Genomic DNA, 144,179 nt, shown 5'->3' on the forward strand with positions numbered 1-144,179 from the left:
GGTGATTCGGGATGGCTGTGGGAGGGGAAGTAAACGAGCTGCTGTGTCTGGTGAATCCGTGTTAATACAAGACCAATTCTCTCAACTTATCTCTCCTGTGCGCCTAAAAAAAAGTGGGGGGGGGGGGGGGTTTATTAAAACAACTTTTTTTTTGCAGATAAATCTTTTTAGAGTTAATATGAACGAGCCCATAGTATCGAATAAAAGGAGGAATACGCATGTACATAATTTGGGAACTAGCGTGGGAGGAAAACAGCGGGTGGGGAATTCGCGACAACTCTAACAGTGTACTGCGAAGAAGCGATAACGTTGCTATTCCGCTCACCCATCAGTATAAATCCGCATCGTAGATATTAGGTAATAATTATACAAAACGCTTGACTGCCGTGGACTAATGTGAGGGTTTATTATTTGTCCAGTGACACTGAGAGACACGCACCTGCTGTTTTGCACACAGCAATTAACTTTGAAACTTGTAAATACATTTTGTTGTTTTTTTTTACATATGACAACAAGCTGGTTGTTTTGGCTTCTATTCTACGCTTGATTTTTTTTGGCTTCTCGCGTGTTTTTTAGGGGGTGGAAAATGGATTTTCCACCCCCTGAAATTCGCTTCATTTTACTCAATTCAAATGAAGCGAATAGGGCGAGCGAGGAGGTCAGGGAGACAGAGTTCCTGGGATGTAAAGGCTATGAAGGGGTCTTGGGGCGTCGGAGAGTCCGAAGATGCTGTACTCGTCGTTATTGGCCCTCACTGGAGCCCGCTGACAGTTTTCAGGAATAAGCTGCCGACCTTGCGGACTGAACAATGTCCAAGCGACTCCTCACCATTCTTATCCAAGGGTTTGAAAAACGGTCTGGGTGCTCGCTTCAAACGGACGCAACGCGGGAATCAATATAACCCTCTCAAAAGCGCAAGAAACGATCGCTTTTTAATTACTTTTCAATATCTCATCTAATTTATTTCGTGTATATAGGGGAAATGTTCCTTGGTTGTCCACAGCTCCGTCCAAAGGGAGTAGAGGAGGGAACCGTGGGAATGTTGGGGAAGGTGGGGGTGGGGGGGTAAATGGATGATTTAATATTGGAGCCCGAGGGAGTAAAATGTTGCTAGGAACACACACAAACAGACAAAATTCAAAGGATCTATAAAACGAAACACGCCCCGACCCGCAACAACAAATAAGACAAAACACAAAAAAATAAACAGCGCAACTTCTACAATTTATTTATTGTCTGTGTAAAATCCTTTGATGTGGGCCGATCGCATGCAAAACTGCAATTTTCGCAACACACCGAAACTTTAGGTGCTCATTAGAACCATTTAGGACATAAACTACTTGGTGCGACCTTACATTTTACTCAATCACTCAGGAATGGCAGTGTGATAAACGAGGGATCCCACGGATTTAGGGCAAGAGCTGCTACCTCATAATCTCACACCATCTCCTCTTCCTCGAGGCTTCTCTGAAAAATTCTCTTATTTTAAGTTTTAAACATACATGAATCTTCGATGTCCGTTCTAATCCATCGTAACACCGACAGGATCCGTTTACTCCAGTGGCATTTCTCCAGCCTCGGACAAACCGAGGTTTCCTTATCCATCTACGCTCTTATCGTTCAATAATATAGATGACATTCTGTCTATTCCGCTCGGCTTTGTATCCAAACTATATTTCCTTCAGCTTTGCCCCATCAAACCGAAAAGGGGGTAGTTTAATAGTGGACATTAGTAAAATGGAACTTAAAAATCAAATCGTTTCCTCCCTCAATATGGGTTTCAATATACTAAGCATCTATGCATTCTCCTTGGTTTCACGCCATTTCATATTTACACTAATATAAGGAACTTTTGTGCCACAAAATACAAGTGCTGATTTTGATAAATGTGCCGCAATACGAAATATTTCTTGACATCCAGACTTGGTTCAAGTATCGCAGCTTTTCCTCTGATCCAAATGTAAATGGTGCCTACATACAACACGTATGATACAAGGATGCAGGCAGGTAAGATACAGGCCGTATATACTAGATAACGAGGCCAGGCCCAGCAAAAATAGTTTCAATGGAACTGCGGGAATTTCGGGCATGTGGGCGCGTGTTTGGACTGTGATAGGAGATTAAGTAGCATCCCATTCCATACATTGAGACGGGGTGTCAGCGTTTTCATCGAAGCACAGTTGTTGTGTGTTACAGTTAAACTAACGAGAGACGGGCTCAAGGACTCGATGGTTTGCAGAAGAAGCGAAGCGGACGGGGTGCGTGGATTGCGGTGTCCGGACTCACGGGACTCTGCGCCCGAACGACTCGCAGCTCGTCCGCTCTCGCCAATGCAATCCATTGACGGCAGCGCCATCTCGTGGCACCGACCAAGGGTCTTCGACACTTAATATTAACTCTGCATCTCTCTCTCTCTCTCTTTCTCCATAGATGCTGCCTGGCCTGCTGTGTTTTTATACGCATTTTCTGTTTTAACTCTCAATCAAGCATGACTTTGCTTTTAATTATGTATTTAAATGCGATAACTCACCATCAGACTTATTTAGGGGGTGGAAGATTGTAACCTTCACGTGATCCGCCCTGTTTCGACTAATGCAATCAACTCGAGGTGCACAAACGGAAGATCAAATAGAACAAGTTGCCCAACAACTTTAGGCTGTGCACGCCACACGAAAGAAGAAGAAGAAGAAGAAGAAGACTTATTTAGGAGACAAGGAACTGCAGATGCTGGGAATCTTGAGTAACATACAAAATCCTGGAGTAACTAAACGGGTCAGACAGTATCAATGGAAGACATGTATAGGCGACGATTCGTGCCAGGACCCACCTTAATATCCCTTTTCCCTGAGCACTATGACTGTTTTCGGATGTCTTACAATCCAGTCAATGATTAAAATCAACTTAAAAAGATGTAAAGGTTTGTCACCGATTGGAGCAGACCAGAAATTCACAAGAAATTGATTAAAACATGCCTTTAAACTAAAGACAAAGAAAGCATCTTGCAGAAGAAAAATAAAATAAAGATACCACGCCTAATAAAGGGGCCAGGGAAAGCCTTCAAGAACTGTTTGGAACGGGAAAGGGTCCAGAGTTGACGGCCCAGGAAGTTGAAAGTGTTGCTAGTGTAGAGCGCCTAGGAACAGTACATAGCATATGGGAATCAGTGGGATAGATAGCTTCTTCCTCACGAACAAGAGGTTTTAGCTACAATATAGGGGGGGCAGCCATTTTAAATCGAGGTGCTGAGAAATGTCTTTTCTCAGACTGTTGTGAATCTCTGGAACTCTCCGTTCCCATGGGGAGGGAGGGAGGGGTGGTGGTGGTGGTGGCTGGATTGTTAGATATATTTAAGGTGGAGATGGATAAAGGTCAGGAAATGGAAGGTTGTGGCAGACGAGAGGAGTGAGGCCAGCATTGGCCAGCCATGATCATGTTGAATGGCGGGGTAGCTCGAGGGTCTGGGTAACCACTTCCTGTTTCATTTCTCATGTCTCTAAGCTTTTGTGTGGAGGGTTGCAGGACGCAATAGGTTACAGAGGTACCAAAGGAAATTAAATGTGATAATTTTAACTGTAAATTCTAATGAGAATCCAATTCAAGGCTGTGAAGAGTGTGCAACAGGTGAGCAAGCTACAGAAAGCAAGCTTGAGTGATTTGATCTGCTCCACCCATGATCAGCTGAATCTTGCTTCAAGATGTCCCTTTTGCTTCCCCCAAGTGAGGGGTAACTCCAGGTCCTTCATTTCTTACTCTAATCGAATTGTTCAGCTGTAGTAAATATTGCTATATCTAATTTAGTAATATTCACATTATAGTGCAAATTAATGTTATAATGCCAGTGTTATTCGACACAAGCATCAATATACATCACAGTGCAGTACACACATCATAAAAATGCTTGTTACATGTTCCAAAACAGAATCAGTGTAAGAGAACCCATTTGAAGTATCCACACTGATTGAATATCTTATTTTAAATTCATGCTGATTTTTTAAAATCAAAGCTACTATTTTGGATTAACAGTAATGTGCACCTCAACTGATCCACAAGTGAATTTCAAGGGTACAGGCACTGTAGTGGATTGGATGCTGATGCCATAGGCCTATGCGATAATGCCCAGAATTGAACCTAACCTGGCAAACAAAGGTTTGGAAGAGGTAGTGTGAGAAAATTAGGAAGTTATTCTGATGGAAAAGCAACATAGGCAAACATAACCATATGCAAGTAAACTGGAGATATTGCTGGACGATTGGAAGGAAACATATAGAGTTTCCACAAAAGTGTTGAAATACTATATGTACTGACAATGGAGTTATAAAATTCTTACTTGCAGTAGCTGAGCAGGCAGGGCATAAACCTGCCAGGTGTTAACCCGAGTGAGTGGTTAGTACTGTGCTGATTCTGGGAGCCCCAGAAATGGGAAGTATTCTCTTTTGACATTCTTTATCTTAATAAACACTATTATGCTGTGACATACTTTTATTGTTTGACTCCTTTATATTCATGAACTCTGATCATGAGTTTTCTCCTTTTTAATCCAAGTTTTAAAAACAAAACCATGTCACTTCTTGAGACTTCTATCTTGTAACATCACAGTATTGTTTTAATGTACCTTTGTGGGTTGTTGTCAAATTTTACCTAATAACCCAGTAAAATGGCACAGTAGTACAACGGTAGAGCTGCTGCCGTACACTGACAGAGACCTGGGTACGATCCTGACTACCGGTACTGTCTGAATGGAGTTTGTACGTGCTCCATGTGACCATAGGGTTTTCTCTGGATGCTCCAGTTTCCTCCCACATCTTATAGAGTGCAGGTTTGTAGGTTAATTGATTTCTGTAAAATTGTCCCTAGTGTGTAGCATGGAACTAGTGCACGGGTGATTGCTGGTCGGCGCGGTCTAGTTGGGCCGAAGGGACTGTTATCACACTGTATCAGTAAACTAAACTAAACTAAACTAAACAGCGTATTAGATGCATTTCAATATTAAGAGCTTAAAATTTTACTTTTTAAAGATTTTCTTGACATCCTGAGGTTGAATTGGTATAGATAGTTATTTTACACAACAGATCTTGCAAGAATCCAGAGGACTGGAAAATCACAAATGTAACACCACTGTTTAAGAAGGGAGCAAGGCAAAGGAAAGGAAATTATAGGCCAGTTTGCCTGAATTCAGTGGGGGGTAAACTTTTAGTCATTTATTATAGATGAGGTTTTGGGGTTCTTGGAAACAAATAACAAAATAGGCAGCAGTCAGCATGGTTTTGTTAAGTAGAGATCTTGCCTGACAAATCTGTTAGACGTTTTTGAGGAAGTAACAAGCAGGATGGACAAAAGGGATCTGGAAGATAGACACAAAGTGCTGGAGTAACTCAGCAGGTCAAACAGCATCTCAGTCTGAAGGAGTGTCCCGACCCAAAATGTCACATCCTTTATCTCCAGCGACACTGCCTGACACACTGAATTACTCCAGCACTTTGTGTCTATCTTTGGTATAACCTAGCACCTCCCATTCTTTGTTTCTACAAAGGGGATCTGGATGTTGTCTACTTGGATTCTCAGAATCCAAGAGTCAAGAGTGTGTTATTGTCATATGTCCCAGGTAGAACAATTACATTCTTACATGCAGTAGCACAACCGAATATGTAAACATAGTACTGTAATCAATATAGTAAATGAGAAAAAATTCAGTGTGTATATATACACATACTCACTAATGCACGTATATATTATATATATATACATACACGCACGCACGCACACACATAAGTACACACAAAAAACAAACAATAATAGTGCAATAATATATAATAATTGTCTATGTAGTTCAGAGCTTATTTGAGGTTGCAGTGTTTAATAGCCGAATGGCTGTAGGGAAGAAGTTGTTCCTGAATCTGAACATTACAATTTTCAGGCTCCTGTACCTTCTTCCCGGTGGCAGGAGTGAAATGAGTGTGTGGCCAGCGAGGTGTGTGTTTCGAATGACGCTCTGATAAATCCCTTCGATGGTGGGGAGGTCAGAGCAGTGTTCACTGGGCAGTGTTCACAACTTTTTGCAGTCTACTTCACTCCTGTGCATTCAAGTTGCCGAACCAGGCCGTAACGTGACCAGTCAATATGCTCTCTACTGTATACCTGTTGAAGTTCAAGAGAATCCTCTCTGACATACCGAATCTCCGTAATCTACTTAGGAAGTAGCTTTCTTGCTGAGTCCAGGAAATCTTTTCGGAAATATGCACGCCCAAGAATTTGAAGTTTTTGACTCTCTCCACCATCGTGATATTAACAGGATTGTGGGTCCTCATCCTTCCTCTTCCAAAGTCCGCAATTAGTTCATTGGTCTTACTGACATCGAGAGCCAGGTTGTTGTGGTGGCACCATTTGGTCAATCGATCGATCTTACATCTATTTTCTGACTCATCACCATCTGTAATTCGTCCAACAACGGTAGTGTTGAAGATGGAGTTCAAACCTTTGATAAGGTGCCACACGTCAGCCTGCTAAAAAAGATAGGAGACCATGGTATTAGGGGCAAGGTTCAAGCAAGGATAGAAGTTTGGCTGACTGGCAGAAGGCAAAGAGTGGCCATAAAGGAAGCCTTTTTTGCTTGGCTGCCAATGACTAATTCCACAGGGGTCAGTGTTGGGCCAACAACTTTTCACATTATGTGTTACTGATCTGGCTGGTGGAATGGATGGCTTCGTGGCCTAGTTTGTGTATGATACAAAGATAGCTGGAGGGGCAGGTAGTGTTGAGGAAGTAGGGGGTTTGCAGAAGGACTTGGAGAAATCACATTTGGAATGTTGTGAGTAGTTTTGGGTCCCATATCTGAGGAAGGATGTGGTGGCATTGGAGAGGCTCCAGAATGATCCCAGAGTTAATGTATGAGGAACAATTGATGGCTCTGGGCCTATACTCAACGGAGTGTAGAAGAAGCAGAAGGAGTGGGTAGTGCAGAAGGATGACGGGGTATCTCATTGAAACCTATTGAATAGTGAAAGGCCCAGATAGAGTGGATGTGGGGTGGATGTTTTCAGTAGTGGGAGAGTCTAGGATCAAGGGCACAGCCTTGGAATAAATGGACATACCTTTAAAATGGCGAAGAGGAGGAAATTCTTTAGCCAGAGGGTGATGAGTCTGTGGAATTCATTGCCACAAACAACTGTGGAGACCAGGTCATTGGGTTTTTTAAAGTGGAGATTGGTCGGTTCTTGATTCGTAAGAGTGACAAATGTTACGGGGAGAAGACAGGAGGATGGTGTTGAAAGGGAAAAAAAGCAGGGGGGAGGTTCCACACTGGAATGAAACATCTGCTTTCCATTGCCCTTTCAGCAGAGCCATCCTTTACACAGTGCATTGAAAACGAAATAAATTAGTGTGAGAGCATAGCTGAGGCATTGATGACTTGTTCTTAACACCCAGACACGGCATGAAACTGATCTCATTATTGTTAGCTGAGTGAAATAGGGATCTATGACCAATGATCAATTGCACCCCATTGCTTACCCTGAAATACTTGGTGCAATGGCTTGAAATAAATGCCATTTGGTGTCAGATGAGGGGCTTCTCACTGCTGTATAACTGTGGCTTCATCGGTTTGAACTCCCCAATCTCATTAAAATGTTATGTGCACTGCTGTGGTTCTAATGTATTATTTCCAATATTCTATTTTATTATTTCCTTGCACAACTTTGGATTGCACGACAGCCTTCCACCATTCGGGTGGTTTGCCCTTGCCCACGTAATCATTGTTGAATTTAAGCATGTTGCTCTCTCTGTGAGCTTCACGGTCCAGTACTTCCTCATCTGCTTGGTCAGAAAGGTGCTCCTAGATTGATGAAACTCACGAGAGTCCCTGAAATTAAACAACGTGTAAAATAAAAATAGTTCAGAATCTGGAAATCTGAAATAAAACCAGAAAATGCTTGAAACATCCAGCAAATCAGGTAACGTCTGTAGAAAGAAACGGAGTTGATGTTTCAGTTGAAGGCTCTTCTCAGGGTCTTCAACCTGAAATATCAGCTCAAAGTATATGAATCCATTTATTTGCCTATACATGACAGCTACGAGCAGCAAATTGGAAGATACAGCAGAGATCTGCAGTGAATTGGAGCGAGAACGACTGAAGATCATCCTGCTGATTGTCACATTTTTAAAAAAACCTCGGGAAATCTGAGCATCTGAATATATTATTCTACAGAGAGGTACAGCATGTCATGAAACTGCTTGGGAATATGCTCACTGGGATGGACACAACTTTGCCTCCTGCCCTGAGGTCCCTGAGCTAAATCCAATACCCAGCTATGATCATCACTGCACCTGTAGTGATTCGCATTCGAATGAGACTATTGGAATTCAATACTTTGTGTGTTACAAACCTTCACCCTCCTAGGATTGTTGTAGGAAGATACTGCAGATGCTGGTTTATACCAAAGATAGACACAAAATACTGGAGTAACACAGTGGGACAGGCAGAATTGCTGGATTGAAGGAATGGGTGACGTTTTGGGTCGAGACCCTTCTTCAGTCTGAGTTACTGTCTGTAGTCTGTATTCATGCCTACTATGTTCTGTTGTGCTGAAACAAAGCAAGAATTTCATTGTCCTATCGGAGACACATGACAATAAACTGACTTGACTCTTGACATGACTACTCCAGCATTTTGTGTCTGTCCTCTTAAGATTGCTGGGCTAGTGAATAGGATTATTGTGGAAAAACACAGAAAGCCATTAGATTTTTACACTGCCCTCAGCTCACTGCTATGTCATTAGCAAGAACCATCACTCTAAGTACACTGAAACTACTAATAAGGCCATCCAAGATAAATGAAGATGACCTTAATTTCCTCTCCCTTTCCCTCCAGCATCCACTACAACATTGCATCTGCTCAAAACTGCCATGCTTTCCCTAATAACCATAATTAAACATTGTGAATGAATGCCCAGTGTTCAATCGGTTGCCTGCTGTCAGCTCAGAGCTTTTACATCTCTACCTGCATTTGATCCAAATTCAGAAAACTGAATTCCTGAACAAGCCAGCTGTTCAGCTTGTGCTGTTAAAGGCAGATGAATGAGCCAATGGTGCCATCTATTGGATATCCATGTAATCAACCCAAGTATTTTTATTCCATCGATAGACACAAAATGCAAGAGTAACTCAGCGGGACAGGCAGCATCTCCGGAGAGAAGGAACGGGTGACGTTTCGGGTCGAGACCCTTCATCATTCTCGACCCGAAACGTCACCCATTTCTACTCTCCAGAGATGCTGCCTATCCTGCTGAGTTACTCCAGCATTTTGTGTCTATCTTCGGTGTAAACCAACATCTGCAGTTCCTTCCTACACATTTGGCTTTATTCCATCACAGGAGCAGCCCCAAAGTATATGTGAGGCAATGTCAAGGTCCTCTCCTCACCAGCAATCTCATGAACGCTACAGTATAGGTCAGAGGGGGCATGAAGGGGCCAAAACACCCACCTACAATGTTAGGTGATGATATTTTGCTTTGCTTTGATGCGAGATTTCAGATGGAGACCATATGACATAGGAGGAGAATAGGCCATTTGGCCCATTGAAACTATTTCATCATTCAATCATGGCTGATCTATTTTTCCCTCTCAACTTCATTCCCCTGCCTTCTCCCGTTAACCTTTGACACCCTTACAAGTGAAGGTTGGCAATTAGAGCTCTCAAGATCTGGAGAGGTGATCACTGTATGGCCAGTATCATGTGAAGAGGCATCAGAAATCCGGCCACCATTGCCTCAGGGACTATTGCTAGTCCAACCCTGTGCAAAATCTTCGAAGTTTCATTACGTAACCTCTGGCCTTCAAATGTCTCGTCTTGACATTGATACTTTATACCACCTCCGAACTCCCCAAAGCCTATTGACCATGTACAAGGCTTAGGTCAAGAGTATGATAGATCACACTCCAATTGCCAGATAAATGAACTTCAACAACACTCAAGAAGCACAACACCATACAAGTATACAGCTCGAAGATAGACACAAAAAGCTGGAGTGACTCAGCAGGACAGGCAGCATCTGGAGAGGTGAGTAATGGCCCATTCCTTCTCTCTACAGATTCTGCCTGTTTCGCTGAGTTACTCCAGCTTTTTGTGTCTATCTTCGGTTTAAACCTGCATCTGCAGTTCTTTCTTACACGTGTACAGCTCGCTTGATAGGCTCACCCATCCACAGCCATTCACTCATTCCACCACTGCTGGAGTGGCAGCAGTTTGTACCATCTGCAGGATGTAATGCAGGAACTAATACCAAGATTCCTGAGACAGTGCCTTCCAAATACCTGACCTCTACAAGCTAGAAGGCCAAAGACAGCTTGTGAACACCACTGCCTGGAAGTTTCCTTCCAAGCCACAAACCCACCCTGACTTTGCTTCATTGCTGCTGGGGGCTTAAAATCCTGACACTCTCTTCCTAACAGCATAGTGGGTATAATAGAAACAAAGAAATGCACATGGTGGTTTATACCAAATATTGATGCAATACGCTGGAGTAACTCAGCGGGTCAGGCAGCATCCTCAGTCTGAAGAAGGGTCCCGACCCAAAACGTCACCCATTCTTTTTCTCCAGAGATGCTACCTGACCCGTTGAGTTATTCCAGCAATTTGTGTCTATCTTTCACCACAACTCAAGAACTGTAACAGTTCATGAAGGCTGCTCTTCACAACTTTTCAAATAAAAATTAGGGATAGACATTTAGACATTTGCCTGTCGGAAACCAGCACCACTGCATCGCTAACGTTTTCAACGATGATGGTTTAATGCTGGCTCACCTTGCAAAGGCCCAATCCCTGCAATTAGTGTTAAAAACATTATGACCACAAATTTGTAGTATGCAAAAGGACAGGTCACACTACATTTAATGCCCATTTGATTTTACTTGCAGCAGTGTCTGGAGATATTTTTCATTTGAAATAATTTTGAAATAATTTATTTGCCACACAACCAAGGTCGGTGGTATTTGGGTTGCCAGCAGGTTCATTTCTGGAAACATTTAGAGTATTTCCCATTTGGGTTTATGGAAAGCCCAAATCACGAAGCAAAGGCAGGAATAGGCTTTCCCATGATTTCCAGCAGCAAAGAGAAATGTCCTAGCCTATACTGTCACCTGGTGGCAAGAATACACCGTGATGTTTGTTGTGTATCTATACAAAACCAAATACTTCTCACGTTTAATTAATTAAACAATCAACATGTGGAGAATTTGAAAAGGCTGCATTAAATCTTTTTTTTTAAGGCCAACTTATCATAGGATATATTTGTTCCCACTGCAAAGCCATCCTTGAATTCCACTGAAAGTAGACACAAAATGCTGGAGTAACTCAGCGGGATAGACAGCATCTCTGGAGCGAAGGAATGGGCGATGTTTCGGGTCGAGACCCTTCTTCAGACAATCGCAAACTTGAATTCTACTGTCCATTTTGTACTAGGACCTGGTGCGCTGTTTGAGAATAAGGCAAGGTCCTTTAGGACTGATATCAGATGAAAATTCTTCACTCCGGGAAAGGCGAATATTTGCAATTCTGTACCCTGGATCACTGTGGAGGGTCAGTTACTTTATTCAGAGCACAGATCAATAATTTTCTGGACACAAAGGGGATAGTTCTAGAAAATGGTGCAGTGTTAAATGATCAGCCATGACTCATTAAATGACAAAGCAGCCTCAAAAGCCCAGGTGATAATTCCGATTATGCGCATATTTTTAAATCTGACTTTAATATCAATCCAAATATAATTTATCAAGCATTCTAGATGAACAGACAGATTAAATTACCAGAACGTTTAAAAGTAAAGATGGAAACATTTGTTTTGAGAAATAAATCGGTCATAATTTGATTACGTTATGGAAGAAATGGGTTGAATGGCTTACTTCTATTTCTAATGTAATCATTCCACAAAATAACTTGCCCTGCTGCAAATTAAGATCTACATTCTAAACGTTGTACCAGATTTAGAGCACTAGGTAGAACAAGGAGGACTCAAGATAGGCACAAAATGCTGGAGCATCTCAGAGGTCAGGTAGCATCTCTGGAGGAAAGGAATAGGTAACGTTTCGGGTCGAGGTTCTTCTTCTAGGTTTAGACTAGATGGATTGGACAAGTACAGAGTTTGTCACTTTACTTAAAGAAGATCGTAAATATGTTGGAAGGAGTTCAAAGAACATTTACTGGACTAATACCCGAGTTGGGTGGATTGTCCTATGAGGGAAGATTGAACAGTTTAGAATTGGAAAACTTTGGAGATTTTTGTTTTCTTTGCTTAAAAGATCTGACTCACACTGTGTAAAAAAAAAAAGCTTAAAGGGTGGAGGTCAACTCAATTCAATAAATAAGGCAGAGCGCGTAGCAAAACTCGAAATGAACCGCCCAAGCCCAGTGCAAGGACATCCAGACCTGTTTAAGATCTAATAACAGCATTCCGGTTCTTGTGGCCGAAGCACTCGCTTCCCTCAAACAGATGTGTGTTCTTGTTCCATTTGGCGCTAGACCCACGTCAGCCGCTCAAATGCACACGACTAAAGATAGAACTCGGGTTTCACTCGCTATCGCTGACCTGTTCCAATCAGGGGATGGAAAGGTTAACTTTCAATGGGTTTATCAAAAAGCGCATCCGTTTGTTGGGCCGGCTTGTATTTACATTAGGCTCATGGAAATAAAACGGTGCAGATACCGGAAAGTGCAAAACAGCAGCTAAATCGTCCGGAAAGTGGGTTTGCTGTGAATATTTTTATCACAATTCCGCAATTATTTCTGACTGAACACCCTATTGTGATTATTTAATCTATTATCAGGTCATTTAATTGAAATGCTCCATAATGAATTGATTGCTCTACCCACTGGCAATGAAAAGTAATAGAAACATAGAAACATAGAAAATAGGTGCAGGAGTAGGCCATTCGGCCCTTCGAGCCTGCACCGCCGTTCAATATGATCATGGCTGATCATCCAACTCAGTATCCTGTACCTGCCTTCTCTCCATACTCCCTGATCCCTTTAGCCACAAGGGCCACATCTAACTCCGTCTTAAATATAGCCAATGAACTGGCCTCAACTACCTTCTGTGGCAGAGAATTCCAGAGATTCACCACTCTCTGTAAAAAATTATTTTCTCATCTCGGTCCTAAAAGACTTCCCCCTTATCCTTAAACTGTATCCCCTTGTTCTGGACTTCCCCAACATCGGGAACAATCTTCCTGCATCTAGCCTGTCCAACACCTTAAGAATTTTGTACGTTTCTATAAGATCCCCCCTCAATCTTCTAAATTCTAGCGAGTACAAGCCGAGTCTATCCAGTCTTTCTTCATATGAAAGTCCTGCCATCCCAGGAATCAGTCTGGTGAACCTTCTCTGTACTCCCTCTAAGGCAAGAATGTCTTTCCTCAGATTAGGAGACCTAAACTGTACGCAATACTCCAGGTGTGGTCTCACCAAGACCCTGTACAATTGCAGTAGAACCTCCCTGCTCGGGTAACAGCGCAAAGTGTAGAAATTTAAATGAGAAGGGAGAATTAAACTGATCGAAATGCAGGAATATATCGAGTGGCATTTAACAATGGAGCAAAATAATAATAATAATAATAATAATTATTATTATAATAATAATAATAATAATATAATATAATATAATTATAACAATAATAATAATAATAATAATAATTTCTCATTTCTCAATAATAATAATAATAATAATAATAATAATAATAATAATAATAATAATAATAATAATAATAATAATAATAATAATAATAATACAAATAATATACTTTAAAAAACAGAAAACAGAAAATGGTGGAAATACTCAGCAGATCAGGCAGCATCGGTGGAGAGAGAGAAACAGGGTTAACATCTCAGCTCTTCCCCTGTTAACCCTCTCCCCCTTTCCACAGATGTTGCCTGATCTGTTGCATGTCTTCAGTCTTTTTTGTTTTCATTGCAGATTTCCAACATAGGCATTTTTATATTTTCGAGTATAAAAAAATGTTTTAGCTTAATTAGCATGAATGTCTGAAATCTATGTAGATGTTAGTTCAAACAATCTAGTCTCCTTTTGAATACTCCCTTCAGTACATGGCCAAGCTACACACATTCTTGTAGAAACAAGGAACTGCAGATACTGGTTTACAAAAAAAGACACAAAGTGTTGGAATAACTTTTCGGGTTGGGACCCTTCTTCCTGGAGACATGAATAGGTGACCTTTGGGGTAGGGAGACTTCTTCAGACTTACATTCACATACATTTTTGTTTGGGTATCCTGGACTACTTTCAGATTTGTGATCTAAAATAAACCTGATGCATCTGAACTACCCACCTGTTGTAAACTCTGCCTAGTTTTTCCTCCTGTTGGAGTTACTCGAAGTAATCAGGAAAACTGAATAATGGGCAGCCATCTCTGTACTGACTAGAATGGGGACCCCAGCCTGGTTGTACTTGCAAGGGAGACCACTACCAAATTTCAGGTGCTGGAGGAGGGGGGGGGGGGGGGGGGGGGGGGTGTTACTGCCTGGAAAACAGATGATCTAACCAGCAGCATGAATTCATGTTGCAACTTGAATTAGAGGGGGGGGGGGGGGGGTTTGCTTAAAAGCATTTATTGTTAAACCAGTACAAGGTTAATCTTCCTCCTCCTGCACACGTTGGATTGCTTGACATACAAAAATATAAATATAACTAGACTACGTGGGACCCGTTGGGTCCCAGCATCACACGGGAGGGCTGGTCACCAACGCAATATTCCACCTCTCCACCAATTCCAATACTGCTCACGAATGGGGGGGGGCGGCTGTCTGTTGCGCTAGTATGGGTGTTGCGGGCCGAAGGTACTGGTTTCCAGAGGGCTAGTATGGACATTGTGGGCCGTATGGATGCTTGGGCAGGCATCCAACTGTTGCAACGATTTTAAAAGCCAAGCCAAGGCAAACAATTGGACTGCAGACACCCGACAACCAAAAGTCATTTTGTGAACACAAACTTGTTAAAAAAAGGCGAGGCAAACAATTGGGCTGCAGACACCCAACAACCAAAATTCATTTTGTGAACACAAACTTTTTTAAAAGGGCTGCAGCCGCTTTACAGCCGCATCGAGGGGACTCACCGTGGAGTAGACGTGCGTTCAGTGTTATTCGCAGCTCAGTCTGCCAGACCCTCTCATTTCCTGGGTCTGGCAGAGACTGAGTGAGGCACAACACTTCCTGGTTTTATAGTCCCTCCCCCTGCCGCCAGCGGGGCAGCAGAGAGAATGGGGAATTTTGTAAAAACATTAATATCTCTCTCATTTTTCATCGACGGGAAAAATCCTCCGCACTCATACGGCGGAGGGGGTCTCTGAGCGACGTGGCCAAAAATGACGGCCATAGGTAGCGGTGTTCTCTCGGAAATAGCAGCACAGTCGGCCAAAAGCTGTCAAGATCGGAGATTTAGTAATATAATAATAATAATAATAAATTTTATTTATGGGCGCCTTTCAAGAGTCTCAAGGACACCTTACAAAAATTGAGCATGTAGAGGAAAAACATGTAAGGGGAATGAAATAAATAGTAGAGACATGACTAGCACACAAAGTAAAGACAGAATTCAATACAAAACACAGTATGAGGCAATTAATGCACAGATGAAAAGGGACGGGGACGTGGGGCTAAGGATAGGCAGAGGTGAAGAGATGGGTCTTGAGGCGGGACTGGAAGATGGTGAGGGACACGGAATTGCGGATCAGTTGGGGGAGGGAGTTCCAGAGCCTGGGAGCTGCCCTGGAGAAGGCTCTGTCCCCAAAACTGCGGAGGGTGGACTTGTGGATGGAGAGGAGACCGGCTGATGTGGATCTGAGGGACCGTGAGGGTTGGTAGGGGGAGAGGAGGTCAATGAGATATGGGGGGGCCAGATGGTGGAGGGCTTTGTAGGTGAGGATCAGGATTTTGTAGGTGATCCGGTGGGAGATGGGAAGCCAGTGAAGTTGTTTGAGGACTGGAGTGATGTGATGCCAGGATTTGGTATGGGTGATGAGTCGGGCGGCTGCGTTCTGGACCAGTTGGAGTCGGTTGATGTAGGTGGAGCTGATGCCAAGGAGAAGTGAGTTGCAATAGTCCAGCCAGTAGGAGATGAAGGCATGGATGAGTCTTTCAGCAGCAGGCGGTGTGAGAGAGGGTCTGAGTTTGGCGATGTTGCGGAGATGAAAGAAGGAGGTTTTAATGACATGGCGGATGTGAGGCTCAAGGGAGAGAGTGGAATCAAAGATCACGCCAAGGTTACGGGCCTGGGGAGATGGGGAGACAGTGGTGCCGTCGATGGTGAGAGTGGGGTTATTGATTTTGCTGAGTGTGGCTTTGGAGCCTATGAGGAGGAATTCTGTCTTATTGCTGTTTAGTTTGAGGAAATTATGTTGCATCCAGGTTGCTCTAATTTTCCATTTAACTCGTTGAAAAAAAATTGAAAATGGTATATTCCCAATGGATGTTTCTATCCTCCTGATCTTATTGGATTTTCTTGGTATCCAGTAAGTCTATCCATTGGCTCACATAAATCCAGACCCTATATAGTGATTTAAAAAAAACACGAATGCTCATACATTCACATGTTATACTTCCCTATTCTGGCTAGTTTGCATGTGTGAATTGGTTTTGTGTCCACATGTTCAAATGAAATTTGTGTGTAAAATGTGCACATATAGAATTGTTCATAACATGCTGACTTTCTGTGCAGCATCTACTTATCAGCCAGAGCTGACAGCCAACACCTTGCCTTATTTTGATTTATGCAGTGTTGCTCAGTCTCACCTCAACTCATACCCAACCCACTGAAAGACATCCACTGGTCTGCCTGAAACTCACTGGTCTTCAGAGTAATGTGTTTTCCATGGATCTCTACTCCAATCACTACCTCCAGCTTGACAACCCATTGCACTGGCATCAGGACATGGAAGTGAGTGAAGTGGCGGGGTGCATTATTTTTTATTCAGTAACATACGTTAATCATAACTTTTACAGATGTACTCTATATAATGCAGGGCATTTTTCAACATTTTCAGGATGTCAGATTATATGAATTCTTTAATATTAGAATTATATCAGTGTTTCAAACTGCCACACTCTAAGGCACAGGACCATGAATATAGAACAGAACATATTACATAGAACAATACAGCACAGGAATAGACCCAACTGTCCACAATGCTTGTGCCGAATATGATGCCAAGTTCCTCATCTTATCTGCCTGTACAAGATCCATAGCCGTTGAACTTCCAAATGCTTATTTAAAAGCCTCTTTAACACCACTGTCGTATTTGCCTCTGCAACCATAATGCATTTCATGACCCCACCACTCTCTGTGTAAAACAAACTTGCCCCACACATCTCCATTAAACTTTTCCTCTCTCGCCTTATAGTTATGCCCTCTAGTGTTGGATATTGCCATCCTGTGGAGAAGGTTCTGACTTATCTACCCTAACTATGCCTCTCAATAGATAGAGTTGAGGGATGTGCCGAACCTGCATGAAGCTGCTGCAGAGTGACTATGAGGAAAGGCTACCCTTTAAGGCTGCTGTGTCGCTAAACAGTGTGCAAACCCCATTAACTGTTTTGTGCTGGGCTGTACGAAAATAAAAACATGTTACATTAAATATTAAATACAACGAATAACTGAAACTGCGGATAAATGTCCGGTATTATATAGGTTTGTAATATTTATGAGTAATGTACTGTACTCGGCCACATTACTTCCTTCCACTAAAGCATTACTCCGTACTGTTGTTGACAGGCTAGAGTGGAAGTGCTTGTTGGGGTAGAGATCCTTTCTCTAGTATCCAGATCGCTGGAAGCTGGACAAAAAAAAAAAATACAGGAAAGGCAGAGTACTATCACGAGAGGCCCACTGTATTATGATAAATTAACTTACTAAGCTTTAAGGAAATGCATGTTTATTTAACTTGAAGCCCAGGCAAATCTGTGGCCAGAAAATGTTACAGGAAGAGATCCCATGGTAAATCACTTTTTGACAAATGACTTTTATTTCTCCATCTACGCATCATGAAAGCAAATATTAACAGCCGTGTTATCAGTGAAGAGGCACACAAGTTAGGCATTAATAGAGTCACCGAACAAGGGGGGATGAGCCCATTCTGTGAGACTGGTCGGCCTAAGACATCCGTTGGATGGATTCCAGTTACTTCCTGAAGTGGAAAGAGACTAGACAGGTTGCAGGCAAAACTTGCCTGTGCACCAGCTGAGCTCTGATCCATCTGGGTGGGAATGAAAGCTGAGATATTTTAAAAGCATCTTGCTTAAGGATATCATGACACAGGCCAAGAACTGGTCCAGTGGCAATATTTACCACCATCGTGAGAATTCCTTATTTAGATTTTATAGTAAAATCATCAACACGTTGTTAAAAAAACAAACTATATATTTATTACTCATAATGAGAAGAAATAATATTCATAAGTGTACTCATGATGATACCACATGGTCAGATCAGTACTTCTCCCACTTTTAAGATATACAAGGCCACACAGGAAACTAAACCCAGCTTTAAGTACTGACTCTGCTTTTCTCTCCCGAGTGTCACGACATTTCAATATTTTTGTCTTGACTATTTTCCAATGTGTGAAAATAATGAGTTCATGAGGCAAAATAAACGCTGGTTAGTTTCATGTATTGATGCAGCACAACTCTGACAATCTGCTATCTAACTGAGGGTTTAGCAACCGGGTGCTGATTCCTTTGAGTCCATTCACACACCAGAGCCTTGGTGAGTTTAAAGAGAAGCCAGGAACTATTTCCTGAGCTCCCTTAAAACTTCACTGCCGCTGATTACCATGCTCTCTTGGACCTTACTGAGTTCAGTGGAAATGTTATTATTCTACTATGTAACATCTAATAATGTGAATTAAAAGTGTGTTGGATAATCAGCAGGATTTAAAATTCAATAATGAAGGAAATGTGCTTGTCCAGCACCATGAAAGTGCTTTGGGATAGATCCCTTGTGACTCGGAGATTTACCCATGTTAGTGTGCACCATTATACCAATATCTGCTACACTTTATTTTTCCCGACACAAACATGTTCCAGAATATCAGTGTACCTCTTCCTTAACTCACCATCTTGCCCATCCTTCTCTTTCGTGAATGCTGATGGGGATAGACCTTTTCAAGTAAACATTGTTAAGGGTTAAGGGTTGAGCTGAAGGGATTTGACAAAGGAGATAGGAGTTTCGGGGATGTAGTCACTGTAAATGTTAGAAACATAGAAACATAGAAAATAGGTGCAGGAGTAGGCCATTCGGCCCTTCGAGCCTGCACCGCCATTCAATATGATCATGGCTGATCATCCAACTCAGTATCCTGTACCTGCCTTCTCTCCATACCCCCTGATCCCTTTAGCCACAAGGGCCACATCTAACTCCCTCTTAAATATAGCCAATGAACTGGCCTCAACTACCTTCTGTGGCAGAGAATTCCAGAGATTCACCACTCTCTGTGTAAAAAATGTTTTTCTCATCTCAGTCCTAAAAGATTTCCCCTTTATCCTTAAACTGTGACCCCTTGTTCTGGACTTCCCCAACATCGGGAACCATCTTCCTGCATCTAGCCTGCCCAACCTCTTAAGAATTTTGTAAGTTTCTATAAGATCCCCCCTCAATCTTCTAAATTCTAGCGAGTACAAACCGAGTCTATCCAGTCTTTCTTCATATTAAAGTCCTGACATCCCAGGAATCAGTCTGGTGAACCTTCTCTGTACTCCCTCTATGGCAAGAATGTCCTTCCTCAGATTAGGAGACCAAAACTGTACGCAATACTCCAGGTGTAGTCTCACCAAGACCCTGTACAGCTGCAGTAGAACCTCCCTGCTCCTATACTCAAATCCTTTTGCTATGAATGCTAACATACCATTCGCTTTCTTCACTGCCTGCTGCACCTGCATGCCTACTTTCAATGACTGGTGTACCATGACACCCAGGTCTCGTTGCATCTCCCCTTTTCCTAATCGGCCACCATTCAGATAATGTTTGACCATATACCTGGGTGACTGCCAGGAGGGACAGGCAGGCACTGCATGGTTCCTCTGCAGTCTTCCCTCTATAACAGGGACAGTATATCACTTTGGATGCTGTTGTGGGGAGTGGCCTCTCTGGGAAAAGAAACAGCAGTCAGATCAGTAGCATCACAACTGGCTCTGCTGTAGAGCTGGGAAGGATATTTCTGACACTCACTTCTTTTTTCTAGATCACTCTGTGTGTCCATCTGAGAAGACTAGCAATCCACTGACCATTTACTACAAACCCACTGACTCCCACAGCTACCAGAGGCGTGGAGTTGAATGATCCTGACCATTTTTCTGTGCTGAGTGAAGGAGGGCTTCATTGAGGTGAAATGTAATGCTGGAATATGTAGAACAATGGAAAAAACATTTGTATGTTTGGTTCATTTCAACTTCACAGACCATCTTCCAGATTAATTTCCATGAGCTCAACATTCTTAACAATGCAGGATCTGCTGATTAGAAATGGAGGTAAACCAAGGATATTTAGGAGGAGTAGATGCAGGTCATTTCTGTTCAGATTCTGGAAGTTCTTTTGAAGATAGCATCCGTGATAGAATTCTCACCACTGTTCGAAGTTTGTGAGTTCCATGCCTATGTGGACATTTGAGCTGAATTTAATCTAGTCAGGCACTCCTGTGTCATACCTCCAAGGTCCAACCACATTGTCAAAGTTCCAATCTTTAGGAAGAGAATGGTCCTTCATCCCTGCTCTTTCATTTGGATGAAAGGATCATGAGGTATTCCCAAAGGAAGCACAGCTCACATCTCCTCTCCAATAGGACAAAGTGATTTATTTTGCCATTTATATTATGTCAGTTTTAGATCTTGTTGTGTTCAAATTGGTCGCCTTGCTTTCTTGTATTACAATAAGAACCTCATTTTACACCTGCTTCAAGTAAATGGATTTTTCCAAAGTTCTTAGGAAAGAATGTGAACAAATTTGTGGTAGCTTAAAACTTCATGTTGTGCCTGAAAGTATCAGAGGCCCTGCTACACCTAAATATGTGGATAACTCGGGATTTGCAAGTGACATGCTGATGTAACTTTGCATTCAGCAGGAAATCAGAGTACCTAAATAAGCGGAAATGTTATTTAATAATTCATCAGCACCATCAAACTGATATTCTAATTATGGAACAGAGGCAGCTAACGGTCTTTTATTCATGCACAAGTCACAATTTTAGTTCTTCATTACTGAACACATTTTGTTCAACTTCAATGCCAGGTGATGAGTTTAAACAGGTCTGAAACCTTAGGTGAGGACAAAATAATTTCATAGGGTGCAATTGTATTTGCCTGCTGTGGCATTTTCTTAAGAAGCTCAATATACTGTTGGGATTGTTGTAGATGTTGCCTGAATGCAGCTTCAAAAGGTATTTGATAAAGTACCACAAAGGCATGGCTAGCAAAATGGAGGTCCATGGAATTGAAGCATAGTTAAGAAATGGACTTTAAGGTAGAAAACAGAGCATGGTGGTGACTGGTTGCTTTTTTTGTGTGTGTTTTGGAGATGTAAATAATGGTGTTCCTATGGGTCAATGCTAGGACCACTACATGTATAAATGCAGTATAGGCTGAGTATGATGATGTGAGTGACTCTTCCTTGATGACGTCCTTCAGAAGAAAGGACGTCATCCCTTTTGGAGGAATACTGGAGTGGGTCCAGTTTCAACAACTTTCCCAGTGTAGGGGAATCAAGAACAAGAGGACATTGGTTTACGATGAGGTGGGAAAGAATTAATAGGAACCTGAGGGGTAGGTTTCTCACACAGAGGGTGGTGGGTGTATGGAATGCGCTGCCGGAAGAGGTAGTTGAGGCAGATAATTTCGTAAACTATTTGGAAACATTTAAGAAACATTTGGACAGGTACATTGATAGGACAAGTTTAGAGGGATACGGGCCACACACAGGCAGGTGACACTGGTGTAGCTGGGACATGTTTCTCGGTGTGTGCAAGTTGGGCGGAAGGGCCTATTTCCATATTGTATCTCAATGACTCTATAACTTTCAAGATGCTCAACACCATCCCGAACGAATTAGCTTGACTGAAAATGTATCCACTGCCCTAAACATTATGCCCCACCGCCACTGGAGCACAGTGGGTGCAATGTGTACCATCTACAAAACACACTGCAGTGACTTACACTGGGTACTCCCACAGCACCTGCCACATTCTTAATTTCCACTACTGAGAGGTACTGCAGGCACATGCCAACTCCAATTATTTCCTTACAAATCACTTGGCCATACACAACCATTTAGTTACCTTTGCTCCTGGATCTAAATCCTAGGACTCCCCAGCCAACAGCATAGTGGGAAGTATCCTCACCAGAAGAACTACAGCGGTTCATAACATGACTCATCACAACCTTCCTATGGACATTCGGGATGGATACAGAAGTTTGAAAACGCACACCTCCAGATTCAGGGAAAGTTTCTTTCCAGCTGTTGTCAGGCAACTGAATCATCCTTTCACCAACTAGAGAGAGGTCCTGACCTCCCATCTACCTCATTGGAGACATTTGAACTCTAATCGGAGTTTACTGGACTTTATCTTGCACTAAAGGTCATACCCTTTATCCTGTATCTGTACACTGTGGACGGCTTGATAGTAATCATGTATCGTCTGCTCCTTGACTGGAAAGCACGCAAAAGTGTTTCACTGTACCTCGGTACACGTGCCAATAATAATTAACTAAGCTAAACTAAATGCTGGTCTTGCCGGTGGGATCTTCGTCGCCAAAAACGAAACCACAAGGTGCCGCTTATAGGTTATTGCCATAAATAACAATGAACTCAAAACAATTGGATTAACACGTTATAAAAATGGAGGTGAATTCAAAACACTATTCATTCCAATATTACTTCATTCCTTTACGAACAGTAAAGCTATTTTTTTTGATATTTGACCATCTTCCTTGTTCTTGCTGGAGCTAGACTAGAGATCTCAGAAGCTACATGCTGTTCACTGCAACATCAAGCCGTGAGAAATTATTTCTTTGTGGTTGAAGCCGTCCTAGTGACGGGTAATGTCCAGCGCCTAACACCGAGCGGCGCTGGACATGAGTGAAGTTGTCATGTATACGGGATCGCCTATGAAAAGATTGCACCTTCCCTGTGGGGAATTGACGTTCACAACGCACCCCGCTGTGGCAGGCGGTTTCATCCTGAAACTCTGCCACTTTCTTGCGTTTGTTGATGTAGCATTACTAGAGGTCAATTGGAGCAAATCCAAGAAACTGGAACGTGACCCGTCACTGTGCATGAGATAAAGTCGAACTTAGCTCTGTTTAATAGGCAGAGACAGGTGCAATGTGCTGGTGCAACTCAATGAGTCAAGCAGCATCTCTGGAAGTCATGGAGAGGTGACGTTTCGGGTCCTTATATCTACAGATCTGGCCAACCTGTCCATATAATAAGAACTCTCTACCCGAAATGTCACCTATTCCTTTTCTCCAGAGATGCTGCCTGACCCTCTGAGTTACTCCAGCATTTTGTGTCTATCTCTGGCCCATATAAAGAATGTTTAGTCATTATTTACTCATTTAATCTCTGATTCCATCGTTTCCAGACGACTGCGTTAAAGTAATCCAAAATTTAAAAAAATCCAAGTCATGTCAATTTCGAATTAACTATTGCGATTGAATTCAATAAGTTTCATGAGCAACGGGCAGCCTGTGGTCAGTGAGATTTTTTCACCAGAACCGGCAGCAAAGTCCCACCGGGAAGCCTCAATACGTCAACTTCCCGCGGCACTCGGGAGGATGTTTTTTCTAATGACTTTAGCGGCGAGTTGTTCCGCTTGACCAATCGGACATCCTGACCGAGTCGTATCACAGAACGTGAGACTTGGATTGGCATCGTAATGACGGATATCGCTATATATATTTACTTTGAGAAAGGGGATGGAGGTTGGGGGAGTAGTCTCCTGTCCCCTCCCGTGCAGTCAATAGCGAATTATAGAAGGTAAACTCACTGGTACACGCAAACGCACGCAAATATGTTTATAGCGCTGATCACATATGGATGAGAAACAGCACCGAAGCCAACAGTTTGTATCCCCACTGTTTGTAGAAAGGAACTGCACTTGCTGGTTTGTACCAAAGATAGACACCAAGTGCTGGAGTAACTCAACGGATCAGGCAGCATCTCGGAAGAAATTCTTTTTTAAATTGAGGCAGTCGGAAGAATGGTTCCGACACGAAACGTCACCCATCGTTTTTCTCCAGAGATGCTGCCTAACTCGATAAGTTACTCCAGCACTTTATGCCTATCTTCAGTAATACTCTACCCATCCGCTTTGGAATATATCACCGTGCATTCGTCACTGCTGGTTCTAATACTGGTCCTCAATAGCACCACGAGAGCACCTGTGCAAAAAGGAAGGCATTAAGAAAGTGGCTTACAACTGTGTTTTCAATGGCAATTGTAAAGGGGCGATACATATTATAAATGATTGTATGAAAATGCCAGGGATCATCAGCAAAGTAATTTGTGACTATACTGGTCTGCCACGGGTTCATCTTGTCACTTGAAATGTGGAAGTGTGTCATACGGGTTGAGGCAAGTATGGGTTGAGGCGAGTATGCAGCCGGCATTGACATCACTATGTGTTCCCAGTGCCTGACCCAGCTGGATAAATAGCAAAGTCACTTCACATTTGTTTCATACAACTCTGAGAAGAAAAATTCCACTGCTCCACCAAATCAATGCATTTCACTTTATGCACAAACTAGCTAGGAGCAGTGTTATGCTTCGTTTATGACAACCGCGACCTGCTGTCTGTATTTTAAGTCCTAACAGCTCCTGTTCGCAAAATATGGGGAAAGTATGAACTGGTGCCAAGTTACTTGTTCAACCCTGTTCCATCATTCAATGAGATCAATAATGGCCCAAACAAGCACAGTCCAGTTGATTTTGACCAATATTCCTTAACATCCTTAGTTTAAAAAATCTATCAAGTCATGATTTAAAATTGCCAAATAATCAAGAATCGATTGCCATATTTGGGTTCCAAACTTACACCACTCAGCATATCAATAGGTATCCCATCATCACACCTGACTTTTAGGCTATTGAGCCTAGTTCTAGATTCTTCCTATCTATCAATCCTCCTTCCAACAAAACACAATGTGCTGCAGTAACTCAGCCTGTCAAGGCAGCATCTGTGGAGGGAATGGATATGCCATGTTTTGGGTCAGGACCCTTCTTCGGACTGATTGTAATGGGGACGGGTGGGGGTGGGGGGGGGGGGGGGGGGGGGGGGGGGGAGGGGAGCAAGCTGGAAGAGAGTTGGAGGCAGTGCAAATCCTGGCAAGTGATATGTGGATACAAGTGAGGTGGATTTCATAGGCACCTGGATGGAGTAAGTGATAACCGTTGGAGATGAAAATGAGTCAAAAAGGTGTCAGATGAGGACAGATGTGGTGAAATGTAAACCCAGAGCGAGAGATACTGGATGGCCTTAAAAGATTTTAATCATATGAAACTAAGTTACAAAGTTCCAGAGACTACTATTCCAGTTTGTGTTACTTCACTTCACGAAATCGTTGAACTGCAAATGTATACCTCACTCTCTCCCATATATTCTTCCTATTTTGTAGTCATCAGATTTGTCCACATAACTCCAAACATGGTCAAACTGGGTTGTATACAAATAAGGCCTGCTTATTGATAATATGAATTAAGTCAGAATGAGACAAATATAATGTGTTACTACTGATCTAATATTTAGTTCATAAAATGTTACAGGGTTACAAATAGACTAATAACATTATATCCATGGAACAAAAGCAAGACTGGTTAATCAATTAATATGATCAAAACATTGTCTGCTGTCTGTATTGAAGAGTAGACAGCAGAGCACGTAGCTAACTTGTTTGGATTGTGAAATAAAAACATAGCAAACAAATCATAAAGGCAACAAATATGGAGAAAGATATAGAATGCATTTCAGGTCAGAGACTAATCAAAGTCTGATCAATTGTGGTTCTGGGAGGGAAGGGGAGCATGGTGGAGTACATGCCCCAATCAGCATCAATGGTGTGGAAGTGGGGAAATGGTTGAGAGCCTCAAGTTTCTTGGCATTGATATTACCAGCCAATTGGTGCGGACCACCCACTTTGTTGCAACGGCCAAGAAGGCACACCTATGCCTCTACTTCCTTAGGAAACTAAGGAAATTCAATATGTCTCCAATTACTCTGACACACTTCTACAGATGCACAATTAAAAGAATACTGTTGGGTTGCATCACAGTTTGATTTGGGAACTACTCTGCCCAAGAATGCAAAAACAAATTGCAGAGGATTGCAGATGTAGCCCAGTCCATTATACAGACCAGATTCCCCACCAGTGACTCCATCTGTACTTCTCACTGCCTTGGAAAAAGCAGCCAGCATAATCAAAGACTTGCCCTACCCTAGTCATTCCATCTTCTCCCTGCTCCCATCAGACAAATGGTACAGAAACTTGAAAGTACTCACCACCAAACGTAGGAACAGCTTCATCCCCTTTGTAAACCAGCTTCTGACCGGTCCTTACATAAGCAAGGGTACTGTCTCATTCACCTCTACCCCATTGGAGACACTGGACTTCATATATGGAACTGTTGCACGACTATGCCAAGAATCTGAATTTTCCTCTTTGCTCTCTCCATTGTACTTGAGTCTGGCCTGATTGTATTTTTGTATAGTATGATCTGATCTGATTGGATAGCATGCAAAACAAAGCTTTTCACTGCACCTCAGTACACACAAAAACTATAAACCTAAGCCTAATCTCCTGGGTGTCCTTACACTCATATAAGTTTAATAACAGTCTGGTTTGACATTGTTTTTTTACTGCGATTTGTTCTGAAAGATTTATTTGTTAAAATCATGGCTTAAATGCTGTCATAGAGTGAACATAAAATGGGGATGAATTTCACTGGGCAGCCTAATTTGAGGAGAGTTTTCCACAAGTGCCTCCCAACTGCTGAAGCCAAAGGCTTTAGGGATGTCAAACAAGACCATGCATAGTAACTATTGCTACTCTCTCTCATTTTGCACTGTCAACAGACTTCCCATAGGAGTTAATTTTCAGAACTAATGTGAAATTCTTCAACTTATGGTTAACTAAAGTCACCTATATCTCAATTGTGGAACTGTAGTGTGCAGATGATGCTTGTATTTGTGCAACGATATATCGACTTGTTTAGCAAAGCATGTGAAAAAAATAGCTCTTACAGTTAAGATCTGAAAAGCAGAAGTCCTCCACCAACCTACTCCATTATATAGCACAGCCCTCACACAGTAAAGGTTCGCAGTGAGACCCTGGAAAATGTGGATCGCATCACAAATCTCTGGAGCCATCTCTTGCAAAGGGCAGATATCAATGATGAAATCCAGCACCACTGACTCAGTCCTTGATCGATTGAGGAAAATTATTGATGATTGAAACTTCTGACCTGCCGCAAAACTTGTGGTCTACAGTGATCTCTCATCCTGTGCTTCTGAGGTCAGGTATATCCACAGCAAGCTTCACAAGGCATTGGTAAATACTACCCAAAGTTGTAAATCCTGTGAATTCATGGAGAGATAACCCGAAGCTCATGTCAGTGACTTCTCCCAGGATGACAATATGGAAGATTGAGACCCTTGTTACTCTCAGTCAGCAATGTTGGACTGGCCACATTGGTCACACGCCTGACACTAGACTCCAAAACAAGCACACCATTAAAAGTTCTTTCATGGGAGGAGATTACCTGTAAGTAGTGAAAAACCAGATTAAGCTATGTGCTCAAAGCTTCCTTGAGGAAACAACCTCCTTTCTTACTCTGAGGAATCTCTGGCCAATGACACAATGGCTACTGCATGGGCAAGTTACAGGAGAGTATTCTGAGGGATTCACAATACAAGCATTCGGGAAGTTAGGCGTTGATTAGGAATAGTCGACATAGTTTTGTCCTGGCACTGGATAGGGCAAATGCAAGGGTTAAACCGAATGGCACAAACATTTGATTCACTTAATGAGAATAAAACAGGAAAGGAACTTTTAAAATAAATGATATAATTGGGGATAAACATTTTACATCATCAGCTGCAGTCATTTACTGATCTATAAATAAATTTTGAACTGAAAGCAGGAACCGGGTCTGTTAGCTCTATTTCAGGCAATTTATATCATAATTTCCTGTCAGTCCTCGTCCCCTAAATGACATAATATTCATATTTCTCTGTACTGTACCCATATACAATACCCAATCCACATTGCTTGGATACATCGTGCCTTATAGCCACACATTTAATTATCTGCTTTGAATCCTTCATGGAGTCTTAGACCAGCATAATTATTTAACAAAGACATGAAGTGCTGTATTAACTTAGCGGGTCACGGCGCATCTCTGGAGTACATGGACAGGCAACGTTTTGGATCAGGACCCTTCTTCAGACAAGTCCATGTTCTCCAGTGATGCTGCCTGACCCATTGAGTTACTCCAGCACTCGGTGTCTTTACTTTGGTAAACCAGCATCTGCAGTTCCTTATATATCTTTTCAACAGTTCATGGTGCTATGTTCACTGGAAATCAATACTACACTTTTTCAGTAGATACTTATGTAGCCGATCCTCTTGATATCCTGCTGTTTCACATTTCTTGCCAGCATATATGGTTATATGGTTATATGGTCAGTAAATTTGCATCGCAGAGAAGCGATTGGACATGTAAAACTGATCAGAAAGTGTTTACCATTTCGTTCCCACATAGCAGTTGTCTCCCTCAAGTTTGTGTGAGGGTTAACCTGGGCGAGTGAACCGTATTCCCCATGTTTTTAAATGGATTGAAGAGGCATTTTAATGACCCAACCAACATTCTTCACATGGATACACAAGCAAGGCACTGCAGCTGCTGGTTTACAAAAAAAAAACCCACAGAGTACTGGAGTAACTCAATCGGTCAGGCAGCATCTCTGTAGAACGTGGATCGGTGACGTTTCGGGTCGGGACCCTTCATTGGTCTTTGCTCCAAACTCTTCTTCTTCTTTAGCCCTTTGCTCCTCTGGGGAGCATTGGCTATTGGTTCTTCCTACAAACGCCCCGAATTATAATAAATATTTATGTACAAAATTAATTGGAACACCGAATAGTGGGAGGGAGAGAGAGAGAGAGATGAGGGGGGGGGGGGGGGTGAGGGGGGGGGGGGGTGGGCAGAGAGAGAGAAAGAAGAATTGTAATTTTGAAGGAACAACTAACTGTTAAAAGGCACCCACCGAATTTCCTTTAAGTGGACGATTAGCCCATTTAAGCACAGTTTACCCCCCCCCCCCCCCCCCCCCGCGAAGCTTGCTGTTTCGATGCTATCCACGCAACGCCGAGTACAATCTCACGCCATCCTCCAGCCATTTCAACTGTAAAGTTATCTGCCCTGTGCGGGGACTGCGAATATATATTTATATATCAGATGAAAAACAAGGCAACATTTAAATTCGTGCGTAAAGCAACGTGTGAACATTTAAATTCACGAGTAAAGTAAAATGGATAGTAGAGTATTAGGTCGTGGAGCATCGAAAACTGTGTGATGACGCATGACGAGTCTACTTGTAAAAATAAGGAACTGCAGATGCTGGTTAATACACAAAAGGACACAAAGTACTGGAGTAACTCAACCGGTCAGGCAGCATCTCTGGAGCTCATGGATACCCGATGTTTCGGGTCGAGATCCTTCTTCAGACTACTTGTATTTTATAGTTTAAGGCCACACTTGAGAAACAAAACATTTGTTTTAGTGAAAGAACTGCATGAATCTATTAGTAAAATCCTTTAAAAACGTGTTTTACACCTTGATAATCTGCGGGAAAACGGAATTTGGACATTTGAAATTTCAATCGCTCCTTTCCTCTACATTCTAATTGCAGAATTCCATTCTGGTGAACCCTTTGAATTTTTTCCACGTAAATTCGCGATCTTCTAAAAACACGAATTAGACATAATGCTAAATAATCGTTTCCGAACCAGACCCACACAGAGAACAGGCTCCACAAAATTATCTTTGTATTCACCGTCACTTTCCAACGCCGACTAAATCCCTTTGGCAGAACATCGTGGGATACTGTCGAACACTGTCGGGATACTGATGCATCGTAGTTGTAGTCGTGGTACATCGTAGTTCAAACCATCGGAGGAGATGTCTTCACGCCAGGATAGGATTCAATTCAATTCGCGCACCGACCCCAATTTGCCTCTAGCATGATATATTGCTTTAGATTAATTAACGTCGCAGCTTGCTTGCAATATTCACGGAAGATTGGAGGTTTTTTTTAAACCCGTTTTCAGTTTTGTTCATTCGTTCACACATACTAGCGGAAATAAACCGCGCGTGTTTTGGAAATCTGATGAACCACATAAACGTTGAAGGGTTTCTGCCCTCGAATGAAAGTTAAGTCCTCAAGATAGACACAAAAAAGATGGATTAACTCAGCGGGACAGGCAGCATTTCTAGAGAGAAGGAATTGGTGACGTTTCGGGTGGAGACCCTTCTTCAGACACATGCCCTGATCGTCAAGCAATTCTCGCTATTTTCACTTTTCATTAATGGGAGCGAGAGAAACGACAACGGATGCCAGCCCCTCTATAAATGACCCAGATGGTGGTCCCGCGTCACGTAATTTAGTTCATATCGCGATAATTTGTCGGATTATTTTTGGAATTTAATAGTCGATCAAATTGTTTTATAACCGATTAATTTAATAGGAAACGAATACTTTTATTATGTTTGTGTTTTCATTCAGTTACTCGTTTAGTTCAATCGCTTTTCTATGCACGATAAGCAGTGTGTTTCCCGACCGACATGAAGAGATAAGATATAAATGATACTAATTATACTCTAGGTGGAAATTGCAGATCGAGAATAAGTTGATTACAAAAGCAATGGAGGACTGACAATAGACAATAGGTGCAGGAGTAGGCCATTTGGCCCTTCGAGCCAGCACCGCCGTTCAATATGATCAGGGCTGATCATCCCTAATCAGTACCCCGTTCCTGCCTTCTCCTCATATCCCCTAACCCCGTTATTTTTAAGAGACCTATCGAGCTCTCTCCTGAAAGCATCCAGATAACCTGCCTCCACCGCCCTCTGAGGCAGAGAATTCCACAGACTCACCACTCTCTGTGAGAAAAAGTGTTTCCTTGTCTCCGTTCTAAATGACTTACTCCTTGTTCTTAAACTGGCTTTATTCACATCTGGGATTGTTTTTGCTTGTTTTTTTTATCTGAGCAAGGTGTGTGGAATATCATTCAGGAAGATCTTATAATTCTCAAATATTCTACATGGACTTTTGGGAAGAGTTTATTACTTATGCGCGCCTCGACACTTGAGTTTACTGGAGGTGCGAATCGGGTTGGTCTTGTAAGCTTTGCAACACAAATCAAAGTCTGGGAGATGATGTGAAGTTCACCAGTGGCGATTCCGTCTCTGGCCGCCGTTACTTTCCTGAAATATTAGACAAGTTTGACAAATATTTTGCAAAACACAAAATGCTGGGGAAACTCAGCGGGCCAGGTTGCATCTGTGGAGGGAATGGCCGGCAGGCAACGTTTAGGGTCGAGACCCTTCCTCAGACATAAAATGACCAGAAACGTCCCATGCCCATTCGCTCCACAGATGCTGCTGACACGTTGAATTAATTTCTCCAGAATGTTTTGCTCAAGATTCCGGCATCTGATGTTTCTTGTGTCTTCATTGGAAAATGTTTAGGTTATAGAATTTGCTGAATAGTAGTCTCCAGTTGGAGTGCCAGATTCACACCCTTGGATCTGTGGACTTGCTGCTCCGTTGGGAGTGCAGGCATCCTTTCCATTTGGGATACGTTGGTCATTCTCAATCCCATCGTTCTGCTAATGGGAAATTTAAAGATACCACGGGATGCTGGAAAGAACTTGGGACGTTTGCATCCTAACCAAGTCAGTTAACCAGACCGCTTCTTTCACCGCTGTTTGTGAAATATTGCTGATTTTAGCCCACCTCCCTTCCAAAGTGGTCGTGAGCTGGTTGGCTGAGGATGACTGATTCATTGTTATTTCAACTGAAGTTTATTTTTAATTATTTAAATCTTCAAAAGAAGAGACAGAAACTCGGCGCATACATTGGCGTTGGGCAATGAACCGATCTTCCAGCACGTTGAACACCCCTTAGGTATCCGAGGCGGGTTATTGCAGAAATAGTGCAGTAGAGCCCCATCTTTCTTAGTTGCCACAATCGCTAAATATCCAGTCACTAAATGTTGATCACACTAATTTTTGGATTTGGGGAATTCGACGATGCATTTTCAGTACGGAAAGCCTTTCCACAGTCGGTTGTTTTTGGGATACAGTGACTATTGAGGAGAGAAGCCCGTTGATCAGTTTGTATTGGTAACGTCCCACAAGCATGTTTAGCATGAAGCGTGGAAGGCCGCGGTCAATAGTGTGGTCTTCCGCTCGTCTTCAACCGACAGATGGACTGGATTTGTGTTTAATGACCCCCCCCCCCCCCCCCCCCCCCCAATAATGTTGTGCCTCTCCAGTTCATTAAGGAATGAGCCTCGGAATGTGGGCTCCCTCTTTGGTGACCCTCGGGCTATCCTTGATCGGATTTTGCTGGCTTTACCTTGCACTAAACGTCATTCCCTTGCCATGGACCTGTACATTGTGAATGGCTCGATTGTAACCATGTATTGTCTTTCCGCTGACTGGAGAGCAAGCAACAAAAGCTTTCCACAGTCCCTCGGTACACGTGACAAAAAAACTAAACTGAACTAAATGAAAACAATTCTGACCATATTATAAATATCGCCATGAATTCATTATGAAAGGGAATGGAGCTACTACTGCCCGGACTGACTGGAAGCCCGAGTGGGTTGGAAAGGGAACCATTTGTGGTTTGTCTCCAGGTGTGAGAGAAGGCGAGGCGTACCTGAGCCCGAATGCCCGCCCTCTCCCCCATGCAGCCCAATAGGAGGAGTTCTGGGACGGGGCTGGGGATGGGCCGGGCCGGGCCGCACGCTCCTTTAGTGAAGCCAACGCCTGGCGAGCTGAGCACAGGCGCCCAAGACACCGCCAAACGAGATGAGGAGCGGCAGAGATCCGACAAAATGCGCTGCCGGCTCCCGAGCATTGGATCACTGATCACCCTGCTTACGGCAGCCAGCACCATCGCTCCAGGCTCGGCTTACTTCGGGTAGGAAGGAACTGCAGATGCTGGTTTACACCGAAGATAGACACAAAATGCTGGAGTAAAAATGGGTAGGCGACGTTCCGGGACGAGATCCATCTTCAGACTTCTAGTCACCCATTCCTTTTCTCCAGTGGTGCGCTGAGTTACTCCGGCTTTTTGTGTCTATCTTCGGCTTACTTCGGGTCATATCATTCCAACCCAGGTTAATGAGGAGACTGGTGGGAGAGTTGAAATTATTACATTTAAGCATAAACCTAATAAGCGTTTGAACAAATTGATATTCGATTTAAACGCGTAATGTTGAATGTGAAAGGTAAGCGAGGCAGGTCGTCACACCGCGCCCGTCCGTATAAAGTTGGGTATCTTATGGGAGATGCGCGCCCTGCACTGACTGGGCAATAGTTTGTTCAGTCTGTTCGCCCGCAGATTCACCGCAGCAGTGGGCGGCGAATGCCGTCTGTTTCCCTTCTGTGCGTCCTTCCCGCTGCCCTGGTTGATTCCATTCTTTCCCTTAAGCAGATTGACCGGGAAGGAGCCATTGGCTGTGTTCTCCACCCCCATCCTGGAGGACTTCGGCGCTGGGAAGGTTCATCTGAAGCAGTGCGACAGCTTGAAGCTATTCCGCCGGCAGAAGCGGCTGTGCCGGAGAGAGCCCGGGTTAGCGGAAGGTCTGCGGGACGCGATCCGCCTCAGCGCACTCGAGTGCCGGTATCAGTTCAGGTCGGAGCGCTGGAACTGCAGCCTGGAGGGGAGAGGAAGCCTCATCAAACGCGGTAAGAGAGGGTGCAAAGGTAGCGGGGAAAAGATTTGGGGTGGGATGTTAACTGGATAAAACTTTAAACAGAACCACTAATCATTGCTTTAAATTGTAATGACAGAGATTTAATCTAGCGAATAATCCGTTTCAGTCTGAGATGGATGCAGCCTAATTCACGTTCCCATGAGTGGCGATGTGCAACCGCTCAGTGTCTGTCTCTCGCTCCGCTAAAGGAATCGGCGATTTAAAACCGTTCCCAAGAGCCGCTTCTCCCGATCGCCTGTTCCATTTACTCGTGTTTCTAGCTTCGCTGCCCGTCCCCCTGGTGAGATATCCTCCAATGCTCCTGGATGGTCCCGTCACCATATTTCCCCGGAGATCCCACTAATGCTCACGCGCCCCTCGAGCAAGAGCGTAATCTGCCGGTGTTCAATTTCACTGCCCATTCTCGTCCAATAAACCTGTCAAACAGAGCGCTTTGCGAGCAGCGCGCACCACAGGAACACTGGAGTTTCAGAAGACAGAATAGACACACCAAAAAAAAACTGGTGTAACTCAGCGGGACGGGCAGCATCTCCGGAGAGAAGGAATGGGCGACGTTTCGGGTCGAGACCCTTCTTCAGAAGGCAGGGTGGAAAGGGAGAATTGGTGCGTGCGGCAACGAGAGGTGTGATTATTGTGTGGTGGACAAAGTCAATACAGCCCCATTCTCAGTGAAGAAAAGCTAATATAATCGGGAATTTCACAAACTCGCTTCGCATGGGAAACAAAACAAATATAAAGGCTGCAGATTTCACTCACACACAATATGACGCCGCGATAGTTAAATGTTGTATCACATGATCATTACATTATTTTTGTCCCATAAGATCCTCTATTACGCTGCAGGATATTAACATTCTTGCAAGATATTAGAGAATAGTGCACTGCTGAAAATAGTGTGTCGCTTAACATTGGGCTTCACAGATCATAGCTTCGAAACGTATTAAACAGAAATACACGGATTGTACCAGCTGTACTATCTTCGCTTGGTCTAAATTCTGGAACACCAGAGTACAGTCTTCAGCGGGATTCAGGAACGGCTCAGGAAGGCGGGGTGTGCAATGAACCTGGCCGCCAGCGACGCCCAGATGTCCTTTAATGATTCAAAAGGTCACTGAATCCCTGCCTTCTGAAGATTGTTAAGGGCTTGGACACAGTAGAGGTAGGAAACATGTTCCCGATGTTGGGGGAGTCCAGAACCAGGGGCCACATTTTAAGAATAAGGATTAAGCCATTTAGAACGGAGACGAGGAAACACTTTTTCTCACAGAGAGTGGTGAGTCTGTGGAATTCCCTGCAGGTTCTCTGCAGGTGGAGGCAGGTTCTCTGGATGCTTTCAAGAGAGAGCTAGATAGAGCTCTTAAAAATAGCGGAGTCAGAGGATATGGGGAGAAGGCAGGAACGGGGTACTGATTGGGGATGATCAGCCATGATCACATTGAATGGCGGTGCTGGCTCGAAGGGCCGAATGGCCTACTCCTGCACCTTTTGTCTATTGAATCCTTGGCGTATTTGCGGATATGAATGGATAACATGGGGTATTACAGGAAATTATAGAAAACTAGAGCGCATTCTCGATATTAGTAAACTTTGTAGCACTTTAAAGCGCGTTTGTGTACTGTGGCAGATTAGGACACATTACAACCCACTGAAGATTTCAGCATACCATTTGATATTTTGACCATGATATGGTATAATATTGGATGGTTCAATATGATCACATACAATGGTTAATGGATAAAATCTACAGACGATTATGTTATATTCCTTTGATAAACGTAAAATATTAACTTAAAATAACACCAAATTTTAATTTGCTTTTGTCAAAAGAACAACATCGTGCCTATGTTAAAGTAGTTTAAGACTGTCGTGCCACAGTGTTGCAGGCAGCCCGCGGAATTGTTGGCAAGTTTCCAACTCATGGAAGACGTCTTGTGTCCGTGTCCTGAATGGACCGGTAGGCGAGCGTCGTTTAGCACAGGGCGCACAGCTCAGATCCGGTACAGATTATGTAGATGTACATTCGGAGTCATTTTCGTCCCCCTAGGGGCTACATGCATCAACAACAACCCCCCCCCCCCCCCAACATAGGAGCCCCAGGGAGAAATTGAGACTCGAATGTAAGATTGTGTTACCGGAGCTCTCTCCCTGGCTGGGTCGTCGCCAAACGAGGCTCATCTGACTTCTAATGTTGTAGTTTGACTGCATATCATTTCCCTCCGCCCAACACCTCACCCCTTTTCACAGCCTCTCCCATCGCGAGCGATGAAGAATCCGTGCGGTGATTCGCACTCATGTGATCTAACGCCATTGAAGATCTTTAGCGGCTCTAGACTGACGCCTTTAGTTCTGTCATTCGAATGCGAGCTCTGGTTTATCACTGCCCGTGGATATTGCTATGAAATTGTTCTTCTGCTTAGAATGTCTTATGTGTGCGCGCAAGAGGGAGAGATGACGAGAGAAATAGGAGAGAGAGAGAGAGAGAGAGATGGTCAACTTGGCTTTAACGCATTAGGGTATTGGCAGGTTTAACAACGATATTATGTTCCCGTTACCACCCGCGTCTGGATCAACCTGCCACGCTTTGTCCTGCCTCTCCTCTCCACCAGCTTTCTCCACCCCACCCCTATAATCAGTCTGAAGAGGGATCCCGACATGAATTGTCACATTTCCACTTTCTCCCAGTAAAATTAGCATTAAGATTAGGGTAGATTGTCCTAAATTGATACCACGAATACAATATTTATATAATTGTATCGACTCGTGGAGCTGTTCTTTTATTTACCGTGAACCAGTTGACGCCTGGAAGAATATTTCATATTACATACTACCCCTCTCTCAATGCCATTTCTCCGGCCCACCCGCACACACGTCATGCCACACACGCAGAGACGTCCTGTAAGCTAACCAGTTCCATTTTATTGCTAATTTACCGTTTCATTGATTACATCATTAATAATTAATAAAACCCAACCGGTTGGAACATTCTCCAATGTATTATCTATTAAACTTCAACAGTACATGTTTACAAATGGGGTGGAAGGGGGTGATTTCATTCAGCGACTGAATGAATGCCTGATAACAACGCTTCAAGCAAGGTAGCTGAGTGTTCTGGGAACCTCTCCGAGAACCCAGAACCGAGAAATCGCCATCCTTCCCAGTTATCATTGAGAATGGGAATTCTCAGTTTTCATTTCCGCCCAGTTGCCATAACCGCTCGGAGCTCCATAGTGAGGCAGAGGTGGTTTGGGAACATTTCACATTTGAGGCTTTGGAGAGAGTGCAGAAGAGGTTTTCCAGATTAGATGCCTGGATCGGCCCACCGAGTCCACGCCGACACCAACTCTGTGTTATTCCACTTTCACATACTACACACGAAGGATATATTATATAAGCCAATTAACCTACAAACGTCGTTGGAATGTGGGAGGAAACCGGAGAATACTTGGAGGAAACCCATGCAGTCATAGGTAGAATAGACACTAAAAATATTTTACCCAGGGTGGAAATATCAATGACTCGAGAGCTTACCTTTAAGGTAAGAGGGGCAAAGTTGAACAGAGATGTGCCGGGCAAGATTTGTGTTTACATAGAGAGTGATGGTCGCCTGTAACGTTCTGCCGGGGGGCGGTGCTGGAAGCAGCTACGATCTGGGCCAAACGCAGGCGGGTGGGACTGGCGTAGATGGGACATGTTGGTCGGTGAGGGCAAATTGGGCCGAAGGGCCTGTTTCCACGGTGTATGACTATGATAGTAGCGTTTAAGGGGGGGGGGGGGGGGGAGGTCGGCCGGCATCTGACGGAACACAGCACCCAGCGAGGGACCCACTTCGTAAAAGGACACAAATTGCGGGAGTAACACAGCCGGGTCAGGCACTATCCCTTGTGAACATGGATAGGCGGCGATTCGGGTCGGGGTTCTTCTTCAGACTGACTCCGTTTATTTTCGCTTCCCAGTTCTCGTCATCCAATTTCACAAACAGTCTGGTGGCGGGTCAGCGCCGAGTGATAGTGACTGACGAACGATTGGTTTACTCAACCTATGAATGACTTCCCCTCCGAAACACTCCTTCCACCCGTCGGTTCGCTCATCCTTGCCCAACTTCTGGAAATCTCTCTAATCACCGGGATATTTTTAGATCGGAAAGGCGTTCGGTTCCCAGAGGAAAAGGGCGTACGGATATGAGCCCCCTGCACGCAAGCAGCGCCTTTAATCTCGGCTGCATGTCAGAGTCAAAATAAAAGGCACTGCTTGGGATGGGCCGCGATGCCGATGTAATAACACTGTTCAATCAAGCTTTCAGTTTAATATTTCCTTCAAAAGGATTAAAGACCAGATTTAGCATGAGGTCGGAACAGACAGCGCACCCCCAACACGCACACATATTTAGGTGGATGTCACGAACGGAGTCTGATTGTAATCCACTCCTCCCATTCCGCTGAAGGCCGGGCCGAATTATAAGAAGTGAGGGAAGTAAGGAACTATTTGTTTAAGAAGGAACTGCAGATGCTGGAAAATCGAAGGTAGACAAAAGTGCTGGAGAATCTCAGCGGGTGCAGCAGCATCTATGGAGCGAAGGAAATAGGCAACGTTTCGGGCCGAAACCCTTCTTCAGACAAGCACTAAGCACTTTCTTCACTAAGCAAGGAACTGCAGGTGCTGGAATTCATAAATCACAGGAGTAAAATTAGACCATTCGGCCCATCGAGTCTACTCCGCCATTCAATTATGGCCGATCTAGAGCCAGGGCCGGCTTTAGGAGGCGCGGGGACCAATTGGGAACAATTTTGGTGAGCCCCAGGTTCATAGGACAATTCCATCCATACCTGTAGATGGGAACTGGTTGAAAATTACTTAAAATGATTCAGTCTAGATGACAATTTGATCATAGTTCATGGTTTTAAGACTGGAGTGCTGTAATTAGAAGATGGAAGTAGCTATTCCGTGTTGCTGAGGTAGGAAGGATATGTTTGAGGCAATGAGAGTGGACACCTCAAAATGCTTGCTCCCAATAACATGTACATAACAAATGGGCTTTTCCTCCCGTCTAGCTTCCAATGCTCTCCTTCCTTCCTTCACCTGCCATCTCTGCTCCCTTTCCAAATACTCGCTCCTAACTTTATTTCACATCATAAAATATTTTCGAAACATGTTGCAAACTTAAAAATAACAAAATAAGGATTTGCTCCTTTGTATCATTCAGGACCTGGTAACCAGTTTATATTATAGTGCTTTAAAATCACAGATGAAAGACCCTTGAGCAATCAGGGTGTCGAATCTACATGCTTTTTCCAGCCCTGCAATTATCTGCTTTACCTCGGTTGAAGTGACTCACTTTCCTCCAAGTCTATTTCCCCTCCAGTTGTTGATAATATTCCCTCCATTCACTCACCCCACCACTAATCATCCCTGTGGTCATAGTTGTCTTTAATACTTGCTATGCCCATTGATTCCACTTTGAAATAACATGTGGGCCAGACCAGAGCAAACCACGATCTTCCCAACACCCAGCCTGTTCGTAATCCAAACTTGCGCCTTAGGCCTTAGGAACATTGACAGAGCAAAATTCACTTCTCCCTCACCACTATCGATACACAGGGGTCTCATCTCCTGAAAACAACTTTTAAAAATAAACACAACAAATGCATCTCAGTTTAAAACAGACATAAAAACGATCCCCAATGACTTGTTTTCAAATTTTGGAATTTCAGTTCCCAAAAAGAGTTGACATGGAAAGGATGGATCCAGTAATGGAAGAGTCTGGAACCAGATGGGACCGCCTCAGAATAAAAGGACTTAGCTTTAGAATGGAGATGAGGAGGAATGTCATTAGCCAGAGGGTGGTGACTCTGTGCAATCCATTGCCACAGATAGCTGAGAAGGCCATAACATAGGGTATTTTTAAAGTGAAGATTGATAGGTTCTTGATTAGTAAGGGTGGAGAATGGGGTTGAGAAAGAAAATAGATCAGCCATGAGAAAACTGTGGAGCAGACTTGATGGGCTGAATGGCCTAATTCTGCAGATAGATACCAAAAGCTGGAGAAACTCAGCGGAACAGGCAGCATCTCTGGAGAGAAGGAATTGGTGACATTTCGGGTTAGGACCCTTCCTATTTCTGCTCCTGCTTTATGGTCTGAACAACCAATTGTGTCCCAAAACCGCATAGAATCTCTCCCCCCATTGAAAATATATCTTCTCATCTAGAAACCTGACAGTAACCAGTCTTAATGTATGATGGATGATGTCTCAGAATATAAAGGGCTTCTTGCTAACTTTGGTGTGGTTCAGCAGATTATTGAAACAGTATCACTAAAGTAACAGGTATTGACAGCAGCCATGCGTGTCCTTACGGGCATGTAATTTTGGCAGCAATTATGAAAACATTTCTATACTTAGTGAAGAAGTAGTCACCTAACAGCTATAATAATTTAAGTCAGTGTATATTACCTCTATAGAAATCATACACTCACGTGCACATACTGTGACACATACACACAGATTCACACACGCATACACATTGTGCCTACGTATGAACCCCTACCAGAATATAAGATATTGCACAGAATAATATTATAAAAATAAATATTATAAAAGAATATATTACTATTGCACAAAGGTAGGTATTGTACAGAATAAATATGGGGCGGGGGGGGGGGGGGGGGGGGGGGGGGGGGGGGGTGGGGGGGGTGGGGGGGATGCTTTCAGTGCAGAGTTCAGTGTGATTATGGCCTTAGGGTAGAAACTGTTTGTTAGTCTTGTGGTGAGCGCTTCAATGGACCTGAGGGCAGAAGGGCAAACAAGTGATGGGCGGGGTGAGATGGGTCCTTTAGGATGTAGGATGCCTTCCGCAAGCAACGGGAGCTGTAGATGTGGCTTATAATGAAAAGAAAGCAGGTCAAAGTTAGTCTCAAGGGCCCAGTCATCACATCTTCAGGAACTTGGTGAATGTAGTGGAGCATATCACATGAAAGCCATGGAAGGTATAAGTTTAGAATGCCAATTGAAGAAGATATATCTCCTAAACCAATCCTAGGTCAAACAGTCATATCCTCTGGTATCCCAATTTCAATCTACCAAAGACTACCATCTCCAAAAAGCTTTACCACAAGCAAGACCTCGAACCATCTCCACGGTATTACTTGTATTTATGTTTTCCAAGCCATCAGGTTTCCCTGGATATAAACATTTTTTTTACATTTAACATTACCTTAGTGATTGTACGATTTTATTGTAGGAAAATTCAGTTTTGGATAGGAGGAGTTTGTGTCATATGCTCTGGAAAGTAATCCATTCCTTATAATTTATGAATATTAGCCTATTGAAAATGGTGGACTAGAATATGTTTAAACGTAATTATGTATTTGTTGGTAAATATAATATAGATGAGGAAAGCTCGATTAGCAGATGAGTGGAGTAAGTGACAAGGACTAGAGATGAAAAGGAGACGAAAGGGTTTCATGTAAGGAGAAGAAAGGAGTGAAACGTAAAACCAGAGGGAGGGATATAAGTGGGAGGGGATGGGAGGGGAGGTGGAAGTGGGGCAGGATAACGGGGGAATAGGTGTGCATAGGGATGGGGCTAGCACACGAAAGAGAGAGGAAGTGGAGGGGAAAGAGGGGGATAGCTATTACTTAAAATTGGAGAATTCAATGTTTCTGGTATTGAATTCTACTCAGTTGTATGAAGGAAGCCTACTTTATCCTTGACGAATTAAAATGACCAAATCCTTTTAAAAAGGATTTGGTCATTTCAACTCGTCAAGGATGTTTACCCCATTTCTCTATTCTACAAGAAAACTCTTCCATGGTGGATTCAACGGCAGGTCTCAAACATAAAAGGATGGTTATTTAATTCATTACACAGCCCAGATTCTACCTCAGTCACATGTTAGAAACAGTTGGGGAGCATCACTACCCGATTCTAGAAAGCAGCGTTAGACAAGATTGCGGATGAACGCAATGCATTTCACTATTTCATAACTTTAAGGACGATTTGATGTCATTTATAGAGTTCAGTTTATTCAGTTAAAAACTCCACAGGGCAAAGTTGAGTAGATGTGGTAGGTGCTCATGTATTACTAACACAAAATGTAGCCAATAATATTATTGCTTATGCATGTCTAATGCAATTGAGTATGGTCTTGCAGGGTGTGAATTACTTCATATGACTTTGCAATGTTGGCAAAAGCCTGGCTGGTTTTGATTTCCCTATGGGGGTTGAAGTGGAATGTCCACATTTTCCCTTAACTTGTCTGTGTTTCTGTTGTACATTTTCCTCCGCGCTGAGATTATTCTATGCACATCAGTTGTGAAGTTTCCAGATTATGGTATATATATTTCCACAACATATTGGATAGTTCAGTAGATTGTTTTTCTTTTGGTCTTCTTTATTTTATCATTAATAATAACGGTGAAGTTGCAGACAGCGAGAATCGTCAGTGTTGTTCTTTACCTCTAAGAGATAGAAAACAAGCACTGCAAAATGCTTAGGAAAATGGGTTACAACTGTGAAATACACTGAATCTGTATTACGTGCAGCAGTCACAAACTGGAACTTCAAATGCAATATCGTATTCAGATGCACTCTCTGAGTTAGCAACCTGTTGGAATTTAATGGCTCAGCTGACATGGGAGATTGGGCATATGAATAAGGGACTGCAGGACAGTGATGGCCAATGAAATATTCCAACGAGAGTGAAGGATTGGAGTCGAGAGATTAAAAAAACCATCTGAAAAGAAAAGTAGAAGAAAGGTCAACCTTTAAAACATTCCAAATTGACACTTGTGCCTGAGAAGGTATGATTATTTCATTATCCGATTAAAGACCATTTCTAATTTGGAATAATTCCAAACCATAATTTGATGGTTTTACATGGCAGTTTTAAGAAAGTAGTTAAAAATATCTCTTTTACCTTAACATACATAAAAAAAGATTGGATTAAGAACCTTTGATTTGAAAACTCGCTCTGTATTTCTCCTTGGGGCCATTCAGCAGCTATGATTGAGATGAACAGATTTCCCCCAAACTATAAAGGAAGGTTTGTGGGTTTTTTTGCAAGGCCATCAGTCTGAAACATTAGATGTAAATAGGATGGAACTGCAGATGCTGGTTTAAACCGAAGATAGACACAAAATCCTGGAATAACTCAGCGGGTCACTGAAGCGGCATCTCTGGAGTGAAGGAATGGGTGACGTTTCGGGTTGTGACCCTTCTTCAGTCTGAAATTTCAACTCTGTTTCTATCTCCATAAACTCTAATCATAATTCCTGCATGTTGTGTCTTTATTTCAAATTTCCAGCATCTGGAGTTTGGAGTTTGTTTTTCTTTTAGTTGTGAAACAAGCCACCAAATGAGTTGTGGTGGGTGGTGGGTTGAGATGTAGGAGGGGGGGGGGGATAGTAATAATTAATTACCAGCTATCATTTTTTCTGCATCAATAAACATTAATTCCATCTTAGTTTAACAGTTTGAATTCATTTTGTGAACTCAGCCTTCTGTTCCATTTAATTCTGCTACAACAAGAAAGCAGGATTAAGATGTTCCTGTGACATTCTTGTTGAGAAGTTGTGATATGATTCTGTCAAAGGTATGTCTGTATTTACCCCCCAGCACTGTAAGTTATTATCGGAAGCAGTATGAGATTTTCCCTGGCAGTAAGATAAATCCCTCTACTGTCCAGCTGTTGTGATGATGCAGACTCTCTTTCATCATTCTTCTCCTCAAGGCAATGACTCATGCAATCCTATTGAAGCCAACAGCCCTCCAGCCTAACCCTGCCTATGTGATCATCCGCGCAGTGTGATTTAGGCTTGGGATGGCCTGGAATCCGAGTTGGATGTTGACTGCAAGGGTGTTATCCAGCTAGGAGTGGCACTCTGCCAGTCATGGAGCTGCAGCCCAGTAGATGCTGTGAAGCACTCCTCTTTATTCTTGCTCAATTGCTGCCATGTCTTTGCACGGGCTGGCGGACATGCTGAGAATGGCAATTCAACCCTTTGGAGGTGTTCTCTAACCTTTGGCATTTTTGACTGGGAGTTTTACATCTGCCAGCAGAGTGGGTCTCGAACAAGTCAGATTAGTTAGAATGTTGGGCACATTGTCCAGGCGTTTGAGGAACAACCATCTCGCCATTCTTGCTCAGGGGCACGTTGCACGAGGTTAGGGGTCAGTGGATAGTGATCTGGTTCAGGAATCCTTCTGGTTTTGTGTATCCTCCCTAGCCTGAGGACTTTGAGGTCAACCTTTGCACTCCCACACACCTGGCTGAGATCAACCAGTCCTACTGCAACTAAGATACACTCAGGCAAGTTCCCGATTCGGAAAGCAGTCGTGTAACTGTTAATATATTTACAGAAATATATAACCTGGCCCCAATACATAGCAAAACTTATGAAAACTGAAAATTATTACAATAGAATGACAATTACTCTTTTGCATTGTTAAATTTGAAGAAAGTACAATGAAGTCAGAAGCAACAGTTATATTCAAATCACTATTCTTTGGGTGCAGTTCGGTATAACCATGCAGGCTTTAAAAGGATTTTATATTAACAGTGGCCTTAATAAAAAGACAAAAGAAGTGACTATTGCTTCCTTCATGGCAATGCTACTGATATTCAAGAGGCATGTTGAAAGCTTTGATATGCATATATAATGCTTTGAAATGCGTGAGATGATTTTTAATAAATTTAATGAACTTTTAATTCATTAGAAGAAAACCAAATCAGAGAATCACCTCTCCAGATTTCAGCTGCATTAAGGATAAAATGAGTTCAGAATAGTTTGCCATACAAACATAATAGCTCCTTTGTAGTTAATCAAAGGATTCTTTAACGACACAAACCTTATTTAAATTATTATATTTTAGTTAAGGCCATCCTCAGGGCTAAGTAAACAGGTTGTGGAATAAAGTTTGTGGAAACATGTGTTTATCTTCATTGTTTAGTTTAACAGCCCAAAGGGATAATATTGAGAATAAGGTTCCAGGAAGCCCGCAGTTTATTGTGAGATTATGGTTGTGTTTTTGTTAGTAAATATTATCACTGTTGCATCTCCTCATTCTCAAGAGTCTGGATTGTGTTTTTTCATTCTTTTTCGATTGAGGCTGCTAAACAAGACACGAGCCCATGGTATTAGAGGGAAGATATTGGATTCGCTAGAAGATTGGCTGAAGGGGAGAAGACAAACATTTTTTTTTCTGGTTGTCTGCCGGTGACTAGTGTGTTCCGCTGGGGTCGATGTTGGGTCCGCTATGTTTCACGTTGTGTGTGAATGATTTGCATGATGGAATTGATGGCTTTGTGGTCAACTTTGCAGTTGATACGAAGATAGGTGAAGGAGCAGGTCGTGTAGAGGAAGCAGGGTGTCTGCAGAAGGACTTGGACAGTTTGGGAGCTTGGGAAAAGAAGTGGCAGATGGAATGCAGAGTAGCAAAGAGTGCGGTCATGCGCTTTGGTAGTGGGAATAAAGGAGTAGATTACTTTCTAAATGTGGAGAGGATTCAGAAATCGGAGGTACAAAGAGACTTGGGAGTACTGGTGCAAGATTCCCAAAAGGTTAATTTTCAGGTCGAATTAGTAGTAAGGCAGGCAAATGCAATATTAGCATTCATTTTGAGAGGACTAAAATATTAAAGCAGGGATGTAATGTTGAAGTATTATAAGGCATGGTCAAACCGCATTTGGGCTATTGTGAGCCGTTTTGGGCCCTATATCTGAGGAGTGATGTGCTGCCATTGGAAAGCATCCAGAGGAGGTTGCTGAGATTGATTCCTGGGATGATTGGGTTAATGTATGATGAGCTGGGCCTGTATTCGCTGGAGTTTAGATGAGGGGGGATCTCATAGAAACTTACCGTACAATGAAAGACCTGGATAGAGTGGAGATGATGATTCCACCAGTGGGAGATTCTAGGACCATCTTCTTCTTGCGTTTGAGGCAGCAGAAGTCTGCAGCAGCGTGATGCCATCTGGATTCGACATCTGTAGGTGCCCACCCTAAAAAGGGCGCATGCTCCGGGTTGGCGCCAAGCTGCGGCGCTGCTGCTGTCTCTGTTTGTTGTAATTCGCCTGACTGAGGTCAGTTGACAGGGCTCACCACAGGGAGGTCGACAACATGAGCCCCTCTAGGACCATAGGACACAGCCTCGGAGTAAGAGGATGCACCTTTAGAAAAGAAACGAGGAGGAAATTCTTTAACTAGACGCCGATGAACGTGGCATTCATTGCCATAGAAGGCTGTGGAGGCCAAGTTGTTGGGTATTTTTAAAGCAGAGATCGACACGTATTTGATTAGAAAGTGTAACAAACGGTTACCGGAAGAAGGCAGGAGAATGGGGCTGAGTGGGAAAGATAGATCACTCATGATTGAATGGTGGAGTAGACTCGATGGGCCAAATGGCCTAATTCTACTCCAATGACTTATGAACATGAACTTTATCAACGGTTCCCTTGAACCTGCTGATAAGCTGTGTGTAGTTCAACAGATGACAGCCATATAACAGGCCTATCTTCATGAGCATGGCTATTGTAGCCAAGCCCTGTTCTATCCACGCCTCATGCACATCAAACATATTTGATATGTGAGCCTCAGGGTAGAAAATGTGAGCAGAGACTGGCTGATTTCACCCCTCCCCTGTGATCAGATGTGGCACAAGGCAGTTCATAGAGTCATAGTCATAGAGTGATACAGCGTGGAAACAGGCCCTTCAGCCCAACTTGTCCACACCGGCCACCATGTCCCAGCTATTCTAGTCCCACCTGCCGGCGCTTGGCCCATATCCCTCCAAACCTGTCCCTATCCATGTACCTTGTCGAACTGTTTCTTAAACGTTGGGATAGTCCCTGCCTCAACTACCTCTTCTGGCAGCTTGTTCCATACACCCACCTTCCTTTGTGTGAAAAAGCTACCCCTCAGATTCCTATTAAATCTTTTCCCTTTCACCTTCACGCAGTTGTAGAAACAGCAATTGCTTCCCTTCTGAGATTGTATGCCTCAACACCAACAAGAAGTTGGGGGCATTATTGAATCTTTTTAATCAACTGGCCTCCGGAGGGCAATAATGCAGGTTACAAAAGTGTTAGTTTCACTGCAAAAATATATCCTTAATGTATTTTATTTTAATGCCTTTTAATCCTTTATAACTGATGACCTTGTGATGGGATTGCTAACTTGGAAAATTAAATGATTCTAATTACCTTTTTTTAGAAGCCGTGTTTAAGACCTATTCAAAGATTAATATGTCAAATAATCAGTACCTGGGAGGGAAATGTGGATAATAATTTTATTGATTGTTTCTAATAAAAAGTCAGATAATGTAACTGTTAAACTCAAGAAGAGGTTTAAAGATGAAAGAGAATGGGTATTTTCTCTTGGAGAACCAAGGCTGAGGGATGATCAAAAAGAGGTCCTGAAAAGGCTTTGTTAGAGACAAGGTTTCCCAAACTGCATGTGATAAATATAACATAATGCCTAATTAGTCCAATAAGGATTCCAGGAGAAATCTCTCTAATAGGAGAATGTTAGAATGTGGAAGTTACTATGTAAAAACTTAGTTGAGGCAAATAGCATGAGTGCATTAAGGTTTATTGATCTGTGGACCATAATGGAAGGTTATGATGAGAGGGTTTAATTTAATAAAGTGTGAAAGATCCATGTGTGATATAACACCAGCACTAACTCATTGTTGGAATGGCATGTTTTGGTGCATTAACTGAATGTGCTTTTAACTATCAGACACCAGCCAAGTGATAGTACCAATGAAAGACCTTGTATATTCTAGTGACTTGGGGCGGCACGGTGGCGCAGCGATAGAGTTGCTGCCTTTCAGTGCCAGGGACCTGGGTTCGATCCTGACTACGGGCGCTGTCTGCACAGAGTTTGTTTGTTCTTCCTATGACCGCGTGGATTTTCTCTGGGTGCTCTGGTTCCCTCCCACACTCCAAAGACATACAGGTTTGTAGGTTAATTGGCTTCGGTAAAATTGTAAATGATCCCTAGTGTGTAGGATAAGGCTGGTGTATGTGGTGATCACTGGTCGGCGGACTCGGTGGACCAATGGGCCTGTTTCCACGTTGTATCTCCAAAGTCTAAAGCCCAAAGTCTAAAGTAAAGACCAGTACTCATTATCATGTAGACTATGGATGCAGTAAATCAGTTCAATGATTGATATTCATGGGCAGAAATAGATGAGAGGTTTGACACAGGCAACTTCTGGAGACAATCTCCAGATGGATGTTGGTGTAAGCTTGCCATCTTTGTGAAGATCTTAGGGCATGCACAGTAGATCTGGATATCAGAAAGTGCACATTTAAAGGCAAAGCTGCTACCAGGGGGAGAAAGGTAATCAGGGATAGATTCAATTCAATTCAATTCAATTCAACTTTATTGTCATTGCACAGATACAAGTATAGGTACAACGGAATGCAGTTTAGCGTCTGGTCATAGTCATAGTGCAAGATAGTAGAAGTAGAAAATAAAAATACAGAATAAGCATACAATAGAGTAAAAGAGTACTGGTTAACAATGTGTGGAATGTGGATGGATTAGAAAGAAAACTGGTACATAGGCAAATACTGTATACAAATGGGAGAGACTAAAGATATCTAGCGACGGGACTCCGAGTTCAGCAGTGTAATAGTGTTATTGAAAAAGCTGTTCCTCATCCTGCTTGTACGAGACCTGAGGCTCTCCTGATGGGAGGATGGCAAACAGTCCATGGTTAGGGTGGGAGGGGTCTAGATATAGAGGTTCTTAGGGTATTGCTTTGCTGGGGGAGGCTGCTTTGGAAGGAACTGGGTGAGAAATAATGGATAGGTTTATACAAAGGTTGAGACTGAGGTTGTGAAAATAAATCATGCTGATACTGGATTTCTAATATAAAAACAAGAAATGCTGGAAAAACACAGCAGGTCAGGCAGCATCTGTGAAAAGAGAAACAGTTAATGTTTCAGCTGAAAGACTCTTCCTCAGAATGAGGTGTTGCTGGCCTTGGCGAATGTAGGATGTGGTGTTCCTGCTGCAATGGCTGTTTTCAACAGCTTAATTTAAATACACATTAATACTCTCTTTAAAGAGTTGGCATTTGGTAGTAAATCAGATGATTGCAGTTCCTGTCTAAACTATCAGTAAGTTAGCTGAAACAAAACCAAAGCCACGCATTGCTTGTTTATTTGCTGTAGTAGCAGGGGTTATGTCAGGGAGAAGGCAGGAGAATGGGGTTAGGAATGGGGTTCAACTTCGGTCAAGGAGAAGCTATACTTCACCCTCGTTAGACCTCATTTGGACTACGCAGTTGCAGCGTGGGACCCATACACAAATAAAAACATTTCTTCCATCGAACGTGTCCAAAGGCAGGCAGCTCGATTTGTTACTAACACCTATGAGAGAGAAGCGAGTGTCACCAAACTTCTGAATTCTCTGGGGTGGAACCGTCTCCAAGACAGACGTGAAGCTCACCGTTTGACCTGTTTTTACAAAATGTTAAATGGTCAGCTCAACATAGACTACAAGACCTACACCAAACCCAAACCAATTAGGAGCAGACGAGGGCATTCGATCCAATTTGTGATCCCAGCTACAAAGACAGATGTATACAGCAATTTGTTCTTCCCCCGCACAATTAAAGCATGGAATAATCTCCACCCAATTATCGTTACCCAACCAGATGCAACTAAATTTAAAGTAGCTCTTTCTTCCCAATAACCCTTTCTGGCTTAAGTCCTCCCTTCACCACCTCCAGTTTAAATTCCATTTGGAATATTTTGGAGGACCAAGAAACCAAGAACCAAGAGGGAGAGATTGATCAGCCATAATTGAATGGCGGAGTAGACTTGATGGGTCGAATGGCCCAATTCTGCTCCTATCGCTTATGACCTTATGAACGTAAACAACCTTGTGTGAATTATTTTGTTCCTTCTCTTGCAGGGTTCAAGGAGACTGCCTTTCTGTTTGCGATTTCTTCCGCTGGACTCACCCATTCACTGGCCAAGGCTTGTAGTTCAGGCCGCATGGAGCGCTGCACCTGTGACGAGTCCCCTGACCTGGAGAATAAAGAGGCGTGGCAATGGGGCGGCTGTGGGGACAACCTCAAGTACAGCATTAAATTTATCAAGCACTTCCTGGGGCAGAGGAAAGCCAGCAAGGACCTGAGAGCCAGGGTTGATATGCACAACACCAACGTGGGCATCAAGGTGAGGCATTGATAATTATTGGACACAGACAGGGATCTGAGCAAAAAAACTATCACTCGCTGGTCAGGGAATCTGTTGTTGTGTGTACATGCTGTTTAGAAACCAGAATTCTCCTGGCGTAAAGTTGGGTCCAAAGTAAATGTATCAATTTCTTAAATTTCTTAGATTTCTTAAATTTTAAATAGCATAAAGCATAAATAGCATAAAGAAAAGGACTGGGCAAGCTAGATGCAGGAAAAATGTTCCCAATGTTGGGCGAGTCCAGAACCAGGGGCCACAGTCTTAGAATAAAGGGGAGGTCATTTAAGACTGAGGTGAGAAAAAACTTTTTCACCCAGAGAGTTGTGAATTTATGGAATACCCTGCCACAGAGGGCAGTGGAGGCCAAATCACTGGATGGATTTAAGAGAGAGTTAGATAGAGCTCTAGGGGCTAGTGGAGTCAAGGGATATGGGGAGAAGGCAGGCACGGGTTATTGATAGAGGACGGTCAGCCATGATCACAATGAATGGCGGTGCTGGCTCGAAGGGCCGAATGGCCTCCTCCTGCACCTATTTTCTATGTTTCTATGAGATAAACTCTCTCAAAGTTAGCTGAGGAATATCAGCGACAACTTTAAAGTTTGCTTTACACTTTCACCGTCCTTCTGTCTTTCTGTTTTCATAACATTTGTGAAATTCTGTCGTGATATTCGTCGCCCGTTACCATGGTGAACCAGCTACCATTTTCAACTTTGTCATGTGATCCTTTGGGATAGTGTAAAGAAGGCCAGGGGGATGTGCACCACAGGAAATGGTAATTGTGGATTACTTTCCACAGTTGCAATATTACATTACTTTTCTGTTTGTTTAGTATGGTCCAGAAATGATGTGGCACTTGGGCAAACACATCAATTGGTAGTTTGTGGTGAGTCCAAGTGTAATTCCTTCAAGGGCCTGCCATTGAAAAGACCTGTTACGCGTGAATTCCAAAGTATTGTTTGCTATGGATCGGGTCCTGCACTATTTGCCTTTTCAGCAAAGGATAACTGGTGGATCTTCTGTGTAAGAAGGTCACGCAGATGCTGGTTTAAACTGAAGATAGACACAAAATGCTGGAGTAACTCAGCAGGACAGGCAGCATCTCTAGAGAGAAGGAATGGGTGACGTTTCGGGTTGGGACCCTCCTTCAGACTGAGGCTAAATCTTTGTCTGGTTAGAAGGAATGAGGGAGTGCAGGGCTAAACGAAAAGAGTCCCTGAGATGGGAGGAATTGGGCACCAGGTGATTGTTGTGATTAGCCGTTTGTCAGGATAACGTCAAGGTTATATTGTGTTAGAGTTAAAATTTCTTGTCTTTGCACTATAATTCCCCTTGCAATAAAAACTAACAGACTATCTGCCAATCTACATTAAATAGCCTCCAAAATGCCAGACGCAATGGCACGGGACTTAGATAGGCAGATCTTCTTTAATTAACAATGAAGCTGGGCATCTGAATAAACCAAGCTCACGTGAGTGGCTGCAATATTCTATAACAGCTGCAGGGAAAACCCAGGAGGAAAATCATTTAAAACAAGACACATAGTGCCCGAGTAACTCAGTGGGTCAGGCAATATCTCCAGAGAACATGGATAGGTGACGTTTCGGGTTGGGACCCTTCTTCATACTGATTGTGGTAGGTGGGGAGAAAGTTGGGAGAGAGGCGGGTGCAGGACAAAACCTAGCGTGTGATGTATTCAAGAGAGAGTTAGATACAGCTCTTAGGGCCAACGGAATCAAGGAATATGGGGAGAAAACAGGAATGGGGTACTGATTTTGAATGATCAGGCATGATCGCATTGAATGGTGGTGCGGGCTCGAAGGGCCGAATGGCCTACTCCTGCACCTATTTTTGATGTTTCTGTAGGTGGGTACAGGAGAGGGGGATTGTGTCTTATTTTTGTTAACCAGCACCTGCAGTTCCTTGTGTCAACAGAAAGTCATTTTACTCTTACAATATTTTATTTAATAATAATTTTATGAACCACGCACTCAGGACTATTTCACTCAAGAATTTGTAGGTTTATATCACTTGTATCCTTGAGTCATTTTTTTTTTTTTACCAGGTACCATCAGCTTCTCTCTGACTTTGTGGTGTCCATGCAAAGTAATAGCATTTTTACACCCATTTGGTGCATGTATTTAACAGCCTCTGTATTCTAGAGTAAAATTTCCCTCTTCACCTTCTCTTTTCTGAACTTGACTTCAAGATCGAGAGATCAAGAATGTTTATTTGTCATATGAACCGGAAATCTTACTTGCTGCAGCTTGCAGCAGCAAACACAAGAAACTTTAACTCTAACACAATACATCAACAAGTAAATATAAAATAAATGATCAGATGTTCAAAGTAAAGTAGACCACGATAGTGCAAAATCGAAGTATGCAGGTGAACCATAGAAAATGCATCGAAAATAGGTGCAGGAGGAGGCCATTTGGCCCTTCGAGCCTGCACATAATAGTACAAAGGCTGTAGTACTTTGGAGCTAAGGTAGGGTCGTAGTTAGAATTGTACAGTATGCTTCAAAAACCCATATAGATAGATGGGAAGAAGCTGATCTTGAACCTGGAGATAGTGGTTCTCAGGTTCCTATACTTTCTTCCCAACTGTAGCAATAAGAGAAGAGAGTGGCCTGGGTGCTGGGTCTTTGATGATAGTTTGTTTGCTTGAGGCAATGTTTCCTGCAGATCACTTCGATGGTGGAGAGATCAGTTCTTATGATGGATTGGGGAAAGCCCACCATATTCTTCAGCTTCCTTTGATCTTGAGCATTTGAAGTAGGGAATCAGGCTGTGAATATGCTCTCCACTGTGCACCTGTAGAAGTTCAATAGAATATTCACCAACATGCCAAAATCTCCTCAGACTTCTGAGGAAGTAGAGATGTTGATGAGCTTGCTTTGTGATTGCATCAATGTGCAGGGCCCAGGATAGATCTTCAAAGATGAGTAAGATCACAAATGATTTTAATCTGTTGTGGTGGTTGATGAATTGAAATGGGTCCAGGTCACTTCTGAGGCAAGAATTGAATTGCATCATAACCAACTTCTCGAAGCGTTTCATCACGATGGCGTATGTGTTCCCATTCAGTAGTCATTGAGGCGTGTCACCATGCTCTTCCTGAGCACTGGTATTATGGATATCCTTTTAAAGAAGTTGTGGGTCACGGACTAGTAGTAGTGAGAGTTTGAAGAACTCCACAAAATGGAGCCAGTTGGTCCATATAGGTTTCCGAGCATTCATTCTCATCATGGCTCTTCTGACATCGACCTCGGTTTCGGAGATCACAGTTTTGTCGGAGCTGTGGAGACTCGTAAGGATATATCATTGTTCTAAGTTTTGAAGTGAGCAGAGAAAGCTTTGAGCTGGTCCAGGAGTGTGATGCATCACTGTCACTTGAGCTACTCAGTCTCACCTTGTAGGAAGCATTGGCGTGCAAGACCTGTCACAGTTGCCGAGCATCTGTTTGAGCCACCAATTCAATCCCAAAGTGTCCCTTGGAGTTTGCAATGGCCATCTAGATGTTGTAGCTGGACTTTTTGTATGAATCTGGATTGTCTGATTTAAACGCCGTAGTTCTGGTAAATTACAGATATTCTGCTTCGTCCGATGCTGCTGGTTAGAGAACACTCGGATAGTCTCGATGAGAACGCACTCCTCCACATATTTTCTTATGAAGTCGGGAACGACCATGGTATGTTCGTTCAAGTCCTTTGATGTGTTCTTGAACATCTCCCAGTCTGTCAAACCTAAGCAGTTGTGAAGTTGCTCCTCTGCATTCCCTGAGCAGCCCTGTACAATTATCTAGGTTGGAGTGGCACACTTCAGTCTCTGCCTAAATGCAGGAAGAAGGAGCACAGTCACGTGGTTCACCTTGTCAAAGTACGCACATGGGATAGAGCGATATATGTCTCTGAAGGTGGAGTAGTAGTGATCAAGAGCGTTTGATCCTCTGGTGCTGCCGAAGATTTGCCGATGGTAGTATGGGAAGTATCTCGTTCAAGCTGTTGAACTTTCTTTAGAATTGATACTTTAGAGATATAGCATGGAAACAGGCCCTTCAACTCACCACGTCTGCGCCAACCTGCGATCACCGCATACACTAGCACTAGCCAACACACTAGGGACAATTTACAATTTTACCGAAGCCAATTAACCTGCAAACCTGTACATCTTTGGTGTGTGGGAGGAAACCAGGGAACCCAGAGTAAACCCACGTGGTCACAAGGGGAATGTACTGCTCCATACAGAGAGCACCTGTGGTCAGGATCCAACCAGTGTCTCTGGCGCTGTAACTCTACAGCTGCGCCACTGTGCTGCCTCCTGGCCATGGTGGAGAAGCTGTTAGCGTATGCCATCCTGTGCTTATTGACCATGGCCTCTAGTTCCTCAAGTTCTAGCAGAATGTCTGCCAAGGGGCGGGATGTAGACTGCAGTCATGACGATGGAGGTGAATTCCTTTGAGTGGTAGACAGGATGGCACTTCACTGCTTCATGTTCCAGGTGGGATGGGGGGAGGTGGACAAGACCTCCATGTCTGAGCACCACAAGGAGCTTAACATGAGGCAGACGGCGCTGCCTGTCGCTTTTCACGATGATGCTTCTTCTAATCAAGATGCTGTCTTGTCAAAGAAACCTTTGAGCTGGAGAGCTGGGTACACAGCATTCCCTCAAGTCCCTTTGGGAAAGCAATCTATCTTCCCTGAGGACCGTGCAGACACACAATTCCAGAAACACACACTTTTATTCTAGTACTTGCAATAACACGGCACAGTAGCATAGTGGTAGAACAGTGCCAGAGACTCAGGTTCTATCTTGATTATGGTGCTGTCTGTACAGTGTTTGTACACTCTCCCTGTGACCACCTGGGTTCTCTCTGCACTCCAAAGATGTTCTGATTTGTAGGTTAATTGGCTTTGGTTTAAAAAATATATCATTTGTCCCGAGTGTGTAGGATAGTCCTTGTGTACGAGGTCATCGCTGCTCAGCATGGACTCGCTGGGCCAAAGGGCCTGTTTACTCATTGAATCTCTAAACACAATGGTCTGATCATGAGACCTTTTGTTATTGAGTTATATAGTCATAGATATATAGAGCATGAAATAGGCACCTGCACCGTCTGCACTGATGAACAAACACCTATTCATGCCAATCCTACACTTATTCCATTTTATGCCCCCCATATTCCATCAATTACCCCATCTCAATCGGGCAATTAACAGTGGGTGTTAGCCCACCAACCTGCACGTCTTTGGAATGTGGGAGGAAATTGAAGTACCTGGAGGAAACCCATACGGTCACAGGGAGAACATGCAAACTCCACACATACAGCACCCGAGGTCAAGATTGAACGCTCTTAGAGCTATTCTACTGTTGCACCATGATGTCACCAGAATAGTGTTTTGGGCCACCATTCTTCTTTTATCCTCATTGAATGTGGACATTGTAGGGCGGATTTTGTAGGTCTGCAGATCATATTGAAGGATCAATATGTTGTTTCATTAAAATGAATGGACTGATGAGCATGTTGATCATCTGTGACTGAAGTTCTAATTTGGGATCCTGGCGCGTCCAGTCCATGTGCATACGTTCATAAGATCTACCCCTTTAACCTGAGTGATGGGTGAAATGTGGTGAAGCTTGGCAGCATGGTTTCTGATTACTGCACATTCTTAGATTTGAGGAATTGCTGTTCTCTGAGGAAGTGATTGTATTGTAAGTTTGATTTGGCCTTTCTCTCAACTCTTCTCAGCACACACAATGCACAGTCTTGGATTGTTGTCTCCCTTGTCATCATGTCATCTGGTAGGGAATTGCAAGTTTGAGTGTAATTGCAATTCCTCGATTCTACTACTTGACAAAACTACTGCCGTTGAAATACAAATTTAAAATGATGTAAAATTTTAAAGGCCTTGGAAATTGTCAGTAAATCATACCAAATCCCTAAGATCCTTGCTTGCTGAATTAATTGTGTTTGACCTACATGGCACTGCAAGAAATTTGTTGTTACCTCACTGACAGGGACTCACGATCAATCTAACTCGTCACTGTTTACACATCATTTTCTTTTTAGAAAGGAAAGTAATTAAAAGAAGTACAACAAACATAAAGCTCTTCCAATTGACAAGATTTATTGGTAGCAGAAAATGTTCCTTTAGGTTAAACGATCCTGGTTTATAACGTACCTGTTGCAAAACCTACCACTGGAATCTCTTGTAGGAAAATAGCTAAAGATTGTACCAAATTAGTTTTTATCTTTTTATATTAATTGTAATTACCAGGTCCCTTAGCGCTAATATAGTTGGAGGCAAAGGTTAGCAGGTTAGCTGCCATCCTGATAAGAAACATTGCCTGCAGTGTGTTTACCCTCTGAATGCAAAGGATTGCAAATAAGGAATTAGTCAGGATAAAGCATGTTTATGCAAAGAGAGAAAAGCATTGCAATGCTTTTAGGAAACCAGAGATGATCACTTAAGTATTTAAAGTTCACCAGATACCCCAATAATTGGGATAAGTATTGCACACTGACTCATCAAAGCTATACCTTTTCAAGCTGCCCTCACCTGGAAAAAGGTAAATCTTTAGAAATTTCACTTAAATTACAATTAGATTTTTGAAATAATTTCCTTCATCGTGTTTCATTCAATGCAGTGCTAATAATTTAATTCCTTGGTTAAAATTGCAACCAAAGTCCTGATGAACAAGTTAAGCAAAAGGATGATCAAATTGGAAAGGTGTAACTATCAGACCTATTCAAATTTAGGAATTACGATGCTAATTTCACTTTGAGCATTAACTTTATGTTTATCATATGGGGGCGCATTACTATTGGATGTAATGTTTTCTACTTCCCATCCCTAGTGTGACCACAGTGGACTTTGAGATCAGATATCTAACATGTGCACTTTACTTTATATGGATTTCCAGCTATTTTTTTAAACCAAGTTTAAAAGGCTGAATGATATTCATAAAGCTCCTTTCATTTTCCAAACAAATTACAAAAAATGAATATATGCAATATTCCAAATTTAAGAGATGTCGAACCAGATTATGAGTGGCTTAATGGTGTATTGATTTAATGGGAGTGAAATGCTCTGAATCAAATGGTACTGATAAACTGTACAGAACGGAGTGAGAGTAATCCCTGTAGACTGAATTTAAATACAAGGTAATCAATTTAGAAAGTTCAACTGACTGAATAGTTGAGGCAAGTAGATTTAGGATTTAGTCCTAGATGATTGGAATTTTTGTGAATCAAAATGTAGGCATTTATGGTCGGAAGTTGAAAAGAAAATTCTCATAAAAACAATCAGGTGTCACTTGTTTTGTTTAAGCCCTATATATCATCTTGCAAAATAATAACAATATGTTCATTTTTAATTGATCTGCCGTTATTTATGCTTGCTAAATTACGTGGAACTAATTGTCCAAAGATTGAGTACGTTATTTATCCGACGGATAGCGAGCATTTTATTTTCATCACGAATAATCATGATTAACTGTCAATTTTCTGAGTCCATTTTTATTTCCAATTCATGCAAGTTAACTCCAGAATAATGAAAGAATAATCATCAGCATGATCTAGAAATGCAGTAGGATCCTATTTCTCTGTCATGTAAAACAGGTGCAACTAGCTTGATTGATTGGACGAAGCAGTGTGGAAACAGGCCCTTCGGCCCACTGAGTCCACACTGACCATCAATCACCTAGTCGCACTAGTTCTATCTTATCCCAGTTTCGCATCCTCTCCATGCACACTAGGGAAAATTTGCAGAGGCCGATTGACCCTACAAACCTGCATGGTTCGGGCAGGATGTGGAAGGAAACAGGAGCACACGGTCACACACGGTCACAGAGAGTGCGTGCAAACTCCACACAGACAGCACCCGAGGTCAAGATTGAACCGGGCCTCTGGAGCTGTGAGTCACCATTGCACCACCTTCAAAACACTCTTTCTGAATGTGTGAGTTTACCCTAAATGCCCCTGTTTTCTCCCATATCCCAAAGATGTGCTGGGAAGTTAATTGGCTATTGTAAATTAACAAATGAGCTACGGAATTTCATTGTAGATGATTGTAAATTACCCTGGGTGTAGAACAGGAGCACTGGGTGGGGGTGGGATTGGTGTTGGAATTGATGGCGATGTGTCTGGGAAACATGGGATTAGTGTAGTAGACAGAGTGCAGAGGTCTTCGCTCCATAGATGCTGCTGCACCCGCTGAGTTTCCCCAGCAATTTTGTGTACCTGGGATTAGTGTAGATGGGTGCGGAAGTGGTGGGCTGAAGGATCTACTCAATGTCGCCTAACATAGAGACACTGTACCAGGAATTCCCTAGATGTTCTGTCATATAGACATTACAAAGAGTACAATCGGAAATGCTCTTTAATCCATTGAGCTTTCTTCTTGACACATCTAATTATGGACTTTTAATTGATCCGCGGGAGATGAATAATTTAATAATAGATTGAAGTTGTAGAATTTGATACAATTCTTTCTTCTCATTTAATCTCTGATTTCTGATTTAATAAAAAATTCATTATGTATTCCTGACAGAATCTAATCTAACCTGTTAAATTCCCATGATCCCAGCAAGCCTGTAATATTACATTCAATATTTGATCATTTAATCGTGCTCTGCTCTGTACAACACTCCAGCCCATCAGCGGGTCACCAACCACAGTATAGGGACAAGGATCCAGATCAACTATGACCTAAGGAATGACAGATAGGTTTATTGTAGATGATTTTCAGGTAACCTGTACATTAAATTGTACACAGTACCACATTGATGATTTGATACTATTAATTGATGAAGTTGCAATGCTGTTTGTTCTGATATTCCATTTTGAAAAGCGCTATAGTGTCAACTGCAACATGGAATAGACTATTAAAGGACACAAAATGCTGGAGTAACTCAGCAGGTCAGGCAGCATGTCTGGATAACATGGATATCGATTTTGAGAAGTATCCAAACCCGAAATGGCACCTATCCGTATTCTCCAGAAATGCTGCCTGACCCTCTGAGCTACTCCTGAAGTGTGTGTCCTGAGCTACTCCTGAAGTGTGCGTCCTTTTGTGTATTAACCAGCATCTGCAGTTCTTTGTTTCTATAAAGTAGTCCATTAATGGCCACCATACATTGTTGAGCTATATATATATGTCTATTTACATGATTTCTTTCTCTTCCAGGCTGTGAAAAGTGGTTTGAAGACCACCTGTAAATGCCACGGTGTATCTGGATCCTGTGCAGTTAGAACCTGCTGGAAGCAGCTCTCATCTTTTCATGACACGGGCAAGCTTCTCAAACTCAAGTATGAAACAGCCGTTAGAGTCCACAGTGTCACCAATGACGCCACAGGTGAGACTGAGCTCATCAGTCCCAAAAAGCACAGTTATACTTTAAAGAACCACATCCCAAGGACTACAGATCTCGTTTATATGGAGGACTCCCCGAGTTTCTGTCGACCGAGTAAATATTCACCTGGAACTGCAGGCAGGGTGTGCTCTAAGGAGACAAACTGTGAAAGCATGTGCTGTGGGCAGGGTTACAACACCCAGAGTCTGCTGGTGCACAGACCCTGCCACTGCCAAGTACAGTGGTGCTGCTATGTGGAGTGCCAGCAGTGTTCTCAAAGAGAGGAGATCTACACTTGCAAACACTAACAGCAAGAAGATAAGGCAACAAGTGAAACACAGTGGTGGAAAGAACATGGCATTGAAATGACGAGTCATGCTGTGGTTTGTGCCTGTTGCTCTGACAAAGTCATTTAACCCCCGGAAAGTAATATTTTAGAGCTAAGCCTTACTGAAAATGTACATGTTCAGCGCATCTTTATCTGGATGATTTCAGCTGAATCAACATCTATCCAAGCTATAGAGGAGTGGAAAGTAGACATTGGAGTTTCAAGTTGACTGGTATAGCAGGTAAAATTGAAGGAAGCTTCGTACGACTCCTTCATTTAAGTTAAAGAGTGACCAGTAAATAAACAATGGTCCACAATGGTCATTTCACTAATTAAATATGGTTTATTTGAAAGCGTGGCTGCAGTGCTGGGGACCAGGTGAAACTACTTGTGATCTTTTGGCCAGTTCTATAAAGTGTGCAAACAAAACATCCCGTGGTGCGGGGTATGAGAGGGAATGTGTAACTTCCTGTGCCCATCATTGTTCAAAGGAGCCTTCATCTTTCAGTCAGATTGATGGAGGATCGTTGTTTAACCTTTGCACAGGTTTTGAACCAACATGCCCCCAGGTTAGCATTAACCTTTCTCCAGGTTTGTCCCGAAGTTCCTTCCCTTTTTCTGCCTCTTAGTCATCTACATAGCATTCCGTGAATGAAATATATATACATACTCTCAATGTTCTTGGAAGCTACAGATTCTTCAGCAGTCGTCACTAATCAGGAGGGTGATTTGATTGTGTTCACATAGTATCTCAAGTCTTTAGAAAATTATTCATTATTTAACAGAATACCATTTTGGGGAAAAATCCTTCAGTCTTTAACTGTCAGGGGAAAAAAATCTTTTCTGAAAGCACCTTGATTCAAACCTTGTAGTAATGGCTGTAGTGTAAGAATGAATACTTCTGCATCTTAAAAATAGGGCTTTAAACGATTGTATCATGGACTGAACAGTAATCAGCATAGAAGATGGCTGCTATCCAGTTACCATTTCACTTTGTTCTTCAAATCTTTTCTCTAATCACCTTATTATATTCTGACAAGATGCTATCAATACATATTCATGGAGATTCATTTGCCATCAACACACATTCATTGGAGATAACTTTGAAATAATCTCACATGGTGGTTTATGAACCTAATCTCAATTTATTAACATTGTTCCAGTCATATTTGCAAGGGACATAGTGACACTTTGCGCATCTTTCTCCATTGACTTAATAAATCAGTGATATTATGATTGCAGATGATAGGTTAACAAAGCTAATCATATATGAACAAGATTGCTGCATTACTGACAATTAATGTATGTTATTTAATATGTAATTGGTGCATGTTTATAATTATTGATCTTTATTCTGCAAGTTTTATGGACTACTGTAAAAAAGTTTATTTTTTAATCATAACTGGAATAGGTGCATTTCTACTAACGGCCCTATTTTGGGAACTTATGTTGGATAAAAATACTAATGGTAACTTTGCAAAAAATTGCATCAAGGTGTACTTTTACTTAAATATCTACCTGGCATGCAGCAGAGGTGTATAGAATATGAAAAAATATTTTGTGCATCGATCTACTGACAAATGCAGCAGTAGTTATAATCTTCACATGGTTATTTCAGTTGCTAAGCAGTCTTAGGTACATCAACCTATTATAGTTATTAACTGTGGTGCAAGAGGCACTACCGTCACATTTGGAGAGAGGTAGCTGAGTCTAACATTATCCACCATGTCAGAGAGTTATGAAGCGGAAAACAAAATAAAACTAGCTTTAAAAAAACAGAAATGAAAATTAAAAATAAATCTAAAACAATCCCGAAGATGTTGGGCACACTCAGAAATTCAGGCAGCATCTGTGTGTGTATGTGGAGGAAGGAATTGCAGATGCTGGTTTAAACCAAGGATAGGCACAAAATTCCGGGCTAACTCAGCGGAACAGGCAGCATCTCATTTCTTCTGTCCAGTGATGCTGCCTGCCCCGCTGAGTTACTCCAGCATTTTGTGTCTATCTTCAGCATCTGTGAGTGCTGTGGAGGAAGAAACAGAGTCAACGTTTCCAGTTGAAGATCCGTTGGCAGAACTGACGTTTCTGAAGAAGGATATTCTGCTTGAAATGTGGACTCTGTTTCCCTTTCCACAGATGCTGCCCGACCTTGCTGAGGGTTTCCACCATTTATGGTTATTCCGAGAGTGTTTCCTCAGTCAGCCCCGAGAGATCACAATTCATATATGCTCTTCTAGGGATCTCTGGATATCTGCAAAATAAATCTTTCAAAACGAATTTAAAAATCCATTGTTCTCATTCATTTCTTTGCTCAAATATAAATTTGGAACTGTGCCCCTCAAACAGCAGAAATTTGAAAAATGTTATAGTATTTTTGTTAGAATGGGGGTAGTAAGGGTAATCGAACTGAGGCCTGTAGCTGGTGTTAAAATACACTTCAGCTTTGGCATAACTGTTTGGTAGAACTTCATGAAGGGAGCTGATGACTGGCCTAGATTCTTTACCATTGTTTTAGGGGAAGAAAAATTAGAAGAATCTAATACAATCCACAATATTGGAATTTCTTTTGCAGATTAAAAGCAGAAGGCTTATATGATCTCAATTAAGTCAACGTGTTTCCCACTAACCCTAATGGTCTAGCAGTACTTGGAGATCTGGGTTGACATTGTGCACGCATTTGCTTCCCTTTGATACCATCAGGAGTTCACTGCAGATCATTGTAATTCAATCAACGGTAACCATGAGATTAAAATATGAACCCATCATGCTGGTTAACTTCAACTATGTATAATGAACACTAGATCCAGGTGTTATATTTTGGTAATGCATTTATTGGGGGTATAGTAGCACTTTATAACTTAGCGGGGCCAAAGACAATAGGTTAAATATGGTGAAAGGATGACATTGGGAAGATGGCAGAAGCAATGCTGTGGTTGATGAAATTATCCCTGGCCTTTGAAGAGTAGGTAACAGCTTGAGATTGATTGAACAATATTTAGGCCAGGTTTTTTAATCCTGGAGAGTTAGGCCAAATGGCTTCCCAGATCTGTGCTGATCCTCGGTTTGTACAGCTACTTGATCAATGCAATGTTAAAGTATTTAACAAGAATAAATCCACTCTATAATGAATCCCAATGGGAATGAGAAAAAGGTCATCTTTGATGCTTCATTGGCCATATGTTGATAATTTCAGGCGATATCCCTAAGAATTCCCCAAGAGTAAGCCAAAGGCCTGAACTATAAGTATGTTTCCTTCAAAACTCCTCAATATCAGATTGCAGTGGAAGGACATTCCCACTTCTCATTGTTTTTGTTGGCATTGGCTCATTTAAATCATTTTCTAATTCTATTTCCACATTCTTTCTCCAAACTATTTTAGATTTTTTTACAATATCATATATTTTTCAAAATCATTTTTAAGAGATGCAATTGTATTGGCTCAGTAGTCAGACTTTAAATACTCATGCTTATTCCAATCAATTTCCACTATCTTTCCAAATTATGTTTCCTTAAAAGCTGTATATAAATGGATATTTAGTAAAACGATTCCTGAGATATGCTCCAAAATGACAGAGATGTTTGTGACTATTATATAGCGGAGCAGCTTTGAGTTCTGTCCATGTTGGGACGCTTTCATGATGACAGGCAATATGGAGGGTTTGTTTAATTTATGTTGTTGACTTGTTAGTTGAATTGTAACGGTAAAGCATTTATGTAAAACATGGCTGCGGTACACAGGGCTGAAGGTTTACCAAATTCTGTCCCCCCCCACTGTTTTACACAAAAAAAAAACATAGTGCTTCTCAAGTGACATTAGAGTTTAACTTTTCTTTCTGTATAGGGGATATTTCCGCACTTTGCTAAGCAAAGCTCATTACATTTTTCTTATGATTAGCAATATCTAGGGTTTCATTTAATTTTCTGTATCATTTTTAGCTTGACAAATAAAAATAATCTTTCTGTTATTTTAATGCAACATTCAACCTATTTAAAATATATTTTCGAATCAGTTCAGTACAATCACTGCAAAAATGCCTTCCATTTGTGTAATATCCTCAACTCAAGACAAGAATAGTGACGTGGACTGGAATTGATCATAAACTCACACATTAATGTGTGTACTAAACGCAGTCCAGAAAGGAAAGTCACCCCCTAATGCTTAAAAAAACCCAGTTGATTTATTGCCAATTAAAATAATCAATAATTAGAATACCATAGGTCACAGTGGATCACTGACACTGTACAATTCAAGCATACTAGTTTGAGAGTTAGCAATCCTATGCTATAAAACAGAACAACCTTGAATCACAGGGGAAAGCAATGAAACGTTCGGGTAACTTACACTTGGAGCTCCATTATTAAGGAGTCATGAAAAGTAACGCATTTTATAAGAAATGCTCCTTTCTCTATCTCCTTGTAAATCCTATGACAAGCAGTTCAGTGATGCACTGTGACTTATTTGATGGGCTTAATTGACAAAAAATAAATGACCAATAAAGAACAACAGACCCCTATGCTTTATTAATTTATCTGTTGATGTTCTAAGGGAAAGTAAAATTATTTTTCTACCTCATGTGTACAGCCTGTAGGTAAATAAAATCTTAGTGTATTTAAGTTATTTATCATCTTTATATATCACAAAGAGAAAATCCTTTTGGATCAATTTGGGCAGTGAAGGCACGTTAATCATGTGGTTAATGTGTATTCTCTCTGCTTTTTATATGTTGTTATTTATACTTTTTTCATGATGGTTGAAAAGCAGGTTTATAGAACAATATATAGAACGTTGCACTAATGTTTCTCAGCTTTCTGGTGGTATTGATATCAATAAAATGGTGTTTTTACGACAACTTTGAACGACATTTGTTACTGTGTCTTAACTCTTAGCATTTGTGTAACTTATTTCAAGATTCAAGAGTCAAGTATTTTTAATTGTCACATCTTCCAAAACAGAACAATAGTTGCACCAGAATCACAGGTTTGTAACCAGTACTCAATAGATAACATAAGCACATTGAATACATTGATGGAGGTGGAATGGAGATGCTTTTATCTGTGAATATTAGAAAGAAAGAATTTGGATTTATAAAGTATCTTTCATGATATTAGGATTCCCCAATGCTTCATGGATAACACAATATTTTGAAGTGATGAAATAATTGTAATGTAGGAGTGGTGGCTGTCAGAAAACTCCCAGACATTCCCACAAACTCCCATGTACTATTACAACATTTAAGAAACATTTAGACAGGTAATTGAATAGGATAGGTTTAGGGGGATATGGACCAAACACAGAAAAGTGGGACTAATGTGAATGGAGCACATTGGTCCATGTGGGCAAGTTGGGTCGAAGGGCCTATTTCCACGCTATATGACTCTAAATAGCAATAACTAATGGCCTTGCTTGAAAGAAGTTGGTTGAGGGAACACAGCTCCTCCTTAAAATAATGCTATAAGATCCTTTACATGCACCTGAAAAGGCAGGCAACGACTTGTTTAATATCTCATTTAAAAAGAGGCAAAATAACACAGCACATGTGTTTTTAAGTACTACATTGTTGACTTGAAGTGTAAAATTGGCACAATACTGCATTGCGAAATTGGATCATTGTATTATAATGTGAAAGTCCTAAGCATGCAGCCTTCAGGGCAAGTAGAATAACCTCACTGAACAGATTTTAAAACATTTCAAAAGTAAACATTATTCGTAAAATATATACAGGAAATACAATACAATTAGTCTTTCTTTACTTTCATTGTGCCTTTATTTCAATGCAAACACTTACAAAGCATCAAATGCCAAATGACAAAAATTGAACATCTGTTACCACGGTTGCAGATTGGGAAACCACATTGATCTTTCAGAAATAATATGAGGAATGTGTCTCAGTAAAAAAGCTGGCCCCCATTTGAGTTTATTTCAGGAAGTCCGCCACTGAATCTGGCCATTCAATCTTCAGGACCAGGAGTCCCAGCAGCCTTTTCTCCCTCCTATGTAAGGCCAAAAGCGGGGTTGGAATGTGCGCTGGACCTCTCCAATGTTTATACTTCACTTGGACATCTCTACACCTATGATGCCTGATCATTCATAAGAAATGCAAGGTGCTCAGTCACATATTGGACCAACCACTCCAAGTTTTTACACTACAATTCAGACACACTTTGGGAAGCAGTGGTTCTTATTCAGAACTGCTGTTTCTACCATTGCCAGACGGGCAATTCTGTCTCAGAAACATACTGAAGTATCAGTCCAAATTATGTTCTTCACTGAAAATCAAAACAATTGCAGATGTGGATAATCTGAAATAAAAACTGAGGGTGCTGAGAAATACACAGCAGATCAAGCAGCAACATTGGATGGAGAAGCAAAGTTAATGCTTCTGTAAAAGAAAGAAGCTGATGGAGGAACTCTGCAAGCAGGAAGCATCTGTGGAGGGAAATGGACCTCCACTTCCGTCCATGGTCCAATTCCTTATACAGATATTGCCTGGCCCACTGAGTACCTCCACCAGTTTGTTTTCAACTTATGACTCCAGCATCTGCAGTTTCTGGTGGCTCTAATGATCAGGTTTATTTGTTTTTGAGTCTAAATCCGAATTGAACTTGAAACCCATATTTTTGTACTCAAAGGAGACAGGGTTATCAAATGAGTTGAGATAGACAGCTACTGCAGCCATTGCTGATGCCATGGTGTAGACCTGTACACAGAACATAAGTTCCAAGGAGGCCAAACAGTGATTATTTTAAACTCATTTTAGATGCTTATTCCTCCTTACTACATGGTCTGGTTTCTGTTATGATCTAAAGGGAAGGCAATAATCTCCTAAAATCTCCTAACATCAAAAAATGCCCAGTAGCAATGTGCAATTTTCATAATGCTTTTCTGGAAAGGATCTGACACAGGTTTGATGTTACCAGACCCAACTCAATCAGTATTGTTCTTCAGAGCTCTACTTAACAAAGCTAACCTATCTAACAAATATGGTGATTTGAGTGATATATTAAGCCCAAAATAATTTTCAATGATCTGGCAATTCAGGGAAATAGTAAACATTTTGGCATCTTGACCAATGTCTTCCCTATAACCATCATCCGTAAACTGGACACACTTGTGAAAAATGGCTGGTGTAACATGGCCATGCGCCTTGCTTGTCAAAGTAATGCCACTGCACCTCATGTTGAGGGATGGGGGGGGGGGGGGGGGTTTCGCTAATTTTTAAGTAAATTCATATTAGTATCATTATTAATAATGCTAATTGTTACTTTTATTGGGTCAAGAAAAGTATACTTGTGTCTTGGTATGAAATGTCACTGGCAAAAATAAATTAACATTCAGTAATAGAAATCTGTCAAAATCCCTCCTAACTCCCAAACATCACTTCATCACTCTCCTGTCCCAATGAAGTCTCAGATGTAACATTAATCCAATAAAATAAAATTATTCAGTAGGGGGAGGTAAGTGAATAAATGCATATGAAGCCTTTATAAGGGAAACTTATTACAGATGTATTAAACGCATTAAACAAGTTTGATACAAACTTGTATTGCAGATTAAATTCCATAAATGAGAAGATTCATTTTTTCAGTTCTGTTCCTCTTTATCTCTGCCATGCAAATGCTGCAAAGTGAAGAATTGCAGTTTCTACGGTAACTAAAGCTAAGGTATAAGAAAGGAATGATTATTGTGACTACTAGAACTAGAGTGTCTTAACTATAAACCTTCTAGTGAATGGACATTTGACCAGTGATTGACCTCCTCACTTCTTTCTGGTGATTAACTAATGATGAAGACAGCACACTGCAGTTAATCGCGTTTACAATGTGGTTGCTATGGCAAGAAACAGAAGTGTACATTTAAAGAGAAGTCAACCATCTCTAGCTGTCTGTGACCAATTTACTTCAAACACCAAGCAGACAGCTGATGCTAAAAAACAGAGACTGAATAACTAACTATACTACACTTCAAAAGGTCTAGCTAATGCCTCCAGGTCACAATATATTAAAGAAATCAATTAAGATGAGAACAGTTTGAGACGAAATGGCAGTGCAGTGATCTCCCACACGAGATGTGTAGAAAACAAAATTGATGTATTTTTGCCTACTTCAATGAAGTGCAAATCGAACTATAATGTACCTGAACTGACAAGTTTTTTTACACTTTTGTCCAAATGCGAACACACCAACAGAGAAACCAACATGAATCTCGATCCGAAATGTCACCTATTCCTTCTCTTCAGAGATGTTCCATTTACTCCAGTATTTGTGTCTATCCCCAACATGTGAAACTGTCAGGCACCATGGCTGCTTCTCCCTCAGTGAATTGACCAGTGATTTCACTGATTGTGTGTGACCTGCGAAGACCCAAATAGGGGTGGGGAGAGGTGAGTAGTTCTAGCCTTTAGAACAACGCTTCCTATTTTACAATCGCGATAGTCTGGCCATTTCTTCTGCGAGATGACAAGATTGAGAAATGGTTCAATTCCATTATGAAGCCAGTTGAAAGTCAAAGCCTAAACTCGTCGGATTGGTGTTAACCAAGCTAATTCATGTGGACTATGCTGGGCATGTATTTCCTTTATTTACAGAAGATTAAGAGATGATTTAATTAAGGTGTTTGAGATCTCTAAAACGTCGAGAGGAACAGAGACCTTTATCGGGTGCGGAGTTCCAGAATAGACCTCAGATCACACTAGAATATTCAGGCTCGTGGTGAGAAAGCATTTCTCCATGCACAAGGGTAAACCACATCTGGACTCTATTCCTGAACAAAAAGTTCAAGTTAAGGTGAACTGAAAATCTGAAATATGATTTCAGTAGCTTTCTGTTTGGCAACATTACTGAACCAAGGAATGCAGATGAATGAAAACATAGTCCAGCCACTATCTAGCTGAAAATCAGGCCACGTTTCTCGTGAATGGGGAAGTGATCACATAATTAGGGGCTAGGCATGGACCACAGAATTTGTCTGAGGTAACTGGAGAAATCCACCGCACCTCTTTGGAATTTACGTCTTCACTGCATTATCTATCTAATTCTCTTAACTCTTTCAACTTCGCCATGGACATTATTTATTTGTAGTATTATGTGCAGTTCTGGTTGCCCCATTGCAGGAACGATATGGAGGCTTTGGAGAAAGTGCAGAGGAGGTTTACCAAAATGCTGCCTGGGTTAGAAGGTGTCAGCTACGGGGAGTAGTTGGATAAACATGGGTTGCTTGCTCTGGAATGTCAGAAGTTCAGGGGAGACTTCAAGGAAGTATATCAAATTATGGGAGACATAGATAGAGTAGAGTCAGAACCTTTTTCCAGGGTAGAAATGTTCAATAGTAGAGGGCATAGCTATAAGGTGAGTGAAAATGTTTAATGGGGATGTGCGGGGCAAGTTTTTTACACAGAGGGTAGTGGGAGACTGGAATGTATTCTAGCGATGGTGGTGGAGGTAGATACGATAGTGGCGTCTAACAGGCTTTTATATAGGCACATGGAAGTGCAGAAAATAGAGGGTTATGGATCATGCACACGCAGACGAGATCAGTTTGTCTTGGCATCGTGTTTGACACACATTGTGGGCCATTCCTGTGGACATGTTCTATGGACATGTTCTCAAACCAAATTGGCAAGGTAGAGAAATGAGATTCCCGGGGTTGTGAATGGCGTTTCTCCTTCATCGGACTTAACTGACAGAAAGTATGGAGTTTCATGACTACTCAACTGAACTAACAGCTTGAGTTATAATTCCACCAGAGTGCATTGCAAAGATGACCACTAAAACGACCACTGTCGAATGTCGTAGAAGACAAACTGGCCCAATAATCTAATCCCACACTGGTTCATCAATATTACACTCCCTCTAGTCATGCACTGGTTCACTGATGTCATTCCAGATTTAGTTCCACACTTTGGTTCCTGCCTGTTCTGACAATTGATAGCTAACAGAGAAGACCACTTTCTGACCATCCAGGGAGCAAACTAGTGCTTCTAACAGTGTTTATTTAAATTTTTCTAATATAAAATATTAACTCTATTTCGATTATTGTAAGCCTCAGATATCCTAAAAACCTTCAAAAGGTCAACATTAAACCTACTCAGTTTCATATAAGAAAGCTTGAACAGAACATCTTCAATCGCTACAGATAATTTCAACCTTCATTGACATCTATTTGTGCAGTCGTCATTTATCATTGTTTTCATATTCATCCTGTGAATGGCTGCAAAACCTGGTACCTCAGTTGTGACCTCAAGAGGGTCTTGTAAAATTTGAGTCTTACTTCCTAGCCTTTCTTTTCGACACATCTACACACCAAGGATTTGCTTTCTCCTTTTAATGGTCATAACTAGCAAAACCACCTTTACTAAGCGACAAAGCAAAGCATCAGCAACACCTCACTTCTCTATTCTATTTAACACTCCAGTATTAAGTTACATTTATTATCCTGTTCAAGACCACATTCCCCCAATTTGGTAGTACTAGTAGATTTTGATATTATCTCCATTTTCTGATCCCATTCTTCATATAGTAATAGAGATTGTTTTAGGAAGCAATTTTGATAAGATCCACAGATCTTGTTCCATGAATGATCATGGTATATCCATACAAAGAAAAATGCTTTAATATACATTGCAGATCCACAGAAATCCATCATTAAAAAAGCAGTTACCTATTTATTAACTGGCATTTGTCTTGCAAATTGTCTCAAGGTGGCCTAGAGGGTGTTTCGTTCAAGAGCGAGGCACTTTGGAATCTAATACCAACCACAGCTTAAGGCACTGTTTAGTACTGCACAGGCCTGCACACCTAGAGGCGGTTTTTTTACAAGCACTCCGTAACTTGTAGCAAAGCCTATCAAAATAATCAGAGGAAACAAGTCTGGGGCTGAAGTAATGCACCAATGCATGGAGGCCACATAGGATTGTAGTCAATAAGGATGCCACAAATGCTTGCTGCTGTTCTTGCAATGCTGATGTATACTAAGTGCTAAAAGTAACAGTGTGGGTCCCATTTGTAAACGTGGACTGTAGCAGGAGGATGCAGTGTTGCTTATGTGAAAGCTCAAAGGGCAATCCTTACCTGACTTGCTGTTGTGAACATCAATGAAAACAGCCTAGTCCACCAACTGAGGTTGAAGTTCTGCATGAAAACTACATCTTTGAGTGTTAGAAACATAGAAACATAGAAAATAGCAGGAGTAGGCCATTCGGCCCTTCGAGCCTGCACCGTCATTCAATATGATCATGGCTGATCATCCAACTCAGTATCCCGTACCTGCCTTCTCTCCATACCCCCTGATCTCTTTAGCCACAAGGGCCACATCTAACTCCCTCTTAAATATAGCCAATGAACTTACCTCAACTACCTTCTGTGGCAGAGAGTTCCAGAGATTCACCACTCTCTGTGTGAAAAATGTTTTCCTCATCTCGGTCCTAAAGGATTTCCCCTCTATCCTTAAGCTTAAGTTCCATCCATTGCAATGAGAAGTTGGAGCTTCCCAAGTGACTTTTGAGATCAGTCACTGAGCATAACGATGAAAGTCTGGGATTAATGCGGCTAATATGCACAGCTCCTCACCAGCTAATCTTCATATTTCTCTATAAATGAAGAGATTGGTTATCCAAAGATTCTTTTCGATGAAAAAGTAAACTATGAATTTGTGCATTGGTCTATTTTGTCCTTTCCATAGTGAAAGAAATGCTCTTGTTTGCGTTGGCATGTATCGTCTGTGATTATTTCCACTTCTCTGCATAATTCATCCAGATACCTGTATAACTTGTCATTAATCTGTGACTATTACTTGTATTATTCTTTTCAACCCCAAAATTTGCTGCAGGGTCATTGTGCTTATAAGGACCGCAAGAGCAAATAAAGTGAGAGTTAAGCATTGAACTGTGGAGTTGGAGCAGTTTCGATCGACTTGTGGGTAGGTGACAATCGGACGCCTCTCCTAAAGAACAGACCACGAGAGTTGAACTGAGAGCAGACAGCAGGCGGGATGACTCTGCATTTATTTTAGTTTTTTTTTGTCATTTTTGCTGATTTTCTATTAGGTCAGTGCAGATCCTAACACTTTGCGGTGTGAACTTAGTATCACGCGGAGGTTAATAAATAGGAAGCTCAAAAAGTGGCATTCAGCTTCAATTCTTTGTTTTCCTAAAAGAATGTAGGAAGTGAAACTCCACTCAGGTGCAGTTGCTTGAGTTGTGCAGTCTGACTTCAGAGTCTCAGCGTGGTATTCAAAACCTCTGTAGCGTTCAATAGAAACATAGAAAATAGGTGCAGGAATAGGCCATTCGGCCCTTCGAGCCTGCACCGCCATTCAATATGATCTTGGCTGATCATCCAACTCAGTATCCCATCCCTGCCTTCTCTCCATACCTCCTGATCCCTTTAGCCACAAGGGCCACATCTAACTCCCTCTTAAACATAGCCAATGAACTGGCCTCAACTACCTTCTGTGGCAGAGAATTCCACAGATTCACCACTCTCTGTGTAAAAAATGATTTTCTCATCTCGGTCCTAAAGGACTTCCCTCTTATCCTTAAACTGTGACCCCTAATTCTGGACTTCCCCAACATCGGGAATAATCTTCCTGCATCTAGCCTGTCCAACCCCTTAAGAATTTTGTAAATCTCACTGTACTATTCGGAATCTCACTGTAGAGTTCAGTCCTACGATAAGGTTGAATAACTCAATGTAATCAAGATTTCACTGTAGCATTTGGTATCTAATTGTAGTGTTCAGTCTTCTAGCAATGTTCAAAATTCACAGCAGGAGCTAGTGCTGCAGATTCACTGCAAGGGTTGGAATAGTGTTTAGGATCTCAGTGTTCAGTTTGGAGACTCACTATGTCATTCTTTGTCTTATTGTACTATTCAAAACCTCACTGTGCTGTTCAGACCTGCTGTAGTGTGGAAATGCTGGATTCCATATCGTTATAGGCCCAGACTCATTGCAGTCACTTGATTGCATGTATTATCTTGGTGTCATGTGAAGGTTACCAAATAGGAAGTTGAAAAGGAGGTCATTGGCTTTCTTACTCAATCATGTATAAGAATGCAAGAAGTGCAACTTCATCATAGTGCATCTTTGACGAATATAGAACATAAAGCCGAGAGCATAGAACAGTACAGCACAAGAATAGACCCTCTGGCCCACATTGTCTGTGCCGAACATGATGCCAGGACCAACTCTTGGTTGTCTGCACATAATCCATATCCCTCCATACCCTGCATATTCCTCTGCTTACCCTAAAGTCACTTAAATGTGTAAAAAACTTGCCCTGCACACCCTGTTTAAACTTTCCTCGTTTCACCTTACAGCTATTCCCTCTAATATTTGATTTTTTTCCATTCTGGAAACAATGTTCTGATTTTACCCTATCTATGCTTCTCCTCATTGTATATACATCTATCAGGTCTCCCTGCAACACCCAGCATTCCAGAGAAAACAATCAAAGTCTGTCCAATCTCTCCCAGTAGCTAATATCTACCTAATTCAGGCATCAATCAGATAAACCTCCTCTGCACCCTTTCCAAAGCCTCCACATCCTTCTGTAAAGGGGTGTCCAGAACTGCATGCAATATTCCAAATGCGATCAAACCGAAGTCCTATAAAGCTACATCATGACTTCCTGACTCTTACACTCATTGCCCCGGCCTGTAAAAGCAGGTGTAACATAGGCCTTCCTTACTACTATATCAATGTGTTGCTACTTTCATGGAATTATGGACTTGGACTCCAAGATCCCTCTGTACATCATTGGTGTTATGCCATTAATTGTATATTATCCCCTTACATTTGACCTCCCAAAGTGCAACAACTTGCATTTGCTCTGTTTAAACTCCTTCTGCCATCTCTCCACCCATTTATGTAGTTGAACTATATCCCGCTTTTTCTTGGAGAGCCTTCCTCTCAGTCCGTGACCCCAGCAATCTTGGTGTCTTTTGCAAAGTTACTAACCTTGGATGCCAATGTTTATGTCCGAGACATTTATCTGCCAAACAGCAGTGGTCCCAGCACAGATCCCTGTGGAACACAACTGGTTACACACCTCCAGCCCGAAGTTGTGTGCATTCACATCCAGACACTCAGTGTACTATACAGAGCCTCTACAATACTAGTATTTGAACCTTAATCGTCACTATAGTTAGCATCTTACTTACTCACAATCTCACTGCAGAGTTCACAGGCTTATCATTGTATTCAGAATCTCATAGTAAAGTTCAATTTCACTATAGAACACAAGAAACAGGAGTAGGCATAGGCCCCCAAGCCCTTAAAGCCAACTCCAATCCTCAACATCATGGCTGATCTTCTACCTCAGCATTCTTCAGTACTATTCCACTCGTTCCTGATTAAGTTAATGATCAGAAATCTATTGATCTGTCATTTGATTGAATATAATGACTTCCCTTCATTGCTGTCGGAGTGAAGTAGTTTCCTCTCAGCTTAGTCCCAACCAGTACATTGCTTATTATGAAACTAAGCTCTCTGGTCTCAGACTCTTTAGCCAGGGGAAACATCTTCTTTTTATCTAGACCGTCAAGTCTTTCATGAATTTTGCATGTTATGACAAGATCGCCTGCCATTATTTTCAATCCTATACAGTTCTACCCCAGTCTACACAATTCCTGGCAAACCTTAATTTCGTGAAACGACTGGTTCAGTGAATCTTTGATGCACTCCCTCTGTGAGCAAATAGATCCTTTCTTAAGTAGGGAAACCAAGACTGTACTTGATACTCTAGGTGTCATCTCACTAAAGGTTTATACAATGGCAATAAGACTTATTCCTGTATTCAAATACACATGTGAATCTCAGTATGAAACCCTCATTATAGCAATCAGAATCTGACAGCAGAGTTCAGAATCGTGACGTCGCTTTCACTTCAACATTCAACATTTAACTGCAGAATTTCTTCATTCCAGAGTTTCATCGTTGCATTTAGAATATCAAGGTTCTGTTTAGTATCTCACTGCCATTTTGAGAGACTCACATTCACAATCAGAAACACAATCTACAGTTCTGAGTTTCATAGGAGTATACAGGGTCTCATAGTAGAGTTTGATACTCATCTTAGAGCTCAGTATTTCACTGTAACCTTCAGAATCTCAGTGTAGAATCTGAATCTCAATGTAGTTTGTCGGTGTAACTCTTCAGTTACTGCTGTTTGGGAAAATAATATCCCATGCAGTATCCCACGAGATCACTCACATGGGTCCCTATCATAGGGAGGTTCACAGTGCTACCAATGCTACTATTGACACTACCTAATGTACTGGCAGTAGGTCACCACAGCCAATATTAGGTTAGCCACCATAAGCACCATGTAGGCTGGGTCAAGGGAAGTTTCAACTCAGATTGTACATTTTATAACAATCTTCCGATAGTATGAAAATTCAGATGTATCTTGGGAGGTTTAATAAAATCAAGCTGCGTAGCTCCTGAGTCGAAATGTCATCTATTATTCTGAAGAAGGGACCCGACCTGCAACGTCACCTATCCATGTCGTCCAGAGATGCTGCCTGACCCACTGAGTTACTCCAGCACTTTGTTTCTTTTGACTTTCTTTCCTTTATTGGACTAGAAATATATAGTATTGTGGTATTGAAATTATTTTCAGTATACAGCAGCAAAATACTATTAACATGGATACATGTAATAATATCATTCACAGGATATGAAATTTGCTGGATAGCTGGATTACTAATTCCCTGTGATGTAAGTATTAACAATATTGGTTGGTCAGACAATGGATAAATTGAGTAAGGGCAATAGAATTTGCTTTCTGGAAGGACTCTGTTGAACCAAATGGGGTGTTAGAACATTCTGGCGATACAAGAGACTTCAGATACTGTCCTTGGTGAAGGGATGGTCCAGTGATGGACTAAAGGAGTTTCCAGGGGTATGAGGGATGAGGGTTATCAGATATGCCAGGAAAGGATCACTCATGTGGGTCCCTATCATATAGGCCGAGATCATATCAGCTTGGAGAGCATTTATTCCATGTAATGCATTGTCTACCCTTAAGGCTGCAAATGGTAGGACATGATATTCTCAGACCAAAAGTTGCTTGGTATATTACCAGATGGCAAATGCTGACCCATAGTTAGTGCAGTTTATTGTCACATGTACTGAGGTACAGTGAAAAACATTTGTTGCGTGCTAACCAGTCAGCGAAAAAGACTGTACATGATTACAATTGAGCCATCCACATTGTACAGATACATGATAAAAGGAATAATTTTTAGTGCAAGATTAAGTCCAGTATAGTTTGATTAAAGATAGTCCATGGATCTCCAATGAGGTAGATAGTAGCTCAGGACTGCTCTCTAGTTGGTGATAGGATGGTTCAGTTGCCTGATAACAGCTGGGAAGAAACTGCCCCTGAATCTGGAGCTGAGCGTTTTCACACTTCTGTACCTCTTGCCTGCTGGGAGAGGGGAGAAGAGGGAGTGACCAGACTGAGAATCACTCCAGTAGTGGCCTTGACCACTGATTAGACCCATTAATTGTTTGCACACTGCATTGTTTGGATGGGACGTCAGGTGGGTAAATTCAAATAAATGATGCAGTCGATTGGCGTAAGCAGTGGAGTGTTTGGTTGGACACTGGACAACTTCTCCCACTTGTTTGATACTTGACAGATTCAAAATTGTGTTGGAAGGAATTGCAGATGCTGGTTTACACCGAAGATAGGCACAAAAGGCTGGAGCAACTCAGCGGGACAGGCAGCATCTCTGGATAGATTTCTACTCCTTCACTCCAGAGATGCTGCCTGTCCTGTTTGAGTTACTGAAGCATTTTGTGTCTCGATAAAATATTGTGTTAGCCTTCATGAAGTGGCTGCTGCAACCTGTGTGGAATCCAGGACTGCAGGCTGGGTGGCTTACTTAACATCTGAGGGGAAGTCATAATTCAGTGCGAGCTCCCCTGCATTTCTGGATTCATCAACAGACAACTGGGAGGAGCTGGTGAATTCCAAGACTGCAGAGACAGAGCAGAGAAACTATAGACTACAGTAACAGAGCAAATACTCATTTGAAAGCCCTTCCCAGCCGAGTGAAATGAGCTGAACTGAGTGCTCTTGTTCTGTAGTTTGAGATTCAAGATCTTCAGACCTACCCCTTCATATTACATGTGTAGGAAAGAACTGCAGATGCTGGTTTCAATCAAAGGTAGACACAAAATGCTGGAGTAACTCAGCGGGACGGGCAGCATCTCTGGAGAGAACGAATGGGTGACGTCTCGACCAGAAACCTCACTCATTCCTTGTCACCAGAGGTGCTGCCTGTCCCGCTGAGTTACTCCAGCATTTTGTGTCTACCCTCATATTACATCTTATTTCCCTGGTATTTTATTACCAATCCCACTTTACATCAGAATCCATTCACCTCCAAGTTCAAGCTGCTCTCTGATCAGGAAAACATCCAAAATGGCAGGAAACTTTTTTTTTCCTGACGGCTCAATCCGAAACCTTGCAAAGTTCGAGAGAAAACAAAAGTAACAAGACCTTGGCAGGGTTTGGGTTAAGTTCATTTGCCCCCCAGACACTTCCTAATTCTAAGTAGCATGTGCAACGGTCAGTCAGTCAGCCTTGTGCAGATAGTTTCAGCATGACTGCGTGGATGAGGAGCTACTCAGGGATGTCAAACAGAAATTTTGGCTAATTTGTGAAAATCTCTTTCCCATGACATTAAAGTCTTAGCAGGGGCTGGATCGTAGGTGAACTTCATGCCAGTAGGGCAGATTAATTTTTGCTCAGACAATAACAATTTAAGCATTAAAGCCTGTCACAGAATGCATACGGTTCTTTAGAGGAGCAGATTAAAGTCATGATTGAGGGAGCAGCCATTCGGCAGATGAGTTTTAACCCTTGCCTCATCACAGCGGTTGAAAATAAAACAGTCAGTCGTGGTCAGAACGACTGAAAACAGTGGAGTCAGTGAGTTTATTGCCATCTGCACAAGTGCCGTGAGCTACGTACACTGAAAACTTCTTGCTTGCAGCAGCTTCACAGGCACAGACTCAGGCAAACACAGAGAAACAAATTATACATAAATTATTCATAACATTCCTAAACAAAAGAAGACAGTGCATAAAAACAAGACATTAGTGCAAAAACATAAATAGGAAAGAAACCAAGTCCATGGTAGTGCAAGAGATGGGTCATAATGTTCCTTTGTCAAAGCAGGGTTAGGATTGTGTATAAGAAGGAACTACAGATGCTGGAAAATCGAAGGTACACAAAAATGCTGGAGAAACTCAGCGGGTGCAGCAGCATCTATGGAGCGAAGGAAATAAGCAACGCTTCGGGCCAAAATCCTTCTTCGGGATTGTGTAGGTTGGTTCAAGAAACTGAAAGTTAAAAGAGAGGCACTGCTCCTGAACCTGATGGTGTGGGACTTCATGCTTCTTTATCTTCAATGTACGGGCTTTTCCAATGTGCAGCAGGCCACATTGCGAACATTGAATGCTGTACATTAGATAGCAGCGGACTGCTTGGTAGGTTCATTGACAACTGGAAATTGCCGCTAGTGTGCGGATGAACGGTAGAATCTGTGGCAGTTCAGTGGAAGTTGAGGAGAATAGGGACACAATAAAATTGAATCAGTGTAAGATTAATGTAAATGAGTGCTGATAGTTAGTTTAGCTTATTGTCACGTGTACTGAGGTACAGTGAAAAGCTTTTTGTTGCGTGCTATCCACTCAGCTGAAAATCTATACATGATTACAATTGAACCGTTCACAGTGTAAGAAGGAACTGCAGATGCTGGTTTAAACCGAAGATAGACACAAAATGCTGGAGTAACTCAGCAGGACAGGCAGCATCTCTGGAGAAATGGAATGGGTGACCCATTCCTTCTCTCCAAAGATGCTGCCTGTCCCACAGTGTACAGATACAGGATAAAGGGAACAATGTTCAGTGCAAGATAAAGCCCTATAAGGTCCAATTAAAGATAGTCCAGGGGTCTCCAATGAGGTACGTAGATGGTTGCTCAGGACCACTCTTTAATTGTTCTTCTTCTTGCGTTTGAGGCAGCAGAGGTTATGTAACGCCCTCCAGGCGCTGTGGCCAGTTCAATGTGCTGTTGTCTAATTGTTGATAGGATGGTTCAGTTGTCTGATGACAGCTGGGAAGAAACTGCCCCTAAATCTTGAAGTATGCGTTTTCACACTTCTGTACCTCTTGCCTGATGGGAGAGCGGTGAGACTTGTCCTTGATTGTGCTGGTGACCCTGCTGAGGCAGCGTGAACATGATATCAGCATGGGCGTGATGTATGGAGAACTGTTTCTGTGTTATTTTACTCTATGATTCGATAACTCCGGGAGTTTCCTTTCTGCGTTGTCGGAGCATCTACACGAGAAGAAAGCATTCATTCAAGAACGCCTCCGTTGCCATGCTGTGAGAACAGAGAGGTTGGGAAGAAGCTTCTTCCCAGAGGCCATAACTCCTATCTCACCAGGGACTTACTTTACTGTGCCACTCTACTGCTTTTTTTTTTAAACTGCTGTTTTTTTCCCTTTTTCCTTCCGCCCACAATATTTAATATGAAAAAGAATATGTTACATTCAGTTTGTAGTTTGTTTGGTTGTTTGTTTGTTTGTCTTTTTGCACAAAGTCCGCGAGCATTGCCACTTTTCATTTCACTGCACATCTCGTATGTGTATGTGACGAATAAACTTGACTTGACTTGACTTGGCATAATAAAACTCGATAAATAAAATAACTTGATGGCGTAGTAAAGGGGAGTCGGATACCCTTGCCATAAACAGTGTATAAATGGGAGCCAATGATTTGTGATAAACAAAATATATCATGTTGCACATTGCCACCTATTGCTTAGAAATATACGGCACTCTGTCAATAATCTCACAGCTCATCGCCAATCTCTCCATGTGTGACAAGAAAGTTCTATTAAATCAAACTAAATTTGCCATGGTAAGTCAGGCAAGTATTGAATGATATGAGGACCCGGTGAGTAATGCTATTTATGTTCCTGCCATGCTTTACAATCTTTGTGGCTTAATCTTGGTTTAAGAAGGGGAAATAAACAAAAATGAGGAAATTATCATCCGGTGAACCAGGCATCAGTGACACAGAAATTATTGGAGAAGATTCTTAGAGATAGGATTTACTAATATCTGGACATATTAAGGATAGTCAGCATTGCCGTGAGTGAGGGAGGTCATTCATGTCTTACCAACTTGATTGAGTTTTTTGAGAAGGTGACAAAGGTGATTGATGAGAGTAGGCGGTGGATGTTGTTTTCAGGGTCTTTAGCAAAGCATTTGGCAAGGTGCCTTATTGCGTGATGATCCACAAGATGAAGCTACAAGGGATCCACGCAGACTTGGTAAATTGGATTAAAATGGGCTTGACTGTGGAAGAGATAGAGTAGTGATGCAGAGGTGTTCTTCTGAATGGAGGATTGTGACTCGAGATGTAGCGCAGAGATAAGTGCTGGAACCTCTGTTATTTGTGGTATATATAAATGATATAGATGAAAATGTAAGTGGTCTGGTTAGCAAGTTGGAAGACTTCATGTGGTCTGCAGCAGCACCCTGCACACCTAAAGCTGACATCCTGTCTGGTGAAGCTGCAATACAATGCAACCAACTGCATGGGGGCATCAGTGCTTCCCGTATTGTTCTCATGGAGACTAAGTCTCGCCCACTCATTGAATGCAACCAGAGCTGGTTGATGGACTTGAATGCAATGATAAAGCGATAATGTGGAGCTATGATGTTACAGATTGTGGAAGAATATGTTTTTGCTGATGCTGTTGGCCCCCAGTACTTCAACAAAGTCCATTTACAGTCTATTCATTTAATACGGTGGTTAGTGCCACAAGATAAAGCATGGCCACTCCTTGCAGCGCTGTCATGATACATGCACCTATACAGGTAGATTGGTGAAGACACTCCCTTCTAGTCATAGAGTCATAGAGTGATACAGTGTGGAGACAGGCCCTTCAGCCCAACTTGCCCACACCTGCCAACATGTCCCAGCTACACTAGTCCCACCTGCCCATGTTTGGTCCATATCACTCCAAACTTGTCCTATCCATGTACCTGTCTAAGTGTTTCTTAAACATTCTTATAGGTCCTGCCTCAACTACATCCCCTGGCAGCTTGTTCCATATACCCACCACCCTTTGTGTGAAAAAGTTACCCCTCAGATTCCTATTAAATCTTTTTCCCTTCACCTTAAACCTATGTCCTCTGGTCCTCGCTTCACCTACTCTGGGCAAGAAACTCTGTGCATCTACCTGATCTATTCCTCTCATGATTTTATCATTCATCGCATGACATTAGTGTTGGTTTACTCACAGGGATATAGCCTGACAGCTACCCTATTGAGGACACTGATTTGAGGTGGTGTCCTTATCTAGTCTTGCTGTAGTGTCCAAGTCCCTTACCCAGTGTATGTACTCTGTCTTTGCTATTTTCGCTGCTTCTTCCAAGTATTTTGTTCAACGTAGAGGAGCACTAATTTATCCTTTGAGGAGCAATGAGATAGTTTATCAATCAATTTAACTATTCCAGAGATTTGAATTCAAATTCCAGAGATTTGAATTCAAATATACTCAGAGATTTGCATTCAAATCTCTGAGAATTAGTCTAGGCTCTGGATTACACAACTAGTATTGTAACCACAGCATTTTCTTTCCCCCACATATGATACAATTTCTCCACAGTTTATATAATACTAATTTTTTAAATATATATTTATTTCCTTTTCTCCCTTTTCTCCCCTTTCTTTATTCTGTTTTACTTTCCATTTCTTTGGCTCCTTTTATCTAATTTAATTCAAATTCATCAAATTTCCTTCCTTCATTTTCAGGTTTTTAACTTAAATCTCACTGGATTGTCAATAAAATTCATTGTGGCTCAGAGGGACCCCATGACCTTCCCTGGGGTGATAGCTATAGTATGAGGCAACTCTCTATGCTAGCAAAGGATGTAGCGTGGTCAGGATCATTTCCATTTCATGAGTAGCGCATGCCAGAACTATGTGTGATCAAACCTCCAGAAATATATTGAACTAAAATTGAATTTAACTGGGGTGCCAGTTGGTGCAGCAGTGGGGCTGCTGCCTTACAGAGGTTCGATCCTGACTGCTGGTGCTGTCTGTACGGAGTTTGTATATTCTCCCAGTGACCGCGTGGGTTTCCTCCGGGTGCTCCAGTTTCTTCCACCACTCCAAAGTTGTGCAGGTTTGTAGGTTAATTGGCTTTGGTAAAATTGTAAATTGTCCCTAGTGTGTAGTGCTAGTGTATGTGGTGATCGATGGTCGGCGCGGGCTCGGTGGGCCTGTTTCTGCGTTGTATCACTAAAGTCTAAAGTCTAACGTCTAACATGAACAACTGTAACAGTAGATGCCCATTGTAACAATGTTATCCATTCAATAGCCTGGATATTTCTTGTGCTACTTCAGCTCACACACTGGAGTTACACACTGGGATGGTGATTAAACTGCGAGAATATACTGTAAATGGGTGTATTGTAGAAATTCAGTAATGAATGCTTAACACATGAGATTTACATTCCTCATTTTTAGTGACCTATCTAATATAATACTTCCATTATTGTGGCACCAGCCCACTGTGGAACCACTTTAATGGGTGTAAGAAGTATCTTTGGAGGTCCATGATATTTGGCTGGTTTGTATGGATGTTTGTGAGTTAAATCACTGCAGGTGCCAAATCGGTCTAGTTATTAATGTGCAGATAATGACATTTCTGCAAGAAGAATGCAGAACAGGAATGATATATAGAAACGTAGAAAATAGGTGCAGGAGTAGGCCATTCGGCCCTTCGAGCCAGCACCACCATCCAATATCAGTACCCCGTTCCTGCTTTCTCCCCACATCCTTTGATTCCGTTAGCCCTAATAGCTATACCTAACTCTCCCTTGAATACATATAGAACTAATTTGACATTACATTACATCTTCACACTATTTAGTATCTCTCTATCTTAACCTTACAGAGCTGAACATATCTTCACAGCAAACAATATCCTCCACTGGTGCTGCTTAAAAAGATTGTGCTTTTGTCTGCTGACCTCAGCACAATTACCTGAATTTTCAGAGGTGAGGTCCAAGGGAGTTATGATGGCTGGTATTCATGGATATCAAATTTTTTTCTTGAATTAGAGTAAGGATTGGGATCGGAGGTGGAGGTGGGGTGTCAATGAGTGAGAGAGAGGGATTGGTGTCCCAACCTAATGTATTTTGGCTAATGTATTTTGGAAAGAGGGTTGAAGGCTGCATTTTGTTTAGATTGTATAGGGAGAGGGCTCGTGGCTTGTACTGGTTTGGTGGTAATAGGCATGTTAGGGGAGTGGAGAAAAGTGGTATCTGCACTGTGCTACGAATGGCAAGAGGCAAAGCGATCAGAGCTTGAGCCACGGGCCGCGGTTGAGAGAAGAAGAATTGACCAAGAATGGGTGATGGAGGCCCCAGATCACATAAGGAATAGCGTAAGTGGCGGGAAAGAATGTGTTAGAGCCTGGGATTTCTGTTGCAGATTGTGTGGCCAGAAATGTTCAAGATAGAATAAAGACCAGCGCTTATGCTTCAGAGAATTGTAAGGTTGGGTTATAATATGGAAGACAGTAGATATCATATAGATTCTGATCACGTGAGAGAGAGAGATAGTGTGTGTGTGTGTGTATGAAACAGAGTATGTGTTGGTGCGACAAAGCCAGTGTGAGTGTGTAAGCCAGTGATTTACCTTCCAAGAGTCCCATTTCTGTGCAGCAATGGGAGGGTCAAGTTGTCCTTGAAGTGACCCATGACAGTTACACCCAGGACAACATGGTGCAATAACCCACCTCCAAAAGGATATTCAATGCTCAGGAGATGTGTGGGATAGACAGGAGGTAATTACAAAGTGAGATTTGGTGTGAGTTAGAAAGACAGAAATAGATCAAGGTTAGAGACAGAACAAGGGAGATACTGGCCAAGAGGGAATCCAATGTGGTTTAGTCTGGGAAAACACATTAGTGACTAAGACAATAGACAATAGACAATAGGTGCAGGAGTAGGCCATTCGGCCCTTCGAGCCAGCACCGCCATTCAATGTGATCATGGCTGATCATCCCCAATCAGTACCCCGTTCCTACCTTCTCCCCATATCTCCTGACTCCGCTATCTTTAAGGGCCCTATTTAGCTCTCTCTTTAAAGCATCCAGAGACCTGCCTCCACCGCCCTCTGAGGCAGAGAATTCCACAGACTAGCAACTCTCTGTGAGAAAAAGTGTTTCCTCGTCTCCGTTCTAAATGGCTTACCCATCATTCTTAAACTGTGGCCCCTGGTTCTGGACTCCCCCAACATTGGAACATCGGAACACCCAACATGTTTCCTGCCTCTAGCGTGTCCAAACCCTTAACAATCTTATATGTTTCAATAGGATCCCCTCTCATCCTTCTAAACTCCAGAGTGTACAAGCCCAGCCGCTCAATTCTCTCAGCATATGACAGTCCCGCCATCCTGGGAATTAACCTTGTAAACCTACGCTGCACTCCCTCAATAGCAAGAATGTCCTTCCTCATATTAGGGGACCAAAACAGCACACAATACTCCAGGTGTGGTCTCACTAGGGCTCTGTACAACTGCAGAAGGACCTCTTTGCTCCGATACTCGACTCCTCTTGTTATAAAGGCCAACAAACCATTCGCTTTCTTCACTGCCTGCTGTACCTGCATGCTTACTTTCATAGACTGATGAACAAGGACCCCCCAGATCCAGTTGTACTTTCCCTTTTCCCAACTTGACGCCATTTAGATAGTAATCTGCCTTCCAGTTTTTGATACCAAAGTGGATAACCTCACATTTATCCACATTAAACTTCATCTGCCATACATCTGCATGGCAGATGTTCCCATGATGAGGAAACCACACTGAGTGCCCAGGATCAGCTGTGTCACTAAGAATATGGAGAATGAGAAGAATCATCAGTCGGGGTTGCTGTCACAGATGCTTGGAGACTGACAATGAAAGGTCATTCAAAATGCTTGAGCCCAGCATGAATTATACAGCAGGCAAGGGATAGATAAGCAACAAAATTTCCGCAGAATATGATCACTTCAGACCATGTGTGACGTGTTACAATCCCCATTGTGGGAAAGTTTAAAGTAATGTATGTGGTGATAATCGGGAAATTGGTTTTAGTAATCAAATCAGAGTTGGGACGTATCTTCATTCATTTACTTGAATGGATTTTACAAGTTTGTGTCATTTTGGACGGTGTAAAAACACAGCAGCACATCAAAAATGTAAAGGGGGTAGGGACTGATGGACCAGTAATCCCTGGAGAAGCATTAATGGTGGCCTTAACAGCCTCCAGCCTGGGTTGTCTTAATGTTCTGGTAACGTGGGCTGGATTATAACGATCATTTAGCGGCAGTGCCTCAAAGTTGGGGGGTGGGGGTGGTGAGGGGAGCTGATAAAGAGAAGGTATGTAACTTAGAATCAGACAGGAATGATTTCAGCTATGCTGATCCCAACACCCAGTCTGTGCATGTTGATTAAAGACAATGCATACCACATGCACTGTCAGTAACCTACTATTTTTCTTCTTTTTAATATGTGAGGAGCTTTTTAAAAAACTTTAAGTCTTTTGAATTCTACAACCTTCTGCAAGAGCTGAAGTGCACGCAATTGCAGGTGTTTAACCTTGGGCAATAAAAGTCTTCTGAGGATCACCTGGGCAAGGTACTCCGGTGTAGATCACCACATGAAGCCTTTGTTATTAGCAGGAATCTAAGGGTGTGTTTTAATACTTTTAGCTTCCCCTGAGAGCGGAGCATTAACTCTTCCAGGACAAAACACGCTTATTTTCTGTGTGTATACATTATGGGCTCTTTGAACACAGAGTGTAAAATATGTATCAGTTATCGGTAAAAGATTGCTGCTGATTTCAGTGGCATTGAATTAAAAATTGGGAGATGTGCTTAGACTTGACACCTTGGATATCGCACTATCAACCAAATGACTCCTACAACTTTTGCCTCGCTATATCTTTGATCTCTCTCCAAACCAAGTTGCTGTCTATACATAAAGTATACCACGCCTACATATGCCATGCTATCCCATCTAGGGTAAGCCATTTGCATGCACGCCACATTATTCCCATGAAGGGCACACTGTCCTCCCATTGTCCCAATCCATGGTATAATAACATGCATGGGATATTATCCCCTTGCACATCACCGCACAAGATATATATTCCCTGTGCATGTTGCAGGAAACCCACACTATCCTTACCAAAACATAAAGTACTCAGCAGGTCAGGCAGCATGTGGGGAGGAAATGGACAGGCGACTTTTCGCATAAAGAAAAGTCCCGACCCAAATCGTCACCTGCTCATTCCCTTCCTCCAGCACTATGTGTTTTGCTCACATTTCCAATATCTGCATTCTCTCTTGTGTCTCCACACAATCCCTTATAGTGCATCATCACCAAACATGGTATAACATTGTTGTATATGGAACAATGTTGGCATGCATGATATGCGATTCCCATTCAAGATGTTAATTGCTATTTACAACATCCTAACCCCATCATTGTTATACTACTCACACGCATGCTATATGTTCACAATGCATGTTATATTATCCTCTTGTAGGGTATGTTCTTTAGATAGCGTATCATTCCCCCACATAGCATATCAATTGCAGAGGCAGCTTTAAAACAGAACCAGACAAGAATACTGAACCATTGGGAATTTATTCAGTCAGAATATAAGTTTTCCACAAAAGATATATTCTGAAAGTTTTATATAGACAAGAAATAGAAAATCATGCCCTTCATACATTATTTTGAAAAATATGTAACTTCCTAGCCATTTTTCAGTAATACTGGTCTTTCAGTACCACAATCAACAGTGACAGATCTTGAATCCTCTATGTAATTACATGACCAGGCAGCATCTGGGGAGAGAGTGCACAGGTGACTTTTCAGGTGAGGAGTTTTGAGTTTAGAGATTCAGCGTGGAAACACCCTTTGGTCCACCGAGTTCGTGCCGACCACACGAGCACTATCCTACACATTAGGGGCAATTTACAATTTTTACCAATACCGATTAACCTACAAACCTGCCAATCTTTGGAGGACGGGGAGATTGAAATATAAATGCCTTTTTTATTTTTATTATAATGACATAGCTAACCATTAGATTTGATTGTTAGTACATTTTATCTATTCTGTATTATTCCTAAGCATAATAATTTTGTTGCCATTGCAACTTTTCAATCCCACTGCATGGATAATTGGTGCCATCTCTGTGTGTCTTATGGTAATATGTCTGCCCCTCTCTGGAGAGAGTGGCAAATCTACCAAACTGCCCTGTGCTGGTCACATTTTGTCTCTTTATTTTACTTGAAGTGCAATCAAATCCCAATAAAATGTTAATGCTTCAGGTCAATCAATCACCTCTTGATTTATGTACAATAGGTATTCCAGCATTGGTTAAATGTACCAGGTGGTGGAGGAGTTTGGATTATGATCACAATTGTAAAACAATTATTGCAACCGTGACATATATCTGAAAAGTTGGTGGAATGACAAAAAAACTGCAGGTGCTTTCATGTCTGATATAAAACCAGAAAATGCTGGAAACACACAGCAGGTCAGACGACATTGTGGAAAGAGAAACAGAATTAATGTGTCAGATCCAAGGCTCTTCGTCAGTTTGATAGCACCGAATCAGACCATTTGGCTCACCATGTCAAATAGTTATTTCTACCAGACGCATTTTACAAACTTTAGTCTATATCTTTCTATACTTTTGGATTCTTCTGAGATGTGAGGATGTCTCTCACCAGTAATCTCAGACAATATGTACCAACCGTCCTGTGGGTAAAAAAAAAACTTCCTAAGATCCCATATAACCTCAAACACCTTACTTGAAAGCTTTGCCCTGTGGTGCAGCAGTACCCGATGTCAACTCTGCAGAAGGAAAAAGTTCCTTACTAACTATAGTTGTTTTTATAATATATTAAAAAAATATAATAATTCATAATTTTTATGGTCTAAATATTTCACTTATCTGTGGGTGCTCAGGTTTCACTGTGGATATAAGTCCTTATTACCCAAGGGGTGACCAATGTTTGGTGCCTGAGGACTTTGTAATTTGCACAGAAAATGTGGTCATCACCTAATTAAAAAATTGCAACATGGTTTGCTAATCAACTGGTCAAGTTTCATGATTAGCGCAATTTGACCAGTAAACTTTCATGCAAGCTATTTACTCTGGGTTAAATCAATCTTCAGTTGCTTTGCAGTTTCCAACACTTTGTGATCTAATTTCTTGGAACATACTCTTAAATCATAGGTTTATGAAGCAAAAATGAAAAATAATAATTCAGGAACAAAAATGAAACAATGCAAAAATATTAAATACATCTGAGAGAAGGACAGAGAAAAATGGAACATATGGTACTTACTGAAATAAAGATAACAGTTGAAAACTAATTGGGAGTATTATGGTTGTGGACAGAAAGTTCTGCTTAAAGATGAAGTAGCTGTCATTTTATATTAGTAACACTTTTTTTTCTTCAGCTTAAAGTTTATGCATGGTCAAACTGCAGTCAAATAGTTAAGCAATCAGATTTTCATTAATGTTATAAATAGCTTCAGACTGATGCTTTAGCTGATCTGAGATTGTAACACAGAAAAGGAAGGGATCTCTCACGCAACACATCCAAGGCTGAGCACACAGAACATGCACAATAATCCTACACGACGAAAGCCTGTTATCCACATGATGAGGCATTCAGCAGCCAGGCAGGAAGTTAGGGTTCTTAGTTTGGTGGAGCAATAGAGTTTACTAATATTATGGGATTTAAGATAATACTCGTTTGTAGGTTAATTGTCCTCTGTAAAATCACCCCAAATGTGGAGAGTATGGAGTGAGTGAAGACTGGTGTATGGGTGATCGATGTTGGTGTGGTCTTTTTGGGCCGAAGGGCCGGTTTCCATGCTGTATCTTTAAATTAAGCTAAATTCAAGATGCGGTTTTCATTGTACTTCCAGAATGTTATTAACTTGTTAACCTTGCAGTCATAAGTATTGCACTGTTGGGGATGCTGCCTGACCTGCTGTGTTACTCCAGCACTTTGTGTCCTTTTAAGTTAATGTCACCAGCTGTTTCCTTCAAGGTTTAGATGCTACATGAGCTTTTTAGATTTTATTTGAAGTGAGAGACTGGTACATTGCAATGATCATAAAAAAAAAAGAGATAATGTGATGCACAACTAGCCACAAACGTAAAGCAGGCAGGAAACTATCTATTGTATATGTTGTAGGTGTTATTTTTGCTGGTCAGTTTGAATTCAGACTCCATTAGCCTTTAGTGTTGGGTGTAAAAGATGGCACATCATTGTCAGTGGTAGGTTGGGAAGATCTTCTTGACAATGTTCACTCCTCGACAAATGATACCAAAATATTCCTTAAAGTTAATTCCATCATATCTCTCCTCACAACGGAAATGTAAATATGTTGATTGTAGTACACAATTACACAATTATGTTCAATCAAGCACAAATAATCATCTTATGTTTGAAAGGTATACTCTATATGAACAAACAGAACAAATGCATAAGACTGCAGATTAACTTTATTGTGATCAGCAGTTCATGGTTGACTCAGTTATCTAGAGTCGAGAGTGTTTTATTATCATACCGTCCCGAAATAGAACAATGAAATTCTTACTTGCAGCAGCACAACAGAAGCGAGGGATATATCAGCCACAGAGCAGGCACTACAAACTATAAGAAAGGCAAATGTGTCCAACTCACACACTAATATGGGAATTGGGTGCTCATTAGGTATGAAGGACTTACACAATCACCAGCAGTGAACCTCACCTGGCCACACACATTATTAATAATAATAATAATAATAATAATAATAATAATAATAATAATAATAATAATAATAATAATAATAATAATAATAATAATAATAATAATAATAATAATAAACGTTATTACGGACTCGAGGTCCAGACAAGGGGCAACATTACATAAAAAAGCATTGCATATTAAAAAATATAAAGTACATATAAAATCTTAGTAGATCGCTTATAAAAGCATCATAAATTATATATATTTAAAAAAACACACAATACATGAATTAAAAATCCAGGTTAAAAGAATGATCAATGTCCTACAACGAGACAACGATATCAGTGTCTCCACAGCTGGGATTCATAGCGTGTAGTGTTAACCCTTATGTTTGACAAGGCAACAATAATTACATTTTTAGAGTCATTTATTCTGCAAATGAATTTATACATATGATTTCTTAGGATTGCTTCTAAAGTACTGACTCCTGCAGCCACAAACATGTTACTAGCACCATTATTGATGGTTATGGAGACAAAAGGGTGAGACAAAAGATTCCTGGAAAAGTCAGACTAAACTGATAATTTCCTTAAAATCTTTCAAATGAATCACTTTGCCCATGGTTGTTGTGTTTTATATAATGTCGTCCACTCTAAACCTGGTTGAACTCCTTTTGGATGGCTTGTGGAAAGACAACATGAAGCTCCAAACATGTTGCAGGGGAAGAAGAAGAAGAAGAAGAAGAAGAAGAAGAAGAAGAAGAAGAAGAAGAAGAAGAAGAAGAAGAAGAAGAAGAAGAAGAAGAAGAAGTAGGATAGATAGAGGCTATTATTGCAGTACACGAATTAGAGGCTATCTCAGCATAGTCGCTCTCTACTTCTTCATCCACTTCGGCTATCCTTCTTGCTGTCTGTTCTTCGATGTCTTCGATTATTGCTCTGGCGTTCTCACTTCTCTTCTGCTTCACCCCTTCGCAACAACAACACACACAACCATTTAACATCCGAATTATTCTTTGTTAGATGGTCTGCTCTTTGTTCGTGGTCTCTTGGTCTTTCGCTGACCTTTGGTTATTGCAGGAAGTATGTTTCTAGAAATACGGGCGCTCCATCTTTCCTAGCTTTGGTGCTGACTAATCCCTTCCATTTCTTTTTGAAATAAGTAAGACAATTGTCCAAGAGATTTCTGATGCCATAAACTTGCCCTTCATTTATCAAAGGTAGCAAGAGGTATTTATTAGTCCACATTCACATACACCTATTTGTAGTGGAAGTGAAATGCTTTCCATGTTGCGCACATAAAAAAGAATATCGACTATACCATGAGAGTCTTAACACATAGAACCACCCCACAATGGCTCCCACCATGAGGAAGTCACAAAGTCCATTCCCCAACCCCAGTTCACCCATAGTCGGGCTATTGAGGCATTCCACAGTTGCCTCTTACTAGGCCCATGTTCCTGCCGTCTCGGGACCTGGGAACCCTGGAAAGACGCTACCGCACTGGACCGCGGCTTCCGAACCGACAAGGCCGCGCCGGTTGGAGCTCCACAACTGGCGATCTCGTCGCGAGATCCCAGGCTCCCGGTGTAAAGTCAGCGCCGCCGCCCGTAGCTGGCCGCTCCTCAGACCCGCAGCTCCGCGATGTTGTTCCCGGCGGTCTCAGCTCACCGGAGCTCCAGCGCGGTGACCCAGGCAAGGCATCGCCCGCTCCGCAATAGCGCTCCAGCGCTGTGCCGCCGCCGAAAGCCGTGGTTCTGGGCGGTCCCCGACAGGAAACGCCGCTCCAGGCCTGCTGGTAGGCCGCAAGGACGGGTCGAAGCTGCAGCCCTGAGAAAAGCCGCCTCTCCAACCAGGTAGGGACCCTGAAAGGTAGTTTTCCCCCTTCCCCCCTCCCCCCCCACATAAAAAAGTCTAGACCTCCAACAGAACACTTTAACTAACTTAAAATAAAAATAAAAAGATGAAGAGACAGACAGCTGCTGGTTGGGCAGCCGTGCACAGGACAGCGCCCCCTACGAGTGCATTTGAGCAGTATTTCAGGATTCATTTGCATTTTCCTATCTACCCTACTTAATAGTATTTTATGCATGACTTGCGCAATGGCTAAGCATTCCATACCAAGGAATTTTTGTTTCTCATTTGTCTGCTACCGTACTTCAGAATGGAAACAAGACTTGGAGTATGGGATCACACAACACAATAGAGCGTTTGTCCATTGTGTTGGTATTTAAATATTAACCAGTGCAATTCCTCTGCTCTTCTTTGAATCAGTTTAACAGTTCATTCGAAGTAATCACTGACAGTGTAGTATCCAGCTAGACTTACAATGAAACACTGACCGTGATTTGTTCTTAAGTGTACGGAGTGGGGCTTGAGCTTACTCAGATGTGTAAACCCACCTACGGCTAATATCATGCCGACACAAATGTTAAAGGATCTGTGTCTGCTTCGAGTTCATTATTTAACTATGCCAAGAAAAATATTCCCTCTGAAGAAAGGGGATTAAATCAATGGAATTTACCCAGTGAAACCAGTGAACTGAATTGTCCCAGCTAGACGAGCAGAACAAAACCCGTTCTTCATGTGGGGGAGTTGTTGGCTTCTAACTGCGGAAACTCTATAGCAACCCTTCACAATCATGGGTATCTGTAAGCCCTGCTTTTTGCCAGCCTACAGTTGATTTTTTTGATCTTGGGCAAAATTGATACATGGAATCAGAAAGAACACAGTGTTGGCGACTGCGAAACTCTTATTGAAATTGGTTTGGATTTTAATGCATAATGGACCATGTATGGGGAAGTTCTGTCAGAACATCAGAAAATACTGTGGGAGAAGATAATTGGTTGAAAGTTAACATTTGCCATCTTGTGTATGTTAGCATTAATTGTTGTAAACAAGACATACCAAATTTCTTACATTCGTTGTGGGCAAAAATATTTCCTCACTTCATTCATGGAAGATACAGAGTCATGGACTATACAACATGGAAACAGGCTCTTTGTCCCATCTTGTCCAAGCCAAACAAGTTGGTAACCTAGAATAATCCCATTTGTCACTATCTGGCCCATGGCTCTAAGCTCTTCTTATCCATATATCTCCCCAAATGTCTTTTAAAAGTTGTCATTGTATCTGCTTCTGTTGCTTCCTCTGGCAGCTCATTCTAGATATGGACTACCCTCCCCTATTAAATTTCTCCCCTCTCACCCTAAGCCTATGCCCTCTAGTTTTAGAATCATTTACCCTGGGAAAATGGCTGTGAATGTTCGCTCTATCCATGCATCTTATGATCTTATCAATATGGTCACCTCTCAGCTTACTACACTCCAAAGATAATAGGCCCAGCCTATCTAGCATTTCCCTATAAATCAAACCCGCAAGCCCAGGTAACATCTCAGTGAATCTCTTCTGCACACTTTCCAAGAGTTTCAACCTAGTGTGCAAATGATCAAAGACATTGCTTAAAAGTACTTAAAATCTATGCATAATATAAGATATTTAAGAATTCGCAATTTATGACAACAAATACCAGCAGATTGAAAATAGTTTCAAAGCAATTGTTCCTTCAATAATATAATTTCTGTCAAGTCCTGTGCACTTTGTACCTTGCTATTATATCACTTTATCCTGGGTGCGATGACAGGCTACAGGGCGGTATGGTGGCGCAGCGGTAGAGTTGCTGCCTTGCAGTGCAAGAGACTTGGGTTCGATTCTGACTATGGGCGCCTTCTTTTCAGAGTATGTACGTTCTCCCCATGATTGCGTGGGATTTCTCTGGTTTCCTCCCACGCTCCGAAGACGTACAGGTTTACAGGTTAATTGGCTTCGGTAAAATTGTAAATTGTCCCTAGTGTGTGTGTAGGGTAGTGTTAGTGTGCGGGGATCACTGACCGGCGCGGACTCGGTGGGTTGAAGGGCCTGTTTCCATGCTGTATCTCTAAACTAAACTAAACTAAACATGTACTAAAGAGTTAATTCTTAATTTGACCTCATCATGTTAGACATGGACTGTACCCGACGAGGCTTAGTTAGGGGCATGCTGCATACCGGCTTCTCATTATAGTAAAGGCAAGCACTTTCGGGGGTGATGGTGGGGCAGTGGGGGAAGGAATGAGTGTAGTCGTGGGTGGGGAGTGAGATAGGTTTGATCCATCACAGCTGTGTTTGTATCTTGAGTGGTGTCAATGTCAAACTCTTTGAAAAAGCTATAAAGCATATATTTCTGCCACTAGTCAAGAAAATGACCTGGAGTGCTCTGAGGAATTCACCGCTTGCAGTTAGGTCAGACGATTAGCCCTGAATTTCAAAATGAAAAAATGTAAATTGCCTATTTCATCATGACTGGCGGGTGATGTATCTGACCCAGGGCGCTTGGAACCACATTAAAGATTAAACACTAAGTGACATAACATGTAAAAATATTTAAACCTTGTCCTTGAGTGATAGTGCATCACTGGCCCACGGTGGTGAACTTGTTGCTAATCTCCTTCTACCTGAGATACAGGAGCCTTCAGCAAAATTCCACTTCCCAACCTCAAAGGATTTAGTCAGTACCACCAACAGTGCATTGAGAGACAGATAAAAACTTACCCAGCCACAGGAAACAACACTTCAAGAACAAAGGAAGTCGGAGCCATAAGGATGACCTTGTTTAAAGGGACATGTTCCTTTCAATAATCCAAATTAATTTGAATTATGCAAATCGCATTGACACAAGCAAAACATAACTTGATACTCTGAGTTTGGGCTTTGAAAATTCTACATAACTAATGTAAAGTAACTCACCCTGCAAAAATAGTGACAACAAAATGTGATGAACATGTATTCCCTTTGTATGGACTTACTATGAAACAATAAATATTCATTTAGGTAGAAAATTTACATGCCTCAGATATAGGATGTGATGGTTCTGGAGAGGGGCCGGAGCAGGTTTACAAGAATGATCCCAGGAGTGAGTAGGTTAACATATGATGAATGTTTTACAGCACTGGGCCTGCACTCACTGGAGTTTAGAAGAATGAGGGGGGGGGGGACCTCATTGAAACATACAGAATAATGAAAGGCTTGGATAGAGTGGATGTGGAGAGGATGTTACCAATAGTGGGAGAGTCCAGGACTAGAGGTCACAGCCTCAGAATTAAATAATGTTCTTTTAGGAAGGAGATGAGGAGGAATTTCTTTAGCCAGAGGGTGGTGAATCTGTGGAATTGCCACAGAAGGCTGTGGAGGCCGTCAGTGGATATTTTTAAGGCAGAGATAGATACATTCCAAATTAGCACGGGTGTCAGAGGTTATGGGGAGAAAGCAGGAAAATGGGGTTAGGAGGGAGAGATGGATCAGCCATGATTAATTGGCAGAGGTGACTTGATGGGCCGAATGGACTAATTCTGCTCCTATCGCTTATGATCTTATGATTTCACATAAATGTCTTATCTTTGGAATTAAATTAGAAAAGTGCCGGAGTAACTCAGCGGGTCAGGCAGCATCTCCGGAGATAAAGAGATGGCGTATCTGGTCAGGATTCTTCTTCAGACGGAATCTGAATCTGAAGAAGGGTCCCAACCGGAAATGTTAGTCTGATGAATCTTATTTGCAACAAAGTTTTAGGGACACCCTGAGATCATGAAATGGTTATTGGCCAGTAACAATCCAAATAGTATTTGTCATTGATTTCCATTAAAAGATTAATCCAGCTAGCTTTAGGGAGCTTGGTTTATAAAACATAGCATCAGTCCCTTGTGGTCTAAAGTGCATTGTTGCAGAACTCCCAACACATCATAAATTAAACCATAGATTAGGTGACATTGAGGAGTGCCATATAGGATTGGAGCTATTCCAAGCTCTGTTGTGGGAAGAGATTACCAGGTGAACAACAAGAAAAGGTTGTCCCCAATTTCTTAGAAACGGATGTCCCCAATGTGAATGCACCACAAAGACTGTATTGATTTGAACTCATTTTGCTTTTGAGTCCAACACAATCATGCAAACTCCACCATGCAGTCCATTTTGGTGCACTCTGTTCTTGAGAATTTAGGACACGGGAAAGTGGTGGAAACTGGTTGAATCTAATAGGTTGCAAATTGGCTCCACAGCCTGAAACTGGTTAGGCCAGCATGAAGAGGAAATTGCGGCCTCTTGTTCAGTTTGAAGACGGGTCCTGACCTGAAACATCACTTATCCGTGTTCTCCAGAGATTCAGCCTGACCCACGAAGTGACTCCAGCACTTTGTGTCCTTTTGCACCTTGCACTGATTATCTCGCTTTGCCATTCCTAATACTCAAAATCTGGCACTTCCATACCCAGAAATCTTTCCAAAAACAATTGGTGATGATTAATTCTCATCTTTTGCATATATTGTGGATTCAATAAAGCAAGTTACATGTGTTGATCTCTGCCTCTGATATTCAAATGCACTGACTTTATGGTAGTGATGAATCCACTGATTTCACATCCAGTACCACAGTGCACATTACCCGCACTAGTCCATTGGATTTCACTGAATACACCACAGAGCCAGACAATTATATATTTCACTAAAGCTGGAATACTGAATTTGAAGTTAAATCGGGTCCAGCAGGTAAAACAGAGGCAAATGCTCTCTGAGTGCACAGATTCCTTTGCTCCAATGGACTATTTAAATTCCTTTTTTGGAGGAAGTCATAGCTTTTCATTCTTCATAACCAAATTGAGCTGCTGTACACATTATTAAATTTAAATTATGTGTCCGCTTTGCAAACGATTTCTTGTTTTTCGTACTTGATTGGAGTCCCCAGCATTCACTGCAGACTAAACCTTCCACCAGTAAATCTTAAAGATTCAGTTTTATCCAATTCCTACAATTGATTTAAAACCTATCAAATGGTTAATTTTCATTAATATGCAAAGCAGCGGTGTTTTGGTCGATCTAAGAAAATAGAAAAACTAACAGAGGCCATGATATCTGCGTTGTGGGCAAACTTTATGTTGTAACGTTCACAATCCACAAATAAAATGCCGATTGTCGGTTAAAAATAAATTGGCATCCGAATTTTGCATAGAAATGAAAAAAAAACAAAAAAAAAACTAGTAGAGTGCATGACCTAGCTTATCTGTTCTCTTTGCTAAAATGGGTTTCAGATGCCCCTGGGCCTAGGGTTATGACCTCTTCACCATGTCCCTGACGAGGGCATAAGGTAAAGTATTAAAACAATCAGAACTTTTTTTCCTTGAAGTTACACATTCCCAGTTCAGCGACTACAGTCAGATTAAGACTACTTCAAGAATATCACCACACACGATTAACCTCATGAATGCCAAACTTACTTGCTATATGCTCATTTGCATGAACCCTTTCATGAAGCTTTATATGATGAACATTGTAATGGGAATAAAATCTGAAATAAAAGAAAATATTGGAAATACTCAACAGATCAGGCTAACATCTGTGGAGAGAGACAAAGGAAACTAATGTTACTGATGAATGACCTAACACTGGTACTGCTTAGTTGTGACACAAACAAGAAAGGCTGTTTATCTGAAACTGCTGAGTTAAGTATTGACCCTGGGGACTGCAATATGCCTGGGTGGTAGATGAAGTGCTGTTTCCTGGTGGGATGGGGAGTTAACTGGAAATTCAGGGTTATATGTGAGAACGAGTCTGAAAAGTGGTTATCTAACCTATGTTTGGTTTCGCCAGTACTCTTCGCCAACACTACCTTGAGGTGAAGCAGCACTGTCCACTTCTTTCAATTCATTGTATTAGGTTTGATTTTCATGATGAAGTCTCTTCTGCATGTGGAAGAACTGTTTGTGGCTCCTGTTTGTGGCAGAACTGGCCATTTCTGATAGCACTAGCACCATCCTACACTCACTAGGGACAATTTACAATTTTACAAACCAATTAACACCAACAAACCTCTACGTCTTTGGAGTGTGGGAGGAAACTGGAGCACCCGGAGAAAACCTAAGCAGGTCATGGGGAGAACATACAACCTCTGTATAGACAGCACCCGTAGTCAGGATCGAACCCGGGTCTCTGGCACTGTAAGGCAACAAGTCTACCATTGCACCACTGGCAGACGACAGAAGCTCCCAGCCACATCAGTCATCTGAAACTTCTGATAAAGAATATTCTCCACTTATATGGCACATATCGAAGTATTCATGGGGAGATTGGGGAGTAGTTCTTTGGTCACTGAGCGGAGGTGTAAATAATATATGGTACGCACTGTCAGTGTAGCCTGCTCGGCGGCAGTCTTGTTATGGTGAGTAATAATCACCTAATTATCATAATGAGGTGTACATTTTTCCAAGAAGGTTCAGGAAGTGGTGGGCGTTTGGGAGTTGGTGGAAAGAGTTCTGTAAATCAGTCAACATGGAAGTGACTGTCTGCTGTTTTTGCATTTCCAGTTCCCCCACCCCTCCTATCATGCTTGTGATAATGATAAAGCAGGAGGAAGGCAACAGAAGCTCCCAGCCACATTTAACAAGGATCAAGTCACACAGAGGGTGGTGGGTAGATGGAATGAGCTGCCAGAGGAGGTGGTTGAGGAAGGCATTATAACTACATTTAAAATATGTTGGGGCAGGTACATGTATAGGAAGGCAAAATGTAATCCCAATCCAAAATAGTGGTTACCATTTCACTGTTATGTCCATTGATCACTCCCATTAGGGTACACTATGACAGATGTTTCTTTAATTTTTCCATGAAACTACTTTGATATGTTTCACATGTTTCTGACCTTTAATGACTGAGGATTCCCTTATGATTCTGATTCAGGCAACACAGTGGCGCAACACTAGAGTTGCTGCCTTACAGCCCCATAGACCTGGGTTCAATCCACACTATGGGTGGTGTCTGTACGGAGTTGGTGCATTCTCCCCGTGATCACGTGGGTTTACTCTGGGTGCTCTGGTTTCCTCGCACATTCCAAAGATGTGCAGGTTCGTAGGTTTATTGGCTTCTACAAATTGTCCATGATGTGTAAGATAGAGCTACGGGTGATCATCAATCCGCATGGACTGAGTATGCCGAAGGCACTCTTTCCATGCTGTATCTCTACAGTGAACTAAATGGAATTAAACTGCATATTTACTTTGCCTACAACATTCAGTTCCACTACAAAGCACATGGAAGAGCTTTGAATTACTGACTGAAATGTTTGGATGTCAGTTACATTGTGTGATGATGGTAAATGTGTAGAATGTTGATGTAATAACTGGTGCAATTCCCCTGTTATTAATTCTTCAAACATTTTACCAGCTAATAAAGGATTTGGAAGCTTTTGCTTCAACAGTTATTGAGTCACAGAGTCATAGAACTATACAGCATGGAAACAACCCTTCAGCCCAACTTGTCCATGTTTAGTGTAGTTTAGTTTAGAGATACAGTGCGGAAACAAGCCCTTTGGCCAAACGATTCCGCGCCAACATTCGATCCCCACACATTAATACTATACTACACACTCTAGGGACAATTTACATTTATACCAGGCCAATTTACCTACATACCAGTATGTCTTTCGAATGTGGGAGGAAACCGAAGATCTTGGAGAAAACCCACGCGGCCACGGAGAGACCGTACAAACTCTGTACAGACAACATCTGTAGGCGGGATCGAACCCGGGCCTCCAGTGTTGTAAGCGCTGTAAGGCAGCAACTCTACCGGTGCTCCACCATGCTGCCCTTGACCAAGTTGTCATTCTGGGCTGGTCCCATTTGACTGCCTTTTGTCCATATCCGTCTAAAATCCTATGTTTGTGAATGATGGTACCTAAATGTTGTGTGCAAACATTTGCATTCATGGCCAGGTAACTTTTATTTTGAATGTGCTCACATGTCTGACCATCGGAGTAATAATTAGAATCAATCTATCATGATTTAATTTAATTTAACCCAACATTGCGTAATCTGAATGTATAGGAAGGAACTGCGGATGCTGGTTTAACCTGAAGATAGACACCAAATGCTGGAACAACTCGGCGTGACAGGCAGCATTTCTGGAGAGAAGGAATGGGTGAAGTTTCAGGTCAAGACTCTTCTTCAGATACCTACTTGAAGTCAGTTTCTCAGCTCTTGAGACACACACCCATCATTCTCAGCCCTCCTTTCCCAAATTTTGCAGATGATCTCTGGTAATGTCCGAATTAATTGATGTGACCATTGTCATACTCTTGTAGAGGGAAGTCCTGAACTTCAATTGCTACTCATCGTAGGTCTTCTACAATTTTTAATATTCCCTCCTTTTTGTACTCCATTGGGATGATTTAAACTAACTTGATTGCAGGAACCTGAGGAAAGGTTCACAGTTTACACCCTGCCTAGAGTAATATAAGGGGGTTTAGTTTTAGCTTCGTTTATTATATTCACGTGTACTGGGGTCCAGTGAAAAGCTTTTTATTGAGTGCTATCCAGACAGCGAAAAGACTATACATGATTACAATCAAGCCAACCACAGTGGACAGATACAGGATAAAGGGTATAATGTTTAGTGCAAGATCAATTGAAATCCAATTAAAGCTAGTTCGAAGGTCTCCAATGTGGTAGATGGGAGGTCAGGACTACTCTCTAGTTGGTGAGAGGATGGTACAGTTGCCTGAGTCAGTTTTTAGGGTTGGAAGAGTAAGGAGCGGTGGATTTTACTTCGGAGTCACGTGTGTGACTACGTGAAGAAGGGCCGTCCGTCTGCGTGCGCGTCATTACGTCTGAACGCAACGCGCATGACGGATTGGAGAGGCACTGTGTCCTCCCAGCCGTCAGGATCGGCAGGTAAGGAAAGTTGAACTACTTACCTGCGTTCTCTCGGACTTGAAGCTTTTTGTAGTTTCAGAGCCCAGATGTCGAGGAGACGGTCTGCGGGGAAGTCGGCTGCCGAAGACCGCAGCATTCCCAGTAATAATAATAATAATGGATGGGATTTATATAGCGCCTTTCTAATACTCAAGGCGCTTTACATCGCATTATTCATTCACTCCTCAGTCACACTCGGTGGTGGTAAGCTACTTCTGTAGCCACAGCTGCCCTTGGGCAGACTGACGGAAGCGTGGCTGCCAATCTGCGCCTACGACCCCTCCGACCACCACCAATCACTCGCACACATTCACACAAATTCACACACAGGCAAAGGTGGGTGAAGTGTCTTGCCCAAGGACACAACGACAGTATGCACTCCAAGCGGGATTCGAACCGGCTACCTTCAGGTTGCCAGCCGAACACTTAGCCCATTGTGCCATCTGTCGTCCCTTGGGCGGGCGACGGTCTTGTTCCCGACATTACCGCTGGCAGAACCGGCAGGAAAAACTTGGTGCAGGAGGAGGAGCTCCGTGGTGGTCCTGCGGGACGTAAAAACCACCCGCAAGTCTGACACCCGTTGACTCAGATGAGTCCGGGGAAGAGGGATACCCTCCCTCAACGGAGCGCGTCTGAGGACGACTCTCCCACATGGAGCAACTTATGGAGAAGTTGCTCCAACAATGATCTGCTCCGAAGGAGGGAGCAGTATCAGCACGGGCCTCTACAGCAGGCCGTGCCAGCAGCCTCACACATGGGGAAAACAAAACGGGCCAGGAGTACCTAGGCAAACCCAATTGGAGGGTAGGCCAGGAGGATCCCGGACGGAGAGGATAACCTCCTTCATGGGTAACGTGTTTAAACGTTCAAAACCCACATGGAGCACCTGATGGAGAGGTGCTCCACAATGATATACTCCAAAGGAGGGAGTTATCAGCCCGGGAATTATGGAGAACCCGCAGGCAGCGGCACCTGTTTCAGGGCTGCACAAATGTCTCCTGCTCTGAGGAGAGGAGCATCCACGGTCAACTTTCAGTCTGACCCAAAGCAAGAATCTCATTTAGGTCCGTTGGAGGGGCCATGTCAGCGCAGGTATCCTCAGGGGCCTGCGGCAGCACCTGTTTTCAGGGCTGCCTACAAATCTCACTCTCAGTGGAGGGGAGTGTGAGTGATCAGTAGGTAACTGATCTCGAATTTAAAGTATGAATATACTGAAGCACATGCATATGGCCTCAAGAGCCAGCAGTTGGCAGAATATTCGCACAAATGCCGGCAAGGGTGACATTGGAGAAACTAGCCGCCGAATCCTCTCTTCAGGTAAGACCAGAAGAAGGAAGCAAAAGCTGTCGGACCAATCAAGGTACAACGACAAGCAAACTTAATCAGTAGGCGACAAACACACCCCACACCTCCATAGGGGATAAGCAGTTCACTGAAGTCGGTGGTAGCTTGAAAGCTGGGCACGGAAATATGATCAGAGTCGTCTTTCAAGGCAGACTCAGAATTATGGCCAGAATTGTCTTACAAGGCAAACTCAGTATGATAAGGTTTTCAGACCAAGACCCAAGCAGAGGTCAGGAGAAACATGGAATCCACACTCCCTACCAGTCCTACTCCCAATCAAGGAGAGAAAAGGAACCCGCATCAGGGGCCTTTGGGCTTACCACAAGACCACCGGTAGCCATGGAGGTAGGTGGGTCTGGGTTTACCGAAACAAGGGATTGTGGACCAATTACATGTTGGTAATTTTACTCTTGTGTTTTTGTTCAAAATGACAATAACATGAATTTCAGATCTGGTTTAAAAAAAACAGATAACAACATGTGATTATTTTACTGCACAACATACATAGGTTCCAAGCAGACTTGGAACTCGGACCGGAGTTGTCTTCGAGGCAGGCCCAGTATTATGGGCTGGATTGCCTTCCAGGACAGGTGACAGATGGAGGATGTCACTTCATCCAGGTTTAACTCATTTGTTCAGTATAGACTTTCAGAACAGTAAAATTTTGTTATGGTCTAACAACTGTTTTATAGGAGCTTCCTATAAAATGGTCTCATGGCATGCATCAACCTCAAAGATGCATACTATTCGGTGTCTATTCACTAAGAACAGGAGATATTTGAAGTTTAAGTGGATGGCATGGCTCTGCCAAATGGGTTGACATCAGCTCCTAGACTATTGACTAAACTACGGAAACCAATTCTGGGACTACAAAGGTCTCAAACCCACATAGTAATGGCATATTTGGAGGACATTTTCAATTTGGAGTCACCAAGAATTGGCAGAAGCATCAGTCAAAGCAAACCAAAACCCTGTTTGAAAGAATTGGTTACCTCATCCATCCAGTTAAATCAAAATTGACACCTACAAGGGTAATTGATTACCTAGGATTTACTATTAAAAACAGTAAATATGTTGGTGACTTTGCCTAGGGGCAAACAACAAGCCTGCTATGACCTGATAGTCAAATACTAGCCATCTATCAGGCAAACAGCGAGTGTAATTGGCAAATAGTACCTGCATTTCCAGCAGTACGTCACGGGCCTTTGCATTACCAGAATTTACAGCGAGCAAAGGAACGAACACTCAGGTTACATGCAGGCCAAATTGGCAAAACTATGGATTACCAGCAGAGGCCATTGTTGAATAACTATGGTGGATAACGAACGAGAGACAGCTCAAGGGAAATTTTGCTCGAAAGCCATCGGTGGTTCAGACCAATGCTAGCGTCTAAGGATGGGGAGCCACAAACACAGTCTAGAGCTGTGGGGGCAGATGGAATGAGCAGGAGTCTGTAATTCCCCAACACAGGGAATCAATTACCCAGAATTGTTGGGGGCACAATATGGACAAGGTTTTCTGTAGCGATATGCAACCTGTGCTTGTTCAAATTCAGATTGATAACACCACTGCGGTGGCATATATCAATCACAAGGGTGGTGTAAAATCTGTATCTTGCGACAGATTGTCGAACCTCATTTGGCACTGGTGTATCGAGAGGAATATTTGGGTTACAGCGGTCTATCTACGAGGTAGATATAACACGGTGACAGATGCTGGATCACGAATGTTTAATAACAACACAGAATGGATGTTGAATCGGGCAGTATTTAACAAAATAACTACACGATTTGGCATACCAGATATTGATCTGTTTGCATCTAGACCAAACCATCAGTTACCCAGATATGTGTCCTGCGAGCTGGATCCAGGAGCTAATAATAATAATAATAATAACTTTATTTATAAAGCACTTTAAACAACTGCAGTTGCCACAAAGTGCTGTACATGAGAACTCATGAACAAAAAGCTATTACAAACAATTAAAAACCATTAAAAACCGTAAAACGAAGGACTATAAAAAACACACTAAAAATTAAAAGACATTTTTTAAGAGCTAAGGCAGTGGATGCTTTCTCCCTCAATTGGGGAGGAATGTTTATGTATGCTTTCCGCCAATTTTTCTCACAAACCGATGCTTGACCAAAATCAAGCGAGACTAAGCCACAGGCATATTGGTAGTGCCAGATTGGCCTACTCAAGCCTGGTTCCCAAAAAATTTGGGAATTATAGTCCAGCCAGTTATGGCTGTACCCAAGAGCAGGGACCTCCTAGTGAACCCAGTTACAGGGAGCAATGATCCATTACATGAACGTATTAACTTGTTGGTCTGCAGATTCTGAGGAGGCCATGTCAAGGCATAGGACTGTCCGAACAAATACAACACAGTTCGGATAACGGATGTCTTGGAGTTCCTATCAACTCTGTACCATAACTATAAACAAAGTTATAGTGCAATCTATAGTGCCAGAGGCGCACTCTCCTCCTATCTGATGCTGGAAGCAGGGCACGGGTCGATAGGAACGCACCCCTTTACAACAAAATTCATGAAAGGAATTTACAACTTAATACCTCCAAGGCCAAGCTACACGGACACATGGGATGTGAGCGTGGTACTAACCCTACTTTGACAGTGGGGACCGCCTATAACTAACCCTGAAGGTGGTATGCTGACAAAGAGTCCAGACACTGCAAAAGTTACAGTTGGACTACATGACCACCAATATGAACAACATAACATTCCTAATCAGGAACCTGATAAAACAGAGCAGGCCAGGAATGCCAGGGATGGAGATCCAATTCTTGGCATATCCAGAGGACCAACGGTTGTGTGTGTGGTAACGTACTAACACCACTATCTGAGAGTTACGGAGAACCTCAGAGGCTCAGAACAATTGGTCCTCATCAGCCATAAAAAACCACACCAGAAGGTATCAACTCAAATCATCTCCAGATGGTCAAAGGAGGTAATGGCGGTAGCAGGAGTGAACATTTATATCGTTAAATCTCACTCCACCAGGGCTGCATCTACGTCGGCAACAAGAGCTATGGACGTGCCCCTTAACGACATCCTAGTGGCTGCAGGATGGACGAATGAAATAACGGTCCACCGGTTTTTATAACAAACCCATAACCGGACTGGGGGTGTTTGCACGTACCATTTTAAGTTCAGTCCCTTAGTTTCCCCCCAAGGTTGGGAGGGGTAACTTTTTAAAAAACTTTTCTTTCATTTAAAGCATCAGTTTCTTTACTTAACTACGTAATGTCTGAATGCTTTAATGATTACACGCATCCATGGTCAATCCATTCAGTGTGTGACGCTTGGATTCGTAACCGGCGTAAAATCACAGAGCTTTGAAATCTTCACGTAGTCACTCACGTGACTCCGAAGTAAAATAGTAAGATTAAACGAGAACTTACCAGTTTGAAATTTGATCTTGATTTTATGAGGAGTTACGATGAGCGATTACGTGCCCACCGCTCCCACCCTCATGTTATCAAGGTCATATGGAAGTTCAAGTTTTTCACAATCTTACTATTCTCAGGTCTTCTTTTTTATCTGTGATTTAACACCGCTGCTTTGAAGATTGACGCGCACGCAGACGGACGGCCCTTCTTCACGTAATCGCTCATCGTAACCTCATAAAATCAAGATCAAACTTCAAACTGGTAAGTTCTCGTTTAATCTTACTATTTTAGACTGGTGACGATAAATACAGTAGGTGCATTTGAAGATAGTTTTTGAATGTTTCTCTAAGCACTTAAGATTTGTTTTATAATCTTTCATCTCGGGTCTGTGAGAAATCATAATATTTCACTGAAAACAATGAAATCAGTAGACCATCCAGCCTTTTACTTCTGGGCCCACCCGCCCACAAATTTCCCCGGGCAAATCCAAAATAATTGTGAGTTTGGATCTTAATGACTGTGAATGTTAGTCATTTTACCAACTCATTGTTTCAGGAGGAATGATTTAACTTTCATCGTAATTGTTTCTTCTGAATCACGAACAATGGAGGATATCATGACTAATGAAATTTTCCTGCTTCAATCAGAAATTAGGAGGGGAACTGTAACGGAGCAGCTCATAGGAAGAAACCATCTGCACAGTGAGGTCCCACTGAGTTACTCCAGCATTTTGTGTCTATCTTTGCACTGTGAGGTAATCAGCTCAGGTATTGCGGTGTTAAAATGACTATATTCCGTGTGCTCATCATTTGGCTTTTACATTTTGATTGTCAAAATGCCTGGGAAAATGCTTTGCACATTTGAAAACTTAACCCCGAATGAGAATTTTTGACCTAGATTCAATGAAGTTGATTTTCTACTTGACACTTTTCAAAGAAGTAGGATTGCAGCTTGCCTGCCAATTATAAAAGATGGATTTCATTTGTGCCGCACCTGTAGATACAAAATGTTAACACTTCAAATTCCTGGGTGTTACTATCTTGCCTGACCTGTCCTGGCCCAATTTAGATGTAATCATGAAGAAGGCATACCAGCACTTCTACGTCCTTAGAAGTTTAAAGTGATTCAGCGTAACATCCAATACTCGAAGGAAGTTCTGCTGATGCATTGTAGAAATTATTCCGACTGGTTAGATATTAACAATGTAGACACAAGGATTCAGATGCTGGTTTACAAACAAAGATACAAAGTGCTAGAGTAACTCAGCGGGTCCGGCAGCATCGCTGATGAACATGCATATGTGACATTACGGATCCTTCTGCAGGCTCTTCTTCAGACCCTTATTCAGACTTGAGTCCACATTGTCCATTAACCACCCACTTCGACTAATCCTAAATTAATCCCATTTATTATGCTTGCTGCATTCTGATCAACTCCCCCCAGATTCTACACTAACGTACATGCAAGGAATAATTTGCTGCAGCCAATTAACCTACCGACCTGCATGTCTTTGGGGATGTGGGAGGAAACTGGAGCCGCTGGAGGAAACCCACCAATCTCCATGCAAACAGTACCCTGGATCGGGATTTAACTCAGGTCTCTGGTGCTGGGAGATGGCAGCTCTATTAACTGCACCACTGTGCTGCCCGCTATTTATTTTTTTTAGTGTTATTGCAACACTTTGAAACAACCTGGATTTTTGCCTTGGGAATGCACCAAAGACATTCTGGGATCCTGACATAAATGATTCCCTTTGCTAAACTGATACACTAATGTTTCTAGATGCTGGCATTTGGGACAAATTAAACCTCCTGTCTCCAATTTCTTTTCAAGTTTGCAAAATTTGTAGAATCAACTTCTTATGAAATATGGCATTTCTTCAGACTCTGTCCCCATCTTTGGTAACATCGGGCACTGTATGTCATTTGTGATTCAAAAAATGAAGGTTAACTTGGCAGATGATTGCTGACTGACTCAATGAAGGTAGACACAAGAAGCTGGAGTAACTCAGCGGGACAGGCAGCATCTCTGGTGAGAAGGAAGGGTGACATTTCGGGTCGAGACCCTTCTTTAGTGAAGGGGTCTGTACCAACGCATTGCACAGTGGGGAAACATGCTGAAAGTGGGTCGATGCCACACAGACAGTGGTTGTGGAGAGTTAACATAGCGCAATGTGCCATGAAATGTGAGGTAAGCTTCACACACAACTACCGATTAAAGTGCCATGGATATGGTCAGTGTAATGATTTACAAGGGTCAGAGGTCAAAAGTCATCCAAAGCATTTAAATCTAAATCACTTTGGGGGAAAATGCGCTTTAGTCTTCTGAATTTGAATAAATTAAAAATCTGCTCAATGAATACTTGTAGTTTGCTGAAATATGTTAACATTGTCAAATATGGACGTTTTACCTAGTAAAATGGAAGTTAAGTTAATTCTGTGGAATTAACACTGTTTAGTTTAGTATATCCCTTCTGAAAATATTTTATCACAAATGCTAATCTAAAGATGTAATTCTGCTTTCTATGTGGCTTAAACAAGAATCATTCCAAGTAGCAAGCAGAACAGTCATCATTATTAATTTATATCACAAATATAAAGAACTATTAATGCAATTTGTCACTGTCGGGTTGAAGAAAAGATGATATGGAGAACTTGTTCCAGGAGTGTTTAAGAAGGAACTGCAGATGCTGGAAAATCGAAGGTACACAAAAATGCTGGAGAAACTCAGCGGGTGCAGCAGCATCTATGGAGCGAAGGAAATAGGCAACGTTTCGGGCCGAAACCCTTCTTCAGACTTGTTCCAGGAGGTTTGTTTTCCTGGTTAAACTACAGTTATTATTTTCAAAGTAGAAATAAAAGTGTAGAATCTTATTGTACAGATTTCCTGTGCTCCGCGCATATCGCTGAGTTACTGATGTGGAAAATGCATTTCCAAGCTCTTCTTGCTCAACTCTCTCTCATCATAATCAAACTCAATGGGTGTTCTGGGTATTTCTCTGTGTAATATGCAGGTATGAAATCCCCTGGTGAAACAGTCAAGGATATCATTCCCTCATTTCCCACTGTTGCTGTGGAAGAGGGGCTGGGGTTAAACACAACTGCCTGCAAGACTGGTTTGGACGTTAAACCTGAATACAGCAATGCTCAGTGAGAGGGGGAGATATGCAAATCATTGTTATCTCCCTTCTCTGCAGAATAAGACGCATATTTACAATATAATGTGAATGGCTCCTGGGGTGATGAGGAATGGCTGCTGACCAAATTATTTTCATTGGACCTAATGCAACATACATTTGAATCAATGATGCTCGTGAAATCAAAGGCAAATCAGTGACTTGGTCTTCTACTTGTCGAGTCCACACACAAGGTTAGAAGTTGTTCAGCCAGAGCTGAACACACTTTGTGGCATCTGTACACAGTGGTGTTTGTCTTGCGCTTCTTGTGCTTCTTGTGCGTGGTGATGGAAAGATTGGTGGAAACAGAGAACGTGAACGCTCTTTCCTTGACCCCAGTGACTTGGTGAACCAGCCCATGCTTTCCTTCAGCCACTGGCTTTTCAATTCCACCACCGGCACCTGACTGTATTACATGGAATAGTACAGCATAGGAACAGGCCCTTTGGTCCACAATGTCAGTGCCGAACCTGATGCCAAGTTAAACTGTGTTGGAAGGAACTGCAGGTGCTGGTTTCCACCGAAGATGGTCGCAGGGTGCTGGAGTCACTCAGCGTGATGGCAGCATCTCTGGAGAAAGGAAGTGGGCGATGGTTTGGATCAAAACCCTTTTTCAGGCTAAGCGTTGGGGGAAAGGGGAACGAGAGATATGGACAGGGGTAGAGAGAGAGAGATATATAGAACAAATGAATAAAAGATATGCCAAAAAGTGACAATGATAAAGGAAACAAGCCATTGTTAGCTGTGTACTAGGTAAAAACAAGTACAGTTTGCTGCTCCAGGTACCTCTTTTGAAAGGAGTAGAATGTCAGTGTATTTGAATATCTAAAGATGTACTTTGTAAACCTGGATATAGTTTTACACAATTATAAAATTAATATTTTTACATTCACCTTTTTTTTTAAAAAGAGCCTCTGAGAAGTCGATCGGATTTGGGAAATTAAGCAAAAAAACCTGCAGGAATGTAGAATACAGGAACTGCAGATGCTGGTTTATAAAAAAATGAGTCTATAAATAGCTGGAGTAACTCAGGTAGTCAGGCAGCATCCCTGGAGAACACGGATAGGTAGACACAAAAAGCTGGAGTAACTCTGACTAGTCTGACCAGTCTAAAGAAAGGTCTCGTCCCGAAACGTCACCCATTCCTTCTTTCCAGAGATGCGGTCGGTCCCGCTGAGTTACTCTAGCATTTTGTGCCTACCTTCGGTTTAAACCAGCATCTGTAGTTCCATCCTGAACATGGATAATTGATGTTTTGGGTCAGATCCCAACTCAAAATGTCACCAAATGTTTGGAGGAACTCTGCCGGGTCAGGCAATATTGTGAAGGGAAGATAGACACAAAAAGACTGAAGAAGAGTCTTGACCCATAGCGTTACCTATTCTTTTTCTCCAGAGATGCTGTCAGGCCCACTGAGTTACTCCAGCTTATTGTGTCTATCTCTGGTCTAGGCCAGCATCTGCAGTTCCTTCCAACACAATATTGTAAAAGGAAATGGACTGATGAGGTTTTGGGTCAGGACCCTTCTTCAGGAAGGTCTTGACGGTAGGTTCTGACCCAAAATTTAATCTGTCCATTTCCCTCCACAGATACTGTCTGACCTGCTGCGTTCTTCCAGTAGTTTTTATTTGGCTCAAGTTTCCAGCGTCTGGAGTCTTTTGTGTCTCAACTTCTGTAAATAGTTGCCTTTCCTCTTACTCGCAGATTTTCTCTGGATTTTTGCATTGACATATTCTTGATTAGAACGGATGTCAAGGATTATGGGGAGAAGGCAGGAAAATGGGATTAGGAGGCAGAGATCAGCCAAGATTCAATGGCAGAGTAGACTCGATGAGCCGAATGGCCTAATTCTACTCCTATAACTTGTATTGGGCCTTGGTGAGACCACACCTTTAGCATTATTTTGGTCTCCTTATCAGAGGAAGCACGTTCTTACTGTGGAGTAAGAGGCAGGTAAAGGTTCAGCTGCCTGATCCCTAGGATGGCAAGACTAACCTATCAGGGAAAATTGGGATGATTGAGCTGTTTTTTGCTAGTTTCAAAGAATGATTGGGGACTTCGCTGAAACATAATCCTGATGGGACTGGACAGATTAGATGCAGGAAGGATGTTCCCAGTGTTAAGTAAGTAAGTAAGTTTATTGGCCAAGTATTCACATACAAGGAATTTGCCTTGGTGCTCTGCTCACAAGTAACAACATGACATACAGTGACAGTTACGAATGACTCAGAAAACACTGAACATTACTAATAATAAAACATTAATGATAAAACACCATTGATCAAGCATGTGAACCAACAAAATACCAGATCAAAGGGAGGCTACTGATTTTTCACTGTTGAGTAGAGCAACTACACGTGGATAAAAACTGTTTTTATGTCTGGCTGTGGCAGCTTTGACAATCTCCGGATTGTCGCCTTCCAGAGGGAAGTGATTCAAAGAGTTTGTGGCCAGGGTGCGAGGGGTCAGAGATGATCTTGCCAGCTCGCTTCCTGGCCCTTGCAGTGTACAGTTCATCAATGGAGGGAAGGTTGCAGTCAATAACCTTAAGGAAGCCCACAACAGGGGGTCACAGAGTAGGTATGCCATTTAGGACTGAGATGAGGCGAAATTTCCTCACCCAAAAAGGGGTAAACCTGTTGTTGTGGAAAGCAGTTGAGGATAAATCATTAAATATGATCAAGAAGATTGAAGATATAATTCCAATGGCTAAAGAGAACAAAGAAAATGGAAAAAAAGCAGAAACAGGATGCTCAATTTGGAAACGTAGCCATGATTTTATTGAATGTCAGAACAGTCTCGAAAGACGGGATGGCCTGTTTCTGATCTTAACTTGTGTCTCAACTTCTGTAAATAGTTGCCTTTCCTCTTACTCGCAGATTTTCTCTGGATTTTTGCATCGGCATATTCTTGATTAGAACGGATGTCAAGGATGTCAAAGAAACTTCTATGTTTCAGTTTCTTCCAAAAAATTCTCCATCACCAATGTTAATGGTCTAACCAGACTAAACAATGAAATCGGTAATGCATGAACTGTGGCAAATATATGTTAAAATCTGTTCTTCAACTATCTGAAAAAAATTCCAATGTGATCTTCTTCTTCTTATCGAGTCCACACACAAGATTAGAAGTTGTTCAGCCAGAGCTGAACACACTTCTCGGCATCTGCACAATGGTGTCTGTCTTGCGCTTCTTGTGCTTCTTGTGCGTGGTGGTGGAAAGATTAGTTGAAACAGGGCCGCGACGTGAATGCTCTTTCCTTGGCCCCTCCAATGTGATAAACTAATACTTTAGAAAACATTTTTTATATTCCTGGGAATGTGAAGAGATACAGGTCTTTTCTTAGTACGTCAGTTCTGCTCGTCTCAGATAACCTTTACCTCATCACCTAAGTTCCCACTAAATACACCATTCCCCGAATGGGTCAAATTTATAAACTGTTGTTGCTTCTTCAGCTCATTCCATGACTACATTCTCTGTGTCAGTTGTGTTTTGCCCTCTATTGAAGGCTAAATGTTAATTGTTGGGTCCTTCTCTCTGGAAACATCCCACCTACTTTAGAATTTGTCGCAAGGTACCTCATCCTTTGGTCGCCCCTTCAAATGATCTTTATCCCCTTTGGTTGATGCCATTACACAGTAAAGCCATTATGGAAATAGAAACTGTTGGTTTAGTGCAGCCAGGAGAGAAGACAAAGGGAATCCACGTTTAAGAGACCACTTCCACAAGTCTTATGTTCTGACTCATGTTCCCCAGTTTTCAAGCTCTTGCTGAGAGTGTCACATTGGAGATTAAGCCCTATTAAAGTTAGTTATGGTAGAGGATAGATGTAGTCGCCACCCTGCCCCTTCTGCCATTTGCCTCGTACACTTCCAATGCATTGCTTTGGGCTTCTGTTTATTATCCCAAATGTTCCTTCTCCATTTTGCCAGAGACTCCCAGAAGTTGATCGACTCTCACGTTGGCCCTATTCGCCACCTCAGGTCCCAGGAAGCAAGTTATCCATGATTGCGAGAGAATGCAAAGGAGAAAGGTTAACTACAAGACCAGAGCCAATTTAATTGAAACAGTTACTTTCTGCTGATGTATATATGAGGACCTTTGAGCAAGAGACTTGAAGTTGAGGCTCTACTGCTGGAGGACTGGAGACTTAAGGGCCTGTCCCACTTTCACAACCTAATTCACGACCTTTTTTACTCGTGGACATTTTTCATCAGGCTAGAAAAAGGCCCCGACCTACTTGATGCCACGAGTACCTACGACTAGCATCACGGCCTACCTACGACCTCGTGACGACCATGCTGCGATTATGAGTCAAGGACAAACTCGACAGAGGTCGTGAACTAGGTTGTGAAAGTGGGACAGGCCGTTTATGCAGTTCCCCGTGTAGCTGTGATTTGGTTACACATTGTAAACTCTGGACTTGTGACACATTCAGTTTCAGGTTCAGGGTCAGGTATATTTATTATATACACGAGGGTGCAATGAAATTCCTTGTTCACATGAAGGTCATAAAGCAAAGAGTATATGATAATGATAGTGATAACAATTGTAAAGCAGCGACGACTGCAGTGCATTCTGACATAGTACAAAAATATATACTAAAGTTGAATCACAGAATAACTGGATTAAGTAGTGTTAAGAATAAGAGTCGGGGGCAACACCTCGGGTAGGGGTTGTGAAGGAGGGATTGGTTCAGAGGTCTGATAAAAGTGGGGAAGAAGTTGTTCTTAAGTCTGGGTGTTTTTAAGCTTCTGTATCTTCTCCCAAAAGGTAGAAGGGAAAAGGGAATGGTTGGAGTGACAAATTTCCTTGATGATACTTTCAGCCTCCCTGATGCAATACACTATGACGATGGAATGGATGGAAGGAAGTGAGCAGTCTGTGACAGGCCAGCGTCATTAATGAAGGTTGGTTCGCCCCTCCCCACACTTCCTTAGGTCAACAACCCACTCTTTCCTCTTTCTGACGTTATTGTTACGACCAGATTTATTTCCTGTACTCTGCCTCATTGTTGTTGTCGACTGAGCGACTACAGTGGTGAACGTTAACACTAAGTTTGCACTGTATTTGGCCACACAGTCATGGGTTGCAAAGTATAAACCAAAGGGCAGAGAACACAACCCTGAGAGGCACCAGTATAAGGGTCAGGGTGAAGGAAATGTCATGACCAATTCTAACTTACTGAGGTCTGTTGGTCAGGTCGTCCAGAAACCAGTTGCAAATGGAGGCTCCAAGGGTAAAGACTAGAAGTTTAGTGATGAGCTTACTCTATATAATAGTGTTGAAGGCTGAAATGTATTACATCCTGACATGGGTGTTCTCATCGGCAAGATGTTCAAGAGTTGAATGTAGTGCAAGGAGGATTATGTCCACCACAGACCTGATAAAAGACATCTATGAGCAGCAATAAAACTCAACCCATCATGATGAAACTTGGAGTACTGAACATAGGTACACAAAATTGCTGGGGAAACTCAGCGGGTGCAGCAGCATCTATGGAGCGAAGGAAATAGGCGACGTTTCGGGCCGAAACCCTTCTTCAGACTGATGGGGGGTGGGGAAAGAAAGAAGGAAAAGGGAGGAGGAGGAGGAGCCCGAGGGCGGGCGGATGGGAGGGTGGGAGGAGACAGCTAGAGGGTGAAGGAAGGGGAGGAGACAGCACTCCATACATCCTTCGCTCCATAGATGCTGCTGCACCCGCTGAGTTTCCCCAGCAATTTTGTGTACCTTCGATATTCCAGCATCTGCAGTTCCCTTTTGAACACAGTACTGAACATAGGTCCAGTTCTATTATTAACAAACCAAAAGAACCGATGGGTAAAATGAGAGGATATATTTCTGAAGAAAAGTTTAACTGTCTTTGGCTTCAGACTCTAGTGAAGGACCAACTAATTGAGGTCATTAAAATTCTAAAGAGGTTTGCAGGAATTTTGTTTGTTGCTTTTTATGTGAGCATTGTCAGCGAGGCAGCTACTTATTGTGTACTGTATACTAAATTCATATAAATGCTGTAATCTGATGGAAATTAATTGACCTGAAAAAGTAACCCTCCTTTCTTAGAAACATAGAAACATAGAAATTAGGTGCAGGAGTAGGCCATTCGGCCCTTCGAGCCTGCACCGCCATTCAATATGATCATGGCTGATCATCCAACTCAGTATCCCGTACCTGCCTTCTCTCCATACCCTCTGATCCCCTTAGCCACAAGGGCCACATCTAACTCCCTCTTAAATATAGCCAATGAACTGGCCTTGACTACCCTCTGTGGCAGGGAGTTCCAGAGCTTCACCACTCTCTGTGTGAAAAAAGTTCTTCTCATCTCGGTTTTAAAGGATTTCCCCCTTATCCTTAAGCTGTGACCCCTTGTCCTGGACTTCCCCAACATCGGGAGCAATCTTCCTGCATCTAGCCTGTCCAACCCCTTAAGAATTTTGTAAGTTTCTATAAGATCCCCTCTCAATCTCCTAAATTCTAGAGAGTATAAACCAAGTCTATCCAGTCTTTCTTCATAAGACAGTCCTGACATCCCAGGAATCAGTCTGGTGAACCTTCTCTGCACTCCCTCTATGGCAATAATGTCCTTCCTCAGATTTGGAGACCAAAACTGTACGCAATACTCCAGGTGTGGTCTCACCAAGACCCTGTACAACTGCAGTAGAACCTCCCTGTTCCTATACTCAAATCCGTTTGCTATGAAAGCTAACATACCATTCGCTTTCTTCACTGCCTGCTGCACCTGCATGCCCACTTTCAATGACTGGTGTACCATGACACCCAGGTCTCGCTGCATCTCCCCTTTTCCTAGTCGGCCACCATTCTTCTATCGAGATGCTACCTGACTTGTTGAATATTTCCTTGATTCTCTATAAATAAGCCATACATTATATGGTAACCTTATTTGGGCTTTTTATAATTTTATACATCTCAATAAAATCTCTCCTCGGTATCCTTTGTTCCAAACAAAAAGAACTCAAGCCAGTCCATTAATAACTCCATGACTCCAGCCCATGCAACATCCTGATCAATCAAAACTAAATCGAAGACTTGGGAACACTACCACCCCTCCAGGGAATGCACTGTGTTCACTTTGAGTCACAGAGCCATGAAGTCATACAGCATAGAAACAGGTTATTCCTCCCACCATGTTCATTGCCAATTAGTGGGCATCCAACCATTGTAACCTTATGTTCCAGCAGTTTGCTCATAGCCTTCAATGTCTAGGTGCTCATCTAGACATGTTTTTATAGAACGTAGAACAGTATATCATGGGAACAGGCCCTTCGACCCACAATATCCATGCTGAACACAATGCTAGGTTAAACCTATCTCCGCTGCTAGCACGTGATCCGCAACCACCACCACCACCACCCCCCCCCCCCCCCCTCCCCCCACCCCCTAACCCTAAATACTGTCAGCAACACTGCATCCACTCTGGCAGTGAATTTCAGGTACTTTGCACTCTCTGCTTGAAAAAGGTTCTCTTCGGATCCCCTCTAAATATCTTAACCCTTATTGCACATCTCAGTCCCTTAGTATTCATCTCTGATAAGGTGAAAAACTTCCTGTAATCTATCATATCTAAATCTCATAATTTTCTACACCTCAATCATGTCCTCTCTTAACCTGTGTAGGAAGGAACTGCAGATACTGGTTTAAACCGAAGATAGACACAAAATAATAATAATAATAATAATAATAATAATAATAATAATAATAATAATAATAATAATAATAATAATAATAATAATAATAATAATAATAATATATTTTATTGACATTGCACATAAGCGCACCGAGATTTGGTTTGCAACTTCCATCCGAAGTCATAACTTAAATAACTAATAAATTTAGATTTAGATACCCCGAGAAACATGGTTTGTAAAAAGAACATTACAACAGTAAAACAGTCAAAACAGTTCAAACAGACTAAAGTGCAGATGTGTCTGTGCGACGTGACCATCCGAGGGAGATGGTCCATGAGGGGTGGGGGGGCACTCAGCAGGGCCGGTTCAGAGCCGCTATAGCTCTGGGAATGAAGCTGTTCCTGAGTCTGGAGGTTCGGGCGTAGAAGGCCTTGTAACGTCTGCCGGAGGGAAGTAGTTCGAACAGTCCATTACAAGGGTGTGAGGAGTCTTTATGGATGCTGATGGCCTTCCTGAGGCACCGTGTGTGGTAGATGCCCTCCAAGGCTGGTAGCTGTGTCCCAATAATCTTCTGCGCTCTGTGGACGACGCGCTGAAGAGCTCCCCCCTCCGCCTGCGTGCAGCTGAGATACCACTCAGAGAAGCCATACGTTAGTATGCTCTCTGTGGTGCAGTGGTAGAAGGTTGTCAGCAGCTGTTGGGGCAGACCAGTCTTTTTCAATGTTCTCAGGAAGAACAGTCGTTGCTGTGCCTTCTTGACCAGCGCAGCGGTGTTGGTGAACCATGTGAGGTCCTCTGAGATGTGTGTGCCCAGAAATTTAAAGTTGGACACTCGCTCCACACTGTCCCCGTAGATGGAGATTGGGGCGTATTCCCCATTATGTGTCCTCCTGAAGTCGATAATCAGTTCCTTGGTCTTAGAGGTGTTTAGGGACAAGTTGTTACGTGAGCACCAGTCCGCCAGGTTCTGCACCTCCGCTCTGTATTTTGTTTCATCACCGTTGGTGATCAGCCCGATCATCGTTGTGTCGTCTGCAAACTTGACGATGGTGTTGGTGTCGAATGCAGGAACACAGTCGTGTGTGAAGAGGGAGTAGAGCATGGGCATACTGGAGTAACTCAGTGGGCCAGGCAGCATCTCTGATGGTCTGAAGAAGGGTCTTGACCCGAAACGTCACCCATTCCTTCTCTCCAGAGATGCTGCCTGTCCCACTGAGTTACTTGTGTCCTTAATCTATTCCGCTCCATGTATAGAAGATCTGTTTCTCCAAACTTTCCTCACAACTTGGAAACATATTGCAATTAATCACAGTAAACTCACAGTACAGTAGGAGCACCTTCACCAGAAGGACAGCAGCAGTCCATGAAATCAGCTCGTCAGCCACCTTCGCAAGGGTAATTATGATGGGCATTAAATCCTGGCCTTGCTGGTGAAGTCCAGATCCAAAAAAATGAGGGCTATAAAAAAATCCTATCACGGCCTAGAACTCTTTAAATCTTTTAGAACTTTTTAGAAACGTTCCTCCTAATTGATCTTTATGATTGTGATCTCCAATTTAATCCCTACCTTCCTGCCTGGGTTTATTGTTTAAAACTAAATCTACAGCCCACCTCACCCTGCTATTCTGCTGGGCTGACTCCGATCACCAGGATGCAAAACACTTTAACTCCCCCTGCCATTCCCACACTGACCTTTCTGTCCTGGGCCTCCTCCACTGTCAGAGTGAGGCCCAACACAAATTGGAGGAACAGCACCTCATATTTTGCTTGGGCAGCTTACAATCCAGCAGTATGAACATTGACATTTCTAACTTCAAGTAAACCTTGCTTTCCCTCGCTCTCCATCCCTCCCCATCCTAGTTCTCCGACTACTTTAAATGCCCTCCTGATTACATTTTACTGATTGTATGTCTCGTTGTCACCTTCCCCTCAGCTAACAATGATCTATTCTACATTTTTCTTGAACTTTGTCCCCTTTGTTTATTCTCCCATTTTCACACCAAACCCTTCCATATGTCTATGTCTCCCTGACTATCTCAAGAAGGGTCTCATCCTGAAATGTCAACCATTCCTTCTATCCAGAGATGCTGCCTGTCCCGCTGAGTTACTCCAGCATGTTTGTGTCTATCTTATTAAAATCAGTTCTCCTTCTTACTTAGTAATGATGTTGAGCTAAAGCACTGTGTGCAGTATTTGCTCCAACCATTTGTAGTAATGTTACAGTATGTTAGCAACCTGATGAGCACATTTATGCCTTGGATTTCCCCCCAAAGTATCAGAGATGCAATTCTTTACAAAGTAGTTGTTCCAAGCAGACCAGGTGCACTTGTGACGGGGGAGCAAATCCTCGCCACTGCACTCCCACACCCTCAATGATTAAACAGCAAGAAATAGTTCAGACTAAATCGTTAGTGTTTTGTCTTCCTCCTCACATTGCAATGAAGAAGCTAAATGTTATGGCCAGACACACAGGTGCATGGAGAAAGATGCTTAAATGTGACTGAAACAACTTTCATCCCAGTCTCCCTTGCACTGCATAGTCCCATTAAATCGATGCATCTCTGCTATTGGCAATAGCCTTAACATAAATTATACTTCAGCATTTTTGCAGATCATTGCGTTGTTTGTCGTCTGTTTAATGTTATTGATCTACTCTTATTATCCATCTAGGGGTTTTGTATGTATCTTAAAATGTTGTTGCACAGCAGTGTGGACATTATCATCGGAGAGGAAAGCCAAGTCAAAATTAAAAGGCTCTTTATCTGAAAGCACAAAGCATTCATAACTAATGCCCTACCTAAATCGTGGGATGATCCTCAAAAAATTGCGATTGAATTGCAGACAAAGCAGACACAATTGTGGAAAATGAATGCACTTTGCAAAAGTTAATCAGCAAATGTGCATCTAAAGGGAGAAACACAACCTCTACAGCACTTTTTACTTGTTGGAACGTCTAAATTGTCCCATTATATCGTGAATTGTGACGATTTCAATTTGCAGCTCTCACCTTTTGTTCAATTCAATCCTTTAATGTGATGCAGTTCTCCTTTTCATTCCAGGAAAGTGGTTGCTTCAGTTCATGGGATGTGTGTCAACTTTTAGTCACTTTGCAATGATGGTTCCTGATTCACCTATTTGTTCAAATGAATTACCCTCCTAATCAATTAGTCTTGTCATGGGGAAAACCGTATCTACATTAGGATATTGCAGATTCCGAACTATCAGGCCTCTCTATCACAATGGAGGGAGTCCAGGGTCTGAGATGAGGTGGGTTGAATTGAAGCCTCGCTCCAGCTGAGAAAGGCCACAAACTACGGGGGCAGTCAAGAGGATGGACGGTCGTCCAGGGGCAGCCTTTAGAGAGTGGAGTGATCCATGGAGCAGCTGAGAGGGAGGCCTGAAACATTGGGAGCAGGATGGACAATCCAGTGCATTGTGGTCAGGGCCAGATAGTGTGGAATCTGCTATATAGTAAATAAGGTAGGATTTTCTTCATGACAATCCAATGCATTAGTAACATCAATGAAATGTATTAACTTGAACAATTGTCACTCTATCATCACTCAATTGGACATGTGTATATTTCTATGTGTGTGCGTGTGCCTATGTGTGCGTGTGTGTGAGAGCGAGTGTGTGTTTTTTCGGTGAATGCGTTAGTTGAGTGTGCGTAGTAATTGTGATATTAAGACAGTGTGTAGTTAAATGTGTGTGTATATCTGTGTCCGTCTGTCTGTGCCTGTGTGTGCCTGTGCTTGTGTCTGTGTCTGTGTATGGAAACTGTTGTTTTCTTTCAGATCTGTCAAAAGATATGCATCATGCTTCAAGTAAATGGAATCTGCAGATATTGGGTTAAGAATGTTACCACACAGGCAGGATCAGCTGTCTTGCTCCAGCTAATGACGTTATATCAGTTGTGCCTTTCTTAGTTCACAGGCAGGTGGATAATTGGAGGTGAGTGGGGTCATGCTGCCCTGCCTGGTGTGTCCCAAATTTGCCTCAGGGTCACTTGGCAAGATTGAGGGTCTCCAAATAGCAGCCAGGTCTCAGTTGAAGGCACAATATACTCTCAGGAAGGAGGGACCGAAAAAAATCTGTAGTCTGAACTGTTTGTAACATTTAAAGTCCTAGTTTGTCAGGAAGTTTATGTCTCATTCTTACTGATTATTGCTCTACAACAAATTGATGTGCCTGAAGGATCCTGCAGTCAAGCATTAAGATCAACAACATACTTAACCCCAGAACAATGAAGGCCTTAATTCAGTTCTTGAATGCCGTTTACTTAGTTCCTTATTTGTACTTTATTTCTTGGGAGAGTTATAACACTTGGGAGATTAAAATGAAATCCCATGGCAAGGGAAAGGGGTAAGAAGAAGTCAAGTCAAGTTGAGTTTATTATCTTCTGCACAAGCATGGTGAGGTACAGATACAATGGAAATCTTGCTTTCAACATTATCACAGGCACATTGACTCAGAGAACACACAAAAACATAATTACACTTAAATTCTGAAAGGCAGCAATAAGCAAAAGGCTGCAAAAAATATGATATTAGTGCAAGACACAATTGAAAACAAAACAAATGTATGGTAGTGCAAGAGGTAGTCCATCGTGTTCCTTTACTGAGGCAGGATTGAGTTGTGTGGGCTGGTTCAGGAACCTGATTAGTGTAAGGAAAGTACTGTAGCTGTTCCAGAACTTCAGGCCTCTGTACCTCCTGCCCAATGGTACCAGCGAAAAGAGTGCCTGGCCCAGATAGATGTCTCTTTAGTCAGGGTGGGGTCAAGGAAAGAGTGTTCATGTCGCGGCCCTGTTTCCACCAATCTTTCCACCACCACGCACAAGAAGCACAAGAAGCGCAAGACAGACACCATTGTGCAGATGCCAAGAAGTGTGTTCAGCTCTGGCTGAACAACTAATCTTGTGTGTGGACTCGATAAGAAGTCAGAGGATGGTGAATTTGTGGAATTCATTGCCATAGAAGGCTGTGGAGGCCGTCAATTAATATTTTTAAAGCAGAGATAATTAGATTCAATACAACAATACAATACGGTTTATTTGTCACATTGCACAAAAAGTGCAAGTGGAATGGATATGTCAGCAGCAATACAATGATAAAGAGCACACACAAAAACACAATAAAAATTTAACATAAACATCCATCACAGCATTCATCACTGTGGTGGCAGGCACACAATTTGGTCAGTCCTCCTCCATATTCCCCCGTGGTCGGGACCTCAACCCTCCGCAGCCGCCGCTGCGGGCGTCCAGATGGTAAGGACAAGGTACGAGTCCAGGTAAGTCCAGAGTCGGCTCTTCCCCACCGGAGGCCGCGGCTTTAAGTTGGTGTAGGCCGCAGGCCGGCGGCCGAAGATTGAAAGTTCCCTCCACGTCGCAGCCAGAAGCACCACAGACTGCAGGGCCGGCGGTCGAAGCTCCCCTCCAGGGGTGATGTTAAGTCCATACCGCGCCCGCGGTAGAAGACGGCCGCGGGCCGGCGGTGGAAGCTTCTTCTTACCCCGGGTCCCCCATGAGGGATCCCGGGCTGTGATTCTTGATTAGTGCCGTTGTTATGGGTTATGGAGAAAAGGCAGGAGTATGGGGTTAAGAGGGAGAGATAGATTAGCCATGATTGAATGGCAGAGTAGACTTGATGGGCTGAATAGACTAATTCTGCTCCTATCACTAATGAACTTATGAAGATGTGCACTTTAATCAGCATCTCTTTATGGAGATGGTTTCCATGGCAAGAAGATCAACTACTCAACCTCATCCTCACCAATCTTTCAGGCAGATGCGTCTCCTTATGATAGCAGAGATGGTGGCAACAACCACTCATTCCTTGTGTGGGAAAAGTCCAGTTTGAAAACCAAGATCAGGTTCCATCCAATGTCTATTACTACAGTTGTGTTAAAGGGAAAAAAGTCAAAACGAAACTGGCCTCTCAGAACTGGGCATCCACAAGACACCGTGGACCTCAACAGCAATCTGTAACCTATGGGTACATACCTCATGCTCTCTAGTTGGATGATCAACTCCAGTTCAATGGGACTAGCACCAGGAGAACTTAAAAATGAGGGCCAATCTAATGTTGTTGCAATATAATACTATAACTGCTGGACCACTGTAATCACTCAATGGGCCACTCCAGAAGCACCTCCGACATCCACAATTTGCACCACCATGGGGCTTCGGTGCATGGGGCCACAATATTCTGCAGGTGGATTAACAGCTCAACTTAGAATTATATTGTTATTTCTTCATCATCATTGGGTCTAAACACTAGACTCACTGTTTTGATGGAAGTTGCCTCACCAGAAGGTCCCAGTGAATCCAGAAGGTGGCTCACCACCATCTTTTCAAGGGCAATTAAAGATGAGTAATAAATGCCGACCTTGACTCACATCCTTATAAAGCAAATAAGTAAAGGAAAATAGAAGGCAGTCTAAAGAAAGGGTCTCGATCCAAAACATCACCCGTTCCTTTTCTCCAGAGATGCTGCCTGACCCGCTGAGTTACTCCGTCATTTTGGGTCTCACCAGTGTAAATCAACAACTGCAATTCCTTCCTACACGAAGGAAAAGGGAAGGCAGGAGCATGGAGGAGTCAGCTGAGACAGAGATTACATTTTAAGGGACAACGTAGACAATAGACAATAGACAATAGGTGTAGGAGTAGGCCATCTGGCCCTTCGAGCCAGCACCGCCATTCAATGTGATCATGGCTGATCATCCCCAATCAGTACCCCGTTCCTGCCTTCTTCCCATATCCCCTGACTCCGCTATTTTTAAGACAGTGAGACGACATCTTACGTTTTAAGACAACATAAATTGTGAAGAACAAGAAAAAGTCGAGACATTGAGGTTGCCAAGTCTTGACAGTTCCAAGCGGCTTTGACAGATTGCTACCACTTAGTTGAAAAAAAATGAGCGCAGATTATATGATTAATTTATAAGGGGAAAGGTTCCATACTAAAGCAATTCAGCTTGGAAGACTTTGCAACCCCATAAATGTCGTGACTAGTTAACTTACTGGGCAAGTGCAGAACCAAAAAAACCATAGATCTCAGACAATTCTCTCCTCAGCAAAAATTATTTCTGTGATTCAGAGAGAATCAGAAACCTATTGTTCTATTGTTGAATGAGATTTTGTGAATGCCCGTCAACAGCATGCGAGAGGTTGTCCTTCCAAAGGTCTGAACTGTAAAAACTCACTTTGAGTCATTTGGTTCTTTGCTGAGTTTAGTGAATCGGATGCTCCCTTTTATATCATCTGAGTTAAGACAAAAAAAACTATTATTTTCAACCGTTTTCTGAGAGAAGTACATCAGTTGAACTGGCAGTATCTGTGGCAGGTATGACGAATGAATTTGAAGTTTACTTTAGCTTAGTGAGACTGCATCATTTTACAGATGAACGGCTGGAGGGGACTTGTTTAACAATCCCAAAGGAACAATTGAGCCCATGGGATCGGAATGCAATAAACTGTCGTAATTTTGTTTGCACATTATCAGTGACAGGCGAGCATAATTGAAAAATGAGAGATCATGTATCTCCTGGGCAACTGAAAGGAGCAATTCATCCTAGACCCGTGGATTATACACTAACAATATCCGTCCGGCAAAGATCAAGGCTCCAACATGTGACGGCTGTCACTTCAACAGTAGATTTTGTGAAACCTCGTGCACTCAGCTCCCATCAATTTGTAATGTATTTAGGAGTCGATGGTGAGCCCAGTGTTGCGATTTATCATGCAGAAGTGAGGCAGCTCAGCAAGAGGAATGTCTTGAAAAGACTGTTGACATTACTGCCTCGAGATCGACGCTTGCTTGATACCGGAAAGCTTGTGACCCACCTGAAAATATTTATTTACTATTATTACTCTCTTAATAATTTGAAAATTATATTTCAGGGAAAATGAAGCAAATGTCAGACTAAACTGAATCGGCTGTCCTTTCCGTCCTTGGGATTGAGGATGATTTGCTTCACTTTTCGTTCTGAGGTGGCTGATGAGGGCAATGTGTGAATGACAGATTCTGTAATCTCTTCCCGAACCAGATCTTGTGCGGAAACTCTTCTAAACATGTCAGCAGTGAGAGGATCTCCCCCAACTTCTCTACTGTATAAGGTGTTTTCTGAGCACAGTCGTGACTCAGGGGCTGATTCTGAAGTGATGGGACAGCCTCGGTATTCATTTCAGCAGGAATTTGGAAATATCAATGGGGACACAGGAAAACGAACATTTACTGATCCTTTTCCACACAACCCAAATGCAGAGGATTTGGGGTAATCATCATGCACTAGTCAACTTGCAGTGTTCCATCTCAGGTCATTGCAAGCAGCAAGTCACTGCAAGCAATGCTCTGTCTCACTTTGCAGTGAATTATGCAAAGAATCTGCTTAATTTCTGCAGATTCTAAAAATTTCAAAGCTACAGCAGGGATCCTTGAAGTGTAGTCATCTGAGAGGCACTCATTATTAGTGTGTCTTTTCTTGGCTGAGTTACAGCAAAACCATAGAGTCCAGCTGGATTACACATAATAATCTTGAAGCACAAATGCATCCAGCAACGTTAAACATAACACTGCAAATAGTTTTCCAGGAGCAGAACATTTCTCATTAATTCTGAGAAAGCAACCATGAGAAAAGCTGTATTGTTTTAACAATCAAATTTCAATTAAAATGCTAAGCAGTAAATATTTATAATTTAATATCAATGGTGAGTTAGACCAAAACCAAAACTTTTATTGAGTGTTCACGACTGTCAAAAACTGTAAATGTAATTTCAAGTATATTTCAAATGCCTGTACAAATTACCCTGTCCTTTGAAAAATAAATTGTTAATTCCTTGCTGTAGCAATCTGAATGAATACTAAGCTGTTAAAAAGCTCTAATATTTGTGCTTTTGTATTTGTGACTGAAATATTTAGTGACTGAAAAATGTATCCATGTATTTTTCTGACTCGAAAATATTATAGATTGCTCTCTTCCCAAAAAATATTGTCCACCGCCAATCCAATCAAATGGCAGAGCAAGGTTAAAGCAACAAATTGAATATTCCTTTGTATTTAAGTGTTTGTTCGTTCGACCTATAGCTTGAATTTTTTTCTCTCTCAGCCTTTCTTCTTTTCTTCTCACTTCCCTCTACTGTTCATTTTTCTACATGAAACTCAGTGCCTAACATTAGCACATGCACACATTTACAGCAGGGTTTGCTGGGTCGTGCTTAGGAATGAGAACCCTAAGATGGTGGGTGTATGGAACAAGTTGCCAGAGGAGGTAGTTAAGGCTGGGACTATCCCAAAGTTTACAAAACAGTTAGACAGGTACATGGAGGGGGGATCCTATAGAAACTTACAAAATTCTTAAGGGGTTGGACAGGCTAGATGCAAGAAGATTATTCCCGATGTTGGGGAAGTCCAGAACAAGGGGTCACAGTTTAAGGATAAGAGGGTTGTGAATCTGGGGAATTCTCTGCCACAGAAGGTAGTTGAGGCCAGTTCATTGGCTATATTTAAGTGGGAGTTAGATGTGGCCCTTGTGGCTAAAGGGATCAGGGGGTATGGAGAGAAGGCAGGGATGGGATACTGAGTTGGATGATCAGCCATGATCATATTGAATGGTGGTGCAGGCTCGAAGGGCCAAATGGCCTACTCCTGCACCTATTTTCTATGTTTCTATGTTTCTAGATAGGTCACGTTTGGAGGGACAATCGCAGGCAGGTGTGGTTAGTGTAGCTGGGACATATTGGCGGGTGTGGCCGTTGGCCGAAGGGCCTGTTTCCACACTGTATCACTATGACTCTGACTCTACAATTCTGCCTCCTCCAAAGATCAACTAAATGCCCTTCCTCTCGATGTCTATTCTGAGATTGTCCAGACTCTGGAAGAGTTCAGGAGTGATCAATACCTGAGTGGCTTTGTTACCTACCGGATAGACACACCGAAAAGCAAGAGGAAATAGCCTTAGCTCTGTGAAGATTAAATTAGAGAATTACCATGCGCCGTCAGGAACAAATCCATGTTACAAGAAAAACATTTGTTAAATTAATGTCTCATTAACTTCTTGGAAAATGAAAAATCAAAACCATGCTTTGCCTGAGGGTTAGCACACAGTAAAACCTGCAGCGATTAGTGCAGAGAAATATTTTTGTTTCTATGGAAAGGGTGTTGAGTCTTGTTGGAAATTACTACTCTGGAGCCGCCCGAGTCAGGTCAAGGTCCCAAACACTATTAGGAATTTTCTTATGCTATTATCCAGCAGGAAGCAGGTATGGATTTACAGTGTCTCTGAATCTGAGCTCAGGTGTCAAGCCTTCTGACATACTTCACCCAAGTAACCTTTTGGAACAAGATGAGACAGTTAAGATATTTATCAAAGATGGGTGTGGAAGGTTTAATAATAACTCCAATGATATATACTCATCTGACATTGTCCCCTGCATACTTTTTACCAGGGGATTACTGTGTAGAAGACGAAAGTTAAACCAGACAGGTTTCTTGCCCAGTGCCTGTAGTGATCTGTCAAAAACAGCCCTTAAATGAGATATTAATCTTTCTGCGCTCTCTGGTGAAAATAAGAGCTTCTGTAGTATGATTTTAAGGACGAATCACTTCCTAATTCTCTGGCTTATAATTATCTCTCAGCCTATGCCTTGATAGCAGACGTTTTTATTTGAAGGACTCAAATTGTGCAATTTTTTAGATTTTGCACATGGCAACAATGTCTAAATTTCAGAAACATTTTAATTATCTATAAATTATTTTACTTTGTCCTAATGTTGTGACGAGCACAAAAATGTAAACTCTTTCGTTTTGGTCCAAAGGGTTTTGAGCTCAATTGTAGCTTCCCTCCCTCTACAAAATGCTATCTTGAGACGGCGTGGGAAGCAAAGCTCAAACTGTTTGGGCTGCGTAGCTATTTCAACACTGCACAGTTAGCTGCTGAGGCAAAGGGATCACCAGTTCTAACATCAACCACTTTTTTGATCTCCCTGAGATTTTCAGCTAGTTCAAATAGTCTACCAATAGTGATGCACATGTTTGTATTATTGACTTCTATGAGAGATAGAGTCTTGAATCAACTTGAGCGAGTTCCTGTCTAATGCCTTCTGTTGGCCTTGCCCCAATTTAGAATTTTAACATGTGTCCCCGCCCTGTCATTATCCATAACTATCTTAAGGGCCTGTCCCACATTCACGTCATTTGCGTGTCACGCAGATGGCGCGCAAAGATTTTGTACATCCCAAAATCCTGGGGTGCTGTGCGCGATCGCCCATCACTACCTACGTCACCATGCACCATGCGAGCATCACGTGCGCGGCATGACGCACGTGTTGTGCGTCGTGACGCGTACATGATGCCGCGTAAATTACGGGCAAATGACGCCCAAATGGGACAGGCCCTTTATAGAACAGTGGTCACTGGTCCCAAAGTGCTCATCCATAAACACTTTAACCACGTGTCCCTCCCAACTTCCTAAGTCTTGATCAAATGTTGCCCTCTCCCGTATAGGACCCTCTACGTATTACCTGAGGAAACGTTCCTGAAAACATTTAACAAAATCTACCCCGCTTAAACCTTTTGCACAATGGCAGTCCCAGTTAACGTTGGGAATGTTAAAATCTCCAATTAAGATAGCATTTTTGACATGGTAACATATAACCAAAGTATTTCTGAACAAAACTGAGGAGTTTCTGTAATGATGAGCAAAAGTTTGGTTACGTGGTAAGTTTTAAGGGGTGTCTTAAAGGAGAGGAGAAAAGTGGAGAGGCCTAGAAAAGGTGCTTAGGATGGGAATTCTAGTCAAGAGTGTCTTATTCTTGTATGTCCCAAAACAGAACAATGGAATTCTTACTTGCAGCAGCACAACAGATATAACAGACAACAGTACTCTGTAAACCCATAAGAAACAAACAAAAAAAATAAAGTTCTGAAAATATAGGAAAAAAACAAAGACAAATAAATAGACAATAATAGGTATAGAACTTGGGGCTGAGGTCACTGATTATGTTTGCCTGTTACTGAGGTTGAATAGCAAAGTGATGAAAATCCTGAGTACCTGTTTTCTCGCCCAGTTAGAAGAACAGAGGGGTGGGTGGGGAGATGCTCTGCTCTCTCTTCTGGTTCTCTACCACTCCAAAAATCAATTGCTTACAACAGTGGCATGTCTTTGTGGGAGGGGATCATATATGGGCTGGAGCTTTTGCACGCTGGCTGCATAGTTACATGGTCAGCAGCTTCATTGGATTCAGTGATAAATAGCCACACAATGTGGAAGGGCCTATTGAAAAAGCATCTTTATTGTTACATTGGGAACACAATCTAAAATATGATTGGCACGAATCGACACACAGGTGAACTTGTTCTTTAAGTGCTCTTATTAAGGGATAGATTTCTAGGTGGATAAAGGAGACTGCAGATGGAGGAATCTAGAAAAACCTAGAAAAGGTTTTCTAGGCACTGATTTCTTCCCATTTCACTTCTCAGTCTGACGAAATGTTGTACCCAGCTAGATTATGGTTGGGTTTTTAATTCTGGTTGGATCGGGCCTCTTAAGCATGGCACGATGGCACAGCGATCGAGTTGCTGCTTAACAGCTCCAGAGACCCTGGTTCAATTCTGACTATGGGTGCTGACTGAATGTAGTTTGGATGTTCTCCCCGTGACCATGTGGGTTTTCCTCAGGTCCTCAGGTACTCCAGTTTCCTCTCACACTCCAAAGACGTACAGGTTTGTAGCCTAACTGGCTTTGGTAAAAATTGTAAATTGTCCCTTTTGTGTAGGATGAATAAATGAATGATACTTTATTATCACATATGACATTCCAGACATTATCACATTGAACATTCCAGAATCCTGGGGCGGCAGGGAGACACCGTGCGACACCCGCGCATCTCTACATGCGTCACCACGTGTCACGACCCGACGACGACGTGACAACCTCTCTTCAGGCTGTCGCCTAAAATGTCGCCCAAGTGGGACAGGGGTCTCACAGCACCGGAGAATAAGGTTTGATCCTGACTTCTTATGCTGTTTCTGTGGAGTTGGCATAATTTACCTGTGACTGAGTAGATTTCCTCCGGGTGCTCCAGATTATTTGATTACTTCAATTCAATTCAATTCAACTTTATTGTCATTGCACAGATACAAGTATAGGTACAACAAAATGCAGTTTAGCGTCTGGTCATAGTCATAGTGCAGGATAGTAGAAGTAGAAAATAAAAATACAGAATAAGCATACAATAGAGTAAAAGAGTACTGGTTAACAATGTGTGGAATGTGGATGGATTAGAAGAAAAAAAAAACTGGTACATAGGCAAATACTGTATACAAATGGGAGAGACTAAAGATATCTAGCGACGGGACTCCGAGTTCAGCAGTGTAATAGTGTTATTGAAAAAGCAGTTCCTCATCCTGCTTGTGCGAGACCTGAGGCTCCTGTACCACCTCCCTGATGGGAGGAGGGCAAACAGTCCATGGTTAGGGTGGGAGGGGTCCTTGATGATTTTCCCGGCCCGTCTCAGACACCGTTTTCGGTGGAGGGCATCCATGGCAGGGAGCGGGGCACCGATGATGTCCTGAGCGGTTTTCACCACCCGTTGTAGTGCCTTCCTGTCAGCTGCGGTGCAACTGCTGCTTATTACTTGTGCTATTTGAGGGACTTGCACTGCATAAATTGTTTGTTACAATATAATGCATTTATAAATGCAATAATGCTTCCAAAGAGCCGAGGGATGTTATGAAGCCGAGAAGGGTCTTCCTAACAGAACTGTTTTTAAAATTAAGTTGTAGTTTAAAATATTCTAACCTAATTGAGAACACATTCTTTAACTAAGAATGCAGAAAATTCAGGGATAGCAAAATGTTTTCAAACTCATCAAAACTTTGTTTTATTAAAATATTCTTTACAGCATCCAATTGTGCTTTGAATTACACCCAGATGTTTTCGGTTCTCATAAAATATAAGGGCGAGGATTCCAAATACTGAAATGAATCCCACTATTGCCATAAGTTTCATGGTTGCCAAGTGTGTGAATGCTCTGGAATTAATTTTAAGGTTGGTCTTGGAATCCTGGACTAATTCATTCCCATGGGAAAAGCAGAAATCTTATCACTGAGGTTGATACATCATTCCAGTCCCAGCTATAGCTTGCTATCACTGGCAGAGAATTGTAAGCTGTTAGGAATAACATGTTTAATGCTAAAAATAGCAATATTCTTCAACCATAACCAGGTTGATGCAATGCGTAGTTGCTATCAAAGTACGGGCGGAGGTGAAGATGTACAGGTCTCAGTGTCATTATCAAACAGTGTCATTTCTCTGGGCATTCAACACACCCTGGTTGACAAAAACAAAGATATTTTGCTAGTGTTGGGTTGCAACATGTTTTATGGAAATACATGATTAATGGCAGCCAGGGAAAGGCCATTTGTCCCACGAGATTGTTTTGTACCATTGCAATAAGTTGTGTGTGGTCATTTAGAGACCCTGCCCCCCCCCCCACCCCACCCAAACCCATGTGATTTTGTGGGAGAGGCAGGAAAACAATAAAAGTCCAATCCAATTGGAACAAAGCAAAGTTCTGTAAAATTCCTCCCCTGTGGGCAATTGAAACTAACCCAGAAAAGCGCAGTATCCTTGATATAAAGTGTGTTGTGCTGTCCTTGCCGCTGTTGACCGAGTGCTCCACAGTTTGCTTTGGAGTAAACTTGCTTTCCCGTACTCCACCTGGAGTATTGCGTACAGTTTTGGTCTCCTAATCTGAGGAAGGACATTCTTGCCATAGAGGGAGTACAGAGAAGGTTCACCAGACTGATTCCTGGGATGTCAGGACTTTCATATGAAGAAAGACTGGATAGACTCGGCTTGTACTCGCTAGAATTTAGAAGATTGAGGGGGGATCTTATAGAAACTTACTAAATTCTTAAGGGGTTGGACAGGCTAGATGCAGGAAGATTGTTCCCGATGTTGGGGAAGTCCAGAACAAGGGGTCACAGTTTAAGGATAAAGGGGAAATCTTTTAGGATTGAGATGAGAAAAACATTTTTTACACAGAGAGTGGTGAATCTCTGGAATTCTCTGCCGCAGAAGGTAGTTGAGGCCAGTTCATTGGCTATATTTAAGAGGGAGTTAGATGTGGCGCTTGTGGCTAAATGGATCAGGGGGTATGGAGAGAAAGCAGGTACAGGACACTGAGTTGGATGATCAGCCATGATCATATTGAATGGCGGTGCAGGCTCGAAGGGCCGAATGGCCTACTCCTGCACCTATTTTCTATGTTTCTATGTTTCACCGTGTCATGAGTTCATAAGTGATAGCAGCAGAATTAGGCCATTCGGCCCATCAAGTCTACTCCGCCATTCGATCATGGCTGATCGATCTTTCTCTCTTAACCCCATTCTCCTGTCTTCTCTCCATAACCCCTGACATCCGTACCAATCAAGAATCTATCTATCCCTGCCTTTCAAATATCGATTAACTTGGCCATCACAGCCTTCTATGGCGATGAATTCTACTTATTAAAGAAATTCCTCCTCATCTCCTTCCTAAAGGAATGTCCTTTAATTCTGAGGTTATGACGTCTGGTCCTAGACTCACCCTCTAGTGGAAACATCCTCTCCACATCCACTCTATCCAGGCCTTTCATTAATCGGCAACTTATTTGTCATCTTGAGAGTGAACTGCTTTCTGCTGTCGAACTTACATCTGACCCAGTCACAATATCTCATGAATCTGCCTGCCTGGATGAAATAGAGTAAGGACACGTGTGTTGGCAATATCTGATGTGCTGGGGAATATGGAGGAATGTATGTGTGGGGTGGGGAAATACAATGGAAACTTTAAAATAAGCACTGGAGATGGTTTAATCTTCCATTGGATTCATTGAATGTTGTTTGTGGACCCTTTATTGAATGAGGCTAATACAATTTGGAATGGAGGGTAGTCGAGGGCTGCTGAAATCGAGGAGGGCAGCCAAGAGCAAGGAGGGCTGTCGAGAAACCCGGCGCGCCTGATTTGCCAGGATATATAGACAGTTTGATTAACATTTTGTAGTGTTGTCGGTGCCAGAAACAGGGTAACTCTTTGTGCGCTGCCTAGGTGAGGTCTGCTGCATGATTTAACATCGGAGCTGATCCCTTGCCTGGGATCGCTCCCATCGCGACCATCGCAGCATCAACATCAAGGGCTTGCAGTCTCAGGTGAGGCTGAGTCGGGAGCTCCAACGTCGCAGAAGGTTCGACCAGCCCCGACGCGAGGTTCGATCGGGTTGGGTGGGCGGCGCGACTCACGTCGCAGCGGGCTCTGCAGGCCCTCTGTCTTTTTATTATTTTTTGTCTCGTTTGAATGTAGTTTTTATTAATTTTTTTAACTGGGTATGTGTGTGGGGGGCGGGGGGTGGGGAAACTTTTAAAATCTTTTCCCTGTAAGGAGAACCCGACCTTTTCTCTGTCGGGTCTCCGTTGTCGTTGGGGCCGAGCTCTGTGGAGCGGCCTCCTGCAAGAACGACCTGGGGCTCCAGTCGCGGAGCTGCGGACTTACTTACCATCGTGGAGCTGGCCGAGTTCGGAGCGGGAGGAGCTGTGGTGGCGCGCTGCTGCGACCCGACCCCGGGGATTCGGAGGCTCCAACCGCCGGCCCGGTGGACAGTGACACCGGGAGCCCGCGGGTCCCTGCTGGGAGACCGCTTTTCGGGGCTTCCGCAATGGCGACTTCTCCCGCCCGAGTTGTGGGGTTGAAAATTACCTGGAGCGGGGTCTTACATCACCCGGCGCGGCCTTAAATGGCCACGGGACTTGTTAGCGCACGCCGGGGGCTCCAACACCAAGACCCGGAGCGTGGCCTTGCATCACCCGGAGCGGCTTTAATGGCCGCGGGATTTACTTACCATCGCCCGCCGGGGGCTTTGACTATGACATCGGGAGGAGAATGGGGAGTGCAGGGGAGAGATAAGTCTTTGCCTTCCATCACAGCGAGGAGGAGATGCGCTGTGATGGATGTTTGTGTAAATTGTGTTGTGTCTTGGTTCTTTTCCTTGTGTGTATGACTGCAGAAACCAAATTTCGTTTGAACCTCAATGAGGTTCAAATAACAACAAATAAATTGTATTGTATTGTATTGTATTGATCGCCCGGCGTGGGGAGGCTGACATCCCCCCTATGCAGGAGCTTGATCGTCTCGACGCGAAGGGCCCGAACGCCGCCAGCTGCGGGAGTCAAGATCGTCCCGTCAATGGGGGCTCGAGGCCCATGACCGAGGAAGAACAGAAGGAAGAGACTTGAACTTTATTTCGCCTTCCATCAGAGTGAGGAAAGTGTAGGAGTCACTGTGGTGGATGTTCATGTGAAAATGTGTTTTTGAGTGATCTGTTGCTTTTTATTGTATGACTGACCTGGCCAATGAAATTCCTCGTATGATACAAAACTTGGCGAATAAAGTGTGATTCTGATTCTGATTTTACTGGAATAACATGCTAAAACAAAGAATGTCACGGTACCTAGGTGTATGTGACAATAAAGTGACTTTGAATCAATATCATTGAAAATGGGGAAAACAAACATGGAGTATGTTGCATGTAGCTGATCCTCTGCTACCTGGCTTGAACCATGGCAAGAGGTGAATTTCAAAGGTGTTTTTCTGGGAGAAAAATCCTGTGTCGGAAGGGAGTATTAATATACCAGCAGAAGAGAGGAGTACACAACAACACAGGAGCACAATACAAAGATGATAGGAATAAAATCTGACCTATCTGTCGTTTGTGCCTCCACCGTCCAGTATAGTCATGGCTGACCATTCCCAGACCTCAACTCCTCTTCTGTGCCTAAGGTTTTCAATTCCTCAATCTTTGAACTGTCTACCTCCTCTTTAATTTCCACAAGTGATCTAGCCTCCATAACCCTGTGGGTTAGAGAATTCCGGAGATTACCCACCCTCTAGCAGATGAAATTCCTGTGCACCTCAGTTTTAAATGACTGCCCCTTTATTTTGTAACCATGCCCTCACATTTGTGACTTTCCAACCAGTGAATACATCACATCTTGGGCAGCTTACAACCTAGACGTATGAATATTGATTTAACTAACCAAGTAACCCTTGCACCCCTCTCGCTGTCCATCTCCCACCCTAGTCGTCAGAATAGTTTTACTGCCATCCTGTTGAGTTCCACTGTCTGTATAACTCGTTATCATCTATCCCACAGCCAACAATGGACCATTGTGGGCTCCACATTTCCTTGATTATCACTGCTTTTTGCATATCTTCCATTCATTTGTCCTAATTACCATCTATATCTATCATTCCCTTTTCCCCTGACTCTCAGTCTGAATAAGGATCTTGACCCGAAACGTCACCTATTTATTTTCTCCAGAGATGCTGCCTGACCCGCTAAGTTAATCCAGCTTTTTGTGTCTGTCTACAACATCCACACTGTCATACCCCCTTTAGATCTTACAAGCGTTTGTTAACCTCATACAATATTGATCTATATTTTTTACTGTTCTTTATAGGACAATTTTCTCATCCCAAGGATTACTCTAGTGAATCACTTCTGGGCTGCCCCAATACTAAAATATACTTGAAGATGGGGACCAAAACTGCCGGGTACAGCGGCTCAGTGGGTTATGAAAGACCTGGCTTACAGGAATCTGACTTTGCATAAATTCTCCCATCAAACTCCAAAAATGTACAAAATTGTCTCCATGCAATAAATCTGCCAACTGTGCACAATTGTGGATGTTGTTGTAGAATCTTCAAACTCTAAAATAACTTTGAATAATTGATGTTGAAATGTCCGTGCGGGCAAATATCTAGCCATTTAAACTGTGGCTTGATTTAAAAGAAATGTCTTGTTGGAACTTCAGTGCCTCTGCTGTGCTCTGGCTCATTTACAACCATGTCCGTGACGACTGGCTGCATATTAGTGAACTTCTGTTGGTATTTCTGTATCCCATTTATTTTTCCACGCAGAGGAATTGTTCGTTTCTGGAAGATTGTAAAAATCAGCATACGGGCAGTTCTGAGGAACGGAGCCCTAACATAACCCTGCACTCAAGAGGTGGCCTCATCGATACACTGTACAATTGCAACCAAACATCCCTATTTCTGAACTCTAACATTCTTGCAATGAAGGCCGACATGCCATTTGCCTTCTAAACAACTGCAGCTGCATATTAATCTTTTGTGATTTATGCACAATAACTAGAATCCTCCGCATTCCACTCATTTGCAATCTCCCTCCATTTCAATCCCAATGACTAATCACTGCAATTTATCTATACTTTCTGAACTAAATGAGAGGAGCCAAAATCTAGTTCACTGACTCATGGAAATCATAAAATAATGGGGAGTTTATGACATGAGGCTACTTAGTTCATTGTATTTGTATTGGTCAATAAAGTTACCCAATGTGATGATGACAAGGGGTGTGGGGAGAGAGTAAGCCATAATACTGGGAGAGAGGTTCAGCCATGATTGCATTGAATTGTGGACGAAGCTAGAAGGGCTGAATGGACTGCACCTGCCCTCTTTCTACTACATTTCTTTTTTATCTATCCCACTTTCCAGAACAAGCCCAACGGCTCCACCGGACACAGGTCTTCCAGCACATATTCGGCAAGGAGTTCCAGACTCCTCTCTGATCCATCCACCAATTCCTTCGCATCTCTGCCCCCCTGGTTTTCCTTTTATCCTCAACAATTACCCATGCAGCAACTTGCTTTCAAATTTTTTGGAATTGGATTAATTTTGGACCAAACTTCATAATAGCTGTTACCGGTTAGTCAGAGCAACAGAGGGTAATTTTATTTTCCAGCCATAATCATTTCTTCATCCTCTTATTACCTGTCAGGTAATGACAATAGAAATTTTGATTTGCTCCTAGTGGGCCTTTCTTATCATGGCTGCAGGGCAGACAAATTCCATTATGGACTTTCTACGAGACCTGTAGAGACAAGAGAGTTGTACTGCCCTTACCCGTGCATGTGGCTGCGTTTCTGCAAGTTGATAACATCTAGAATATCTCAATTATGTGCCTGAAATATTAGGCAATGTTAAAGTAAAACAAAAAATCTCACGTAACGTGACCAGAATCGTGCATTGTTTTTTTTTTTTAAATTGCAAATTCCAAGTGTTATGACTGAAGCAGATGTAACTATCTCAGCCATTTCAAGAGGGAACTGTTATAACGGCTGTGGCTTAGCAAGACAGCCGTAATTATGATGTTACTCTGCCTGGATGGTGCAGACAGGTATTCGCCTAGAGTGTTGTTTACCTTTTAAAAGAGTTTTATCTCCCCATCAGGGCGTTCAGCACCAAATAAATCAAAGACAGTCGTCTAATGGTTTCTGTGCAGGAGTAACAACAACATGGAAGGTCACAGTTTCAAATCTGACCATCTTAGTTTGTGAAACTTACAATTTGGTTGGGGAACAGGAATATATCTCCTTCTGTAAAGACATTCAGCCCAACACCGAAACTACCCTGGATGCTGACTCTAAATGTTGCAATCTTCCAGTAGACGGGAAAGAATTGCTGCAAGGTATGATGCGATATGTAAGTGAGACAATTCCAGACAGCTAATCCAACAAGTTTTCATCATAAATACCTTTGAAGTATTTCATATAACCATATAACCATATAACAATTACAGCACGGAAACAGGCCATCTCGGCCCTACAAGTCCGCGCCGAACAATTTTTTTCCCTTAGTCCCACCTGCCTGCACTCATACCATAACCCTCCATTCCCTTCTCATCCATATGCCTATCCAATTTATTCTTAAATGATACCAACGAACCTGCCACCACCACTTCCACTGGAAGCTCATTCCACACCGCTACCACTCTCTGAGTAAAGAAGTTCCCCCTCATGTTACCCCTAAACTTCTGTCCCTTAATTCTGAAGTCATGTCCTCTTGTTTGAATCTTCCCTATTCTCAAAGGGAAAAGCTTGCTCACATCAACTCTGTCTATCCCTCTCATCATCTTAAAGACCTCTATCAAGTCCCCCCTTAACCTTCTGCGCTCCAGAGAATAAAGACCTAACTTATTCAACCTACCTCTGTAACTTAGTTGTTGAAACCCAGGCAACATTCTAGTAAATCTCCTCTGTACTCTCTCTATTTTGTTGACATCCTTCCTATAATTGGGCGACCAAAATTGTACACCATACTCCAGATTTGGTCTCACCAATGCCTTGTACAATTTTAACATTACATCCCAGCTTCTATACTCAATGCTCTGATTTATAAAGGCTAGCATACCAAAAGCTTTCTTTACCACCCTATCTATATGAGATTCCACCTTCAAGGAACTATGCACGGTTATTCCCAGATCCCTCTGTTCAACTGTATTCTTCAATTCCCTACCATTTATCATGTACGTCCTATTTTGATTTGTCCTGCCAAGGTGTAACACCTCACATTTATCAGCATTAAACTCCATCTGCCATCTTTCAGCCCATTTTTCCAAATGGCCTAAATCACTCTGTAGACTTTGGAAATCCTCTTCATTATCCACAACACCCCCTATCTTGGTATCATCTGCATACTTACTAATCCAATTTACCACCCCTTCATCCAGATCATTGATGTACATGACAAACAACAAAGGACCCAACACAGATCCCTGAGGCACCCCACTAGTCACCTGCCTCCAACCCGACAAACAGCCATCCAACATTACCCTCTGGCTTCTCCCATTCAGCCACTGCTGAATCCATCTTGCTATTCCTGCATTTATACCCAACAGTTTAACCTTCTTAACCAACCTTCCATGAGGAACCTTGTCAAAGGCCTTACTAAAGTCCATATAGACAACATGCACTGCTTTACCCTCGTCAATTTCCCTAGTAACCTCTTCAAAAAATTCAAGAAGATTAGTCAAACATGACCTTCCAGGCACAAATCCATGTTGACTGTTCCTAATCAGACCCTGTTTATCCAGATGCTTATATATATTATCTTTAAGTATCTTTTCCATTAATTTGCCCACCACTGAAGTCAAACTAACAGGTCTATAATTGCTAGGTTTACTCTTAGAACCCTTTTTAAACAATGGAACAACATGCGCAGTGCGCCAATCCTCGGGGACTATTCCCGTTTCTAATGACATTTGAAATATTTCTGTCATAGCCCCGGCTATTTCTACACTAACTTCCCTCAATGTCCTAGGGAATATCCTGTCAGGACCTGGAGACTTATCCACTTTTATATTTTTCAAAAGTGTCAGTACTTCTTTTACTTTGAAACTCATAGTATCCATAACTACTCTACTCGTTTCCCTTACCTCACATAATTCAATATCCTTCTCCTTGGTGAATACCGAAGAAAAGAAATTGTTCAATATCTCCCCCATCTCTTTTGGCTCTGCAGATAGCTGCCCACTCTGTTTCTCCAATGGACCAATTTTATCCCTCGTTATCCTTTTGCTATTAATATAGCTGTAGAAACCCTTTGGATTTACTTTCACCTTACTTGCCAAAGCAACCTCATATCTTCTTTTAGCTTTTCTAATTTCTTTCTTAAGATTCTTTTTACATTCCTTATACTCCACAAGCACCTCATTTACTTCATGCTGCCTATAATTATTGTAGATCTCCCTCTTTTTCCGAACAAGATGTCCAATTTCCCTTGAAAACCAGGGCTCTTTCCAAATTTCCATTGTCATTTATTGGCCAACATCTTGCTTGTCATCGCATCGATACTGCGAAAGTGGTACCTTGCCTTGCGGACACACGAGCTGGGAATGTTCTCTGTTCTCAAGGTCCATCGGCATAGGTTCCCTGGCAGAGCCGCCAGCAACTATCCTGGCTGAGCCTCAAACAACATAACCATCCAATTACACTTGTGCAGGATGGGAGAAAACTATCAAGCTGAGCGTGCCTTCACTAGAATAATTCTTGCCCACTTTAGCAATGATAGAATTGTTTTGAATATGTTCACAGAATATGGATGTCATTAGCAATGCCAGTAATTATTGTCCTCACCTACTAGCCCCTAAACTCAAGAACAAGTTGGGAATCATTTACATTCATGGGTCTGAAGGGAAGTTAAGAAACACCTTGGGAGTACAGAAAAATGATCAGCATTGTTCCTGGACTCCTGGGATTCAATTAGAACATAAGTTTCCCGAACTGGGGATGTGTCTGCAGAATTGAGATGGTTGAGGGAAACTGGATTGAAACATTTAAAATAATGAAGAGAGACTGATGGGTTAGATGGAAAGGAATGATTTCTAAATTGCCTGACCAAATTGAATAATGTAATTGCATCTTCCTCTACCACTCCCTCCAGCAGCTTGCTCTGGATAGGTGTGTAGATGTCCAGATAGGCAAACTTCCCCATCAGATATCCTTTAAATGTCTGCATTACTCATTTTAAATCTGTACCCTCTAGTTCTAGGATTGCCTGCCATGCGAAAAAGACTCTGATTCTCTCTACACCCCACACAATTTTTTAAAACATCTTTAAGGTCACCCCCTCAGACTCCTACATTCCAATGAGAATAGACTATCCCATCCAATCTCTACCTATAACAAAGGCCCTCCAATGGATGAGACCATAGGAAGTACAAGCAAGAACATCAGAGCTATCTTCTTCTGGGCTAAAGAGAGTAAGCACTATGAAGATGGAGATAGAAATTGAAACTTGCACATATAGAGGTTGATGTTGGGTGAAATTGTTGGATCAAGTGGTGTCGCCCAGATGCAGAATGTTATTCTCCAAGTACAGAGGGATGCGATAGATAAACTCATTATTTTATCCACAGAGAAATAGCACCTAGGGTCTGAGTTGCATCAGTTGCATGCAAGTCGTTGTTGTGTCAGAGCAGAAAATACAGGGGCGTAGCAATAAGGTCAGAGAGGGTAAGTTTGAAGAAGATGTGTGGGGCAAGTTTTTTTACACAGACAGTGTGTGTGCCTGGAATGTGCTACCATGGGCACTAGTGGAAGCAAATATGATTATGGCATTTCAGAGGCTTTTAGATAGGCACATTGATGGTGGGATATGGAGTGCATGCAGTCAGAACAGCTAAGTTTAATTTGGCATTACTTCTTCCACAGGTATCGAAGGCTGAAAGGCCTGTTCCTGTGCTGCATTGTTCAATGTTTGTGTTGTAGGAGACATCGTTTGAATCCAGCAATGCCAGAAAATCCACCTGCTTACTTGGCCTCATCCTCTTGGGTAGAGGAAAAGCAGAGGAAGTTATTTCCTTTAGGTCTTGAGCATCAGTAACTACTGAGCGGCAAACCAAATTGTGGTGTTGATCAGCTGCAGGTTTCTCAAACAATCCCAATTCTAAGAAGCTGAGGACGACGGTGACCTTGAATTCTCATGGGTAGAGGGATGTAAGTATGAATGCAAGTGTGGAGAGTACTTTATACCTATGCCCAACTGCATTTGGATAGTGCAGGTTATTGAGGAGGTTGTGTTAGGAGAGTATGTTCCTGCAGTCTATGTGGATAGGATCTTCAAATGTGTCCAGCTCTGCACCTCCCCTTCCAATGTCCCCAATCCCTTGCCCATGACGTCAATGATCACTGACTTGGTCCCACTAATAAAGGGCAGCAATCAGAATTACAAGAGAAGCATCCATTATAAGTACACGGAATTCCAAGTGCTGTTGAATCAGTTCTCTGTAAAGTTACATCAAAACTTTTCCATTTGTATGTTCCATATCCCTTACAATAAAGACCAACAATTTAATTAGCCTTCCTAACTCCTTAGTCAACTTGAATGCTGAGCCATTGTGTTTCATGCAACAGATTTCCAATGTAGCAACGTTAAGTTGGTGTTTTGTAGTAACATTTTGGTGGTTGGTGGAGTAGGAGGCTTCACAGTTTATCTCAGATCAATCATTGAATTTCCCAACAGAAAATGGAATCACGAAGGATGAACATAGATCCAAAAAACCCCAAGTCCTTTCTTCCATTCTCTGCGTGATTCAGTTGGTTTCCCATTCAGCAAAACATGTTACTTGGTATTTTTTAATTGGATCTGCTGCACGTTACATGTTATAGTTATGGTCATTGTTAGTTATAACGATACACAGAAACAGACCATTCAGCCTACCGAGTCCACAGAGTCCATCAATTACCCATTCACAATAGTTCTATGTTATCCAACCTTCACATCCACTGTTGTAACATTTTATGACCAGAAAATATAAACCTCAGGTGAGTGGTTGTGCCATTTCCTCACTTTGCGCTATCCACCCTTCATAATTTTCAGACACGGTGGTAATTCTATATGGCTGCCGTTCTTTGTTGCTCATGAATCTTGAAAAACGTTCAAGCATAAACATGCACGGCAGACGCATACATGGTTTCCGTACTTGGTGGGAATTTCAAAGTCATAGTTCATCTGAATCAATGGATCAACATTCCTGTCCAAATGGGTCGACTCAATTCAACGTGGACCTGTTTTATCAAATTAAATCTTAAGTGACGAGTTGAGCTGGGCTGTGATATAGAGGGCAGCAACTTACTTAGAGGGTTAACATTAAAGTAACTCTGAAGTTCTTCAGCTCTTTTGGGTGCTTTTGATGGATGATCTCCTTACACACTTGTCAAGTTTATCCCCTCCAGTGGTGGAAGGTATAGCTGGGACCTGTTTTGTGTAACAGAGACTGACAAAGCTGGGATGTGTCAACCCACAGCTCCAGGTGCTTCACTTAACATATTCATCAGCCCTCTGCTATTCATTTCCCCCACTGCCTGCCCCAGGATATGAAGACTCCTCCTAATAAAGCTCTTCGTTTGTCCTCCTTCCTGGGTGAATCTGTCTGAGCTCCAGTGATAGAATCACCTGGGGACATGCAGTACAGTGGTGGCTCGCTGCCCCTGATATTCTAATCCTATTTACAATACATGGGCTTTATCTGACATGCTTCATTGGCTTTTTGCTGCTGGCTGTTGTGGCTGTGTGAACCGCATTACTGACTGACTGCGGTGAGAGGAGATTGACTGGTCTTGTGATAGATTCCCTCGCTCACACACACCTGCCCTAATTCAGCACAAATCTGCCCAAAAATGACAATCTTCCAGCTATATATTTTTCCCCTGCTAGTAGTTCGTTTTAATCATGACTAGTGAACTCACTGAGCAACAGACTTGTATGAGAACAAGCCTGAAGGTTTGATAAATAAGGAATTAAAAAAATATTTTCCCCCTAACTAAATCAATAAGCACGGTCTCCTCCAGAATTTCATGTCTTCTTTAGTTTTGGCACCGACTGTTGTGAATCTAGCATTTCCTTTTTTCTGTCACAGATAATTGTCTTTTCATAGTCACAAAGTCCAAAATCTACATTTTGCAATCTTACCCATGTAGCCATATTTAAAAAAAGACATCGGAACTCTAGCAGATGTCCATGATTTACTCCATCACCCCAGGCTGTACCATAATATCTGTTGTTCATCTACATGATCCTTATTTGAATGTAGCATTACTACACATTGGAATTGTCGATGTTATCCGTCCTTTGCTCTTCTACCAGCACCCACTAGTGCTGTAACATTGATGAACAACTAACCACGCACGTACAACATCCCACCCTAAACTTGGTAAGGCCGAATGCCAGCGAAATCTTCAACCTTGATCGACATAGTCTGATCCCCACCTCTGTTCTGGAAAACAGAAGACAGTGATCCCGACAAGTCTGAACGTCCTTGTTGCACCTTTCATAATTATAATGTCAGCTCAAACTGCATGGATGAAATCAATTAACTCAGCATATAAAGCCATTGGCCCAGAGATTATTAAAAAGATACAACACAGAAACTGTCCCTTCAGCCCACAGATTCCAGCCACATACTTACATGAACCCTACCAAGTGCCAGTGTTATAATCCTTACCTGTCTGGCACTGGAGCATGAAGAACAGAAGAAGACCTCTGAGTTGCTTCTTTGAGACTCATTGAGTGAATGGGATGAAAGACTCAGATGCAGACAATGGGATTGATGACACCTTAGGGAAAACTGCTTCCACTGCTTGGTCATGCTATAATTCTGAACAATTTTGAAATTAACACTGAGTGTGCAAGTACCTATAGTTTAGACTTTAGACATACAGCATGGAAACAGGTCCTTCAGCCAGTGAGTCCGCACTGACCAATGACCACCCCATACACGAGCATTATCCTACACATTAGGGACAATTTACAATATTTTGCCAAAGCCAATTGACCTACTGCCCTGTATGTTTATGGAGTGAGTCAGGAAACCGTAGCACCCAGAGAAAACCCATGCGGTCACAGGGAGAATGGACAAACTCATTACTGAGCCCGGGTCTCTGGTGCTGTAAGGCAGCAACTATACTACTGTGTCACTGTGCCACCCTTGTATTTACAGTTATCATTTTAGTTCTGCTCTAAGCATTTAGCAGGAAGGTGCACCAGTTCACAATTATTTATTTGTTCTATTCTTTTGATATAATTCATGGATTAAAACAATGTGGAATTTACAAAGCCCTCCACCATCTGGCCCCCCCATATCTCACTGACCTCCTCTCCCCCTACCAACCCTCACGGTCCCTCAGATCCACATCAGCCGGTCTCCTCTCCATCCACAAGTCCAACCTCCGCAGTTTTGGGGACAGAGCCTTCTCCAGGGCAGCTCCCAGGCTCTGGAACTCCCTCCCCCAACTGATCCGCAATTCCGTGTCCCTCACCATCTTCCAGTCCCGCCTCAAGACCCATCTCTTCACCTCTGCCTATCCTTAGCCCCACGTCCCCGTCCCTTTTCATCTGTGCATTAATTGCCTCATACTGTGTTTTGTATTGAATTCTGTCTTTACTTTGTGTACTAGTCATGTCTCTACTATTTATTTCACTCCCCTTACATGTTTTTCCTCTACATGCTCAATTTTTGTAAGGTGTCCTTGAGACTCTTGAAAGGCGCCCATAAATAAAATTTATTATTATTATTATTATTATTATTATTATTATTATTATTATTATTATTATTATTATTATTATTATTATTGCCACAGAGAATGCCAAGAAGCATTTGATTCTGGTATGAAGAGCTGGGTGCTGATTCGCAAAAGATAAAGTACAATGTCA

At 42.3% G+C, this 144,179-nt stretch overlaps 1 protein-coding gene across 2 annotated transcripts; it reads left to right on the forward strand.

Annotated features, from left to right (window-relative positions):
- Nucleotides 1-33,088: 33,088 nt before the first annotated feature.
- Nucleotides 33,089-64,789, forward strand: wnt9b (Wnt family member 9B). Of its 2 annotated transcripts, none has more exons than XM_033035101.1 (4): nt 33,089-33,242; nt 33,756-34,012; nt 49,963-50,228; nt 59,439-64,789. In XM_033035101.1, the coding sequence occupies exons 1-4, from the start codon at nt 33,157-33,159 to the stop codon at nt 59,910-59,912; spliced, it is 1,083 nt and encodes a 360-aa protein (XP_032890992.1). In that variant the 5' UTR covers nt 33,089-33,156; the 3' UTR covers nt 59,913-64,789. The 2 variants fall into 2 exon arrangements, with proteins under 2 accessions (XP_032890992.1, XP_032890993.1); XM_033035102.1 differs by having other exon boundaries at nt 33,759-34,012.
- The last annotated feature ends 79,390 nt before the right edge of the window (nt 64,790-144,179 follow it).

The sequence above is a fragment of the Amblyraja radiata genome, chromosome 16 (assembly GCF_010909765.2).
Source record: "Amblyraja radiata isolate CabotCenter1 chromosome 16, sAmbRad1.1.pri, whole genome shotgun sequence".
In the NCBI taxonomy this organism is placed as follows: Eukaryota; Metazoa; Chordata; class Chondrichthyes; order Rajiformes; family Rajidae; genus Amblyraja; species Amblyraja radiata.

Excerpts from the sequence above, each read along its gene's own strand:
- wnt9b (XM_033035101.1), top strand. The coding sequence starts at position 33,157 with ATGCGCTGCCGGCTCCCGAGCATTGGATCACTGATCACCCTGCTTACG. Across the intron at positions 34,013-49,962 it reads AGGAAGCCTCATCAAACGCG|GGTTCAAGGAGACTGCCTTT; the intron begins GTAAGAGAGGGT and ends CTTCTCTTGCAG. Across the intron at positions 50,229-59,438 it reads ACACCAACGTGGGCATCAAG|GCTGTGAAAAGTGGTTTGAA; the intron begins GTGAGGCATTGA and ends TTTCTCTTCCAG.